Raw genomic sequence first — 144,179 nt, forward strand, 5'->3', positions numbered from 1 at the left:
TGGCAGCGACCAGCTTCACTTTTGGTGAGCCACCTCCACTCCAGAAGTTTTAGCATATAATTAACCTCCTTGCGCACAAGGGCAATGCTTATGTTGCGACCATATTGTCACATGGAACAAGAAATTGTAAGTTGCTTTATTCGACTTCAATTTAATGCCAGTTTTTCCAGTCAGCAATTCTCGTATGTTGTAATGAGTGAAGCTTACTTTATTGCAATATGAGGGGTGTTAAGCACAGTGCATGTGCAGAGCTATCAAGTCAAGCTGTTGTACTTCTTCATTCATGCTCATTCCCAGCGAAACCGCGTAGTGCCAGAAAAAAATGAATACCAAAGAATGAACACGAGGTACGTATCATTTAATGTGGCAAAATTTATAAAAATGCACAAAGGAATTAAACTTTCCTGTGTTGATCCATTTTCAAGATCTCCCCTTTGCCAACGTTGCAAGATTTTGCAGCATCCGTGTCAGATTGTCACGGAGCGGCATATTTTCGAGAGTTCTCGAGTGGTTTTGATGCCAATTAACCGCCGGCAAAAACGTGTCCTCACGGGGCTGCATATAGTCTCTCGAGACATCGTCGATTAGCAGCTGCCAAAAACGTCGTGTCCTCACTGTGCGGCATATAATTTCGAGAAGGCGACACGCCGATTAACGGGCGTCAAAAACGTGACCCCACGGGTGGCATCTCGTTTCGAGGCATCGACACGCCTATTAACAGACCCAGAAATGTGCGTGTGCGTCCGTGTGGTGCAGTGCCGGGGCTCGACCTTAGAGAGAGGGGAATCTACCGACCTTCGTCCCTGGTGAAAGGGGCGTGGCCAAGACTTTTGGGAGGAGTCGTGAATTAATTAGGTGAACTCTGCATACTGGCAGTCCCCCTACATAGGGAACTCGGGAAAGGAGAGGCTATTTAAGCGCAGGTTTTGGGCCCTGCTAATTAGTCTAGAAGCTGAAGCTATGCGCTGCAGAGAAGCCGTCAGGGGGCTACTGCCGTCCAGTATCGCCTGGGCCGCCTGGCCACGTCGGAACTCCGAGGAACTAGTTGACGTACGAGACGACAAAGCAACGTCTACAACGAAGCTCACGGTAGTTTGCCTCAAGTTAGCTCAACCTGCTTGAGAGAAGACATCAAATCTAGACTCCAGGGAAACCCAGCCCAGCAATCGCATCCACCTCGACGGGAAAGCTCTGCGGGAAAGCTCTGCGCGCCGACTTCATGGTTTATGGACTTGCTGCTGCTGCCCGGCCACGCGTATGACATCGTTGTTTTCTTTTGAACTTTATTTTAGTGAAATGCTGTTAGGTGTTATTCTTGTAGATTTGATCCGCGCCGTTTCATATGTATATGTATTGTTAATTGCTCATCACATTTCTCCGTCCTCATTGTGTTATATTAAGTTCAGGTGTGTTAGTCTGTCTTGTGTCTTTGTTTATTTTAATTCATTAATTTGTGTATACTTATCAGCCGATAAATATCTTGTTTTTTTGTTTACTCCAGACTCTGACTCTTTTCACTGTGTTCGCTTGCGTACAGAACGACCAACCGGCTTGTATACCCCATCGATCGACTTCCCACCAACGACGAATCGGTGACATCTGTGACACAGATTCAAGTATTTGTGTGCATCAGCGTCGGTTGCAACTATTTGAGAACAGTTGAATGTTTGAAATCAGTTATGTTATAGTGCTAATTATGTGATAAACTACGGCACATCATTCAACTCGCATGAACAAAAAAATGAAATGGAAACCAGTAGCAAATTGAACTATGCTCAAGCACACAGCATACTTCGTGAATGCATATTCCAGAATGAATTTACTGCTATATTAACGAATTATTCCATTGCTACAAGAAAGAGTAAGATTTGTATCATCGATGTTTTCACATTATAACGATGACCAGTAAGGCAATGCACGGTGGCAAATCATTCACTGCTTGCAAAAGTCTAAAAACTATTCTTTTGCAGAGACAGTCTAACAACTCTGCTTCAAGCAGGTCTTCTGCTCTAGAATAATGTAACCAGCTGCACTGAAATTTCATTTATACGTGTGGCAACTGAAGACATGCTGAGGAATAACAACTCATCCAGCATCAAGTCTTGCACTGGGCCGCGATTTTGTAGCAAGGCATTATGACTTATTCTACTCTAGTCTTATCATCCACCGCTCACAGCCGGCTGATCCCGTTGATAATGCGAGTGGACCGTCGCTCCGACCACTGACAAAGCGCGATAAGCGCGAAAAGGCATTATGACATGAAAGGCATCGCTACAAAATACCGGCCCTGCTCGCCTCAATAATGGAATACCAACTTGCACAGCAAACCATCTGAAGACCGCCTAGGGATTTTTTTCCCCCCATAGCCTTCCACTATTCCAGCAGGTTCAAGACATGAAAATATCTGTAACTAATGGTTCCCCCTCATTGACAGGCTGAGCCACTGTCAAACTCATCGCACCAAATGCATTTCAACGTCATGTTGTCCGTCTCTCATCTGAGCACAAAGCTCACTTCAAGGAATCCCAGGTCTTGACAGCCTGAGAACTCTGCTGACCAGAGTTTCCCCGTGTAGTGAAGACAAAAAAAAGTGGGCAAGTTTACACTTTGGTCGTGCAACGCTTAGGCACAGTGAAAGTGTCAATCCTCAAGTCTTACTGGCTGCTACTGCTAGGTATTAACTTGGTTTAACTTAACTACGTATGTAGGGAACGTATTCTCGAGCGATCATTTGGCGTGACTAGCACTGGACGCGTCGGTGCCTACGAGCGACAGCATTCCTGACATGCCACAAATGCAGGCAGGTAGGAGACGTGTCTGTGTCGGGCGAAGCAAGCATCTGCGCCGGCAGTTACTAGGCAATGCGAGGTGATGTCATCGCTACTGCTTCGGCGCATGCGCGGCTAGGCAACGCAGGCGGCGTCGGCAGCAGCTCTGCGCGTTACCTCGTTGGTGCTGCTACAATTTATTTCTCTATCTCGCTCTCATTTTCTCTTTCCCTCTCTCGAGCACTGCGCGCGCCGTGCGCAACATGTGCACGGCATGGAGAGGAAGCAAGGCACATGCCGCTCTGCGAGGTGGTTGCTAGGCAATGCAGTAACGTCATAGCTCGGCGAGGTTTTGCGACAGCAGGTGCCACTTTTTACGGTTAGCTAGAACAGCTTCGCTTTTAAAAAAGTGGAGCGTACATGGCCGCTGACGGCCGCTGGTGTCATTTTGGCAGAAACCGAGGGTTGCCTAACGTGCCAGTGGAGTGTACTGCTGCTGAGCTGTGGTCTGTTTGCCCTTGCTTTCCCACAGTCAAAAAGGCACAATTCAAAGAAAATTCTGCAAGGGTGGCAATTATTATAGTCTGCAATTTTGTAAAGTTTATCCGAGCCTATTACAACCCGACAAAAGCCCGAAGATCCTCAGCCCGAATTTGAAAACTCACTTACCCGACCCGAGTTCTTACCGCGGACCGGGTTGGCCGGGTTGCACTGGCGCGTAAGTCCGAGCCAGTGCAGTGCTCTAAAAAGGACATTCGCACCACGCAAAGCATTGATGTGAAGAGCACAAGGACCGCCTTCAAAAGGTTGCGTGAGCACCAAATGGCACAGAGTGTGGCTAATCAAATCAAGAAACTCGAAACGGCAGGTTTTCCTGAGGAAACAGTTGCACCCATAGTAGAATCCATTGTAGTTGCATTCATTGTTGAGTCATTTCGACATCACAGCCTCACATGTTTAGATCTTTGTCTAGTCATGTGTAATCTTTGTCTAATTTGTCTCCTGCGCAATGGCTAACAGTGACAAGGTTTTACTAGGTGGCAACTGTTTCCTCTTCCAGGGAACAATTAAGTCAATACTAGCATTTGTCCCAGTGATAAATAGATGCACACCTAAGTTGTACAAGAACAACAGTTTCATTTCATTGCAGACTTGTGAATTACAACTGTTTATACATATACAATGGTGTCCTAATTATAATAATGTCCATCTTTTTATACACAGCAACTTCAACGGAGCTCAAGTCATTTGACAACTCCCGAGACAGTGCCATAAACATGTACTGCGAACAAGACGGCCCAAAACTTCCCAAGGGCCTTGGCAGCACAGGAGAAAGAAAAACATCAGGAAATGCAACAAATAGAAAGGCAAATGTGTCAAATCAATGCTCCTCACAAAAGCACATACACTAGCTTGTAGACGTGCCAAGCAGAACCAGCGAGCGCAACAAATAGAAAGGCAAATGTGTCAAATCAATGCTCCTCACAAAAGCACATACACTAGCTTGTAGACGTGCCAAGCAGAACCAGCGAGCTACTATAAGCTAGCCATGAAACGCCAGCTGTAGTAGACTTGTGGCTACAGAAGCAAAAACTGAAAGCAACCTTTACCATAAGCTGTCTCTATTGTGGCTGGCCGTGGTCGTGTTTGAGAGCAGACCAATACAGGTAATGCAGTTGCAGTGCACATTTCCAGACTAGGAAAATTGCATAATGCAGGCACACCCCAAGCTTGAAGTGAGTCAGCCTTTTAAGTTTTGAGCAGTGACAGACAAGGCAGCCCGTTTGGCTTTCAAACATGTAAAACTTGATCGGGACTTTCCCTATCAACTGGGCTGAGAAACAGCAAGGACAGCTGAATAAAAGGCTCACAACCACCACTGCCGCCAAACACAGCTTTCGTGCAAAATGTGCGTGCACACATTGCCTAGTGTGGCAACCACCAAGTTTTACAAGTTTCCAACAGGAAAATAATTAGCAATGATCAACTGTAGAGGTTCTAAAACCACACAGCAAATATATCATTAAAAAAAAGGAGTGTGGAACTGCACATGCCACAATTTGAAAAGTACTTGAGGCAAACGAGTCAAGTTGGTACGATAAAAACAAAGTCCCCAAAATGCCGAAACTGGTGCGGCAGTCTTTTGTTCAGCTATGAAGTGGGATGTCAGCAAGGCTGCTGTCATACAACACAGTGCCTAGCCATTGGCAAGAAAGGTGAGCTGATGTTGCTGAACATTGCAGTACCACGATTGTACATAAGTGAGTGAGTGCATGACAGTGCCTACATCAAGGAAAGATGTTTTCAACAGAAGCGAGACTCGGGGTTACTTACGGCTTACAATATGATGCATCAACAGGATTGCGGGCAATAACAGAAATATGACAGAGCAAGACAGCACATTTGTGACTCATGCCATTACACAGAACACCTATTGTTGATAAATATGACGAGGAACCAGAAATGACAAACTGGTGATGACAGAGGAAAGAAATCATGGAAATGAGCACAGTACGGACCATGCTCTACTGCTGGCAGTGAATGACGAGAAAAACAGGCCTTACACAGAGGGCAACATATGCCTGAGGAGATGTTGAGAACACAGAGCCAACAGTGAGGCATGCAGAACCTGGTTAATGAGAAGTGATAGCATAATCTGGCAGAGGCACTAGAAAAGAAAGTCACTGAGCTTAAGAATGGATTGACTCGGTGCAAGGTGACCCCACCAATGCTGGTTCAGGTGACACGAAGCTGCATTTCAGCTTTGCATGGCGGCGCAAGTGTGATAATGTGCCTAACAAGCCTATGACATACGAATGTGCAGACGGTGAAGACCGTTCCACATTTGCTCATTGGTCCTTTAGCAAGTCTTGCGAGACAAAGCTATGTTCACTGGCAGAGCATGCGGTGACCTTTACTGTACAAATTGCATAATCAGTGGCACTGCCCCCGTGTTTACAACCCTCGCAACTGCTGTGGAAAACTCAGCGGTTTAACATGGCAGGGCCGCAAAGAGCTTGTTTTCATTGCATAAATTTTGAATTTAAATCAGCACTGCTGCCATACTTGCTGTGCAAACAATCTTGCCAATTAAAAAACAGCAGAGGGCTTTACACTAACAGCACTTACTGTATGTGATGGGCATTGCGCATTTTAGTGATTTTTTCCAAATGTGCAGAAGTAACTATCAAATCAGGCTAATTAGCTATCTTTTTTAAATTAGCTTATTTAATCAATAACCATCGTTGACAATGCAGAAATTGCTGAAAAATTAATCATAACAGGGTGCAACCTAGGTCATGCGTGGTCTTTTTTCCCCGACAAAAACAGAATGACCACAAAATTGATAAAATACCATGCGATGTGTCCGCATTCTATGGATTGCAGTAGTCTCAAACGTAAACCTCGACGAATATTGGCCAACTTATGACTCTGGGAATGAGCAGCTGTGCTTTTTCCCCGCTTTCGGCTCGGTTATCTGAAGCCCTTGCTTCGAGCATGTGCACAGCACATTTGACAGCGCTGCAATAGTTGAAATGCAGAAATTTCCTTAACCCTTTAACTGCCACTACCGAAATAACTCATGAAACCACCCACACGCCCCCCTGCTACTCCCGAGTATACTTGTGTTGCTTTTTAAACTCACTCCCTGCCACTCCCGAGACAACTCGTGCAAAAAAAAATTCCGTTCATGTCCCGCCATCTATGGAGAGGTCACCTAAACACATAGAACTTGTAAATTAAATTTTAGACAACAGACAGAGCGCACGTGTTTAGACCCGCGTCGCTTCGTCTCGGCAGAGCGCAGCAGCCATGGCGAGTCAGTGCACCACGTGTGTCCGCGCTTTGACGGATGAAGAAATTCAAGAACTGCTGATGAATATCTTTACATGTCCTGTGGAGTATCATGGTGCATTACTAGCATGAAATTTCCACTGAACCAACATGAAAAAAATACCCGGCAGGGGGTGAGAAGCAGTCAGAAAAAAACCCGGCAGTGAAAGGGTTAAAAGTTAGCTAATTCAAGAATTGTTTGCACGCAATGAAAAAAATATCTGGCTAGCATCAACAAGGGCCATAAACATACAGTGGGTGCCGTATGCGTAAACACCTCGGTTATTGATGCAGAAGCGTCAAATGACCCATTGAGCAAAACAGCCGGCGGTGTCTGTAGCACTGAAACTTCCCACTGGCTGCAACGCCACACTGGCTCACGCTTGCTCGCTTGAGCCTCGACGGAGCAGAGCCAGGGAACACCTGGTGCTGCAGTATTGCATGAAGGGAGAGTGCATCGCCGCGACGACCCTCGCTCTCGGAAGCCTGACCTGCGCATTCCTTGCCTGCATTTTAACTGCACCGCCTCAATAAGGCCAAATCAAAACATGCCAAGCATCTCAACGCGCCTATTTGGCCGCAAGGAGTTCATAACTCGAAGGACCGCTCGGTGGTGTTCTATTGGACAATGATGCTTTTGCATTCACAACTCCTAAGAAGTGCCTCGGATGTTTCTTCTGCATTGCTGGTGAGATTTAGTTGGGACAAGCCGGCATGTGAAAACAAAGCTGAACATCAAACGATGCAATAAAAATTGACATGTGCCAAATAGCCCACAGAGCCAAGAGTGGAACATACATATAGAGAGCGATGTTATCCGATGAGGAAGTAGCAAAGCTTTGCGTGCAGACAATTATTACTCCCAAGGAATACACACTGAAGGCAGCAGGAGAAGCAGGGACTACAGCCAACAGTATTTCATACTCGGCAGACAACGCTGCAGAAGGTAAGCTAGTGCAGCCACAGACTCGGCACGTTTCGCAGTGCTGTTGTTTCTGATTTGCAACGCTTTCAATAGAATAACTACTTCATGTAAGACAACTCGCGCACGTAAGGTTACATCTAATCACATATTTGTAAACCTTTGTGCTTCAAGCTTGCAATGGACTATGTTTCGCTTACGAGCGCAGACAATGCACAGCAGCCGCTGCTCACAGAAACGTCACTCCACTTGTTTGGTGGTAGCAGCTTCAGATCTGCAACACCTTCCAGATAGTAAAGTGATATTTTTCAACATAAAAGTATGGGACTCAATGTTAAATCGAATGACACAATGCCCACCCATATCCTTCTTTTATATGTGGCGCATTATTTTTGGTCGCAAATGCAAGCAGCTAGGGAAGTCTTCGCAGCATTGCCTGCTCTGTATGAAACGGAGCATGTTTTGGGCAAGGCCTCCTCGACTCTGCTGCTGCAGTGCCACAACAAGTTCTCTGGGACTAGGGTTAACACACAACTTGGGCAACGACTCTTGCAAGTTCAACGTCAATTTAGCTCAATACAAGCTTCCTTACAGTGCGTTTTGCATGCAAAAGACAGCAGGGTTGAAAAGACTAGGACTTTGTCAGCTTGAAAAATACACAGCCACGCCCACAAATGGCGTTCACACTCGCAAGGCAATCAATTTGGGAGCACACTAAGACATATGAAGTGACCTGTTTCCAAAAAATATTTATGGCACGCTAACAACCAAATGCTAAGCCACACTAAGAGAAAGAAGATGGGGCCACAAGTCACACTAAGATGAAATACTACACAATAAACACACTTAATATACACACAGCAGAGACCCAGAGTGAGTTAGTGCTAGCAAACAATTCTTGAAGCTGCAGTAGTTCGGCACAAGCCTTGGAAAACCTTTTGGCAATGTAGGCAGATCATTTTGCTCATCCCAGACGTCAGCCAATACTATATGGTGCTCAGAAGGGATACCTTTCCAAGGAACAATTCGCTTTTGAAGAAATGAAACAATGGAACGAAAATACTTTTGTTGCTGCAAAAGTGAATCCCATGTGGGCTTCCACTGCTGCCTATCAATAGCTATCATGCAACTTCTGGCTGCAAAGCATACAGCCACAGCATACTCCAGGACAAGCAACGTGTGGTTTAACACAAAATGCAACCGCACACAAAGCTCAGGACTTGCTCCAACTGGCACACGTCACTGGCCACCAGCAGTCGTAAAGCACATGGTGACCTCAAGTATTTAAAAAAAATCAATACAACTGTGGCCGCCTTTTGCCAAGATAGCTTGTGTAGGCTTAGAAAATTCCCTACGACTGTGCACGCTCCTACATTTATTAGAAAACCTTGCCCATCATCACTTGTCTAAAGGATACAGCTTCTTTAGCAGTTACACCTACCAATGCACAAGTATGCCATGGTTCAAATGACAGTACATGAAAACAAACTTGGGATACCTGCCAGAACAGAGAGCGATTAGAGATCCAGATCCAGAATTGTGCTTTAATGCACCATTGTCTTGGCGGTTAAAGGAAAAGTTTGAAGAATGGTGTGACAGAGTAGTCTGACGTGTGCTGGTTGAGCCATAAACATAGAATGCTAAAGCGCAAATGACAACCTCCTGAAATGCACAAAGCAACTGAAACTTCACACAGTTCATAGCAGTTTTTGTGAAAAATAGTCCTTGAATACTAGCAAGGCCATAAACATAAAATGCTATACCACAAATGACAACCTCCTGAAATACACAAAGCGAGTGTAACTTCACACACAGTTCATAGCAGTTTTTGTGAAAAATATTCCTCGAAGACTTGCAAGGCCCTGACAAAGCATATTTAGGGGCTAAAGCACCATTATGTTTTACAGCTTCAAATCAAAGCACTATCTTCTACAGCTAGCAAACTTCCTTTATTGCGCACAAATGAAAAAGATCCCGGCCAAAGGTCCCGGCTGGTGCCCATGCATTTCTATGGGTCTAGTTTCGTTAATTCGATCCTGGAATTCGCCTTTGCATGACAATTCGAACTTTATCATCGAGCATGCATTCGCCTCACCCCTAAGGTGACCCCTTCAGTGGAAGCATCTCGGATGAGCTATGGGGACAGTGAATGCGTTGAACTCGCATCATCTCCCGTCAAAAATGCGTATATTCGGCCTCCCCCAAAGAAGATTTTCAAATAATAACCATAGCTCACAATGTCTCATTACGCTATTTACCCAATCCTAACATTTCTTTTTTCAGGAACATTGGGCCGGAAATTGCCTGCACGGTGCAATCGGACACAATACCAGAACCACCTTCACGGTGTTCGTATGTTTTGCTGCATAACATGAATGTATTGTGGTAAAGCTGACTTTAGGAAATAGCCGCCACTGTGCGACATATTTAGACCATTTTTCCCTCCAGAAAATTGGGTGCACGTTAGATTTCAACTTTGTTTAGCAGCTTTAATGTCGCTTCTACGTTATTGTTTTACTTTGGACACATAGAAAAGGGGTGCCTGTTTCATGCAGGGGCATGTCAGAACTGGGAAAATCCTGCCAAATGAATAAAGCTATGTTTTGGCATCTTTCTGCATCTTGTTTAGGTAATTCAACTTGCCAGATAATTTGATCAACTTTGTCAGTCCTGTCAATGTCGAATTAACGGAAGTCGACTATATTGCAAACTACTGAATTGGAATGACTTGGCTTATCTTCTACACTGCACCAGCTTTATATAAAGCCCCCACACCTAAAACAAAACACATCTGAAGATTAAATTCCCCAAATTTTACCCTGTCCACAAATTTTAAAGGTTTCCCTGACCTTGAATGTGGCATTTTGATGTTCAAGGGTTTCACATCCTGCTACAAACCCTGTTTTGGCAATGTGCTAGCAACACACCAACAACAGTCTTGTTTGTGCTTATCGCCACAAGCATGTCACTGAACCTGCAACCAACATGAAGGTCTGGCAAAGGGTCAGAAGTGTAGAACTGACTGACAGCACCAACATGTTTAAAACAGATCAAAGGCCACTGACATGTCTTTGGCAAAAGTAATAAAATGATGCCTTGACTGATGGTTCCACTACTATTGTTTTTGATTTATTATATTATGAAACAGATTACAAACTCCATCAAAATGGGGTTGCAAAGCTTGGCCAGTTTTGGTAAGTTGTAGGGCTACGCATATGGATGAAAAGCATGACATCTGAATTAGTGCTAAAGATAACACATTTACACCTAAGATGTGTGCCATTAAAAAAAAAACAAAAAAAAAACCTGACTGCCAAGCTGGCTTTCAGGGAGTTCAATGCCGAAACTTACACTCTGGTAAAGCTGAAATGACACCATAAGCAGACAGAAACATGCCTTCTGTCTTTCGTATTTTTACCACTACAGCCAGCGAAATTATACTTTGGCACGCGGCTGCTCAAAGAATAAACAAGAGGTGGTCGATATATTGGTGTTGCTATACCAAACATAACAGCTTTCCGAGACAACGTAGAGCCAAAGATGAGATGGTTGTTACCAAAGTTTGGTGCCAAGAAAAATGGCAAGTACAGTATAGACCACTTATAACGTAACCGCTTATAGTGCAGGACCGGATATAGTGTGGTCTTTTCAGACTCCCGTTAATTTTCCCATAGCACTCTATGTATGCACGTATCGCTTATAGTGCAGTTGCGGGAAACGAAATACCGGTTACAGTGCGGCTGTCTGGGAGTACAGAAGTCAGCGGAGACGGCGAACACTCCCCTCAAATGGGCGCCCCAAGGAGTGCTCGAGGAAGAAAGAGACGAAGTGGAGGAGAAGGGCACGTGGTGCGAACGAACAGCCAGTAAGGCTGAAACCAGAATCTTGAGTGCGAGTCGTGAAATATCACGGCGAGTATAGCGAGCGAGGGCCACGAAACTGCCAAGGCCGGCCAACGCTCGGTTCACGATAACGGCACTAAACGAAACTTCAGGGAGCGGGCGGCGCCGGCACGGAGAAGGGCGCACGCAGAGACCGTGGAATGTGAGGGAGGAGGGCGGCAGGGAAGCGGATTTCGCCTCGGCAACTCCGCCACTTCGGCGGCTCCCCTCGCCCTCCCTCATACCTCCCTCACTTCTGTCACCGTACGCGCCTGCCGCCGTGCAGGCGCTGCCGCTACAGCCGGCCCGGCGCCAACTCCCCGAAGTTTCGTTTTCTGCCGTTATCGGGAAGCGGGCGTTGGCTGGCCTGGGACAACGCCGCTGCTTCCCTCTGCGCCGTAGCCGCAGCGTGCAAGGTCAACACGTGACTAGAAAGTAGAGGAAGCATAAAGGAGAAAGAAGGGTTCACTGCCATTTTCTACGCGTGGCTATGGTAGCGTAGCTGAGACGTCGGCACGTACACGCATCTTCCGGTGCAATGCAGAATCGGCGACGAGGGTGAAATTTCCGCTGCATTTGTTGTTTTTTTTTATTCTGTTCGCGCGCGACATTGAGGGGTCTCGTCTAAGCTTTTACTCTATAGCGGTGCCGGCGCAATGCCGGTTGGAGGCGCCGCCGCGTGATTTGGTTCGAATTAACGAGATTCAACTGTAAATTGAATGCAAACGTTCTAGCCGCATTCCTCGACTGTCGCATACGCGTGGCGGCTCGGTGCACATGTTTGGCATATGTGTGGGCCTTGAAAATTGTTGCTTTGGTTATAGTGCGGTACCGCTTATAGTGCGGATATTCGCGACTCCGGCGACTTACGTTATAAGCGGTCTACACTGTATCATCACAAAACAGTGACAGAATGCTTTCTTACTGTAAATGAAGAACAGCCTGAACACTTGAACAGCAAAGTTTCATGTCAGAATTGGCCAATGAAACATACAGAAAACCATCATGGCCAAAACAAGGCCTGTAGGTTAGTGACAATTGGGTTACTACATCTGCCCTTTGTAAAAATTGACCCCTGCTTTGTAAGTGCACATGACAAATATAATGAAAGCAGGGTCTTTGCCCACAAACAACGCCTGGCAAGCAGCGGAGAACATTGTCACACACACAAACTCTCAAGAAGCTCAGTCAGGAAAGGCACTGTTTTAAGGGGTTCGACAGACAGATGGAAAGTTACTGTCCTTGCAATCTAATACAACAGCTCACTGCATACCTGCCAAGTTCCAGACATCAGAATTAGAGTTGAACAGAGGGCCAGAGGCAATAAAAAGCACGGGGGAAAAAAACAATACCATTCATCCTTTGAAAAACCCCGATTACTTTTATTGATCCTTATCACAGTAAACCTTCCCTGTGTACTACCCTTATAAAAAGTGACAATTAGAATCATCATAAATAATGAGGCAGGTAACAAAGAATATGTAATCATGACGATCATCATTAAATTGTGCTGCTGCCAGTCCTAGAACAGCAGTGAGCACTATAGTACAGAAGGCGCTAAGCCGTCTCAAAATGAGGAGCCAGCACGGCAGTTTAAGGAGACACGCTGTGAAGAAATGCAGCATTAAAAAGATGCCAGCACATTCAAGTGACAGCGGCAAGCAACACCGTGACAGTGTTGCACTGAAGTAACGTCACATCATGAAAAGCGGCATCAACGAATTTACACTGTTGCCCAGTTGTACGACCACAGAAACCTGCGAACGTGCAGTGAATTCGACATTTTAATGCGAGTGCACTAGATCTACTGTGGAAGTGTTTCGCATGACCAACATTACATGCTGTCACGCTATCTGCTAGGTGGAAATCAAAGCACATTTGCTGTTCAGTGCCGTTCTAGGCCTAGTAACGTCAAAACATACAGCAGTATCAATAACAACATCAAATGATAGCTAATACTTTACCCTCAGCATGAGATTTGACTAAGCGAAGCCTGATTTTACAATTTATTTCAGGCTGGCACAATAGAGAGCAAGTAGCAAGAACGAATTTGGATAGAAGCAAGCGGCCTGAGCATTGTCATGTTATGCAATCACGATGACCAGCATAAGCCACCGCAAGGACTTGGAGGTGACAGCGAGTAAAATTTTCTTGCTGGTAAAAAATTGGCAACACGACAAACAATGGCAACAGACCATCATCTGCAGGCCTTTAAGCAGGCCTCTGAAATTGTCAACACAGTATGCGCCAGTGCAGGCATTGCACAGTGGCGACTATCTCCGAGTCCATGTGCAGTCAAACCTTGATGTACCCAAACACATACATAATATATCAGACATACGAAAGTAAATAGAGAATTCAGAATTTTTCTAGCTGGTATCAGCATGTAACAAATCAATGCTTATAGTGAATACTGACTATAACAAAGGTATTTTCATGTTGCATGCGACTTCATTATAATAAAGTTCAGTGGAATTAGGCCACCTATCTACAGCACTGCATTTGGCAAGGTGCTTTGGTGGCAGCAAGGCACACAGAAATTCTCTATGCCGAGTGGCTGAAATAGCAGCGTTACAATCACATTATGACTCAGCGATAGCAATGTCAGTTTGGTCAGCTACACCCCATTTTTCTTTCTATGTGGATATACCAATGGCATTCTTAGCACATGAGAATCTGAAAGTCTCATTTGTGGGAGATCGCCGAAATCTGTACACTGTACAACTAATCTGGAACTCTTGGCAGGTATGACACTGGCTACCAGCATCATCACAGGGGAGAGGTCACCACACGCCACGAGGAATGCACAAAGCAAATGATTTCCTCGTCGAATGTCACAACACACTTGCAGGGAGGAAGGTAAAGAAAAGAATGCGAAACATAAGCATTTTCCTCGCAACTTAAAAAGAACAAAACCACAAATACAGTGGCAAAAATTGATCCCTTACAAAAAATGATCAAAACAATAGTAAAATAAATGCCATGCTATGGTGAAACATCGCAACAGAACTATGTCTTTTGTTATTGTTTTTTGCATGTTTGTGGCAAGCTAAGAAAAAAAAATGAGCTAGGAAGGAAGAGAAATGTGGCTGTAACTACTGAACACAAGACATAAAATATAAATGCAAATCAGGCAAGCGACAGCATTGCACAGGGATAAATTGACGCCTCGACTCGAACCACATGCCAAGAGAGCATCATGGCCAGGTAAAAGGTTTGTCTCTGGCGGCCTCTGCATGTGCCACCCACCTATTCTGCCAAACGGCAGTCCTGACGAGGACACCTCGTGCATCAGACGTGCAGAGCAGGTCACCACTCCCTCGACACCACTTGCATGGCCGTGCAAGCGGTTTTGGCAACGGTATAATAGGCCGGCTCGAGCCTCCTGTCGTTGGGGTGCACCACTGACACGATGCTTTTTTTCGTGGAGACTGACGAAGGCATTCAGAAGAGACCACAGTCCTTCAGGTTGTTCTTGATGATGACATCTGTCACAGCGTCAAACACAAACTGGATGTTGTTGGTGTCGGTGGCACATGTGAAGTGTGTGTAGATCTCCTTGGTATCCCGGCGCTTGTTCAGTGACTCAAATTTCATTTGTATGTAGGCGGCCGCTTCTTCGTACGTGTTGCTGCCTGCAAAGGGCAAGGAAAAGGGCATTTTGCATTCCGAAATAAAAGAGCAGCCAAGGCCAAACTACGCTGCAGATACGCTTGAGGTCTATAACACTGGAGGGCACTGCCATCAATGTGAAAGAAAGATATATTTATTCGGATATAAGGTGAGTTTTTTTTTTTTCCCAGAATCCTTAGCCTCAAAGGCGAGGCCGATACGATCAGTTACTGTTTCCATACAGTGACTAGTGGCATATTTGTGGCAATCCACATTTTACATAGCAGCACAAATTGTAGCAACTAGCAACAGATAGGAATAGAATATGAATAGTCAAATGCAGACGCATATATTTGCAGCAGGAATATTTATTTCGGAATAGTTAGGTACCACACCAGTACTGACTAGTGAAAGCAATACAGCTAACTATAAGGGACAATTGGGATCAGCATTAAACACAAGATCGCTAATTGTCATTAAAAAAAACTGCACGAACAACTTCTCAACCTCTTGAATTGTGGTTGCAAACATGTTTTCCAAGAATTAATGGCTGCTGTACTTTTCAAAAAAGCTTTTCAAAAATGCCAAATAAACAGCTACCAAAATATAGTCAGAAATTGAGAAAAAAAGAAAATGCTGAAGGACTTTGAATATTTGCCCATCCCTTGTAGCAACTATTGACATTGGCAGGTGAGGCAGTACTGTATATCCTCATGCAAGAACCACACATTTGTTTTTTGTTTTTTCACAACCTTGATGGGGTGCGGCCCTTACACGTGGGTGGGCCACTGCAGTCAAATTTTTGTGCTGTGCTTAACACCCTTGATTTCTTTGTGTAAAAAGAGCAAACGCTTGTTTTCACAACGCGCATATATTTGTTCATGCAAGCATGCCACAGAGCTGGTCTCCATCTATAGTCCTCACTACTGCAGCTGTCACCACTGCTCATATTCGATTTGGTAGCACACTTGTGGATACAGTCGTCCTCCGTACCCTCGAAGTCGTTTGATGTGACTGACATCAAAGAAGACCGCACACGCGATTCTAGCTGGATGCTCCTCAGTCTTTGAATTGTTTATTTGAACACATTTACAATTTTTCCCCGTGAATATTACGCTGTCAATTTGGGGGCATGGCTGTTACTTGAGCGTGTGTCCCTTAGTCGAGTATACGGTAAAACAATCTTTATTCAGATTTCACGGGAATTAACCGAATGTCGAATTACCAAGGGTATCAAGAAAACAAACATGCTTACAATGTCAACACGCATGCTTACAACGTCAACACGCTTTTATTTACTGAATGAATCGGCAAATACTATTTCTATTTTACACAATCGCAGTGCAGAAGCTGCAGTTCTCGTGATCTCACGACTGTAGCTTTCGTGATCTAGTAGTCACCGGCCAAGCCAACGGGAAAGGCCAAGGCGGGGCTGGCGAGCTCCATACAGTAGAAGCTCGTTGATACGATCCCATCACGTACAATTTCCCGGCGCCAATGTATGCAATCAAGAACATAAAAGATGACCCAATACAGTTACACTTATTTTTTACCAGTTCATGTGCACCCCGAAAACACAACCTTTGGGCAACAACGTTCACCAAACTGCAATCGCAGGATTGCGGCTGCTAGATCCCATGTAAACGCGGGGGGCACCCTCGATCGAGAACAGTAGCCGCCTGCCGCAACAGCTTCCTCAAAATGCTCACCCGCCTGTCTAATGCTTTGGTTGGCTGTCTAATGCTTTGGTTGGTTTTCAATGCTGGTGCGCAGTAAGTTTCCGGTACCAGCAAATCCTCTCCCGGGTCGTCGCACCCCGCATTCACAGCTATTGCCGCCAACCCTACTGCAATCAGTATCTTCACTTATCTGCTTCACAGTGCATGGGCCACAGTGGCGTTGGAAGCATACTGCACGCAGCATTCAATAGGCTACAACCCAAATGTGCCGCCGTCTCTGGCGGCATCGTATTCCGGTGTTGACCACGAGCTCCATTCCGCCATTTTGGCTGTTTTCATATCCTCGAACCCACCATGCACCGCGCCGCGGCTGCCGTAACCTCGAAACCGCACGTGTCAATCCGTTGCCAGCCGTAGCTTAGCCAAGCCAAACCTCTGTGTTCGCGTGTTGTTTTGTCAGCTCTGCCAGCTCTGCGGTCGTGTCTGCGGTTGATCGTTTGCTGCTGCGCGCTATCTTCAGTGATCACGTTTCCCGACCTTCAGCATCTACCGAGTTCCTAGCTGTTTCGTGCTGCGCTTTTCGTCGAGCGGATTCGCCGTTTACAGCGATGGCACCGACTGCTCCTTCGTCTTCGTCCGCGCCTTCGAACGAACTGCCAACCGCGAACTGCCATCCGCAGACGTTGCCTTCGACGATCTGCGCGCTGCCGGCGTGTCGATTCCAGCCGGGATAACCTCTGAGGGCTTCGCCGACGCTGACAGAGACCTCGAGCTATGTGCGGAGTTGACCGATGACGAAATCATTCGTCAAGTTACGGAGGATTCCGACGTTTTATTGCAGAGCATACTTCGCAAAGATCAGGTGTTTGGAGTCTGTCTGTTAGCCCCCTACGCAGCACGATGCTGCCGTGGTTGTTTCTTCAACTGGATATATATTAGAATAGGCATGGGGCAGCATGACATGCACGCATACATAACACGAATGACATCTCATGACATCAACGACACGACGTAAAAGGTATGCACGATATGATGCCGTCGTGGGCGACGCGCGTCCACATCGCAACAATTCGCGCCGAGTGGGCACATCAAAACTTCCCGCTGAAATGCCCCACTCAAAGAAGCTGCTGACCCAGGCCAAAGTCGAGGAATGCAAACATAAGCTTGCCAAAGTCATAAAAAATTATAACGTGCGTTTCGGGCTGAGCTCTCGTCGGCGTCTCGTGCTGCAACGGTTAGTGCACTGCTTCGCATTATGTAGATGTCAACTACAGTTGAGTGTCAATTTTTTTAGTGACTTCTGACCGTACGTTTTCTCGGTTAGTATGTCTTTTCTTGCGTTTTCTTCCAAAGCAAGGTTCTGCTCGGTAATTTCCATTTCTACTTTCAAAGGCAAGGTAGCGAGGTTCTATTATATTTGCGCACACTCCACACATGCATCGTGCATCCAAAGTTTGTCGCTTAACATAATAAATCAACGACAGGGTCTCGCGCAACTCTTCTTTTTTTTTTTCTTTTACGAGTTTTTGCCACACAAATACATTACCCACCCTTGCCGTCTGTGCTGCCGCGGGCCACGATGAAGCGAGAGCAATGCTAGACAATGAAAAGTGCGAACTCACGATCCCTCTGCACAAAGAAACCGCTAAACCAGGGTGTCTACCAAGTTGACATTTCCAGATTCCCTGAGTTTTCCAGGTTTTCCCTGAGTGATTTTGCTAAATTCCCTGAGTAAAACGGAACTTTCTTTTACATCAAGATGGGCTGACACCATGTTGCCTGATGCTGTCACTCTTTAGTAAGCATGTTAAAAAAAATGTCGCAGTTTCACCCGAAAGGCGAAGCATCAATTGCGATAGCAAATTAGTAGATAGCTATACGGAGTAAGAATAGTAGTTTTATCAGCTGTATAAACTTGGACATGCAGCAGCACCAGCAACGCGCCGAACTGCTGTCGACGCCGTCGGCGTTTTGCACGCGTTCGCACCGAACGCGCACGGCGCTGGTGACTGTTGCCTGTGCCTCTGGGGGCAGCTCGGAAGTTTTCGACAAGATCAGAACGGGACACTCGTCGAGCAGCGTCCTAAGTCTTTACCACCTTCTCGCCTCACCACATTTTTATATAAATACGCATTTGGTGTCGCAGCTAAACGTCGCGTCGCCTCCCTCCCTCCCTCCATTACCGCAACTTTCGTTCCCTTTCAATGAAATTACAGCTAATTTAGGGACGGGCGAATAGTGGATTTGAGGTTCGAAGCGAGTAGTGATTTGGTCAAATAATTTCGAATCGAATAGTTCGAACAGTATATATCACATATTACAGTAAAACCTAGTTAATTCGAGTTTCACGGGATTGAAAAAAAGAAAATGTCCGAATTATCAGGGTATGCAGAAAACAATAAGCAAATGCTTACTACGTCAGCACGATTTTATTAGTTTAATGTATGAGCAAATCCTTTCGCTATTTAGCACAAAAGCAGTGCGGAAGCTGCAATTCTCGTTATCTCGTGACTGATTGGCTCTCGCAGTGGCGATCGAGGCCTCTCAACTTTCTTCGAAGCACGGCCGCGGCGCGCGCCATCATTTCCGACACGCTTTGCACTACCGCGCGCACATCCCGATAATTGTTTCGCCAGTAAGCTCAACGCCAACGGATCGCATGTCCATCGTGATGTAGCCGGTGCGCTTCATCCTCGACAGCTTTGCCCCGAGTCAAACCGAAACAACTGCTTGTCGCAACCGCGGCGGCTATCGACACGATTATGAACGGCGACTTTGCGGTGCTTAAGGGTAGGGCCACGATAGCGGCAAAAACGCCCGCGCCATGCCACGAGCGGCAACGCATCATGACGCGCGCGGCAAAAGCTGCAGGAATCGGGGGTTTTACGGCTTGCCGAGGGTGCCGAGAGCGACGAGGGTGGCGTCACGGAGCCAATGGCAACCGGACCTCCGCCGCTCCGCTCCGGGTTATCAATCGACGATTGTCGTCTCTCGCGGTTCTTTAGAGGAATTTCTTGACGCTGTCCGATTGCACCCTTTTCGCTCACGGTGATTCCGCGTTGCGAGAGCGCGCGAGATCATATCGCGCTGCCGCGCGGCGAGACGCGATTGCCACGGTGGACTTCGCAACAAGGCGCTGACGCGCGGCAACTTGCCGCTAGTGTGGCCGTACCCGGCCGACGCACGCACCGAGTCAGAACGAAACTACCGTTCACTGCAACAACTTCAGACGAAATCGCGGTCGCTATCTATGCGATCATGGATGGCCACTACGCAGCTCTTTAGGCACGCGGCCGACGTGCGTATTGAGTCAAAACGAAACTAAACGAAACCGCTGCGAAAGAAACCGCGGCAGCTATCGACGCGATGATGGGTGGCGACTATGAAATCCCGCGGCCAACGCGTTGTTACGCGCGGCGGTAAACGCAGAGTTGCGGGCACGGCACGCATGCGAACATGGTTTCCAACGTGCTCGTATTTGCTTGTCTGCAGGTCCCTTTTCTGGTCACCGCCGCGAAGCCAAGCGCAATCGCCACACACTGCAAGCCGGAACGCCAACTGCTGTCACCAAATCATCTGGATCTACTGCAGATGCAGCTACTTGGCACGTGCGACGGCGATACGTATATCGGAAGCATCGACCAATCATCGACGACCAAGTCACGGACCGACCCCTACTTAAACTGGCCCTCGGACCCCCACGGACTCAGTTGCGGGCACGGCACGCATGCGAACATGGTTTCCAACGTGCTCGTATTTGCTTGTCTGCAGGTGAGACACGACACTTCCTCACTTAGAAGTAATCATTTGTCTCTGATCGTCGTGCCGTGCCCCCGCACTCTAGCGTTGCTGGTATGTGATTGTTGGTCTGCCTGTCTCAAGCTTATCACAAGCGGTGATGTCGAGTTGAATCCGGGCCCCGGTTTGACTACAGATGAAAAACTTGAACAGATTTTGCAAACGTTGAAAGACCAGAGCAAGACGTTAAGTGACATTAAACGTGATCAGAGAGCAGTTCAAAAAGAAGTGAAAGAAAATGGTGCCACTATAAAACACATTGAAGACCGCTTAGCTAAACTTGAGTCTTCTCTTTCTAAACTTGATGACACACAGCAGACGGTGTCTCATCTAAATGAAAAAGTCACAGTGTTATCTCGAAAAGTTGACGATATGGAAAATCGCCAGCGCCGCAATAACCTTATCATCTTCGGTTTGCCTGAACAAGACAATGAAACACAGGCAGATTTATCAAAACTGATGCAGGACAAAATATTTTCTGTGATTGGTACTTCTCCCCGCAGCATTGAGCGCATGCACCGTCTTGGAAAAAAGCAGTCAAAAGCACGACCAGTTATTTTCCGCCTGTATGACTTCAAGGAAAAGCAGGAAATTATGTGCAATTGTCCCAAGCTGAAAGGCATGAACGTTTCGATAAGCGATGACTTTTCAAAGAGCGTGGTCCACAGCAGAAAGTGCCTTTGGGAAAGCGCTAAAAATGAGAAGTCGAGTGGAAAGCGAGTGCGCCTAGTTTATGACAAGCTTTATGTGGACGGCAAGGCGTATTACTGGGATGATGACACGGACACACGTAAGCCCTGTCGGGAGCCTCGTCTTCATGACAAAAACAGCAACATAGGCGGCAGACAAAAATCCTTCGAGAAGGGAAACAGCTCTGACAGCAGTGAAGAGTGTCCCTGACAGACTAGTAGTTTTAAACGTTAATGTGCGGAGCATATGCAACAAATCTTCACTTTTGGAAGCTGTCCTGATGGAACATGAACTGGATATCGTTATTGTGACTGAAACCTGGTTAAATAAATCAATTGAGAGTGCTGATTTCCTTCCTCCGAACTATACGGCTTGTCGAAAAGACCGAGGATCCAGAGGAGGAGGTGTTGCTATTATTTATAAAGCTTCAATGGTCTTCATTGAAATTTCATCCCCTCCTGAACTTGAGTGTATTGTGGGTACTACAGAGATCGGCGGTTTGTATTTCGTAATTGTTGCAGTATATCGCCCCCCTGGCACCATCGAAGAATACATGGTATTGCTGAATGATTTCTTACTTGAAAAGTTTGGCAACAGCAACTGTAAGATTATAATGGCCGGAGATTTTAATTTACCACATATTGACTGGGTATATTATCGGGAAGGACAAAATGATCAAGCCATGTCTCGTGTTCTTCTGAATCTGGCTTTTTCCTTTGACTTAACACAAATAGTAACTATGCCCACACGAACCTACGAATTAGGAGAATCACTACTTGATTTGGTGTTCTTGAGCAGATCTCAAGATCTCCGACCACAAAATGGTGATCACGTATGTCTCTACCACATATAACCGAACAGAAAAGAATAAAACTTTGCTAGTCTCTGATTTCTCTAAAGCAGATGATGTTGCAGTATTGGACCATTTAGAGGAAGGTTATGATGATTTCAGCCATTTTATTTCGCTAAATACTACGTCAGTGAACGATGCTTGGGAGAAGTTTAAAAGTGTGGTATTGGAATCAATAGAACTGTTTGTTCCCAAGCGCCCCAAGAAAGTTAACAGAAAAAACCCATGGATTACACGGAAAATCATAAAAAGCATCTTCTGAAACGAATGAGGTCTAAAAAATTCTTCTCTACAAGAACACGGCATTGTATTCATTCGGTTTCGCAGGAACTTAAAATGGAAATTATTAAAGCGAAACATTGTTACATGAATGAAACACTTACCAATTTTATTAAAACCTCTCCGGAAAAATTCTGGAGGTATATTTCAGGGCCCAACTCCGGCATTCAATTTCTGACAAGTGAAAATAAGTCTATCACGAACAGCTCTGAAATGGCTTGCCTCTTCAATGAATATTTCGAATCAGTTTTCACTTGGGATGACGGTTCTACACCTCGAACACTGCATTCCATTGAGCAGTGTATATCTGAACCAACTATTAGACTAGACGGCATTTTGAACCTGCTCCTTAAACTAGATGAGAAAAAATGCCCTGGCCCTGGTCAAATTCCCAACGCTTTTTTAAAGAGATACGCCGAGTGGTGCTCATGTTTTCTTTCGGATATCTATACTAAATCTAGAATCTGGCGACGTTCCGAGAGACTGGAGGCGGGCTAAAGTAGTACCGATTCACAAACAGAGTTCAAAACATGATGTCGCTAATTACCGACCAATCTCTTTGACAAGTACATGTTGCAAAACGCTAGAGCATATCTTAACCACCCACCTAACTGAATTTGTGGAAGAAAACGACATTTTGGGTAAAAACCAGCATGGCTTTCGCCGAGGGTACTCCACATTCACTATTCTCACTGAGGTTACACATGAAATCGGTCAATGTATTGATGGAAGGGGTCAAATAGATATTATCTTTATCGATTTCCGCAAAGCATTCGACAGAATATCCCACAGAAAGCTGCTTATGAAGCTGTCTTGTTTCTTAGGTAACACTCAGCTATTAAAATGGATTGAGGCTTATTTGTCAGAAAGGGAACAATTTGTTTCATAAAATTCTGTTTACAGTACCAATAAATCAGTTCGATCGGGTGTGCCGCAAGGATCTGTTATAGGCCCTTTACTTTTTTCCATTTATATTAGCGATATGGGAGCAGGTTTTTCGCCACAAATAGCCATCAAACATTATGCAGATGACACCATTGTATATGCTAAAATATGCACACCTAATGATCAACAGGAGCTTAGTAACCATTTACAAAAAGTCACTCACTGGTGTGACGAGTGGCAAATGGAGCTGAATACACCAAAAACTGTTTGTATGCGTATGACGCGTAAAAAAGATCCTTTAATTTTCCCCTACAGCATTAACGGAGCCGAATTAGCTGAGTTAAAGGAATTTAAATACCTAGGGATTCATCTCACACATGACTTGAACTGGTCGGTACATGTCGACAACATCTGCAATAAGGCCATGCGTAAACTTTGGTCATTACGACGAAAACTTCACAACGCCACCCCAGAGGTAAAAACAATGGCCTACAAAATGACTGTACTCCCTGTACTGACTTATGCAAGTCATGTTTGGGAGCCGTACACTCAACAAAACACACTAAAATGTGAGCGCGTACAAAACAAGGCCTTGAGGTTTATTTTTAACACATACGCTAGAACCCAGTCCGTCACCGAACTCAGAAATAGAGCTGGCTTCATGACTGTCAAGCAGAAAATGCAGCTTAACAGGCTGACATTCTTCTTTCACGTATTAAGCAGAGACTATAAAGTAGACTTAGAAAAACACATCACATTAGAGAGACCTGCTAACCCCAGAACAAAGCATTCAAAACATATTAAGCCACTTAATTATAGAACCGAATCATTCAAAAATTCGTTCTTGGTTCGAAGCATAGACGATTGGAACAACTTGCCACAAGATATAGTAGAGTGTACTGATTTACAATCTTTTGTTAAGGCTGTTACCAATTATTTGTAAACGGTTGAGAATATGTTTTATTGTTAGCTGTTTGTCGGTTGTAGTTGTTTGGTGCATTACTTCTTGTTAGACCATATAGTGGTGTAACTTGTTAATTGTGACTACTGTTGTTATTGCTTCATATTTGTTTCTATGTCGTGCCTTCCTATCCTATCTTGATTGCTTTCTATTGAATTATTCAAACATGCACTATGTCTAGTTTGTAAATGACAGCAATGTAACCGCAACTCCTGTCTTGGCTTGTGCTGACAGTATGAATAAATAAATAAATAAATAAATAAATAAATAAATAAAAATAAAGGCACAAATAGGCACGAAGCGTTCCGTCGTTGCTGTCATTCACGTACGATTTCCGCTACTTACTATGGCAATGCGGACTCCGCCGCTTCGTTTCGGTTGTGCGCTAGCGCCGTTTCAGCTCTTCTGCGTCGCACATTTCAGGCTCTTTAATGCAAAAACATATAGCCTTCGAGATTTATGGGTGACGTATGGCAGCCATGACGTGACACATAGCCTCCGAGATGTGTACCGACCATCCGTGGCTTTTGGCTGCCTATTCGGGAGCGCTGAATAATTCAAAAATATTGAATCCATGAATTCGAATCGAAGCGAATAACGAACATAGAATTATTCAATTAAATATTCAACAATACCATATATTCGCCCATCCCTAGAGTAATTTTCCCTGATAGAGGCACAAATTCCCTGAGTTTTCCCCGAGTTTTTCCAGAATATTCAAAATCCCTGAGAATTCCCTGTTTTCCAGGTTTTCCCGGTTGGTAGACACCCTGTAAACGTCTCCAAGTTGCTACGAGATGAAAATTTCATGCAAGTTATGACCATACATAGCAATGGCACGACAATATGCCGTTTCATGTAAACGTGTGTGCTCAGCATCGCGTTCACAAGCTTTCCTAGCCAACTGAAAATGTGGTTTTCAAAAAAGTTTATAACTTGACAAACTGATTTCTTTCTTTTTTTCGGACTTCCAATTATTTGAAACTTTGGGCAATCTCTTAATAGTAAAACTGCAGCTGGTCCCGGTGAGATTAAGGCTGATCCGATCAAAGCTGTAGCGTCACCGATTTCAGTTCCCCTGGCACACATTTGTAACTGCATTCTGAAAGACGGATACTTTCCCGATGAATTAAAAGTAGCACGCGTAACTCCTGTACACAAAGGTGGAAAAAAAGATGACTTAGGCAACTATCGTCCTATCTCCGTTCTGAATGTATACTCGAAAGTAATTGAACGCGTTATATTTAGAAGAATAACTAACTGAATAACACAAATTCATAGTAGCCCAGGAGTTTGGACTTCAAAAAAACAAGTCCACTGAGCTAGCGCTACAAGGCATAAAAGAAAAATTTGTTGAGAATATTGAAAAAAAAAAAAAAACAGTTTACGGTGGGAATATTTTTCGATATTAAGAAAGCTTTTGACTCAGTTACTCACTGTATATTATTAAATAAGCTACCCTGTTAAGGCTTAAGGGGCCAGGCTTATCAGTTAATCAAATGTTATCTAGAAAATCGCAAACAGTATGTGAAATTAAACAGCTGTTCTTCAGATCACAACATAATCACTGTGATGAATGAAAGAAAACGACGCAGACAACGACGAAGTGGGCACGCGTTCTTTCGCGAGTGGACCACATATTGGAGTGATCCCGCCAAACCAGCGATGGCCCAGTGGTACTCTGAAGATGCGTCGTGCCACGATTGGGCCACGTATGGCGAGACGCGCCTAGTCAGCGGGAGACGCAAGGCAGCAGGCCGACGTGTCGGACGCCGACAATCAAGGCTCCAAGGAACACGGCCGTCCCTGGAGCTGCCGCCCGACCGTTGCCCTTGGCCAAGGCGTTTGCCAGCACGAGTAATGCAGCTCGGAGCATGGCGTGGCCTGCTGTGATACCACTTGCCGCGAACATTGCGGCAAGTGGCAAGTCCTTGGCCAGCTGTTCGGCGGAGCATCGTTCGTGGCCTGGCTAATGGCCGCATTTGCGCCGAGCACTGCGGCTCGAGCGCAAGCTGTCCGCTGGGCAGGCTGACCGTTCCTGCAGCGTGCATTGCGGCTCGGATGCAGGCTGGCTGCTGAGCGGTCGTCTCCAGTTCGTCAAGAGCCATCTCCTCACCGTCCAACATGGACGCTTGTCCGATGTCGTGACGTCATCACCCCTCACTCCCGCAACCTGTCCACATACTGTGAGCTGCTACATCTTTCGAACTGCGTTTTTTTGGACTCCCACCAGCTTTAGCTCTTTTAGCGTGTTATGTGTGTCTTGTGCCGTAACGTCCTGTCCCGGTGTAGTTTGGCTTTGGTTATAAATGTTGTATGCATTTTGCATCCTGAGTCAGACTGGCTTTTCCTGCGTCCTTTTTCCTCATCGCGCGGCACGACAAATGAGTGTGACGAACGTCCCTTTCGTAATTACCTTTACAATCACAACAGGAGTAACACAAGGCTCCATATTAGCTCGCCTTTTAGTTCTTTTATATGTGAATGACATCTGCAACATACACTGAGGAGATAGTACTTTTCGCTGACGATACAAATGTATTTTTTTATAGTACAAATTTGGAACAGGCCGAATTAAAAGCTAATATATGGCTAAGAGAACTATCACTATGGCTATATGCAAATGATTTGCGGTTAAATACAAGCCATCGTCAGAGCTCAAAACTCACATATAAATAATAGTTTCAACCTGCGTTTTGAAGATGCAGTGCTTGAAGAGACGAGCAGTATCAAGTTCCTAGGTGTATTTTTTCGGGAATATTTATTGTGGAATGCCACATATCCCACCTCCAAAGAAAGCTTGGAGGTGGGATATGTGGAACAATTGGCGCACTATGTTTTTTCATTCCAAAGAGATTAAAACCGGTTATATATTGTCACGTAGTAGTGACGCTGAAGTAAACAGTCTTAAAACTGTGTATGACGAAACTGGTTGTTTATTGGGCGAACCTGTGCCCACAAAAGCAAGCTACACTCAAAGCACAACGATAGCGGCGAACACAGTCGGCGATCGTCGAAAATCTGATCAGCGGCGAAACGCGTCAGCTTTTAAACCTGAGTCATCGAAGGTTCCAGATTAATCCCTGATGCCCGCGTGTCTTCCAGAAAGTTCTAGACAATTCGCGTCGCTCATACAATCAGATTACATGGGCGTCGGTGACCACAGACGACGGATAGAAGCATTGATAACGTCCGAGAAGCTTCCAATGCAGGCACGTCCTGCGCCGAGCGATAACGTTTAACATTTGTCAGCCAATGTTGAAAGCGGCTACCGGTGAAAGATAAACATGTGTACGTGTCAATACCCTCCCCTTAAAAAGCATCGTCCCGATGCTACAAACAAACACGAAAGCGAAAACAAAACCATGCGTAATAAACAAAATAACAAAAAACAATAACAAAGTAACAAAGTACCTAAGTTTGTCAGCGAGCGGAGAAAGGCTTAAGACGCACCACGTGGATGACTTCAGGTCGTGCCCGGCGCCGCTGTGATTGCGAAATGCCGTCTGGCACGACCTCATAGTCCAGTGCGCCAATACGTCAGGTGATCTTATATGGTCCGAAATAGCGACGTAACAGCTTCTCGCTAAGTCCTCGTCGGTGTATCGGAGTCCAGACCCAAACACGGTCACCGGGCTGGTACTCGACGTAGCGTCGTCGAAGGTTGTAGTGTCGGCTGTCGGTCCTCTGCTGGTTCTTGATGCGCAGGCGGGCGAGCTGTCGACTTTCTTCGGCACGCTGCAAATAGGTGGCAACGTCGAGATTTTCTTCGTCGGTCACGTCCGGTAGCATGGCGTCAAGCGTCGTTGCCGGGTTCCTTCCGTAGACCAGGTTGAACGGCGCCATGTGCGTCGTTTCTTGCACGGCCGTGTTGTATGCGAAGGTCACGTACGGAAGGATGGCATCCCACGTCTTGTGTTCGACGTCGACGTACATTGCCAGCATGTCGGCGATGGTCTTATTTAGGCGCTCGGTGAGGCCATTCGTCTGCGGGTGGTAGGCGGTGGTCCGGCGATGGCTTGTGTGGCTGTATCGCAGGATGGCTTGAGTTAGTTCTGCCGTAAAGGCAGTACCTCTGTCGGTGATGAAGACTTCTGGGGCACCGTGACGCAGGAGGATGTTCTCAACGAAGAATCGGGCTACCTCGGCAGCACTGCCTTTGGGCAAGGCTTTTGTTTCGGCGTAGCGGGTGAGGTAGTCCGTAGCTACGACGATCCATTTATTCCCGGATGTCGACGTCGGAAAAGGCCCCAGTAAGTCCATCCCAATCTGCTGGAACGGTCGGCGAGGTGGCTCGATCGGCTGTAGAAGTCCGGCTGGCCTTGTCGGCGGTGTTTTGCGTCGCTGACAGTCTCGGCATGTTCTTACGTAATGGGCGACGTCGGCAGAGAGGCGAGGCCAGTAGTATTTTTCTTGTATCCTTGCGAGCATGCGGGAAAAACCGAGGTGTCCAGCCGTTGGGTCGTCATGGAGAGCTTGCAGAACCTCTGGACGCAATGCTGAGGGTACCACGAGGAGGTAGTTGGCTCGGAGAGGCGAGAAGTTCTTCTTTAGGAGAATGTCGTTTTGCAAGAAAAACGACGCCAATCCTCGCCTGAACACCTTCGGCACAGTGACGGTCTTGCCTTCCAGGTAATCTACAAGGTTCCTTAGTTCCGGGTCGGCTCGCTGTTGTTCGGCGAATTTGTCGGCACTGATGGGTCCCAAGAAAGTGTCGTCATCCTGGTCATCCTGTGGCGGCGGTTCGACGGGGGCGCGAGACAAGCAGTCGGCGTCAGAGTGCTTTCGCCCGGACTTGTAAACGACGGTGATGTCGAATTCTTGAAGTCTCAGACTCCATCGTGTGAGGCGACCTGAAGGATCCTTCAAGTTAGCTAGCCAACACAAGGCGTGGTGGTCGCTCACAACTTTAAAGGGCCTGCCATAGAGGTAGGGGCGAAACTTTGATGTAGCCCAGATGATGGCGAGGCACTCCTTTTCTGTTGTGGAATAATTTGCTTCCGCCTTCGATAGCGACCGGCTAGCGTAACTTACAACCCTTTCTAGTCCATCAGTCCTCTGCACAAGCACGGCGCCGAGTCCTACGCCGCTTGCGTCGGTGTGGACTTCGGTATCGGCATTTTCGTCGAAATGCGCAAGGATGGGCGGCGATTGTAGGCGTCGCTTCAGTTCTTCAAATGCTTCGATTTGCGGCATCTCCCACTTGAACTCGACGTCGGCCTTCGTGAGGTACGTCAGTGGCTCGGCGATCCGTGAAAAATCCTTGACGAAGCGCCTGTAATAGGCGCACAGTCCCAGAAATCTACGCACTGCCTTCTTGTCAGCGGGCAGAGGAAAGTTGGAGATGGCCGCAGTTTTCTGAGGGTCGGGGCGCACTCCAGACTTGTTGATGACGTGGCCCAAAAACAAGAGCTCCTCATATGCGAAGCGGCACTTTTCTGGCTTTAACGTGAGTCCGGAGGTTTTGATTGCTTGAAGAACTGTTTCAAGGCGCCGCAGGTGTTCTTCGAAGCTTGAGGCAAACACAACGACGTCGTCCAAATAGACGAGGCAAGTCTGCCACTTCAAGCCTGCCAGTACTGTATCCATGACGCGTTGGAAAGTCGCAGGTGCCGAGCAAAGACCAAACGGCATGACCTTGAACTCGAACAGTCCGTCTGGTGTTATAAAGGCCGTCTTCTCCCGGTCCCTCTCGTCGACTTCGATTTGCCAGTAGCCGGTTTTGAGGTCCATCGACGAAAAATACTTTGCGTTGTATAGTCGATCCAAGGCGTCGTCAATCCGTGGAAGGGGGTATACGTCCTTCTTCGTGACCTTGTTGAGGCGACGATAATCGACGCAGAAACGTAGGGTTCCATCCTTCTTCTTCACTAACACCACGGGGGACGCCCACGGACTCTTGGACGGCTGGATGATGTCGTCGCGTAGCATTTCGTCGACTTGTTGCCTTATGGCCTCGCGTTTGCGTGCCGAAACTCGGTACGGGCTCTGACGCAGTGGGCGGACATTTTCGTCGGTTATGATTCGGTGCTTGGCGACAGGGGTTTGTCGAACTTTTGACGACGACAAGAAGCAATCCTTGTATTGCAGGAGCAGAGCTTTTAGTTGTTCTTTCTTATGCCTGGGAAGGTTCTGATTAACGTTGAAAGTTGCTTCAGGTATTATAGTCGTCGTTGCGGGTGCACTGGAATCCGTGAAGGCGAAAGCACTGCTGGCTTGTACTATTTCGTCGATGTAGGCAACCGTGGTGCCTTTGTTAATGTGCTTGTATTCGGGCTGAAGTTCGTGAGCATCACCGTTGCTTTCCCTGCACGTAGCTCAGCTATGCCTCTAGCGACGCAAATTTCACGGTACAGCAGTAAGTGATGATCGCCCTCGATGACGCCCTCCATGTCTGCAGGCACTTCCGTACCGACGGAAATCATTACGCTGGAGTGAGGCGGAACGGTGACTTGTTCTTCAAGCACATTCAAGGCATAGTAACTGATGCATGTATCCGGCGGTATCGCTTTGTGTGTTGAAAGCGTTATCGACTTGGACCTTAAGTCGATGACTGCACCATGTTGGTGTAGAAAGTCCATGCCTAGGATGACGTCCCTGGAGCAGTGCTGCAGGATTACGAAGCTCGCCGGGTAAGTGCGGTTGCTTACCGTGACTCGCGCTGTGCAGATTCCAGCCGGCGTTATTAGGTGACCTCCCGCTGTCCGTATATCGGGTCCTTGCCAGGCCGTCTGCACCTTCTTTAACTTGGCGGCGAACGCGCCACTGAAAACTGAATAGTCGGCGCCAGTGTCGACGAGAGCGGTGACGTTATGACCATCGATGAGCACGTCTAGATCGGTAGACCGGCGTCTGGCGTTGCGGTTAAGTCGTGGCGTCGGATCACGGCTACGTCGGCTTGCTTCGCTGCTGCTACGTCGCGTCGGTATGTCTTCTTTCGGCGGCGAAGTGTTGTCGTCAAGGCTCTTGCTAGGCGGTGTGCTGGTACCTCGTTGTGATGATGCGCGAGTTGTCGTCGTCGGTGGCGGCGGAGGATCGTCGGTATTGCGTCGTACAGCAACCGCACCTCCATCGGTTGCTGCCTTTAGTTTCCCGGATAGGGGCTCACGGACCGGCCCCGCGCTGGGCCAGTGTATGGTCGGCGCTGCGGCGACAGGTAACGTCCTGGTGACGGCGAGCGTGAGGGTCGTCGTGGTTGCCACTGGGCTCCGGCGAGGTAGTCAGCGATGTCGCGTGGTCGCTCGCCAAGCTGTGGACGTGGCGCGTTGACGGCGAACCCTCGTAGGCCCATCTCGCGGTATGGGCATCGGCGGTAGACATGGCCGGCTTCCCCGCAGTGATAGCAGAGCGGGCGGTGGTCGGGGGCGCGCCAAATGTCCGTCTTCCGCTGGGAGCTGCGCTGGGCGACGGGCGGGCGTGCTGGCGGCGGCAGCGGTGGCCGACGGAACTGCGGCGTTACGGGGCCCTGGCGCGAGCGCGGAGGGGGGCCTTGACGACGGGCGACGGCGGCGTAGGTCATCGCTTGCGGCTGTGGTTGAGGCGATACCGGAACTTCTGGCACTTCTAGTGATCGCTGAACCTCTTCTTTAACTATGTCAGCGATTGAAGTCACCTGAGGATGCGATCTTGGGAATAATTTCTGTAGTTCTTCCCGTACAACCGCTCTGATCGTCTCGTGCAGGTCGTCGGCGCCTAGAGCTTGAGCTTCGGCGTAGTTTGTCAGTGCACGGCGGTTGTATTGCCTGGCTCGCATTTCAAGGGTCTTCTCGATGGTTGTGGCCTCCGAAATAAATTCTGCCACAGTCTTGGGCGGGTTGCGCATCAATCCAGTGAATAGATGCTCTTTGACGCCCCGCATCAAGAACCGAACTTTCTTTTCCTCTGACATATCGGGGTCGGCGTGGCGGAAGAGGCGAGTCATCTCCTCCGTGAAGATTGCGATGTTCTCGTTCGGCAATTGCACTCTGGTTTCTAATAAAACTTCGGCCCTTTCTTTTCGCACGACATTCGTGAAAATCCTCATGAAGTTCTCACGAAATAGGTCCCACGTCACCAGGGTGGTCTCTCTGTTCTCAAACCAGGTCCGAGCAGCATCATCTAATGAAAAATACACATGGCGCAGCTTGTCGTCGTCGCTCCATTTGTTGAACGTCGCGGTCCTCTCGTATGTCTCCAGCCAGGTTTCAGGGTCTTCAGCCGATGACCCACGAAAAGTCGGTGGCTCCCGAGGTTGCTGCAGCAGGATGGGGGACGCTGGTGCTGCCATTTTGGTCGTTGACTTGGCCTTGATTGCAGTGGTCTTTTCGGGAAGAAGTCCGAACTCCGGCACAAGTCCTTGCTGCCTACGGCTAGCTCGCTGGTTCTTGGCGACGTTGGTCTCGTTCTCCGGTTTCGGGCTTGGGTCGCGGCTTTGCGGGGGCGTTTGGTGCATGAACGAACTAGCACCTCCACCAGATGTCACGTAGTAGTGACGCTGAAGTAAACAGTCTTAAAACTGTGTATGACGAAACTGGTTGTTTATTGGGCGAACCTGTGCCCACAAAAGCAAGCTACACTCAAAGCACAACGATAGCGGCGAACACAGTCGGCGATCGTCGAAAATCTGATCAGCGGCGAAACGCGTCGGCTTTTATACCTGAGTCATCGAAGGTTCCAGATTAATCCCTGATGCCCGCGTGTCTTCCAGAAAGTTCTAGACAATTCGCGTCGCTCATACAATCAGATTACATGGGCGTCGGTGACCACAGACGACGGATAGAAGCATTGATAACGTCCGAGAAGCTTCCAATGCAGGCGCGTCCTGCGCCGAGCGATAACGTTTAACATTTGTCAGCCAATGTTGAAAGCGGCTACCGGTGAAAGATAAACATGTGTACGTGTCAATATCATGCATTAACTCAGTCCCATCTACAATACTGCTTACTGATATGAGGCTCTACAACGACAAATAAACTACAGGTTTTACAAAAGAGAGCTCTTGAACGCTTCCGCTTCAATGATACTACATCTCCATATAAAATGAGGTATAAATTAGTTCCACCAAATCTTCTTTATACAGAGAAGCTCTCACTTAATATGTTCACGCAAATTAAAGAAAACTGGGCAAATTTTGGGTCTATCTTCAAACGACCACAGACCGCAACTTTCGTGTGATTAACTATAAACCCAAGATTAGAACTAATTATGGGATGCAAAGCTAGAGAAAATTCCTAAGCTCCTAAATGAAAACAAGGAAATGTTAGACTTAATAAAGCAATCACCTTTAATAAAATTGTATAAACGAAATATATGTAACCGAACATAGCTCGTTGGCGTGATGTGCGGTTTCCATGCGAATTCTGTGTTTTTACGTTGTAAATGCTTATCCATGCCAGTTTGAGCCCAATTAATACTCTAGCGTTTTGATATGTAAGACATACTAATGAACGATGTCAGCTTTTGTTTCCCGATTTCTATGTTTGTTCTCAAATGCATACTGTTGCAAATTGTTACGTTAAGAACTGAAATAGCAGTACTACAAATATGGTTAACTAAGTTTTTTTTTATTATTCCCCCAACTGTGTTGCTGATGCTGTTTTTATGGTTGCAAATCGTTGTGCTAGTTTTTCTTAGCTTGCAGTGTATAATTTTTTTCTCGATCTTGCCTCATGAATTCCTTGTTCAAATCCCCGACCACCCACTTCTTTTTTTCCTTTTCTTCTTATTCTTACGCTGTCCTGATGTTTGCTTCGCTGGAGCACCGATTGTACAGGGGTCAGGGCCTCAGTCAGGCGCATGCTACAGTAAAATCTCGTTACTACAAACCCCAAATTAACAAACTTTTCAGAAATCCCCTGCTGTTTCAATGTAAAAATATTTCAGGATGGCACCCTTGCGCTCTACAGCGGCCAAGTGTGCCCGAAGGCCCAGCGTAGTCAGACATTCCAACAGCGCAGCTCAGTAGAGCAGCTGGACTAGCGGGGCCAGAAGGCGCGCATCGGGTCGGGCATCACCGCAAAATACTTTCGCTCTCGACTCGCGCTTTTTCGTTCCAAGGCAAGGTAACAGTGGGTGAGCTGAATAGTCAGGCAAGCCGTTCTTTCTGAGAAGGTCCCGAAGGGGCGATTGTCACGCACAGGACCGTTCGAACACTAGCTGAGGCGACGACTCATCAGGTTTTGCGAGCGCATGTTCCGCCCTCAGACAAGTGTCGCTTAGCAACGGAGGCGTCTCATTTCTTTCGCCCTTCTTTCCGCACGCCTCTTTCGCGCTTTCTGTGGCCGTAGTAGCTACACGCGCGGAGAAATGTAACCTCCGTACTCGCGGGGTTGCCACACAGTCACACTTTTTACTTTCCGGGCGATGCCATTTACGCGTGCTTGAGCTTTACAATAGTTCAGGTGTCCGCCTCGACCGAGACAGTTGCAGTGCCCACGGCAAGGATAGTGAAAATAAACAAGCAAGAAAGAAACATTGCGTTTTAAGGGCGACATGGAGCTTCCTTTTTGTCGATAGTTTTCTCGGTGTCAGCGTCAGTTTTGAGTGCGTCACTCTTATTACACGGTGCTTCGGTGGTGCGTGGCGCCGGAATCTATGGCAAATAGCAACAGTACGGGCCTAGAGCCAACAGCGACATCTTCGTGGATAGCTCATATGGCGACAACTTATGAACTGATAGGTTAATGGGTGGAATGTTTCATTTCGGGGCTTTCACTATAATGACTATTCAGAATAACGAACCATTTACCGCGGCCCCCTGAGGTTCGTTATATCGAGATTTCACTGTCCTTTAGTCCTGACCGTTCTGCTTTTCTGTAAGCAAACTGGAGAACTTGTGAATAATAAAAAAATACAAATTTCTCGGACAGTGTCGAAAATATGGCGACCACGGGCCAAGGAGTGTTGCCCGTGCCCTCACTTTCGTTATCAAGGTGGTTGCTCCGCATTCCATGTGCTGAACAGCCATTGTAACGCATTTCGTTGACTCTGCATGCTGGTTAGGCCTAGCCGGCGGGGGCGTCGGGCGGCATGCCGTTGCGAGAAGCTCGCCCTTGATATGTTCGTACCCGTAGACCATGGGTTCTCAAAGTGGGTTCCGCAGAACCTACGGGTTTCGCAGGCCCTTGCTCAGGGTTCCGCGAGCCACTGATAAATTTTCCCTGGTCCCGCTCTCGACAAGCATCTAAAATGGCGACCACGAGGTGCGCTCGATCCAAAGAACCTCCATTACCCATGCCTGAGTGTCAAAAAGAACATCACAGTGTTTAACAGCTTTAACGCTTATCAACGAGGAGAGAGCGACAAGGGTGATGCGGAGTGAGAGAGCAAACAAGGAAAAAACGGTGGCAGTGTGCCGACTCTTCAGCAATGGAAATGCACTCGGTCCACCTCGAACATGTGTCGCACTCTGCCCTTTTGTATGCAGAAAGTGTCTATAGTCGCCGACTGATCTTTATTTTTTCAGACACGAACAGAGTCGCCAGAATGTCTGAATTATCGGGCAAGTTTTGACAGCAGTCAAATTAAACAAATTTCGATGGTAAAAGCAATTTGTAGCAGAAAAATAGGTCGAGGTTGCAAGTGCATTACGCATTTGCCCGGTGCAATGTGCATCGTGACGAAGTGCGATTATTGCACGCGCAATCCTGACTCCTTGACGACATCAATTTAATGTATGTTCCGTAAATTCATCGGACGCCAACAAGCAGGGAGACCGAGCAACTTGAGATGTGCCTTGTCATGTTGAGATGGTTTTGGGAAACCAAAATCTCGTCTCCATTCATAGCCATCGAGACCAAACCCATTGCAATCAGCATCTTCGCCACGATTGCAATCGGTTTGGTCTCGATGGCTATGAATGGCGACGAGATTTGCTGGAACAGGAAACCCAGTGCATGGCGGCACGTGACAAGTACGGGCAGGCGAGTAGTGTGGGAAACGTGTCATTGCAGGTGCCTACTGCTCTCAATTGAACATGCCTAGTACTTGGTCTTGTTTACATAAGATTTAGCAGTCGGAAAAAGAGAGAGAGATAAATGAGATGCGAAAGGCAGGCAGGTTAACCGGAAGGTAGGTATCCAATTTGCTACCCTGCACTGGGGAAGGGGAGACAGAAAGGTAAAATGCACACACATAGAAAGAGGAGATTAAAAAAAACAAAAGAAAAAACACATACACACACAAAGGAACTCAGGAGCGTCACAGAAGTGGTACATATACAATCGCAGTTAAGCGATATATTGAACATTGAAGCTGACAGATAGTGTTTTCCAGGAACCTAATAGCAGGTAAAAAAGAAGTGTAACTCTGTTGGGTCATTTTCTTAGTGCTCAATCGCAAATGTTGCCACCAGGAAATCATATGAAACGGGATTGTATCAACGAGGTTGTGCTGTAAACGCACGGCCCTTTTGCCGCCATGTTCGTATAAAGTCCAAGGGCGATGAGATCCTACCGTGCCCCGTGCGCTATATGTGAGGGAAAGTGTGCGAGGATGAGCAGAGAAAGTTGGTGGTTTTATATGCACACAAGTGCTCTGGCCTGCTCAGTTACCTTGTATGCTGGTAACGATTGTGAGGGCCAATGTAGCAGTATAGTGGATGGCTCCAAGAGCCAAAGGAAGTGTCAAAACTGTCGCGATGTCTTGCTCCTACATACAGTGTCATGACGTCACAACACAGTAGAAACAAAACGGAAACTGGCTGTATAAAGTTAAATTATTTAGAGTGCTTCGAGGCCTGCAAGTGTTTGTTCTAGGGTTAAGAGGTCTGGGGCCTTTATTTAAAGCAAGAAAATAAGGCTCGAGAATGTTGTGTCAGTGCCCCTTTAGAAACGTATCAGTGACTCCCCGTCTGCCAGTGCTCCTCACCTGTGTACTCAGGGAAGCAGATGGTGAGTGGCGAGCGGGTGATCTTCTCCTCAAAGAGGTCCTTCTTGTTGAGGAAGAGGATGATGGAAGTCTCCACGAACCACTTGTTGTTGCAGATGGAGTCGAACAGCTTCATGCTCTCGATCATCCGGTTCTGAGGGAGTGAAGAAAACCATCAACAATGACTTCTAGAAAGCTACTCGCTTTTATTGATGGAGTGACAAGCTTCAAGGCATACATATTTGTCGCAGTGAAGACATTCAGGCAGTGTTTGTGGTTTTATTGTGTATTTCCGTAGACCCATTAACCAGAACATCTGTAGGTGGCTATACACAAAAGCCAATTCATCATGCGTGTGCTTGCTGGTGTGGAAGGAGACTGCCATCCTCCTCTCTCACGGTGGGCACAGAGGAGGAGGGCTGTCCTTCCCGAGCACTCCACCATAGCATGTAAACCTTGTGGGGTCTCACACGTGCTCTTGGGACAAAGGAACAACACAGCAGTGCAAACAATCAAAAGGGCATTTATTGCTCTTTTCATACACTACTGCTAGCTAGCCGAATTTCTACGCGAATGGGCAAGCGACAAATTGAGGAAGTTCGACTCACTGCGACCGGATAGCGAACGAATATGTTCACCCCATGCTAGACACCATCGCCTAGTTGTTCACATGTATGGTCACGTGAACGGTGGCGCATTCGAACGATCCGTGTTCGTCCATTCTGGTGTCGTGCTCCTAAGCCCTCTCGGTACGGTCCCGTGAAAGGGGTCGGCGCACGCGTGAAAGATGCCCGCCGACCCCATGCCAAAGAGGAAGCGACTTCCTCCTTTAGCCCCCAAGTAACGCCGCCGTTAGGTGGCGTTAGCAGTGCAACACTAGCGCCATCTCTCATAATACGCCGCCACCGCAAAGCCACTCGGTGAAGTCGGATTACAGGAGACGGGAGCCACGCGGAAAAAACAACATCAGGGGACGCGCGAGAGTCGCGCATCCCCACAACCTCGGCAACTTGGCAATTTTAATATACTATACATGCACCAGCAGTGCCAGCTAAGATGGGGCAAGTGAAAAAAAAAAAGGAAGGAAAGAGGAAGTCCTCTGTGCGGGTGAAACCTGTTAGCAGAATATTGAAGAAACCACCAGAATATTCTGTACTCTTATAGTGACTAGATATAGCAACTGTGCTTGTATTGTAGGTTAAAAAATTTCAACTTTACGACCAGAATGTCACCACAATATTTGAAAACATCCCTTTCAATTGTTTGTGGGGTACGACTTCTTGTGCAGCTCTTTAGACCTGTGCAGCAGATACGGCAACACATCTTGGACCAGAGTGAGTCGGGCATACATGCCTAGTGATGTGGTACAGTAAAAGCTCGTTAATTCGCACCTCGTTAATTCGAATTTTCGAATAATTCGAACTAAGTGGCACAGTCCGGCCATGCTCCATAGAGCCCCATGTATTGAAAAGCTCGTTATTTCGAATGCTAATCCGGCCCGCCACGGATAATTCGAACTGCGCGCCGCCGTAGCCAGCTCGCAGTCTCTGCTGTTAAGCGACAGATGGCGCGACATACACTATCATCATCGCGTGTTTTTAGGGGGCAGCACTTGCGTTTATTCGCAAATGCTCTGCCGCATCGTCATGGACAGCGGGATACGCAGTGCGTTCGGTGGCAACCCCGAAATCGGCCATTCTCTCCGTCGCCAGTGCAATCGCAACGTCTAACTTCTAAGCCTCTCTTTTGTTCTGTACGCGTCCGTCGCAGACCGACACTGCTCGCGTGCCGCTATGTCGTCGCGTGGAAAATACCGTGCCAAAACGTTGAAGGAAAAAGTGGAAATTCTGCGGGAAGTGGATGCAGGGAAGCAGAGTAAGAATGAAATTGCCAAAAAGCACGATATACCGAGAAGCACGCTGTCGACCTACATCCGCAATAAGAAGACTATTGAGGACTCATACGCGGCTGAAACTTTCGCCAAGGATCGGAAGAGAATTCGTACAGCAAAGCACCCGGACCTGGAGGCAGCGTTGCTCGCATGGATTAAGGAAAAACGGAGCCAGGATATCCCATTGAGTGGCCCCATCATTGTAGCGAAGGCGGCTGATTTCGCGCTACGTCTGAACGTCTCCGACTTGGCCGCTTCGGACGGGTGGTTTCACCGCTTCAGGGACAGGCACGACCTCGTTTTCCGCAGTGTGTGCGGCGAAGCCAAAGCCGTAGACGTGGAAACCTGCACCGTGTGGCAGAATGGTGCGCTACTAGACCACCTGAACAGGTACGCACCATCCAATATTTTTTAATGCCGACGAGACCGCCTTGTTTTTTAAACACTTGCCGGACAAAACGATCACCTACAATGGGGACGTGTGCGCAGGCAGCAAACGTTGCAAAGAGCGGGTGACGGTGTTGCTCGGGGCCAATATGACTGGAACCGAGAAGCTCCCCCTATTTGTGATAGGGAAGTCGCAAAAGCCTCGATGTTTTAAGAACATTCGCACGCTGCCGGCCGACTATGCAGCAAATAAGAAGGCCTGGATGACGGGCGAGCTTTTCAAGCAGTGGCTGAGGAAACTCGACTGAAAATTTGAGCTCGGCAAGAGGCAGATTCTCCTCCTCGTCGACAACTGCTCGGCGCACAAGGTGGAAGTCGAGTTGAGAGCCATTGAGCTGGTTTTTCTTCCGGCTAACACCACTGCGGCTCTTCAGCCTATGGATCAGGGCGTTATAAAAGTTTTGAAAAGCTTTTATAGACGCCACGTTCTCGAGAAGTTGCTCCTGTGCTCCGATAATGAGAAGAGCTACACCGTCACTCTGCTCACAGCCCTGCACATGCTTGTGCGTGCCTGGAATCAGGCAACCACAGAAACAATTGCGAATTGTTTCCGGCACTGTGGTTTCGGAGCCCTTAACGCAGACGCAAATGAAGTTGAAGAGGACGTCCGCGCTCCGGTTCATGTACGGGAGGTGCTCGGCGATGTGGACTTCGGCGACTACGTGAATGTCGACAGCTGCGCGGCGGTGTGCGGTGCCGTGACCGATGATGAAATCATCGCCCAAGTCGTCGGCAAAGACGAAAACCCAGCCGTGGACGATGACGACGCGAATGATGAAGATGATGATGATGATGATGATGTTGGTGAAACACCGGTACGACCTTCGTTGGCACAGGTGATGGACGGACTAAATCACGCCCGGCTTTTCTTCAGTTTCGAAGAAGGCGAAGACGATGCTTTCCGGCTCATTCGAGCTCTGGAAGATAAAGCAGCAGCAATCGCTTTCAGAGGCAAAAAGCAGAAAACCATTACGGACTTTTTTTGCAAATAAATGTACCTAGAGGTGCTCTACCTTGTTTTTGTCATCAGATGTGGCTTTCTTTAATCACTTTCGTTAGTTCGAATTTCGGTTAATTCGAACTCGTTAAGTGTCCCCGTGAAATTCGAATTAATGAGCTTTTACTGTACTACACTTCTTGCGTTGGCAGTAAATCTTAACATTTCTTAAGGAAATCTTGTAGTTCCCAGCCTGTTTTCATAAGGTCATAACTGTGCAAACTTTGGCAAGTGCATACCTAGACGTTTACGCGTAACGACAGCTGCAACATCGTGGATTTCGAGACTTCGAGAAGGGTGCCATCTCACAGCAGAAAAAGTTGCCAAAATTGATTCAAATATATGATATGATAGGGTTGTTGGCAAGAAAACGATTATGTTCTCATAATGAACAAAATGAATATACGGCAGAATATCTATAATCTGCATTTAAAACTTTGTCGCTTACTATGTTTGAAACAACAGTGTCCTATATGTAGGACACTAGGCAGATAGGGTGCAGTTTCGGGAGCCTACAATAATGGGTGTGCCAGACAGCCTACCAGAGAGAGACTAACGTAATCACGAATTCATGTCTATTACATAAATTATTTTGTTCCTTATTGTTGGGAGGGAAGACATTGGTTGATCAGGATTTTGCAAACCACAAAGGCCTTTACACACAAAGGCCTTTAGGAAAATTGTAACTGCGCTAAAACGAGACACGAGAACGAAGTGGACAGGACAGTTGCAGTTAGCGCAGTTACAATTTTCCTAAATGTCTTACCAACTAGCCTCCCATCAAAGGCTTCTCGAGTCCACAAAGGCCGCACTTTTGTGGCTGAAGCAGTAGGCAAAGCTTTGTAATGCAGTAATGATGACAAGGTGATGAGTGAGACACCAGTAAAATGTCAAAAAATATACAAAAAGTTAGCGCAAGTGTGACCTGAACATGTTTTCCTGACACCTAGTCATGCGGCACACCAATTCATGAAGGAGCAACCATGGCTGAAATGAATACATTCAAAAACATTTCGTAGATCTTCTACCTACCACAAACTAGGACAGCAAAATAATCTATGCTTAGACGATACATGAAATAGGATGAAGAGGTTTCGGGCCCTCTCTCTTCTGTGTATCTTTCCTAGACTGATTCAGTATTTGCAAAATTTTGTTGAAGTGATCTTTAAATTATGCCTGCAAGCTATCGATTACTGAGCTGACTGTGATTCTGAGGTAATTGCTCACACACTGCAAATGCTACAGTAATGTTGAAATCGCGTCTAATGCTCAGGGTGTGCACCTGGTAATAAGACATTGGATAGAAAGCAGTTCAAATGTCGTGGTCTTTATAGATAAGCTGACAAGGGTGGAGTGGAGAGATTTCATCAAACCATTGCAACATGCTGCGCCGCCATATGAGAAATATCCTTCGCTACTTCCATACATTCTTGATGCATGTGAATGCCATTTAGCACTATAGGGTAGGAAGGCTGACCTGCTTGCATTTTCAAGTGCAGCCATATAGCAGAAGTCGTCGTATGGAAAGAACCAACAGTATTTGCTAAAAACATGAAACTGATTAGGCTGATCGGACAACATTGCGATTCTGTAGGACAAACAAACAATTTGGTGCCACTGCCATGAGAAAACTACCATGCATTGTAAGAAATGTGACAGAGTTCGGAATAAATATTTAAAATTCTATCACTCCCAATAAGGAGTGCATTTGCCTAGTGTCCTATGTGTAGGACGGCTCAAAACTGACAGTTACAAAAGAATTTTTTTTCAAGAAACTGCTTATACAATATTCTGAAGCCTGGCTTTTTCTCAAAGAATCTTTCAAAATTTTTAAGTTGTCAAAGTTTAGGACATGGGTTAAGAGCAGACCAGAGCCAACTAAAAAGAACTAGCTAGGTGAGCAAGCCTTGGTTCCAAAGATCAAGGACAAGAAGATGGGCTCCTGAAAGACTTACCTTCTGTGCATTAACACTTTGGGGCAGTTTATGACTGCAATGTTTATATATTAATTGGTCACAACGGCTTTCAGACACAGACGCATAACCTTACACCATTGGACACAACACAGCCTTTTTTTCTTCAATGAACCGATAGCCATTGTCAGTGACAAACTGGTGCCTGACAGAAAAGTAATGACACAGAACCATCAAGAGTAATAACAAGAACTACTGATACTACCACCGATAGCAGACTATCGATGGTAGTATTCCTATCGATAGCACACTATCGATAGTAATAAAAATATCGATAATGTAAAATGATGCGAGGTATTGCACATAATGACTGCAACATACACTTGGCAACGTTTCCCTGTTCCTGAATGCATGAACTGACTGTTACTGATGGTTAGATATCGCAAAATTTCTAGAAATATCACTGGCTAAGAATTGTGAAACATCGATCGCATTGTCAATTGTGAACTATTGCAATACTATCTGTAGTTTCATTGCGAAATATTGCAATACCATCAATAATACAGTTGCCTTCCGTTAATTGACTTCTGGCCCACTTTTCTTTAAAAAAGAGGGCGTGCATTAGAATTGAGTGGATACGGTATTCAAGACATTGTGAGCTACGATTATTACTCTTCCTAGGACAAGCCAAAAATGGGCATTTTCGATGGAAGACTACAAGTGTTCAATGCATTCACTGTCCCCTAAGCTCCGCCGAGCCAGACGCTGCCACTAAAAGGGTCGCTACTGGGGTCACCATTGGGGACAGGCGCATGCATGCTCACTGACCCAAGCTCGAATTATCCAGTGAAGGATCAAATGAACGAGAGTTTGGGCCCACAGAAATGCATGGCCATCAGTCAAATTATCGAATTAACCGAAAAATAAAAATAGCCAGAGTCAAATTAACGGAAGTCTACTGTAGTATCGATAGTGTTTTTTTACACTATCGATTGTTTAAAAAAAGCTACTGATATCATGGACCGTCAATTTACAGGCCATTCTGCATCACTACAGAAGCACAAACATTAGGCAGCCAGTATCTCTGCAGGAGAGCCTGCAATGAGTGAACACTAACCATTTCCTCATCCTCGGCGAGTACAAGGTCATAGCCGCTCAGGGCCACACAGAAGATGATGGCTGTCACCCCTTCGAAGCAGTGGATCCATTTCTTGCGTTCAGACCGCTGGCCACCTACATCAAACATCCTGCAATGTCCAAGAAAGACTTGGGACATGCGACTAAGCAGCAATGCCACATGCAATATCCTGCTGCGAGTACAGTCAACTGGTTATTGTCAAACTGGTTAATGCATGCACGGTTTATGCGTTACAGTAGAACCCAGATATATCGAACAGCTGTAAAATCCCCTTGAAAATGTCATGCAAATGTACAGAGCTGGTGCATGCATATATAGAACGCCCATTCGATATATTGAACGTGGCGCCACGCCGAAGACCTCGAAGTGCATCTCTTTGTGCACTTTGAGGTGAAGACAAGAATCGCACGCCAAGGAAAGTACGGAGGAGCACGCTGAGTGCACCGGGAAGCAATGCCACCTGGAGGAAAGTCTAGGTGGCCTTGAGCGAAGGGGGAAGGAGAAACGAGGCGAAGTGTCGCGGCGACCCATACGCTTGCACGCCACCCACATTCTCAAAGTGAAACATCACTAACTTTTAAATGCGTGAGCATTTCTATGCTGTATCGGGAAGCGTTGCGCGTACAAACGGACAAACCGTTTGTACGCGCAACGCTTCCCGATACAGCTATGCACCAACTCGCCCAGCAAGAAGTTATTCTAAGCATTTCTATGGTTACCCAAAGAGAAAACTGTACGTGCGTCCGTCGATCTGTGCTTCGTGTAAGACGATTGCTTTCAAGATGGAGCCAGCAGCAATGTTTTCACCAGCCGTGGAAGACAACGACAACAAACTCTGTGACCATGTGACGTGTGCAATCAGGCACGTACTAGGCACACTTTTCGTAAGCCAGAACCATGGAGCAGCCGTGGCTTCGGATCGGAACATTATCAGCGTACCTGGCGCTGCCGTAGTTTGCTTGCCTCATCAGTTCACGTTGCGCCGCCTTCCGCAGTCGTTCGTGATGCTGCAGCGCTGTCGCAGTGCCAAGACGACCGTAGCCGCAGAGCAGTTTTGAGTGTGAGCACTCAACACCACGTTGTTACCACGAAATGCTTACGCATCATTCAGATAACTTGCTGAGGAAATTCTACGTAACTTTTTTTTTTTTCTCCTTTGTGCTTCTTGCTTCTTCCGCGCCTCGTGTGTGTAGTCAGTTGAGCCCTGCCAAGCTGTTCGGCTAGCCCGCGTGCTACCTTGAATGTCAACATTCCTTCTTTACGATTTTCGTGGCGTCGTCTTGCAAGCTGAGTGCCTATTGGTGGTGTCATTTTTCGCAAGCGATGGCTCCTACAAGTGCAAAAAAAAAAGAATCAACTTGGACTTTGTAATGAAGTTGAAAGTGATCCAGCGTGTTAACAGGCAGGTGAGAAGAAGTCCACAGTAGCAGATGACTTTGGCATCGCGCACAGCACATTGAGCACGCTTCTGAAGAACGAGGAGAATATAAAGCTACATGCCACTGACCAAACATCCAAATGATCACAGGCGCCAGAATGACGTCAAGCAGGCAACTGTAGCCAACTGTTTCCGAAAGGCAAGTTTCATGGTGGCTACCAACGAACTTCTGGAAGAAGCCACAGATGATGGATGCATGGATGACATGTGTTGTGAGCTCTCCCTCTTCGAAGGAGTTATTGCGGCTGAAGTTTCTGCAGATAGCGTTGTGAACGCCGATAACAATGTTCAAGCTATGGCAAATCTCAATGACAAGGACATTGCGGCAAGTATCGCGGAAACCCAGGTAGGAAACCCAGGCTGCTCAAGTAGCGACGGTCCAAAAGAGACAGCAACACCCCCGTGCACAGCTACTGGACTGGCACTATCATTTGACATGATTCGTCGTATCTGCAGCGATATGGAAGGCACAGGGCTTTCGCACCTCGTCAGTCTTGAGAAGATCGAGACGAGCAACTTGAATTTCATTTCGCAGAAGAAGCAAACCAGGATCAGCAATTTTTTTGCATGTAAATAAAGTGTTTTTCGAGTTGCGTGCATTTACTTAGCAGCCCTTGGACACACCAATAGCTAAGCTGCCATTTGCCTCAGGGCCTATTATTTTATATATCGAACTTTTTTGTGATCGCCTTCAGATTCGATATATGTATCCGGGTTTGATTGTACATGCAACAGCACAAATCTGCGTGTGCCATTGCCTAAACACTTTTTGCCAACCTATCACAGCAGCATGTGTAAGGAACGCAGCAACTCAACAGACAGCATCTGGCTCCTCGTCGGGTTGTGTGTCACAAACGCTACCCATTTACATCCAAACATGCTATCATGCATGCTTAGCAACATGATGGGCGGGGGGAGAACATAAAAGAAGAAGCATGCACAAACACTGCAGCCTGTTTTACGGCACATGTTGTAGGTGTTTACAAAGTTCAATATATCCAATGTCCAGTTCATTTCAAAGGATTCATTTCACACGATTACCTCTAGATAAGTTTTACATGTAGAACATAATTTTTTGTTATACAGGTAAACCTCGATACAATCGACTTTTGTTAATTTGACTAACGGAAGCTGGTCGACAACAAGTCGTCCGTCCATCACAATGTAGCCAGTGCTTTTCATATTCGACAGCTTTGTACAAAGTCAAAGGGAAACTTGTACTCGAAGCAACACAGCTTCGCGACAATGGCGTCAGCGGACAGAACAAAGCCGTTTGTAAGCGCACAAATACATGATACATGATGGGTCTCAGAGCTTGTCGAGAAGGGTGAAAGCATGGGCCTTCAGAAAGCGGAGTTGAGAGCTTGGGTGGAGCAACAATAGGCTATAGAGTGCGAAGAACAAGCTGCTTTAATGGAAGCCGAACGTGCTCGTCAGAAAAAGCAGTATAGTAGAACCCCGCTGTTACGTACCCGGGTGCTGTGTTTTCCCGGCTGTTACGTCGTTTATTTATTTATTTTCGTACTCTCAATCGCCCGAAGGCTTTACAGAGAGGAGGGGCAAGAACAAATGTAAGTATTAATGGCGGACTTGAAATTCTTGGAGTCAGAGATGGCGGTGATGGAGGCAGGGAGGTGGTTCCAGTCTTCCGAGGTTCTTGGTATAAGTGCGTCGCAGTAGATTTTTGTGCGACAAAGGGGTACACCAACTTTCTGGGAATGATCAATGCGAGATGACACGTACGATGGCCGATGTAGTAATTCTTCCTTAAGTGCGAGATCGAAGTAAAATATTTTATGGAAGAGGCACAGTCGAGAACACTGTCGGCGCAGAGCGAGGTCTGGTAGGTCAAAAGTTGGTTTCATTGCGGAGACGCTAGAATAACGACTATAGTTAGAAATTATAAACCGGGCGCTGCGATTCTGGATAAGCTCTAAAAAGTTTGTTAGTGTTATCTGGCCAGGAGCCCAAATTGAGCAGGCATACTCAAGTTTGGGTCTCACCAAGGTCTTGTAAAGTGTGAGCTTTACTGTAGTATTGGCGCGTGAGAAGTTGCGACGCAAAAAACCTAGCATGCGGTTAGCGTTGTTGATAATATAGTTCACATGCAAAGTCCATGATAGATTCTGGGCTATAATGACATCGAGATATTTGTAAGAAGTTTTCGTTTTCGGCCGGTCCCGGCACAGCTCCCATAGAACCCAATGCATTGGTAACCCCGCTGTTGCATCGCAACTATGGGACCGTTCTCGCATCATACGTTGCGAACTGCCACCCCGCACCGGCCTGAACGGCCATTTTGACTTTTCATGTCACTTGGCTTGGTGGCTTGACGTTGGCATTGGCCGCCCGAAGTGCCGGGGGTGACACCCACGACGTATTTTCGGTTTCCGCCAGCAAAAGTATGGCCCTTGAGATCCGTAATTGTTATCTAACGATGACGTCTATGACGTGTTGTAGCCCTAAAATCGATTTTGGCTCATAGATGTTCTATATAAAGTCCAAGGGCGATAACGTCGTCGCCGCGTGCCGTATGCTGTATGTGCGAGCGAAAGCGTGCGAGGGGAGCCGACGACCGCGTCTAAATCTCGCGCGCGCAAGAAAGAAAAGCAGAGAAGAAGTGCGCCTTTTTCCGTTGTGCTCGAGGCACTGGCGAGCAAGCAAGGGGGGAGAGATAGCGGGCGGCGTTGTATACTCTGGCATGTACTCTGGCATCAACTGTGTACTGCGCGGTGGCACGCGGGCCGTATCTTGAAAGCGATCTGTGTTCGGGGCAGAGTCTAGGCAGTATAGGTGCATCAGCGGCTCGTAGCTTTGTGCATGCTGTGTGTTCTCGGCGCTCAGTTTGCGTTGAAGCGATAGACAACAGCACGAAGGTCACTTCGGTCACTTCTGCAGCGGCGTTCCTCAAGCCAGCGTTTGACAGCGCATGTCCGCGCTCATCGAGTATGATGTGTTCCATGTTTGCCTGTTGGCGCTGACACCGTGCTTGTTAATATAGTTGATAAGCACATTGGAGTAAAAGGCATGCTTTTGTTTTTTCGCACTGCCCGATTCTCCGGACGTTTTCGCGGCCTGTAGGGAGTCTGTAAAATCAGATGTTGACCATTATTGCAAGTACTGCAGCACTAGAATCTCTGTGGATTACAAGGGGAATTTCGCTTACTTTGTTATATCCTGTTATAACGAGGTTTGATTTTACTGTAGAATCAGTTGTTGGGCTAGTTGGTCTTGCATTGCTGACGAGGAAAATTAGTGCAACAAAGACAGTGCACACAGGAAGAGAAGTGCACGGCTGTTTAATAGCTGGAAGGGCTTCAAATGTATACATTGTCATGCAATTGTGCAATAAAAAAAATTTCCGAATGTGTGGGCAGTCGGAAAAAAATGAATTTCTATAAAAAGAAATTCATTTTCTTGAACTTGAGAGCCGGCGACCAAAGATAGTTTCATGCTGTGTCGACAATATCTTCACATAGGCGGTCCGAAGCGAAGCTTTTGCATCCACTCTGCTGGCCGCACCTGATAGTGTTGCCTACAATGGGACGATGCACTATCAGGCAGAGAAATGAATTTCTATAAAAAGAAATTAATTTTCTTGAACTTGAGAGCCGGCGACCAAAGATAGTTTCATGCTGTGTCGACAATATCTTCACATAGGCGGTCCGAAGCGAAGCTTTTGCATCCACTCTGCTGGCCGCACCTGATAGTGTTGCCTACAATGGGACGATGCACTATCAGGCAGAGAAATGAATTTCTATAAAAAGAAATTAATTTTCTTGAACTTGAGAGCCGGCGACCAAAGATAGTTTCATGCTGTGTCGACAATATCTTCACATAGGCGGTCCGAAGCGAAGCTTTTGCATCCACTCTGCTGGCCGCACCTGATAGTGTTGCCTACAATGGGACGATGCACTATCAGGCAGAGGGGAGCTAACACTTCGGTTCGGGTACCTGTTGCTTCAGTGTGTCTCCAAAACTCGAGATTATGCGACCTCCATGCACTAAACGCCTGGAAAGACAGGCCGCAGGAAGCCATGGCAACTCGCCTAGTCTTTACACAGATTACCTGACGGCATTGCGCAGCCACGGGCGTGCTATAGGATAAGACCCACCCTAGCGTGCGTCGAGTCACTAACCTACTCAGCTCACCCTCTCATGCTTCCCTTGCACCCACAGTGCGCAATAGAATCTTTATAAGGAGTACGACGGCGAGCTGCCCCGCTTGGGTGGCCACTCTGTCGCATGGCATGCAATTTGAGAGGTGCATTCGCAAGCAGCCACATGCAATTCAACTAATTGGCTGTATGCGTCTGCAGCAGTTTCAGTTATTGCCTCGCGGTATACCTTCGTGGTACAGTATACTGAGCACTATTTCATTGTTTTGAAATTGTGTACAAACACCCATTTGTTATATTCAAGTTCAAAATACAAGGAGTTTATGGAGAAGTTAGAAAAAGTTAATTACTTTGTTATGTCAAAAACTCGGCATAACGAAGGTATTCTGAAGTTGGGTATATCGAGGTTTAACTGTGCTCAGTCCTACAGGCCAGCGCCACTACTCGGTTTCCCGAGTTTCTCTCTATGCCTTTTATGCCAAATCGCCACAAGGCACGTCCGAAATAGCTCTGACAGCCTGCCAGTACACTTATTAGGTGTGTAAGTGCTCGTACTGTGATAGGAGACGGCGGGTGCACACATGTATAATTAAGGAAAAAATTGGAGGACGCTTAAGCTTTGCTTTCAGGAGTGGAACACGATAGCGTTATCGAGCCCCGTACGCATCTCATTTTTCTTTGAGTAGGCTTCCCTGCAACACAGAACGTGGGAAAGCCAGCTTACAACGACCAAGCTTACACCGATCCCCTTAAAGTCAGAGCTTCACTTTTAAACAGAAATGCATTGCTGGGAAGACATTCTTCTAGGGGCAATATACGTCGTCTAATATTAAAATGTGAAGACCCTAGGACCTTTTTTTTTATTATTTTATTAATTGTTTGCAGGTGTCCAAAATGCATTAGGCAGGCCAAGTCCCAATTTGACCTGCCGAGAATACGAGCACCATCTGGATAGGCTTTTCGCAAGTAGCCTACCCGAGCGCGCTGCTGTTGGTATGATAGAAATGCTGGAAAAAGGGTTTGTTTTTGTGTTTCCTCGTAACAGAATTATGTTTTCTCGTAGATTCAAATTATAATCCAACTCCACCATGTCTGAACGTTGTGGTTAAGTCGTGCTTAACCATTTTTCTGACAAATTTTACTGTGAGAAATTCAATTTTTGTTCGCTAACACCTTGCCACGCAGAGGGCCTGTGCGGTCGGTGTGGTTCGGGATGATATTCTCTGTCACAGATGCCAGCACTTACGCCAACGCCGTATTTTCTGCGACACGGGGCCCTTAACGCTATCATGTTAATATATGCAGTGTCCCGTGACAATTGCCCCTTCCCACTCTTAGTATGCTTCACCGCAATGCTTCGTGTATGCTTCACTGCGTAACACTGGTGTATTGAAGCAAAGCTGACTTTTGGGAAACAGCTTTATGCAACGCGCCGTGCTTTCCGAGCTTCCAAGACACTGGCGAGGATTGCGAAGGCGGAGTCGACGCCATTGCTATCAGCAGCAAATTGTTTCAATGAAAAACATGGCACCGAACAGAAAGAAGCTTGGTGGCGAACGTCAAAGTAGCTAGGCCTAGCGTTGCTGCGGTGGTGGCGTTAAGGGCCCCGTGTCGCAGAAAATACGGCGTTGGCGTAAGTGCTGGCATCTGTGACAGAGAATATCATCCCGAACCACACCGACCGCACAGGCCCTCTGTGTGGCAAGGTGTTAGCGAACAAATATTGAATTTCTCACAGTAAAATTTGTCAGAAAAATGGTTAAGCACGGCTGCCAGCAGATCTGCGACTGAGAGCACCGATTCGAGGAGGTGAGATTATCAAAATGGCGGCGGCTGCTACAATTAATGCCATTTCAGACCCGTGGTCAGGGCAAAAAGTCTGGGAAAAGTCAGAAATTTCAGACGTTCTTATTAGGGATGGGTGAATAGTGAATGTGAGGTTCGAAGCGAATTCAAAGCAAATAGTGATTTGGTCGAATAATTTCGAATCGAATAGTTCGAATAGTATATATCACATATTACAGTAAAACAGAGTTAATTCTAATTTCACGGGACCTAAAAAAAATGTCCGAATTAACTGAATGCTGAATTATCAGGGTATCCAGAAAACAATAAGCAAGTGCTTACTACGTAAGCACAATTTTGTTAGTATAATGGATGAGCAAATCCTTTCGCTATTTTGCACAAAAGTAGTGCGGAAGCTGCAATTCGTCACCTCGTGACTGATTGGCTCTCGCAGCGGTGATCGACGCCTCGCGACTTCCTTCGCAGCACGGCCACAGCGCGCACCATCATTTGCGACACGATTTGCACTACTGCGCGCACATTCCGATTATTTTTTCGCCAGTAAGCTGACCGCCAACAGATCGCACGTCTGTCGCGATGGAGCCGATGCTCTTCGTCCTCGACAGCATTGCACCGAGTCAAATCGAAACAACTGTTTATCGCAACCGCGGCCGATGCATGCACAGAGTCAGAACGAAACTACCGTTCGCTGCAACAACTGCAGACGAAATCGCAGGTCGCTATCTATGCGATCATGGATGGCCACTACGCAGCTTTTTAGGCATGCGACCGACGTGCGTATTGAGTCAAAAGGAAACTGCTTTTTGCCGCAACCGCTGAGGAAGAAACCGCGGCAGCTATCGACGCGATCAGGGATGGCGACTATGAAATCCCGCGGCTGAAGGCTGTTTCACATGGTGCGATTTTGCACTGCGATTTTCGCAGATGCGAAATTCGCAACGGCCATTTCACATGGTGAGATGTCAACAATGCGATTATGCGACGCCCAGAGTTGCTTGCTGCCAGGTTTTGTCGCACACGCCGCATAAATTCGTTTAATGTAATGAAAAATACGTGCGCGTTATAATATAATTGACCTCTCTTTATTAGGACCAAATAATATGTGCGTTTTGTAATTTAAAAACGCTTCAAAGTTTAGTTTGTTTTGGAGTGCGCAACAGCGGTTTGTGAAGTTCAATACGAGGAGAAATTGTGGATGTAAACAACTGTTCGCAGGTGGTTGTTCAGCGTTGTGTGCTGTCTCGTGTGTGTTTTATGCCTGTGTCGTTCTACCTGCGGTTAAACAAATTACAAGAGGCCCTATCAACAAGCCCCTATAGCTGTTGTCATCGCATATGCAGTATTCGGAATTCAGCTGCAGCGGAGTCGTCATGTCAACGCAGAGACCCTCGCGCTACCCGTGATTAACGTCAGCTTCTGAAAAACGGGTGTGTGTGTATTGCTCGTGATTGCGCATTAGCGGTTCCTGCTCCTAGCAATATTCTTGCACCAAACTTAGCAGCAAGCACCAACCCAAAAGCTCACGTCTGCCCCTGAACAAAGCCGCAAATGATCTGTGTGTAATTACTGAATACTGAACGTGCAATGGAATGTGTGTTGTGAACGTTTATCTTAGCGCCAGCCTGGCTCGTCCGTCTCGGCGCCTGTGCTGTAATTATTCATACAAGTGCTCTCTGAATATTTCGAAAGGCGTAAAAGCCGACACCGAATTTTTTTAGGAGCTGCAGTCACTAGTGTACGTAGTATCGTATCATTCTGGCAGACATGGGCGTCGTCTATTTTCTCGTCCTGTTTCTTGCGCTGTTAGTGTGCTGTGAATCTGTATCAAGAAGCTTAAGTTAATATGCTGCAGTACGTAGCGCAGCCGCGTAGCCACACGGCTAACATTAAAATACCTTGTTAGGAGTACGTTTGTTTAATAACAAAATCGAACGCTAAAATTTTGTATTCATGGTGGCAAGTGTAAGGTAAGAAGCTATCGAAACTATCCGCTAATGGCATGCGTGTGCTTCTACCTGCTTCAGCACGTTATCCTTAAGGTGAGGCTGAATACCCCTGATAACCAAAAACATATGCAACTAGAGCAGGTGCTATGATTCCTTTCCTGGAAATGAAAGCCAGCATCCCATTCTGTTAAGCTAGTCATGTACTTAACCTATATTAGAACAATGTTAGAGCATGCTAACTGGAGCCATTTCAAACTGGGTTATTTGACCAAAATAAGAAAGTGCAAGGAAAGTCTCAAGGTACAGTCTAATCTGGTATTCCCGAACCGATTGTATTAGCAAAACTTTATGCCTCCCTGAATTGCCTGCATTAACCCAATGCTGAAAACAGGGGAAGCTGATTCCCTTTCTTGCTGCTGAAAAGCTGCTAGAATCTCAATAACAGACCACTTATGTTCTGAGAGAAAGTGAGGGGCACTGACAATATCTCTAATCTTTTGTATGAGCCTTCACCTTGAACGAAAATGGAATAAAAATATTTACCTTTGCAAGCCTCAGAATCCAAACATTCTCAAAATTTTGAGGAGCCACATTAAATTTTTGAGATACAGACAATAAAAAGTGTGCCTAAGTACAAGTGCACACTGAACACACTTGAGTGGTTGAGTGGCCAGCTGCGAATGCAAAAGCGGCCATAGCTGCTACCTCGAGGTAACTGCTAGGTTGCACGTGTGTTTCTCCTATAGCCCATGTACCTGGCAAGGGGAATGGTTATACGTAGTCCTGTGCTTTTTCTTTTTTTTTCAATAGGTGGTGGCTAGCTGATTCCATCTGTTTATGTATTTATCATTTGTGTCCATCTTATGTGCATGTGTTTGTGTCATGTTGTGATTGTTATACGTGCAGTGATGCAAGCATACTTTTTTTAATATATTGCACTACAGTCATTTATTAAATTTTGTGTTGAAATGTACAAAATGTGGCCACCCAGTAATGACTAGGACAGCCAGCAGGATTGGCAAAAAATATGATGCAGATCCAATGCACTTGCTTGAATCGACATGAGGCGAAGCTTTCACGCAACGGTCAGTTGAACTCTAGAAAACTAACTGCAGTGTTTACAGTTGTCTTTATTTCACCCGATGCAACATGTACTCATAGACAATGTTTGCTTATTTACCGCACAGGTCACATAATGTAATGTATACATAGCACGGTGAACTCACTCAAACGTCGGCTCACTAAGACTTCGAAGTAACCGTCAGTCTGAGTTCGTTTGAGCCTGACTGAGTAGAATTTTGGTGAATACGAGTAAGAGCAAGCTCAGTTGAGTAAACTTTTAGTGAATGTTGTCATGTGGTAGTCAGGGAAAGCTGATCCAAGTATAATTTTAGTGAATATGAGTCAAAGCAAGCTCGGCAAGCTATAGATATTTGGTGAATATGACTCGGTGCAAGCTTGCCTGAGTAGAATCTTTGTGAATAATAGTCAGATCAAGCTTGGCCAAGTACAATTTTGGTGAATATGAGTCAGAGCAAGCTCGGATAAGTAGAATTTTGGTGAATATGACTGAGCAAGCTCGATTGAGTAATGATGGGATATGCTTATACGAGTTTATGCAGTAATACATGTAAGTGCAGACTCATTAGCAACATTGCCTCCATCTTGATGGGCTATACCTACGCCTCGTGATGAGTCTGCACACTTTATGAGCTGTGGACATGCAAGACCCACCCACACTTGAAAAAATCCTATCATTCACACGAAGGAATGCAACCGGCTGACTTCACTGCACAATTTTGATCTGCTTTTGTTTAATGTGTTATCTACTAAAAACCAGATGTCTGCCTGCTTTTCGCATTATTGCATGTGTTTTACAGGAAGTAGAGACAGAGAAGCAAGAAAAGGCAAGGATGTTTATGGCTAAGTAGTTTCTTAGAGTACTGCGATATGTTACAACCAGCATAAACAAAAGTAATTCGATGCACTGAAGTAAGCGAAATGTGCAATTACCTTTTAATGTGAGGGTTAATACAGAAGCAGTACAGATACAAAGTCTGCAACACACTGAAGGTTTATTGGTTTTTTTATTCAGGAGAAAAATGATGCATCAGAAAAATGAGAAAAAAACTGTTTAAATATTGCTTCGAAAATAAATTGGCAATACTGTTTATTCCCAGTCAAAGCGTGAAATATGCTATTGTAGAACATTCATTACGATATCCAGTGTGCACGTTCGCTTTGCGTCTTGCAGCGGAAGTAACAGAACCTTGAAATGAGATAATTCATTGGGGAAAATGCGCATGAAAGCCCTAACCAACTGACTGCAACTAAATGGTCGCGCGTATAGCGTGACCTATTGACCACAGCATTTGTCCGTAGTTGCATATTCTTTAAATTGTTCCATCCGTAAAAGCATACCGCGATAAAACTGTGGCGTTTTCGTATATCGCGAGTTGTCTCCAGAACCAGAAAATTGGGACGACATCCGAAGGCCATGCCTTCCCGTGAGGGGCACCTCGTAGTATTTACCAACTCGCAGCGCGTGTGAATAACGGAAAATCACGCAAAAGTACGTACTATCAGCACCCGAAGCCAACCTAAAAAAGCGTCGCCAGATTAGCAACGTAGCGTGTCAACAAACTCGTAGAAATCACAGAACCGAATCTGACCGAGTTTTTATCTGCACTGTTCGCGTGTCGGTGCTGATGTTACGTACCGATTGCGCAATCCAAGGCTCCACTCAATTAGTTGCACTGTTCTAGGCTTGTTGATCCAATATTTATAGACAAAAAAGTATCCGTAAACGTTGCGTTGAGCGACCGCCGCCATTTTCCAAAACAGACCGCGAAATACCTCTCGGCGCAATTTCGACGGAAAAATCGCAGCGATTGCTGCGACGTTGCGACCAACCGGTTGGTCGCAGCCGTGACGCGTTGTTATGCGCAGCGGTAAGCGCAATAAAGGCACAAATAGGTACGAAGCGTTCCGTCGTTGCTGTCATTCACGTACGATTACCGCTGAAGACTACGGCGATGCGGACTCCGCCGCTTCGTTTCGGTTGTACATTAGCACCGTTCCTGCTCTTTTGCGTCAGACATTTCAGGCTCTTTAATGCAACAATGTATAGCCTTCGAGATTTATGGTTGATGTATGGCATTCATGACTTGAAGCATAGCCTCCGAGATGGGTACCAACCGTCCGTGGCTTCTTGCTGCCTATACGGGAGCGCCGAATAATTCGCAAGTGTCGAATACCTGAATTCGAAGCGAATAGCGAATATGGAATTATTCGATCAAATATTTGACAATAGCGAATATTCGCCCATCCTTAGTTCTTATACACTGACTCTATGGGGTATATGGCGGTGCCACGAAGGCGTCGGAATTATCGGGCATGTCCGAAAAATTGGGTGTTCACAAAATCGGTCGTTGATTGTAATGAAGTAATTCTGGCTCTGTGTTCAACTTTGTTGCAATGTAATGATGTTTTACTGTAATGCTAAAAAAATTAACATTTCTAATTCTAGAAAAGATTGAGCATAACCATCTCTGCAGATGCCTGGTTTTGAAGATAAAAAATTATGACAGCACACTCTCTTTGTTTCCAGGACGTGGCGCTGGACCCATGTTTCATGCCCAGTAACAAATTTAGCAAGGAAGTCACTTCCTCATTCAAAGCCCCACTGAAGTTCTTCACAGACACCAACACGTTTTGAGCAACTGCAGCACCCACTTAGCCACTACTGCTTGAAACCAGAGCACATCATGAACAGCGTGCCTATTTTGCCCATCACCTTGCAATCACTCAGCGGTTATCCTTTATACTGCTTCAATAGCTGCAATGGCGTCACAACTCAATGTGCTTGACTTGGTCAAAGAGCATCTCGCAGCTGTCACACAAATTGTGTTTCTTTTGCACTCCTACATCTGCTGGGGCTGTGGCAAAACATGCATTATCATACTTTGCTTACATTCATTGCAGATGTAGCATTAGAGATCGGGCTAGTTGGTAACTTAATAGCATGGAAACAAAGGACGCGACATAGCAACATACACTACCTTTCATTCATTGATGAGCATTAACAGGTTTTACTACACTTGTGAAAAGTCTGATTAAAAGAGTGCTGTTCCTCAGTGCATGTCTTAAGTGGAGAGGCAATCTTTACACAGAGACTATGAGGTGCACATTCGTGCCACCTACTGAACATTTTTTTTTACCACACTTGCAACAATGCTGCTAACTTACAGGTCAGCACCAAAAAATTAAAAATTTCGTTTTACTGTGCTTACCCAACTCTAACGTGCACCAAATTTTCGTGGGTTCAAATTAAGAGAATAAAAGGGCATCTGTTCGCACCCAATTTATAAAACAAAAATGTGGCATGCCCTTGATGTTTGTAATCAGAAAAAACAAGAGATGCAGAATTTACCTTCACAGAAGGAAAACTTTCCTTAAAATAAGCTTTCATAATGAAACCGGTGCGTTTTTGTCACCATTTGCACTTTACTGGCCACGGATAAGAAGCATACATATCGCAGTGGAGAAAGAAATGAATTCACAGCAACCTTCACGAACACGTGCTCTGTTATCTTGTGATGGCAATGACTGCCTCTGATGGCTAGATGTTGCCAATGCCATAAACGCACTTTTGGTTTCATATCTAACTGTAACACGCAGGCACTTTCCAGACCCATGTTTCTGGAAAAAAGGTGCATGTTAGATTCGAGTAATTACAGTAAATTTACAGTTTTTACTTGACTTATAAACATTTTTTTCCCCTGTGTTATCACACCTCCACCACAAGCAAGCAATGCACCAAAAACATTTTGCACCACATAAACCCACCACAGGTCTCACTCACTTGAAGTGTAGCTCTTTGAAGACAAAGTGCGTCTCGACGATGCCTGTTGTTTTGACTCGCGTTCGTAGCACATCTTGCTGTGTTGGTGTGTAGCTTGGCTGTGAGATGCGGTCCAAAGCATTCAGGTAGCTGTAAGTAGGAAGCCACGCCCCACTGCAGATCCTCTCTCAAATCGTGTCGTGTTGGCCATTGATGCAAAACAATCAGTAAATTGCCTATCGAGAGTACCAATTGATCTTTTGACACTACCGATGCTGTAAAAAAGACAACCAATAGTACTACTATTGATAGTATTACAATATTTCACATAGAAACTATCAATAATCTTGCAATTCGTGGCTAGTGATATCGCCAGAAATTTTGGGCTACCTGACCCTCATTATTAAATATGTCGCCAAGTTTGTTGCAGTGTTTACGGGTGGTACACCACATGAATTAGCATTATCAATAATTCAGTCAAAAGTATTGTTGATATCAATAGTACACAGTCAATAGTTATTGTACTACTATTGGTATTTCAACAATGACTAAAATAACGATAGCATCGATACTTCTATGAATAGTCTTGCCTCACTAGTCAGCCGACTCTCGGCCCCAATTCTGCCATGCTAACACAGTCTGACTTTTTTTTTACACCCTAGGGGCTGCAAAAATGTCCGAAAAATTGGGCAGTCCGGAAAAATGAATGCATGCCTTTTACTGACCCCAAGGGCTCAAATCGCTACAGGCATGTCTAAGATAGCTCTGAAGGCCTGCCAGTACAGTTATTAGGTGTATCAGTGCTTGCACTAGGACAGAGATGGCGGGTGCACGCATGTATAATTAAGGCACACAATGTTCCATGACAGTAGCCCCTTTCCAATCTTGGTATGTTTTACCGCGTAACACGGCTGTATTGCGGCGAAGCAAATCTCTGGCAGCTGGCTTTATGCAACGCTCAACTCTTGCCGTGCTTCAAGGCCATTGGGCACATTAAGTTGCTGCACTCCAAACAGCAGTTGCAGCAAACGGCAGTTTCGGTTTGACTCGGTGCACACGTCGGCCGCGCACCTTCCGCGCACCTTCCTTCCGAGCCGCTTCGGATGAAACCGCCACCACTATGGACGCGATCGTGGACGGCGACCACGAGATTCGGAAGGCCCGCGGCAAACGCATGCACCGAGTCGAAATGAAACTGCCGTTTACAGCAACCGCTGCGGGCGAAACTGCCGTCGCATTCGATGCAATCGTGGATGGCGACTATGCAATTATGAAAGTATGCGGCCAATGCGGTGTTATGCATGGCAATAAACGGAAGAATAAAGACTATAAAGGCACAAATAGGCATGCAGCGTTCCAGTGTTTTTATCGTTCACGTACGATTACCGCTGATGACTATGGTGATGCGGACTCTGTTGCTTCGTGTCGGTTGGACACTAGCGCCGCTTTTACATCACATTTGCGGCGCTCCACACTCGCCAAGCTCCGAGAGTTGTCCGAATTAACCGGTGGGCGGCCAAATAAGTCCGAATGAACGAGAGTGACTAAATTAACTAATGCATACGTCTACCAGGACCACAAGTCGAGTCCTAATTATCTCATTTCCTGGATTAACGAGGGTCAAATTAATGAGGTTTTACTGTACTCTCCGTTTAGAGTGATGGACTTGACTGATAGGATTCGCATGAGCTCATCTGTGGAGGCTATGTGAAGGCCTCACCCAAACCAAGCTTAGAAAATGCTTCTCTAGAAAACGACTATTTGCCTTCTCTGTGCATCACACTACCTGCCCAACTGCCACCTGCATAGAATATCAACTAGCACTATGAGGGAGCAACGCAGCGCTACCCCCCATGTGAGAAAAAAGAAAAAGTGTCGCACTCACTATGAGGCTGAGTCGTTGAGCTGGTACTCGCGTGAGCGGGCAAAACAGTGCTGAACCCCTGGGTCCTGCCAGAGACGCTTCATAAGAGAGGCCAGCTCAGGTGTGATCTCGCACTCCTGCGACGATGTTGCTCCTGCCACCGTGAAGAACTGGCGGGCGTCATCCTGCAGCCACACATATTGGTCATGTTTTCAGTCACATTTCATCCTTCATGTGATGATAAAGGCTTGTCAGGGCAAGCGTGCACATTTCGCAACCCCCTATTTCTGTTCACAACAAAATGCGGTGAAATGGGCAAGTTATGTTAAGGTTGTCGGGATATGGGGGGATGCCAACGGCCCTCTGCCTCGACACACCGAGCCCCGCGGTTGGCGCATGCCTGCGCATCAACCGCGGTCCGGTACAAGCTCGAGGAAACAAAAGACGACAACCACGTGTACACTCGAAAAGCATTTATTACGACTGCAACTAACACTTCGAGCAGGCCAGCTAGCTACAGTTGACATCGCTGAGGGTTCCTTCGAAGAGAATAATACACTAGGTAAAGAAGGGCTTCCGACTTACCAACTGGGGAATACGGGGGGGCCGCGGTGTTTGCCGCGGCAAGAACGCGGTTGACTAACCACGTGCGGGAATACGGGAGCGGCGGCGGAGACTTCCGCCATCGCCGCTTGCTGGAGACCAAAGAGACCCGGGCGATATCAGCGGGATCTCACGTGACCCACCCGGTGGCGCTCATAGCGCTTGCGATTCCCGCGCGCCGCCCGCGGAAGGAAAGTTTCCCCTCTCCCTGGCACGCATGCGCTTGACGCGACGTTCGCCCGTGCGGCGTTTATGGGACCCGAGGATTCCCACAAGGTAAGCCAACACTGTTAAATGTTTAACTGCCACCAAGCTGCCAAGCTGCTGCTCAGCTTTGCACACTGCTCAGCTAATCTTGAGTGATACAGCAAGAAAGTAAAAATATCAGTCTTGAGAGCGTCTCTGGCATCCTCAGTGAGAAATTCACCTTTAGAATTTGATGCAGGATTCAGACGAAGCTTAAATTACACAGATACACAGTGTGCAGCAAGAAATTAACTTGTTGGCTCAACAGTTACAATGTATATGTCCTTGTTTGCATACTGTTCTACACAATTATTATATTGTTACGCCATTGTTATTGTTATTATTGCCATTTTATATTGTTATTATACAATTGACTAATACGTTGAATCACATATGAAAGCAAGCACCAACAAGGAGAATGCATTGCACTCTGCTTGATAATGTGATGTACATGCAACTAAAGTGACAACAGATTTGATTGATCAGTTTGTGTTGCTGTGGGGTATCAAAACACGAGTTGTGGTCAAGGGCTGAAATGGAGGGCTTACTTCCGACAAGCAAAGGTTCTTATAGCATGTACAGTGATGCGATTGGCCGAGGCTGTTTTGGAGCAGCTTCTTGGAGCAACCAAAAGTGCGTTTTGGAGCATAGAAACGAGCTTTTGGAGCATCTAAATGCATATTTCCAAGTGGAAAAATTGCCTTTGAGAGACGCAAGAGGAGATTACAGAAGCCCAATTTCACGAGAAACAAGCACATTTTTGCCAAGAAATATATAGCTCACCATTGTGGCGATAGAACATGCGAATCCCATGCATGATGACGAAGTAATTACAGCGAAATTAGAGGATGAAGCTGTGAAGACGAAAGTATGACCCCAAACCTCTCTAATCTCCACTTTAACTTTCCAGTTTGCAAGTGACTGGGCACTAAAAATGGCGGGAACTGTAGAAGTACACATAGATACTGTGGGGGTCTTCCCCAACCCGTAGCGCGTGTAATCGCAGCTACGTAGGGTTCGGGCGAATAAGGCAACCAGCGAGTCAACTCAACAACGTTTATTGCTGTCAGCAATAAAACACACTTGTAGAGGGAAGTCCGCTCTGTATAACAACTAATAAAATAGGCTTGCCTCACACTAGCCAAATTACTACCAATTGAACATTCACACGGGCGCGCGACAAATCAAGGAAGTCCGACTCACCGCGACCCGATAGCGAGCGAATACGTTCGCCCCATGCTATGACACCATCGCCTAGTCGTTCACGTGTACGGTCACGCGAACGGTGGCGCGCTCGAACGATCCGTGTTCGTCCATACCGGTGTCCCGATCTAAGCCTCGCGCGACGGTCGCGCGAAGCGGGCCGGCGCACGCGCGAAGCGTTCGTGCGTGTTGGTCGCCGATCCCCAGCCAAAGAAAAAGCGCCTCCGACCTTTTTCCCCCAAGTGACCCCGCCGTTCGGTGGCGCCAGCATCGCGACACTAGCGCAGCATCGCGACACTAGCGCCATCTCTCGCAACGCGCCGCAACCACCGCCGGGCTTAGCCACGCAGAGAAGCCGGACTACAGGAGACATGCGGGGAAAACAACATCAGGGGACGCGTGAGAGTCGCGCATCCCCACAATATGGGAATTCGGGGAACTCGGCTATGGAAGAGCGTTAGGAGTGTGCAACCTGTACACCAGCAGGAAACAGCAAAATGGCAGCAGTGCAACAAAGAGAAACAAACTCAGTACCATGTCCAACAACTTGCCCCCATGTAACAAAATTTTCAGCCATCATGCACCCATTCGACCTAACCACATCACGAAAAGGCTTTGCTGTACCAGCAGAATGCTTTCCCATAGAGCAGTTATGTGCTCTCAGCTCTTAGTTTTGAAAGTGCCATTTCAGCAATGGCCACCACATTTCAAGCACGTAGCAGCCCTACTCTACCACCCATCTTTTACTTCCTCCATGTACACACACGACGAGTGCATGGGATGAATGATGTCGCTTGTTAGATTAGTTGGTTTTTAAAATACCAGAGAACCCCTTTTGGAGCAGCTTTAGAGCACATTATCGAAAATGTATCAGGATGTAGCAGGATTGGTCTTTTGGAGCAGCTTGGAGCAATTGGAGCAGCAATCACACCACTGCATGTAGCTAGTACAAATTCTATCCCCATAAGAATGACCTGGAATCAAACCTTGTGCTCAAGTACCAGGGCCCGTCGCCTTAACCCTATTCACCTGCTGCAATCTATATCGCAACACAAAATTAACTACAAATGATAAGTTACTTTAGTGCTACACTTTCTAACGTCGAACAAATGTAGTGAATTCCAGCAACCACTCGGAAGACTTGTTCGAATGGGTTTCACAATTGAAAGAACATTCATTGTGTAAGCACAATGTGATAACTGTTTCCAACGGAGTCGCAACGTGTGACGAGTGCAGAGCGCAGCTGCTTCGGCATAACCAAAGCCCAGGCGCCATAAAGCCAGTTTCGGCCACCCACTCGTAGCTCTAGAATAACTAAGCGAGACCTATAAACCACTTTGCGAAGCAACTTTTTGAGCTTCAAAATGAATAAAAAGAAGTCGCTCGTCACTAAAAAAAGATCTTGTGGCTAAACAGACAAAAAGGTTGCTAAATCTAGCAACTAAATTGCTAAAACGACAACACCGATCATCAGTGTATAAAGTTAGCGCTCCGTCTTATACACTTCTTTTGATCCATTGTCTTTTACTGCAATTAAAGGGCTCCATACCAGGTATGGCCATTTTAAGCTGACAAATGCAGTGCATACAATGCGCGCTAACAATCGTGTCAGCTAAATATTACATCACTACGCACTGCGGAAAGAGCTGAAATTTCAAACTAAACACCGTTTACCCTTCTCCACGCGGGCTCCGCGCTCGTTTATATATATATATATATATATATATATATATATTGCACGTACATATTATATATATATTGCAAGTGTGCTACATACATCGCTGTGCTGTGACGTTACTCTCAGCGACCCGCGACTTGGAGAATTATTCAAGGCAACATCACTTATTTGTTGAATATGTTGCTTCAATAGACAAATTCATGTTTAGAGAAATAGTAAACATACAAACCGAATGTCTGCGTGTTTTTGTTTGACTTCGTACCGTAGCAAGAGAGATGTACAGTCCAAATCCATTTATAACGAACTCGATAGTTTGGCAAAAAGTGGCCATTATATCAGTAGTTCATTACATACGAACTTGCCCGTAACCCTTTAACCGCCAATTTAATTTCCGAAAAACGTACCAAAATCGCAAATTTTTTTTCAAGTAGTCATAATTTTTTTCATGGAATTCTGATTCTGAAAATATATGTTACATCATTGATTTCTGTTCATAATTAGCACACCAAGCAGCAAGGTACGCTACCGCATAATGGTTCGTCTCCGTGACGATTAGGTCCATGATGCCCCAGTCAAAAAATACATGAAACCAGCCAAGAATGTCATCAGTGGGCTGCCGCAAGATTCCGGGCACTGAAGAGGTGCAGGTGGCGGATTATCGGTGTTTATGCGCTGCCACACAAGTGCGTCACCGTCGTCGTCATCTGAAGCAATATCCAGGGTAAAGACAATGTCCGAGTCGCTGTCGGACACAAATTCCATGTCGTCACTAATGCTGCTTTCTGTACTGCTCCAAGAAGCACCTATTTTTCTTGGAGCGCCACAGGCATTCGTCTCGCGAAGCGCCATTATGAAATGACTGTTGCCAGGCTTAAAACAGCACGAAATATGGTTTTTCATAGAGAACTACCGCCATCTAGAGTTCAAAATTGCAAGCAAAGCAATTGACGACCGTGATACCTCTTTGGCGATATTGGTACAAACTCGTGTGACGAGTACAGCTCGGGGTTGGCGGCTGAATGGTTAAAAACACTCAAAAATTAACTGCACTGTGTCAGCAGTTACAATTTGACAGCACTTTGGTCCGAAAACCAGATTTTCGGTGTCATTTTATTGCGATAGCAATTATATGGACACTTCTACCGGATTTCTGCCGTCGCCGTCGCCGTGAGGTTCCCTATAGATAAAATCTTCGCCGCGCGCCGCATGCCCGAGCGGAAGCGTGCGGGGACGCGCGCTTCACGGAGAGCGAACACACTCAATCACCCACGCGCAAGCAAGGAAGCGGGAAGCCAGCGCCGGAGGGAGCGGAGGAGGGGGGGGGGGGGGGCGCACTTTTACGCTGCCAACAACCGCGCACGTCGCTCGTCCGCACCCTCTCTTATCTCCACACGGCTCTGACCTTTATGCGCCGTGCATTCGCCGCTCAGTTTCCGCTGAAGCGATAGACCGCACGTACCTTCGCACGCTGCGGCGTATATACGCTCGCTGCCAGCGTTTTGACAGTCGTTGTCTGCAGTCGTTCAGTGTGATCTATTCCTGTTTGTTTGTGCGCGCTCACACCACGCTTGTTCATTCAGTTAGTAATAGTCGGGCCACATTTTCCAACGCACGGAACACATGCAATGCTGCCCGGATCGGCAGTGCAGCACTACAGGTGTGTCCCTTCGCACGCACTGCCCACGGGAAGCGCTTCTCATCAACATCACGGTTTCACACGCGCCTTCTCGTGGTCATCGAGTCTCTCTTCATGTCGGTCTACTTACGCCGCAGCACACCTGCTTACTTAATCAGCTCATGTTTACTACAATTCATATTGCTACCAGAGCCGCTCACCTTACTTCGTATGACATTGCTGTGTTGCTATCGCATTCATTGCTTCACCCTTAGGGCGAAACTGTGACATTTTTTGTTCCCGGTGCGTTCCCACACGTAGCTGCAAACTTCCGTTACAAACATCCATCTAAACTAAATGCGGCGTCGTGTAGCTCTTACAAAACGGCGCCCGGCTCCGATCACTTATTATTTCAAAACTGCAAGTGGAGGTGCCATTTTTTATTCCAGAGCTTGTAATATATTGCACTACCAGTAGGACACGACTATTCTGCACACGAGAGCGAAGCGTTCTAGTTGGCCGGAAGCATAAACTTAGAAAACTACTGCGGCATGCCGCCAATCTGCGAAGGTCTCGAACATCATGGTCTCGGCATTATGACTGCACATCATACACACAAGAGCCGTAAAATAAATATATGTTGCTTCGGGCGAAAATAAATGCATGTTCAAAAGGTAAAACGCCACTGGGAACCATTATCAGCAATCGGCAACGTGTAAACAAAGTGCACCAAACCGTCATTTCCTGACAATGGTCTTTTCCACCATTCTGTGGCGGCAGCATGTGGTCCAGTGTTCTCGCCGACTCGGGCACCGTCGACACAAACACTTGAGCGGCCTTTGTTCCCACGGTGGAAAGACACAGTCGAGCCCCGCTACAACGAAATTCACGGGACATACGAAAAATTTCCTTGTGGCGCAACTTAGTTGACGCGAAATTGGTATGTATATACGTACGCCAAACGGCAAAGCCGCGAACGAAACCGAAAGCATCGTCCGGGAAATCTTCGCAATGACGTGGGGGCAAAGGTTGAGATGTACCGAAGGCATTCAATAAGGTGTCAATATTTCGCGCCTCTGTTCCGGCATTTTTTGTGCATTGCGGCCGACGCCTAACTCAACGCACGTGCCCGGCTGATCACGAAACACTCATTTTGCGGCACATGCACCATCATATTTATGACAGAGTCGGCAAGCTTGGCAAGCTTACACTTACTGGAAGCTTTATTTCCAGGAGTCGGCCAGCCTGGATTTCTTACGCTTCACGGCAAGCAAAGGCGTTACGCGAGTCTCACAGTCCGTTAAAAGAGCCATCGCAATGTCATTGTCGTGGGCTCTGATAACTTTTAAGATGAGGTCAAAAGGATCCATTACTTTGAAAGCAGTCGTCGGAATAGGTGTGTCTAGCGGGTTGTCATTTTGCCCAGATGACAAGACGTTGGCATCATGTTGACAAGAGCGGCTGCATCGCGGCCGCCGTATCTTAAAAGCAATCTGCAATGTGCACAATATGCACGCCTGCGCGGGCCTCATCCTCAAACCCATCTGCGATGTGGGCAAAGTGCAACTAGTGTGCGCTGTGCTTTCGACGTTCAGTTTGCGTCGAAGCGAGAGACGGCACAGAGGTCAATTCGCTCGCTGCTATTGCCGCACCGCCTCAGTCCAGCATGTTGACACCGAGTCTCCGCGGTCATCGAGCACCTGTGTGATCTGTGGATCTGTGGATCTGTGACACCGCGCTTGGTAATTTAGTTAGTAAGCGAATGTTCACAAGTTTGTACGACCGATAAAACTATTATCTTTAGTTCGTACAGCTGTATACTAATCTGCTATTGCAATCCATGCTTCGTCTTTCGGACGACTTCCTTGGCAATCATATGTGCCCTTTCCTCGAGAGAGAAATTTACGCTTCTTCGTTGGCGTAGCCATTTCAACCGAACACACACCACAGAAAACAGCAGCGATTGTGGTGATCCCGTGCAGTCTCGCGCAGGCAGGTGATGACCGCACGTGGCTATGGATTGCAGTGGTTTAAATCGGTACTCTCAGTTTGATTTCGTTTGCGAAAACCTAGTTCAAGCGGACATACGATCGTCACAGCTTTGGAAGGGCCTTTTAATTTGACTACTCAACAGTTCCAATTTCAATTCAGTCCCAGTTTCGTTCTCGAAAACTTCACTGAAGCGGAAATACCGAATAAAATGCCTTCGTTATGAAGAGACTTTTTTTGTATTACTTTCTATGGGCAGCTGACGAGGAATCGGAAAATCTTCGTTGTGGTTGAAATTTCGTTGTAGCTGCGTCCGTTGTGGGGGATTCGTCTGTGGACGGTAGTTCCAAACCGTTGAAACAGGCGTAATGCACATGGTGCCGCATGGACAATTGCGCTAAAACGAGATTGACACCAATTTTGGTATAGTCGAGGTTTCCAATATTGCACCGACGCACGTGCCAAGCACCATGCTGTTCATGCTGTACGTGGCATGCCACTGTGCCTTGAAAACGTGCGACTTCTTTGCAGCTTCTGAAATCGGCGCGAGGTGGTCGCTCGCTTATCTTGAAGGTGGTATCATTGTCGTGGTTGGACTGGAGCAGGGTGCACGCTGCCGTGCGCCCAGTTTAGTCGGGCTTCTGTGCTTTGGTACTTCGTGTGTGACCTCTTTTTTACCATGACCGGGTTTGAAGCGTTCGTTGTAGCAGCACAGCAATTTAAAAAACGTCTATTATATCTGGAAGCAGTTTTTATAGGGAGGGTCAGAAAATCGTAAATGGGCATTATAACTGGTAGATCGTTATAACCATGTTACGGGACAGTGTTCCAGCGTGCAATCATGTTCTGTGATCTGCTTGTGCCTGCCTTAGTGTCGTGTAGCACTGACTTATACCACTGCAGTAAAACCCCGGTGATACGATCACGGCTGGTACGAATTTTGGTTTGATACAAATTTGTAACATTCTCCGGCCAAAACACATTGCTCTTAATACGAAAAAAAAATCAGCTGTTACGAACACGTTGCCGCACCGCTGCAGAACACGTGATCAACAGCGGCGGGGGCAGCAGCGGCCAAGCCAGCGGAGCGACCGGCACAGACAAGCCAGCACAGTGGGATCTGGGCGGGATCCATAGTCGCCAAGCAATCGGCCACATCACTCGGCTGCGCAATCTCTCATTGGTCCCCACGTTGAGCGGATCGGACCACATCGCAGCCTAGCCGATGCTTTGACCAGCGAGAAAGATGACGCAGACCGCCGCATCATCACGCGGACTGCTGCACAGTTTTGGCCGATGTCACAGTTTCACTCGAAAGGCGAAGCAACGATTGCGATAGCAAATTAGTAGACAGCTGTATGAAGTAAGGGTAGTAGTTTTATCGGCCATATAAACTTGTAAGTATAGGCATACTAACTAAATTAACAAGCACGGTGTGACGTGCGCACAGGTAAACACGAACCCATCTCGCTCGATGGAGTAAGGAAGCGCGGCAGCAGCGGCTGTCTTTCGCTTCAACGCGAACTAAACGTCGAGAGCACAGTGCATACTAAGCTATCCGGCACTAGGCGCACTTTGTCAACATCGCAGATCATTTTGAAGATGAGGCCCGCGTGAGCTCGCACTTGGTGCACGTCGCAGATCGCTTTCAAGATATGGCCATGTGATGCGGCGGCCACGTCGTATCGGCAATGTGCCGGCCGCTTATTGTAACGTGCCTGTCGCTTGTTGCAATACACCGGTCACTTGTTGCAATGTACAAGCTGGCTGCACTGCTAAATCTACGTGACAGCGACATTCAAACGCAATGTAAGATGCAAGAAAATTACAGATTGGCAACGTATCAAGGGGAACATAATACATGGATGTCAATGTAGGATTTAGGCCAGGACCGCGAAAACGCAACGTAGCAGCCGAGAAAACGCAGAGGCGAGGAACATATCAACGGGGTTCCACTATTAGGAATTTTTTCTAATATAATAAATAATTTTTTTCTTGATTTTGTGTATGTTTTGATGATACGAATTCTAGATGATACGAATAGCTCACGCGATCACACGAGACTCGTATCACCGAGGTTCTACTGTAATCAGGTGCACGTGCACAGCGCGAAACAAGACAAACACAAAAGCTCGCGTGTGCAACCGTTAGCGGAAGTGCGCCGCACAGAAAAAAAAAAGAGAAAAGAAGAAAAGGCGGGGCCCGCGACATATGCATCACGCGATCCTCGAGCTTGGGTACGGGAGAACAGAGGGAAGGAATTTCTCTTGCGGAGGCTAGACGGAGCAAGTCGGGAGAGTGTCTCTTGGCAGTGGTGCTCGCCTCCCGAAATCATGGGTTCCCGGCACTGAAATATTACTATGTCAGCTATTAATGAACCAATTTTAAAAATTCTTCTGGTAGAACGTGTGGTGATAGCGCCTATGCGCGTCAAGTGTCCGCGTTATCTGGCGCTGTCGCCCACAATTGTGAAATGTTGCTTGTACGTGACGTCATTGGTCACATGAGTGTGTGCTATATATGTATGCTGGTTGCATGGAATAAAGGTTGGACGTTATCTCGCGCGCATCGGAAGCGGCTCAGTCTCTTTCTCTGCTCCTGCGGCCAGCCCGGATGCGCATGGCCTTTCGCTAGGCCGCAACACGGCATGGTGTCAGAAGCGGCCGTCTTCTGATATACGAGGGGCGTTGCACCAGTCTTCGTCAAGCGGCGCCATGTCAGAAGACAAAGAAGTCAAGCCAGTTCACGGCATGTTCGCTGTTCCAGCTCCGCCAACGTTTGACTTCGACCGGACGTCTGAATGGCCTTCCTGGATCCAACTATTCGACGACTACCGCTTTGCCTCTGGCTTAAATGAGCGAAGTGAAGAAGCGCAAGTCCGGACTCTACTCTACACAATGGGCAAGCAAGCGAGAGAGATCTTTTCGACCTTCGCACTATCTGAACAACAGCAGAAGCAGTATGAAGTCGTCAGAAAAAAGTTCGACGATCACTTCGTGGCCGCACGGAACCTCGTTTACGAGAGCGCATGTTTTCACCGACGCATACAACAACCTGGAGAGTCAGTCGACCAATTCATCACCGCGTTGCACACACTGGCGGACCGGTGCGACTACAAGGAAAAGGAACGCATGATCCGCGACCGGTTTGTAGTCGGCCTCAGCGATGCCAAGCTCTCGGAGTCTCTGCAAATGGATGCAAATTTGACACTCGCCAGCGCTTTGGCAAAAGCTCGCTTGAAGGAGACCGTCCAACGACAGCAGCAACAGCTGCGAGAAACCAGCGACGAACCTTCGGCAGTGCCAGCCAGCAGCCTGGACGCGATCAACAAACAACGGCAGCCCCGGAAGAATTCTTCAGGACAGCGTTCCGGCACCTCGTCAAGGACCACTGCACCTGTCACACAAGGTCAACGCACCAGACCACAGTCCTACCGACCTCTCACCCCCAGTTCATGCCCCAACTGCGGTCAAGGAGAGCACCCAAGGACCTCCTGCCCGGCACGAGCTGCGAAATGCAACTACTGCGGTTGTTCCGGACATTTCGCAGTGGTGTGTCGAAAAAAGGCTGCAGGCGAGCGAAAGAAGGTACAGCTTTCTTCTCTCCATGTGGACAAGGGGGCGTATTTCGTAGGCGCGGTAAATGGGGAGCACTCTAATTCTCGGTATGCTCAAGTTGTCATTAACGGCACTCCGGTGTTCGCTAAACTTGATTCGGGTGCAGAAGTGTCCGTTGTACCCTCAACGTTTCCGGGATTGCCTACCAAATTAGAGAACTGCGACATAACCTTAACTGGCCCTGCGAATGAGCCACTGCATGTTCTCGGAAAGTTTCTTGCCACTATCCAGTGGAAACAACGCATTGTCCGACAAACGGTGTACGTGGTCTCGCCCTTGCGCTCGATACTTTTGGGTCTCCCGGCGCTCGAAGCCCTTGAGCTGATCAAGTTCGCTGACTCGGTCAGTAGCGTGACAGCCATCGAAGCTTCCTACCCTCAGCTTTTCGGTAGTCTGGGAGCTATGAAAGGGGAATACAATATCAGACTGAAGCCGAACTCTGTACCCTTTGCTATTCAGGTTGCTCGTCGCATTGCCTTACCCCTGCGGGACCGAGTTAAGGAGGAGCTCGAGCGTATGGAGCGAGACGACGTAATCCGCAAAGTAGACGAACCAACAGAATGGTGCGCGGGTATCGTACCAGTACTCAAACCTTCTGGAGACGTTCGTATTTGCGTGGACTTGACGCAACTAAATAAAAGTGTACTTCGCGAGCGCTATGTTATGCCAACTGTTGAAGATAGCCTTGGTCTGTTAAGTGGGGCATTGGTTTTTTCGAAGCTGGACGCTAATTCTGGATTTTATCAGATCAAGTATTTTATCAGATCAAGTTGTCGCCGGAAAGCCAGTTAACTACCTTCATTACGCCATTTGGGCGATACTGTTTTCAGAGGCTACCGTTTGGAATAACGTCAGCACCTGAGTTTTTTCAAAAGAAAATGTCGCAGATTCTGGAAGGAATCCCAGGCGTGGTAAACATGATGGATGATGTGCTCATTTATGGCTGCGACCAAGCTCAACATGATGAGCGTCTGCGTCTTACTTTAGACCGTCTCATGAGTGCTGGCGTTACGCTAAACAAAGAAAAGTGTTGTTTTGGAGCAACCGAGATCAATTTTCTTGGTTGTGTTCTAAGTCGTGACGGAATCAGGCCGGACCCTGAAAAGGTCCGGGCCATCAAAGAACTGCCGGCGCCAAATAACGTGTCTGACGTTCGACGGCTGCTCGGTATGACTAATCATCTGGCAAGATTCATACCAGATTTGGCTTCAAAAACGGCGCTGTTACGTCACTTGCTTTTGAAGAGTTCTGAATGGACGTGGGGACCAGCCCAAGAGCAAGCGCTGTCGTACGTTAGAGACGTTATCGGTTCGGCGCGCGTCATGGCTAACTATGATGCAAAGTACCCTACGATTCTTTCCGCCGATGCGTCATCATTCGGTTTAGGGGCGGTACTGATGCAAGTTCAACCAAACAACGAAAAACGACCCGTTGCCTTTGCATCGCGCTCGTTGACGCCTGCCGAAACCCGATATTCCCAGATTGAAAAAGAGGCACTAGCAATGACGTGGGCGGCAGAACGATTCGAAGGGTACATCAAAGGTCTTGAAATTGTGTGTGAAACCGACCACAAACCTCTTGTAACCTTGCTGGGAAAATCTCCTTTAGATGTTTTACCACCTCGCATTCAGCGTTTTCGCATGAGGCTCATGCGGTTCAGCTATGAAGTTGTACATGTCCCGGGCAAGAGCCTAGTTACTGCAGATGTGTTGTCGAGGGCCCCGATTCGTGGAAAAGAAAGTGATAATGCACTGTCTGTTAGTGACGTCAGCAAGCACGTTTCAGGGTGCCTGTCAAACGCGGTCGAGGCCAGCCTCTTCAAGAGAGTGAAAGCAGAACAAGCCGCTGACGAAGTTTGTCAAGCACTCGTAAAATTCAGTCGGAAAGGGTGGCCAAAATTCTCATCTCTTCCGATGGTCTTGCGTCCATATTGGCAGGAAAGAGCCACGCTTACAGTTGCTGAAGGCGTGCTACTTAAAGGTGTGAGGTTGGTCATTCCTCAAAAATTGCGCTCAGAGGTCTTGATACGCTTGCACGAGAGTCGCCTGGGAATCGAAAAATGCAGAGCTCGAGCCAAAGAGTCGGTATGGTGGCCAGGGTTGAGTTGCCAGCTGAAAGTTTTGGTTACCGATTGCCGTGTATGCGCCGAGCACAGACACCAAAAGTCAGAACCAATGATCCCGACAACCACTCCACAGCGTCCTTGGCAAAAACTAGGCGCTGATCTCTGCCATATTCAAGGAAAATGGTATTTGGTAGTCGTGGATTATTTTTCTAGGTACCCGGAGATTGCTTTGTTATCATCTACAACGTGTGCCACTGTCATTACGCACCTTAAAAGTTTCTTTGCAAGTCATGGCATACCAGAAGTTGTTATGTCTGATAACGGATCGCAATTTGTGTCGCAGGAATACAAGTTGTTTGCTCGCAACTACGGTTTTCGCGCTGTGACGTCTAGCCCCAGGTACCCCCAGGCTAATGGTGAAGTGGAGAGGATGGTCCAGACAATTAAAGGTCTCATTACAAAAGCGAAGGACCCATATCTTTCTCTCCTAGCGTACAGGGACACTCCGGGGCTACTTGGGAAAAGCCCTGCAGAACTTCTAATGGGCAGGCGGCTACGCACAACGGTGCCTGTCCGTCCCACCAGCCTTCGGCCTCAGACGGTGAACCTGAGGAAGTTCAGAAGCCATGATACGACTGCCCGACAGCGGCAGCGTAGGAACTTCAACCGTCGTCATAGGGCTACTTCGTTGCGACCACTCGAACCGGGCGCGGAAGTCTGGGTGACGGACTGCAAAGCAAAAGCGCGAGTCTTGCGACTTGCTGAGCGGCCGAGGTCTTATGTGGTTAGAACTTCCACTGGTGTAGTTCTAGAAAGAAACAGGAAATCCTTGGTTCGCTTTGTTTCACAGCCAAAACAAGGTGAGGATGACGGAGGTAGTTATGATTTTCCTCAGGCAAATGATAGTCGGGTAGAAACGGAAAAGAAATCTAATCGCGTTACAGACAGCATGGCACCTGACGATCTATCTAGCCCTTCCTTGCCGGGAACTGACCTTCCTGAATACCGAACGCGATCTGGTCGTCTTGTTCGACAGCCGGACCACTACGGGTTCAGCAATTGACTGTATTGTTTCTTGCGCATTGTTTGTTTCTGCAAAGTGTTCTTTCGCTGGCAGTGCTGCTAAGTTGGTTGCAACTGTCAGCGTATTATTAAAGAAGGGGAGATGTGGTGATAGCGCCTATGCGCGTCAAGTGTCCGCGTTATCTGGCGCTGTCGCCCACAATTGTGAAATGTTGCTTGTACGTGACGTCATTGGTCACATGAGTGTCTGCTATATATGTATGCTGGTTGCATGGAATAAAGGTTGGACGTTATCTCGCGCGCATCGGAAGCGGCTCAGTCTCTTTCTCTGCTCCTGCGGTCAGCCCGGATGCGCATGGCCTTTCGCTAGGCCGCAACACGGCAGAACGCTCCCTAGAGGGCACGTACCCTTCTAGCGTATAACCGAAATTTTTTGTGACCTGGTGAGGTGCCCTTTCAGTTTGCCATATCTTTCAACAATGGGCATGCAAGTTCAATGCTACTGTAATGAAGCTTTGATCTTTCAATCAATGATACCCTCACAACACCACACATGGCAATCTGTGAGCCATAAGTTTTGTAAATAGTCGACGAGCACAACAATAGGGAAGGGGGGGGGTGTCGAAGGAAGACATATACCCTGGCAAATGAATACCCCGTAAACGAAATTGCCGCTTCAACGAAAAAACTGTTTCGAAACTGCTAGGTTGAGCAGTTTTTGTAACGCAACAAATATTTAGTTAATTGGAACAAAACCTGTTGCAGCTCTCTGTAAATGAAAACACTGATACCCTTTGCAAGTGCTAAAGGTCCTAACGAGGTACTTGACGCACTTTCAGGGCCTGTATGTCTTTAACCGCTCTCCAGCCAACCCGAGTCCCCGTGGTCAAGTGGGTAGCGCATCGGGGGCAGCACATAGTGCCGCTTGATGGCACAGCATGTGCAATAAGGGAGGACGCATACACGTTTCATTGCTGGAAATAGTGTGTCGCTACACTGCTTCAATGCGAATTGCATTAACGTCGGCATTCATTGTCAGACGGGACTTGCCGATTTTTTTTTGGTCCAGAAGTAGCAATTGAAAATTGCGCTGGGTTCCTGCCGATAAAGGCAGTCCTGCAGCAGTTCGTTTGTTCACGTGAGCATAAGCCGCACGTCATTTTATTACAGGAAACTCTTAGGGAAACAGTTTCGCTGCAGGGTTACAGATCCCACCCCGTCTTTGGCGCAGGCAGGAGGGGCATTTGCTTCCTCGTGTCCAATCGATGTTCTTTTGTCGTACACTCAATGCGCGTGGGTCACAGCAAGGTCGAGCCTTCGCTAATCGAAATCATTCCCAACGCGTGGCTAAAATCCAACATCTTTATTCTTAACATATACAGTTCCCCCAGGGACCAAAGACACCGTTTTGCGTCCCTCGTGGCGAAGGCCGCGGGGCTGGCGGCGGGCTCCCTTCCCCGCTGGTGGTCGCGGGCGACTTCAACGCCCCGCACCGCGAGTGGGGCTACCTGTCGTCGACCGCGAAGGGGAGCGACCTCTGGCAAACAGCAGCCGATCACGCACTTGTACTCTTGACGGACCCGGCCTTCCCCACCAGAACGGGCACTTCGATCACCAGGGACTCCACACCTGACCTCCCCTTCGTCGAGGGGGTGGGACCGGCCTCGTGGAATAACCTGCATGAGAACTTGGGTAGCGATCACTTCATCCTGGCTACCTCCTTCCAGATGTCGAGCAGCCCCCCCCCCCCGCGAATTTAAGGTCACGGATTGGGACCTCTTTCGAAAAATCAGGGAGGGAAAGATGGCGGATCCCACAGACTTTAAAGAATGGTTGTTGCAATTGAAAAGGGACGTCGAGTCCGCCACCAAGACGATCCGCACGGACCTCAAGGTGGACAGGATGGACAGCCGTCTTCGCTCACCTCCTCGAGGCCAAGGCTGCTCTCCTGGTCAGGTGGAAGGGGTTGCAACGGCTTAATCGTAGACTCCGTAAGAGGATAGCAGTACTAAATCGCACCATTGAGTAACATTGTCGCACGCTCGCTATTCAACAGTGGGACGAAATTTGTAATTCGGTCGATGGGCAAATACGCACGGGAGGCAAATGCAACCTCCTGAAGCAGCTCCTAGACGAATCGGCCTCAAAGTCCAACCAGAGACTAGCTATGGACAGGATTCTGCAGGAAGCCAAACGGGCAGGCTCCACCATGCAGGAAATTATCCAATCGTTGGCCGACAGATACCTACCCACAGGCCCCTCGGGCGACGCAGACTATCCCCGCTACCGGGGTCTCCAGCGGGAGGACCTGGACGCTCATTTCTCTAAAAACGAGGTTAGGGAAGCGCTTTTTACCCTGAACGGCCGATCGGCCCCGGGGCCGGATGGAATTTCGAACAGGCTTCTTCGCAATTTGGACGAAAATGCCGTCTCCACGTTAACGGACGAGATCAATCGCGTGTGGGATTCGGGTGACGTCCCAGACGATTGGAAGCTCGCATCGGTAGTTCTGATTCCAAAACCAGGTCGAACTCCCGGACTAAACAACCTGAGACCAATCTCGCTCACTTCGTGCGTGGGAAAGGTCGCGGAACACGTCATTCACAACCGGATATCTAGGTACATTGAGGAACACGAACTCTTCCTATACAACATGGTGGGCTTTCGTCCGTCCCTGTCATCTCAGGACGTCATGAAACTCATTAAACACCAGATCATCGATAGGGACACCAGAGACGTCAGGGGTATCCCAGCACTGGATCTTGAAAAGGCCTTCGATAAAATTTCCCATATTCACATCCTTGATTCCGTTACGGAGATGGACCTTGGATGCAAGTTTTACGGGTTCGTCAGTTCGTTCCTTCGGGGCAGGCGCGCCACTCTCAAGGTGGGCGAGGTAAAGTCTGATCCCTTCGATCTGGGGGCAAGGGGCACCCCTCAGGGGTCGGTCATCTCGCCACTTCTCTTCAATGTCGCCATGCGCGGTCTCTCAGCCCGTCTGTCCGAAGTGGACGGCGTTAATCATGCTCTTTACGCCGACGACATCACGGTGTGGTGCGATGGCGGCAGTGAAGGCAGAGTCGAGGAATCCCTACAGGCGGCCCTGAGCTGCACGGAGGATTTCTTGGCGGGCACGGGGCTCCGGCTCTCCCCGTCCAAGTCCGAACTCCTTTTGTATCGATCGACCAGGAGGGGGCGCATCCCCAAGGGTCAGGTGCCACTGGAAAAGGTTGACATCTCCATTCGCACGGCCATCGGGCAGGTCATTCCCAAGGTGGAGGTCATCCGCGTACTCGGTATGCTCATCGAGGCAAATGGTTGTAATGGACAGACGATCGCTCGTATCGCCACCAAAATGGATAACATGGTCAGGCTCATCACTAGGGTCTCCAACAGCCGCGGAGGGCTGGGGGAGGACAACCTCCTCAGGTTGTACCACGCCTTCCTAATGAGCCACATCACGTACGTGGCCGCCGCGCATCGCTGGCACAGATACGAGAGGGCAAAGCTCGAAGCGCTGATGCGCAAGAGCATCAAAAAGGTGCTCGGCATCCCCATGGCCGGCAGCACGGAGAAGCTCATGCAGCTGGGAGTCCACAACACTCTCGACGAGGTTGTCGAGGCACAGCAGACGGCCCAGGTCGTCAGGCTCTCTACCTTGCCTGCGGGGAGGCGGATCTTGGAGGCGCTGGGCTGCAATCCCACTGCCATCAGGGAGAGGCGGTGCGCGCTCGACGCGGATACGCAGGAGGCCATCACGGTCCCGCCGTTCCCACACAACGTGCCCCCGCAACACAATGTAGGCAGACGCAGGGCCCGGGCGGCCGCACTTCTCAGATCTGTCGCTGGCGATACGCGATTGGTAGCGTTCGTCGACGCCGCCCAATACGGTTCATCCGACCGTTTCGTGGCGGCCGTGGTAGATCACAGGGGCAACCTGCTTAACGCCGCGTCGGTGCGGGGCTCGTCTCCGGCACTGGCGGAGCAGGTCACGGTGGCCCTCGCCCTCCGGGACAGGAGCAGGCCGCAGATCTACACGGATTCCCGGGCGGCGGTCAGGGCCTTCGCCACGGGTTCGGTCTCGAGGGAAGCGCCCTCCCTGCTTTGCGGCAGGAGCGTCTCCCCCCACGTCATCACTTGGTTCCCGGCCCACATGGGACCTCAGGTCTCCACCGTCGTTCCCAACGCCAACGAGCTGGCCCACGACCACGCGCGCGAACTCACCCACCGCGCTGGGGAAACGCCGCTCGAGGGCGCGGACGCGGGGTTCCACAAGGACTCGCTCCACAAGTTTAACGAGATTTCAAAGCACTACCAGCTCGGCAGGAGGGTCTATCCCCCGCCCCACACCAAGCTCTCCAGGCCTGTCTTCCACCCTTCGCATGCTGCAGACCGGGTCATATGCCAGTCTAGCCAGGGTCAGTACGTACGCGGACTCGTTCGAGCCGGATTGTCCGGATTGCGGCGCTCCCTTCTGCACATTAGAACACATGCTCTAGCGGTGTTCGTTGTTAAAGGACCACGATAATCTCACCACGAAAGAAGAGTGGGTGGAGGTGCTCAAGAGCTCCGACCTCACCGCTCAGCTACGGGCTGTCCAGAGGGCCCACGACGCGGCGGTCAGGCACGGCCTGCCCGTCCCAACGTGGGAGCGGCCCGCGGTGGCTCCTCCCCCGTAAGGGGTTCTCGGAGTCGCTCCTCAGGACCTAAAATAAAGTTCACTGCCTGCCTGCCTGCCAGAAGCAGAATCTGAAACGCTATTGTAACACCTATCTTCTATGCAAAAGGTCATTCTAAAAAACAGTTGCAAGGACTTGCGCAAAAAAGAATTTACGCATCTTTAATGCATAGCATCTGCAGTCTTTCAAGGCCCTTCTAATTAGCCAACCAAGAGAACAGGCTGGATTCAGGAAGGGATTTTCTACGAAGGATCATATCCGTGTCATCAATCAGGTAATAGAGAAATCTGCGTGTGATGTTTTTTGTTGTCACCGATCTCGGGGGCGTGCGGGTGTTATGAGAGATGGAGAGGGAAGAGGCATGGCGACACAGCAAGCAGATATTTAATCACACCACAAACCCAAAAAGCTCAAACCAAAAACTCAAATACGCACTGAATAATGAATAAATAAATGCTGACAAAAATACAACCTAAGGAACTAATAAACACTAAACATGTCCTTAACTGCGCCTACACTAATTCTGGACGTTTTCTACTCGAAAGTCTGGCAACTCTGGCCTACTGTTGTGGCGCTACTAGGATGGGACGCTCTTACTGAGTTCGTTGTTCTCGTTGCACGTTTCTTCCCGGCGGGAATCTCGTGGGATCTTTCTCCATGTGGTTGTCTTTTCGCCGACCGTCGCATAAACCTTGCTGCATTGAAGTCGGTCCTACCCTTCAACTCGCTCGTCTCGGGAGCCTGGGTAACCCGGTCGCTGTTGCTGACGTGACCGGGAGAGGTGACGGGTTAGGCCTCGCGACGTGCTCGGCCGCCGCTTCCGTCCAGCTTCTTTCCCGAGTGCCGACGTGGCATTCCGGGGATCATCGAACGTGCCAGTCTGCCGTGGAAGAGGGGTCCTTTCTGGGGTGCCCGGTCCTGCCATGAGAGGCTGCAGCCAGTCCAGGAGCCTCCCTCGAACTTGCCGAGGTCGACGGCCACACCTTGGACGGCCAACGTCCCGGACTCGGCCAGACCCTCAAGTCGCCCGTCGCCAGAGCGGAGCTGGCGATGCGACCTTCCTGGCCCGGAGCCACGTCGATAATCCACCGACAGCGCCGTTCATCCCCCGATCACGCCTCGGCTCACGCGCCTCGAGAGCTCGTGCCGTTCCGAACACTGTGCTTCACGTGCTCTTCTTTTTCGCGCCGCAGGCGGCCTCTTACAATGACATGGGTCCCCTTTTAAGAGTTTCTTCTCAAAAAACTGCCTACTGTCCGTCTTCTTTTTTGGTGGTGAACTTGACTATTGTGACTTGGGTGCTTCTCTGTGCTTCGTCGGTGCTTACCGATTATCACCACACTTCACTGCACTGTCGCGCACATTTTACTGTTTGCACTATTCACAACACTCATGAGTTCATTGTTCGCACCACTTCAAATATGTACATTTGTTTTGTCCGCGTTATGTTCTCACTGCTTAGTCAATCCATCGCCCTACTGATGTGGAAAGTAAGGCTCCCTCTCATTATATCTGTTATACGTCGGCTTAGCTTTATATGCACGGGCTCCTCTGTTAAACACTGCATCTCGCTCCGCCCAACTTCTATTTGCTCGGGTAGGTCTGATTTTTTGTAACGTGTCTTTGATTCCCTGGTGACCTGCCGTTACACTATCATGCCCTAACTTCAGTACTTTATTCCTCAGTTCCTTCGGGACCATCAACTGTAATACTTCCCTACCTGAACTGAATATAAATTTCCAGTACAATAAATTCTTCTTCTTTATAAACTCCGCTACTGTACGACTCCTTTTCCTTTGCACCCGTTCTCCTATCTTCTGTTCACACTTTCTTATCGGCTCATCCTTGTTCTGCAATTCTCTAAATTCTTCTACAGTTATATTTAACCCCTTCAAGGCCGTAACCTGCAATGCTGGCAAAGGTTTGATGCCCTTGCTACTTGCTCGTGTTTGTACTGCAGCTGCTACATCTGTGTCTTGCATCTCCTCCTTTTGTGCTTCTGAGCGATCCTTCTCTACTACGTCCTTCTCGGTCCTCTTCCAACTTAGGTCGGGGTCATCTGCCTTCCTCACTCCCGGTACATTTCCCACAATCAAATTGTAGAGGGGATCGTCTACACATCTAGCTGTGACTAGTCCTGTATAAAAGGGTGTCGATATTTGGATCTGTGCCTCTGGCAGATACTTGACTGACTTGTCTACCAAGATTACTGGTTTGAAGTATCCGGTCATGCTTTCGTGTGGCACCAAACTTTTCCTCACTATAATGGTATTTGCTCCTGTGTCTCTCAACACTGTAACTTTGTGCCCTTCTACCTCGCCTTCCACTACAGGCATGTTCTGCTCTTTCTGTCCTTCCCCTCTTGCGCTCATAATGCATGCAGTCTGATCCATGTAACTAGTCCTGCATTCATCTACTCTGTGACCTTTCTTTTGGCACAACTGACAAACTACCGGTGCTTCGTGACGATTATCTCTCACTCGACAGTTCATCGCTACATGACCCAACCGATTACATAGGAAACACCTCTGCGGTCCCCTTGGTCTGTCCATTTGTCCTTGATTCCTCACCTCTTCTACCGCTGCTGCGTGCGTATCTTTATCACTCTTGCCCAAATTCTTCAACCCTTGTGCCTCTACGAACTGTTCTGCTTGTTCGGCCATCTGCTTTACTGTTTGTAACTTTCTTTCTTTGAGGAATATTGCCAAACTGTTACTACACCTGGCCAGAAATTGTTCACCTACGACTTTGTCACGAACTGCTTCAAACGTTTTGTCAGTCTCCGAAAGCTCTATCCACCTTTCAAAATAGTTAGTTAGTCGGCACGCGAACTGTTCGCCTGTCTACGAGTCTTCTGGCTTGCATGACCGAAACTTCTCCCGAAACCCTTCTGCCGTCAACCTGAATCTCTGTAATAAAGTATTTTTCACCTTGTTGTAGTCTAGTGATTCTTCAGCTGACATACGCCCATATACACTCAAAGCTTCACCCACTAAACATAGGCTTAAGGCGTTAGCCCACTCGCTCTTCTCCCAGCCTTGCCCGACAGCTATTCTCTCGAACCGATGCAAATATGCATCCAAGTCGTCTCTTCGCTCGTCAAAAGGAGCCATTAATTTTCTAGGGCAAATCCGCTTTGGTCTGGAAGAAGCTGAGTCGTATGACGCCGATCCGGGTGAACTCCTTCCGTCACGAGCGCCCGCGCCCATCTCCGCTAGTCTTATCTTAAGTTCCAAAATTTCTTTTTCGCTTTTCTGCTGTTTTTCCTTCTCTTGTTGCGTGTACTCGAAAAATGCCATCGCCTCATCCTTCGACATATTCAAATCCTTTGCTATTGCCGCCAAACGCTCCCACTCCATCTTTGCTACTCTCGAGTATCGGTGACTGGGCTAAGATAGAATCCGGGACGGATCCTGGAATAAATCCTGGAACGGATCCTGGCAAGCTCGCCAATTGTGATGTGTTTTGTCACCTTTACTCGCTTGGGAGTGCAGAGAGTTGCGTGCATGCGCTACTCTCGATGGAGGAGAGACACGACCGGCGGCACAGCAAACAAGGATTTAATATGTACAGGGATGGTGAACGCACGCGGCACACAACACTAAAACCGAAATTCAAAACTAAAGGCACGTGAAACTAGACATAACTCAACAAAAAATATTTGCTCAATACAAAATACAAAACTCTGACTAAATGCCAAAACTACCCGGAAATAATCTCTGTCTCGGAGCCTAACTCCGTCTTAGAGTTTCTACGTCAGTCTGAGTGCTGACTCGTCAAAGTCTGACCACCTTGGCCCCGGCCTAACTGCGTCGTAGACAAAACGTGATCGTCTCTTACGGATCGTCGCCTTGAAGTTCTTGTCGCACACGTGTCGGGCTCGTCGGAAGCGTTGAGAGTGCCGTAGGTGCTGACGCCTCGCGTTGTCTCTTTTGTCGGCGGTGAGCTCGTCGGCTCGTCGGTGATGAGCTCGTCAGCTCGTCGGCTCGTCGGCGATGGCGCTCGGCGTTGCTTAGGCCCACCTGGGTAGGCCTAGCGTCGGGATGCGTCGCTACCTCTTCGTGAGTGCCGACGTGGCGTCCCGCAGGGAATCGAACGTGCCGGTCTGCCGCAGCAGGGGGATCCTCTCTGGGGTGCCCAGTCCTGCCGTGAGAGGCTGCAGCCAGTCCAGGAGCCTCGCTCGAACTTGCCGAGGTCGACGGCCACACCTTGGACGGCCAACGTCACGGACTCAACCAGACCCCCAAGTCTCCGTCGCCAGAGCGGAGCTGGCGATGCGACCTTCCTGGCCCGGAGCCACGTCGATAATCCCCCGACAGCGCCGTTCATCCCCCAATCACGCCTCGACCCACGCGCCTCGAGAGCTCGTGCCGTTCCGAACACCGTGCTTCACGTGCTCTTCTTTTTCGCGCCGCAGGCGGCCTCTTACATATGACACTGCGGAGTGCAATCAACCTCTCTATATGGCTTTCGTAGATTATGAAAAGGCATTGGATTCAGTAGAGATACCAGCAGTCATAGAGGCATCGGGTAATCAAGGAGTACAGGAGGCAAACGTGAGTATCTACAAGGCTTCCACAGCTACCTTGGTTCTCCACAAGAAAAGTAGAAAATTCCTATCAAGAAAGGGGTCCCCGAGGCAAGGAGACACAATCTCTCCAATGCTATTCACTGCATGCTTAGAAGTATTCAAGCTCTTAGACTGGGAAGGCTTAGGAGTAAGGATCAACGGCGAATATCTTGGCAACCTTTGGTTTGCAGATGACATTGTCCTATTCAGCAACAATGGAGACGAATTACAGCAAATTATTGAGGACCGTAACCGAGAAAGTGTAAGAGTGGGGTTGAAGATGAATATGCAGAAGATAATGTTCAATAGCCTATCAAGTTAACAAGAATTCAGGATCGCCAGTCAGCCTCTAGAGTCTGTAAAGGAGTACATTTATCTAGGTCAATTACTGTCAGGGGACCCTGATCATGAGAAAGAAATTTACAGAAGAATAAAATTGGGCTGGAGTGCATACGGCAGGCATTGCCAAATCATGACTGGGAGCTTACCACTGTCGTTGAAAAGTGTACAATCATTACAGTCTACCGGTGCTAACATATGGGGCAGAAACTTGGAGGTTAACGAACGAGCTCGAGAACAAGTTAAGGAGCGCACAAAGAGCGATGGAGCGAAAAATGTTAGGACTAACGTTAAGAGACAGGAAAAGAGCGGTGTGGATCAGAGAACAAACGGGGAAAGCCGATATTTTAGTTGACATTAAGCAGAAGAAATGGGAGCTGGGCAGGCCATGTAATGCGTAGAATGGATAATCGGTGGACCATTAGGGTTACAGAATGGATACCAAGAGAAGGGAAGCGCAGTCGAGGACGGCAGAAAACTAAGATGGGGTGATAAGTTAGGAAATTTGCAGGTGCAAGTTGGAATCAACTAGCGCAAGACAGGGGTAATTGGAGATCAATTGAATTGGAGGGTAATGGAGATCGTCCTGCAGTGGACATAAATTAGGCTGATGATGATGATAATGATTTGCAGTCACCGACTGATATTTCAAGCATGCTCGATTACTCGTGGTGCCTTAGAGCACTATCAAGTTGAGCAGAAAGAACTATGTTGTTGTTTTTATAAGTAGCCAGCACTTTCTCAAAGCCAAGAGTAGCAAAGCCTTAGTCAATCCAATAGCCGTCGACCCCGTAAAAGCCATGACACAAGGCAAGCCAAGCCACTAAGCTGCCAAAGGTGCATTAGCAACACGAGAGCAAGCGAATGTTTCGACAAGTCCACTTGTAGAAATGCTGGCTCTTGCTTTCACTTTGTTCTCCTGTTGCTCATCATCTTGAATTTCCATCTCCAACATTCTCCATGTTTTCAAAGGTGCATTAGTGGTTTGCCGTGTGTGGCTGCGGGTCAAAATTGCGTTTAAAAGTGACTTGGTCATGGGCGACTTTTCTGGCTGCTGTTACAAATTCTTGACATCGTCAAGAAGCTCCATACTCGATGCAGAGCCAATAAAGCATAGGAAATACTTGAAAAACCACTGTTACGAAGAAACCCCAGCATGATTTGGCTATTGGAGCACGATCGAGCTGACGCTGACAGGGAAAGCAGATTAGGTGTGTGCACTAACTGTATGTAATCTAGTGATAGCATAACGATGCTTGCAATATAGACGAGCCAGATCACATGCAAGCAGGGTATGTGCGTGCAGCAATGCATTTGTATTTTTCTCTACTGGGAGAATTTTGTGGCTTACGAATTATTTCGGACATTTAGGCAGTCCTTGTGGAGTCCAATTCCAGCAACATTCACACGCGATGTTTAATTTTTCTGACTACAGTGTGGTGTATGACGTACCCCCAGTGCAGCACCTATAGACATTTTTCTCAGTAAACAGAACTGCTAAATGGAAATTATTTCCCCAGTCCCTTGAGGTTTCGTTAAATTGATTCTACTGTATATATACACTGTATTAACGATGATTTAACTTTAGACACAGCACGCAAGCAGCAGATAACTTGGAACAGCAGAGGCTGACAAGCAATGCCCTGTGTTTAGACCCCAGTCACTATTTCAGCAGCTTTGCTGGTGTTAATTTCACCTGCTTCAGCAACTTGTTTGCGAAACTTTCTTGAAGCAAGCACACCCCTCTGGCGTCCTTTCACCACAAGACTTCCAACAGATAGTTTCGAGACTGACAAGCTTAAACTTTTTCGCAAACAGAATTAATTTTTCGTAAAGCTCAACACAGTATTCGCAAAATTGTAAAACGAGCCCAAATTTGTGAACTTTACAGAAAATTAAAGAACTGCCAAGTATGCAAAACTTTTTTTTTGTCCTTATAGCAATGTGCTTGGCCTAAGCCATTTCAAAGCACCTTTTCGAGCAGCTGGAGTGAGAAATCAACCTTTTGGAGCGGCTACTTGCATTTCCAGAAGCAAATCTTCCACAAGGAAATCAGAGGGGGGGAGGCCTGCCACTCCAGCAAGTTGATGAAGACTACCACACCCTAATATTTAAAACAAACTAGAGTTTTGAGCACTATTTGGAACAAACACTGACATGCATTTGCAGGAGGAAAAAAAAAAGCTTCATATATTTGAACATGTACACCTTACTGCTCACCCAAGACATAATGCAATTAAATATCAAGTTAATGAACTGTCGTCTTACAAAACCTTTAATTGTGAAAGGTATTTTTAGTTTCTCTACTTTCAAAACATTTCAAAAACTATTCTTTCTTCAACTTGGCAAAATCTCGCAGCACAGTTGGCTTTCTCTTTAAAGGGAAACGGACAAGAAAGTTGGCGGGTGGTTTTTTGCGTCGGAACAAAAGTTGAACTGTTGAAAATGACGAATACAACAAGCTGCTTTGAAAAATGGAGATGGCGACAGCCATCTCCATCGCGTCACTTGTCGCTGTCGCGCGCAAGATCGCGTGCATGCGGTTTGTATTAAGTGTCTGGTGCAGAACGAAATCTTCGCACTACGGTTCGCGAAAACCTGACCAGCACTTCGACGGCCGCCTACTCTTCTTTGTCGCTTGACGCGGAAGGCTCGTAACCGTAAGCGGTAATATTTCTTGCCAAGTTGGTATGGTCCTCCTCTTCAGATGTGTCCTCATCGCTGGTTACTAGAACAGCACCATAACTCGAATCCACGCTCGCGATGGCGGCGGCGGCACGCTTCGAATGACCGCGGCCGGCCGGCTGGCTATCCGATGAGGGTGTCGTGACGTCACGCCTTCCAACTCCCGCGGGTCGGGTGGCGAGGTGCGCGCTCACAAAAACGCCAAACATAAAGCCATCGGCTCAAAAATGAGCTAAGTGACCTCTAAATTTCGGTGTAATCCCACACTGAGGATTCATTTCCAACGTTTTCGTAAAAATTTCAGATTTTGTGTCCATATCCCTTTAATGAAAAAGTGGCTTTTCCCACAGCATATCCACATCGTACACAAGCCAAAAACTTGATACAGTAAAAGTAATCATTCGGACTCCCTGTATTTTCCCGCTCCCATTGAGTTCTCTGGAACAAGCATACATTGATTTGGAGGTATTTTGTTGTGCACTTGAGTTAATCAGGGATCTCCACAAATTGTAAAGGTGCAACTCAAAAACATACTTATTATCTAGTCAGTACCGCTTCATTTGAAAATAATATTAATATGTAATAAAAATAACTCGGCTATGGGCATTCCAGTCTTATTTCGTGGCGTGCAAGTAAACCTACAAACGCTAACCCTGATTCTTTGACAACGAACGGTCGTTCTGACAAGTCACTCTCTTGAGCCAGTGTTGCTCACCGCTCGACTGGGGTCCTTGAAGTCGATCTTGAGCTGCCCCATGGCGCGGATGATGGCCAGCAGGCTCTGGATGGTGTTGCTGTGCACCACGGGCCGGTACAGCTTGCACTCGTCCGCAGTGTAGCCAGACTCGTGGATTATCCTGCGCACAGCAAGGAGACACTTTGCAGTCATTCCACTCAGGAACTACACACTGGTGGCCGCTACCGCCCCGAGGTTCGTCTACTTGCGATGCTCACGACAAAGGTGAGATCCGGTGTCGTGTCACAACTCGACAATGGTGGGGAATGCCGGGTCCGTGACTAGCATCAAGTTTAGGTTTATAGCCTCACGCCAGAGGTCCTCCCCCTCGTGTTATATGGGTAGCCCCAGGTGTGGTACGGGGTGTAGAAGTCACCCGCTATGATCAAAGGGGAGCCGCGGGCTAGTTGTGTGGCCTTGGTGATTAGGGCTTTGAAAGCGTTGTCTTAGGTCTTTGGGACTACTGTTGACATTTAGGATGAATAGACTTTCATGGTTCGCTAGGCTGGGGAGGATTTCTATAATTATGTATTCGAATTTACTTGCAGTCCTCTTAGGGTCGCGAGTAATGTGGGTCAGCTTGTTGCTAATCGGTACGGCGAAGCCCCATCCTACTTCGTGCTTCGCTACGGGCCTGTAGCCGGACAGCGTGACGTTAGAGGTTTCTTGTATAAGGATAACATGTGGCTTCTCTGCTTGTGAGCGAATATATTGTTGAAGGGGAGCCCTCTTGGGAAGGAAACCCCTGCAATTTCATTGCCACATTTTGAATGAGTTAGTTTGAGTGCCCATCGTATTGCTGTTGAGTTGCTGTGCTAACCTTCAGAGGGCTATGGTTTAAATTACTTGCCGTGTGTTTCTTTTTTTGTTTATTTGTTTGTATTCCAGTCTGATTTATATTGTTTATAAATGAGGTTTATCTACTCACCTGAAATCCCCCCCTATGTAATGCACACGCCCTACTCTCAGGTTATCGAAATGAATAAATATATATTGCTCCGCCAAGAAAAGAAAAACTGATAAGTGAGCACAATACCATTTGTATACAGTGGCATAACAGAGGTGTCGATGGGTGCAGTGAGAAGAACTTGTGTTTAAGTCAATCCTCATGTATTTATGAAGACCCTGCCAATCTTAAAATTTGAACAACACCACAGCCATAGCCAAAATATACTGCTATTTGATGAAAAATAGTACCCAAGATAACTATTCATGAAAGACTTACAGGCTTTGTTCTGTAGCACCTCGGCCAACAGGCATTCTACCCTGGACTCACAGCAACTATGATCTGTGCCACAAATATTTGACTAAGTGCCCATTAATTATTAACAACGGTGACCGAAATTGCGGATGCCCTTATACATTGGTATCGCTGCTGCACGGGTAGGTTGATATAACAGACGAGTCCAAAAAAATCAGGCTATGGTCAATGATTGCATTTGTATTTTTGGGAACTAGTTTTGCCCTAAACTAGGCATAAATAAGGAGCAGTAGAAATATTGGTGTCAAAACGAGTCATAAGCAACCTCTGAAAACTGGGTATTCTACGATAAAATTGTAAAAGCTGGCAGGAGCGTATATGTGTCTGCAATTTCCTATTGAACTGCCTTTTATGAGCCAGCATTTTTATGAGCCAAGCCAAGTATTGCTCTGCTGCTAATGCTGATAACACAACACGAGATGACAGCCTTTCGTTTCTGATATAAGCATTTATGCACATTGTGGGGTTTACTGTCCCGAATCTGCACAGTATTGTCATGAGGAACACCGTAGTGGAAGACTCCAGATCGACTGACAACCTGGGTTTCTTTAAAGTGCACCTATATTCAAGCACACAAGCATTCTTGCATTTAACCCCTATTAAAATGTGGCCAGCATGGCGGGGGAATCGAACCGGCCACCTCTTGCTCATCGCCACAAAGGCAGCACATCTTGGAGGCATGAACATTCGTGGCAAAGTAACGTGCACTGACAATGCGTATCAAACATATCAAAAGCTTTTGTAAACGAGAACACACTAAACAAAGTTTCACAAGATTTACATAACTTTCTGTGCCGATTTAGGTTCCTTTCTGAACCACTAACATCCTGTTTGATTCTTTTGATACAGTTGACTTTCGGTAATTCGACCCTGATAGCACCGATGAAATTGATAGAATAATCCAGCAGGTCTAATTAAACAAGATGCAGAAAAATTGCCAGAACACACTGCTGATTCATTTGGGAGTATTTTCCCCACGCCCCCAAATCAAACCCACTTTTTGTGAGCTATCGTGCATGTGCGTCAACAGCGTCTGCCACTTCTTTCCCTCTCCCTTGCTGCCCACATAAGCGATATGAATAAACGACCACGCGGTCATTTCTTGCTCAGCAAAGCATTGCTTTGGTCTGTTTACTTTGAACACGACGCACTTTCTATGTGTCCAAAGTATAAGACTAACGTAGAAATGACATGAGAGCTCTCAAGCAACGTAGAAATCTAATGCGCAACCAATTTTTTAGCTAGAAAAATGGGCAACAACGGCGGTCGGTTTCGGAAAGTCACTTTTTTTTAAAGTCAACTTCACCACAGTAAATTTATGTGAAGCTGTAAAGTATACACACGCCGCAAAGGCAGATCTGATATTATGTTCGACTGCACCACACAGGAACATTCTGGCCCAATTTTCATGCAAAAAAATAATTCTGCAGATCCGATGCACTATACAAAGCATTTTGCAGGTACCTGGCTATCCAGCATTGTTTGGGGTTTCGGAAAAAGACACCAGGTGGGCCAACGTGTTCCTGTAAGTTCAGTATTGTGTGTGTGGGTTGCAAGTGTATATGTATGGGACAACACCAGAACGACGGCACCCATGTCAGATGGTGAGAAGGCGATGAAACGCTACTACTAGGCACGACAGCGGTTGCAAACAAACTGGATAAATTTAAGTTCAAGGTACGTATGGTACTGTACATTTCTGCTAGTATTCCTAAAAAATGAACACCATGTGAATTTGTCATGTGGACAATTCACGCACAGCGTGCGGGCTCATAGCTGCATTAAAGCACCGTAGCGTCCAGGTGAAATCATAGCACCGTAGCGTCTAGGTGTCGCACATCAATTCAGCACTTCCGTACTCGACACGGTAGCTTTGAAGCTATGACATTGCTAGAGGTTATGAGTTTGGTCCCGACCACGGCAGACACAATTTGACGGGGGCGAAATACAAGTACACTCGTGTGCTTTGATTTAGGTGCTCGTTGAAGAACCCCAGGGGGCCGAAATTAATCCGTAGCAGCCACTATGGAGTGTCTCGTAATCTGATTGGTGTTTTGGTACGTACGGGCCCATAATTCAATTAAGCCTCAACACTTCTGCCACGATGCGATGTGCTGTGTGAGGCAATGACAATACTAACCTTCTCAGAGGTTATGAACAACGGCGCACGACTCAAGCAAGCATGGCTCATTGTGTGTTCTCTGTGCTGCGCAAACAGCAGTGGTGCATGCAAGGTAACCTCTACCATCAACTCACCCCTCTCGTATTGCACTAAACGCTGACGGAATTAAACATTCACATCACCGCTAATTTTGATCAATCAAAGCAAACAGCACAGAAAGTTTCGCTTACGTCGATTCCCACAGTGCGTGGGATCCGCATAACTTTTTTGATGTGGCATATAAAACAATGACAGCATTTGCACTTCGCCGAAGTTAGAATTTGATTTGGGTGAGCGTGAAGTCTGCACAATATTGCAGTTTCTATGCAACCCAAGCTGCTAGAAGGAAAGTACTGGTCTAACACGATGCCTCAAAGTGCTGTCGCAAGGAAAGAAGACGACAGAGTGCATGTGCCGAGTGTTTCAAAGAGCTGGCTGGCTTTGGAGCATGCATGCCATCGTGGTTTGAGCATCCAGCCGCAGCTGCGCTCAATGGCAGAGGTGCCACACATTATTAAAGAGAGGCAAGACAGGGAAAAAATGTCACGAATAATTTGCGTTAAAAGGCACCTGATAGAATCGGGTAAGTACCCTAATCAGACACTGTGGGCAACGGTTAATGCTTGGAAATCTTCTTAGGGCAGGCCAAAAATAGGCGTTTTCGACAGGATATTTTTTTACGTGTGTTCGAAGCATTCCCCTCCCAGACAGACCCTGCCACTAAAGGGGTCGCCACTGGGGTCGCCACTGGGGTCACCACAGGAGTCGGGCGTGTGCGTGCCGACTGGCCAAGTTCAAATTATTGACGAAGGCCAATTTCGAAATTGAAATAGCAAGTTTTGGCCCATAGAAATGCATGGGTGCCAGCTGGAACCTTCAACCGGGATCAAATTAACCGAAAAATTGAATTAACTGGAGTCAAATTAACGGAAGTTTATTGTATAAAGCCAATTCTTTTCCTTTCCGCTATAATCTTACAGAACATTTTCGTCAGTGTTCGTTCTCTTTAAAATAGTATGTCAAATATTCTGAATCCTTATTGCCAGTGAACTTGGCAATGTCATCAGCTTCTTCATCAGAGTTTCTACAACACAACTTAGGAGAGAAATTAGGCATCACAGTCCACGCCAGTTTCTTAACGGGCACCGTGACACCATGTGAATGCTGAGATATGGAGGCCGCAGGTTGTACTGAATATCGCTTGGCCTGAAACATGGTCATTTCTGCACAAATAAAGCTCCGTTGCAATTGTAACAAGTTTTGGTACTGCTGAATATATGTTACAACAACGTTCACCCACTCATAACAAGCGAACAAAGAAAACAGAAATGCACTATTGGAACGAGTGCATCATGAATGCTGACCTTGTTGTGCGTTCTCAAAATTTAGCAGCCAGCTATGTGTTCACAGCCTAGTGCGAGTACTCATTTCTTACATAATTTAGCAACAACAGCCTCTTGATCACCAAACACATTTTCAAAGCGCTCATTAAGGAACATCCAGGCCACCACATAGCCTACCGCACTATTGCTTCTAGGTAGCAAACTATGACCCTGACCAGCCAATCCCTGCTGCTGTCAATTACTGCCAGCACAACACTACTGCCATTATTAAAAGGGACACTGAAGAGAAGCTCAAAATCAGTTAAGTGCTCTTTCAAAACCCTACATTCAATTTTGTGGCAAGAATAAAGGAAGGCCACGCCTATATGCCTCTATTTCTTGAATTTCACGTCGAAACCTGCACGTCAGTGTGAAGTCACAAACTGCCTTGTATTTCAGTCGATGCGGTACAGCAAATGTTCTCAGGGCTTGTTAAGTTCAGTCTTTCGCTTCTTCAAAATACAATGAGATCTATGTTTGCCGATAAACAACGAACTAGCCCCCCCCCCCCCCCCCCCCTATGCAGACACCATCAAAAACCATGCCAAGCTGGTGCAGGAACCACAAGATGTTGCCACCAACGCATCTTTTCTCGCTTTTGGAGCCTTTTCTCGAGGTGCCTTTTTGTGTGTTGTAGAAGTGCCCCCAATACAGCTCCATTCATTTTTCTCTTTAGTGATGCAAAGTGCATTCAAAGAAGGAAATGCCACTCACTTCATTTGTTTGACGATGGTGCTCTTCCCAGATTCCCCAGCACCTGCAAAGCAGAGGTACAAATCAATGAGCAACCATAGCAAGAAGCAGCTCTGCACCTGCAACAGTGTCCACTGCCATAGCAAATGCTGCCCTGCATTCTACACTCCCTGGGTACCACATCTCATACCATTTAACACGAATCGTTCACACCAATAAAACTGCATTGTCGTGGTTGGGCCAGAGCCGCTCGAAAGGGCTGCCTTTGCCCACAAATTTTTCTCACCGTGCTATACCAAGTCGTCCACACAAGTCGGCTATCACTGGATCACAGAAAGCGCACTGCTAGCAATCCTCTCGTGCATGCATACACACTGCCTCCTAACCTCAGTGTCACTTATTTCTTTCCAATATGCACTGGAAACATGGTGGAATCCACTTTATTTGTCCAATTCCGCTAAATATTCACACATTAAATAATCAAGACAAAATAAAATTGAAAATAGCAAAGACATTTTTAGGAAGCAAGAAACACTTGTTTCCTTCTTCCAGGGCACTGGTGCTTACAAAACCAACCAAACACTTGTAACATTACACAAGAGGTGATCTTGATCAACGGTGGTCATACAAGGACTAGAGCCAATGTTTCACCAAAGGAACTTGACAGCTATGCCACAAAAGAAAAAGCTAAAAAGAAAACACAAACTGTCAGTACTTTGAAGATAAAAGCCCGGATTTCGTCTTGCGAAAAAAATTATGGAAATAAAATTTGCTTTGTTTGCCACTAATACAATGCATTCAATGACACGGAAATAAAAGTGGTCCTGTAACGCTTCCGTTTATTGAGACAGCCCACGAAACACAATGACTATTGCTCCGATTTCTTCAGACGTCAATAACCAGGGCCTCTGGCAAGAGCAACACCATCCTCGGCAATACCAATGCTGATCAAAACTACTTGGGCAAACAAAACATGTCCATCACCTCAAAAAATTCAGTGCCATTCCACTCTGTGAAGGTGGATGACCAGTGAAGCTGTGTATGTGGTGATTGACCATTGCTCCGATGGAACGTTCCAAGTTTGCGGGATCGGGGCCACATGGACCGTTTGCATTTCTTTCCGCCTCGCAGATCTGGCGGGCAGCACGCTTACGCTCATCTTCGGTGGTCTCCTGCCACCGCCACACCCCTTCCCTTTTCTATTCGTGCCATCGTTCTTGGTAGTAGTCACGCTGTTCTTCAGACCGTACAACGCACAGCCTACCCATTTCACAGTCGGAGCAGAACTGAGGAAAGGAGCCTACGTAGAGCCCGACGTCAGAGGACGCAAGACACTCAGATTGGTAGGCACTAGTTTGAATATGCGGGATGGCGTATGGTGCGAACGTAGACATGGCCGACGCGGGTCAAAATATAGTATCTGTTCTTATCAGCTTAAAGGGATACGGACACAAAATATAAAAATTTTACAAAAATGCTGAAAATGAATCCTTGGTGTGCGATTACACTGAAAAAAAAGTAGTCACTTAGCTCATTTTTGAGCCGATGGCTTTATTTTTCGCGTTCTTGTGAGCGCGCGCCACGCCGCCCGACCCACGCGAGTTGGAAGGCGTGACGTCACGACACCCTCGTCGGATAGCCAGCCGGCCGGCTGCGGTCATTCGAAGCGCGCCGACGCCACCGTCGCGAGCATGGATTCGAGTTCTGGTGCCTCTACCAGCGATGAGTACACGTCTGAAGACGAGGACCATTCCAACTTGGCAAGGCATATTACCACTTACGGTTACAAGCCTTCTGCGTCAAGTGACGAAGAAGAGCAGGCGGTCGTGGACGTGCTGGTCAGGTTTTCGCCAACCGTAGCGCGAAGATTTTGCTCTGCACCAGACACTTGTGCAAGAATGATTTGTCATTTCCTCTGTAAAGTTGCTTTTTCAAGAGCGCACCCAGGCAAGACAGCTGCGGGGTACTTCAGCACTGCGTGTATGACCGAATAGTAGTTTATGGCGTCGGCATGAGCAACTGCACAAGAAGGCTGCAAGTGAAGGAAAACAGTACCGACATCTTTTCGCCTCCTTTTTTTAAACTTTCCACTGATCATTTCTGCCTTTTGTTTTCGTGCGATGACCATGGGCACAGCGTCAGGCTTTAGGCGTTGCCTTTTGAGCTGCATGCCAAGGCAGCCAGCACAGCCGGGCTGGTCACATAATCATCGTCGACGAAGCGGTTCGCGTAAATGTAGTCATTTTTTAGAGGTCTCCAGGCTGGCCGTGATGGCTGACAGGCAGGTATCCAAAGTTTACGCACCTTCTCGTCTCTGGGAAACGTATGCGACGGCGTGTCCTGACCCGATGACGCTGTTATAACAGCGATGTCTGGGCATTTCCTTCCACCGTGATGACCGTGTCAATACTGAATGACAACCACGGGAAGGCACATGTAAGACACACCACCTGTGCGGAGCGCCGACGAGGATAATGTTTCAGGTGGACCACGGGCGAAGATCGCCGAAAGGTGTTAAACAAATGCTGCAAGAGACCGACACCCTCGGAAACACTGCGACGGCTGTGGCCGACACCTTGACCGGGCACGAGCGGGTGGGTGGGTGGGTGTTACGACGTCAAAATTCAGCTTCTGCCGGCAGCCGCTTGGAGGCAAGGCGCAACAGAAAATCTAAAAAAAAATGATGTTTCTCGGTATTTTTTTCAAAGCAGCTTGTTGTATTTGTCATTTTCAACGGTTCAACTTTTTTTTCCGACGCAAAAAAACCACTCCCCAACTTTTCTGTCCATATCCCTTTAATATCTGATACGGGTTGCATTTGGACCCAGATAATAAACTTATTTTTGCAAGTTGGCAAAGTGTCTGAAGCTTCCTTCACCTCCGCCGCGGGTCGACCCAGTATTGCACTATCTTGGGGATTTTTGGTCTATGGACATCGATCCGCTGGAAACTAGCCATATAACGAGTGTGCTAGGTATTTGAGAACACTATTCCTTATCCCCATAGACACCAGCAGGCTCATCATATCTACATAAACGTGCGGCTTCTTGTTGGTTGACCCCTTATCATTCATACTGGGCAGTTTGTTCAAAGATGGAAGCGTACAGGTTGACGCAGCAAATGAAACGCCATGCAGTCCTCGTCGCCCTGGCAATTGGAAATGATGTGTCCTAACGGTGACGTGGCATCTGTGGCGAAAAGGAAAAAGCAGTCAGCGGTTAGACGTCGTCAGAGCCCCTGATTTTTCTCTGGCGGCTGCAAGTTATCGTGAGTGACGACCCAGGGAAGTCAATGCGGGCCATTGCAAGGGAACTCCAAGACGCAGAGTCAACTGTCAGGCTCACTGTGCACGAGGACTTGAGTTACCATTCTTATGTCATGAGGAGGGGGCAATTCAGGTCCAATAAAACTCAGGAGAATCCTCTGCTCCATTCCAAGCGCTTGCTAAGCAAGCTGAAGAGACCTGAGGAGCTTGGAATGCGGTTTTTTTTTTAGATGAAAAGAAATTTGACCAAGACCAAAAAGTTAACCACCGTAATGACAGGTAGCTTTGCACAAGCGCTGATGAGGTGCCTACGGTGATGCACACAAAATTCCCGTCGTCTGTGATGGTGTAAGCCATCGTCAGCAACGAGGGTGACATCATGCTGCCACACTTTTTTGCAGGACTCTGCGTTAATGCTGCTGTATACGTGGAGGTGCTTGCCACTGCTGTAAAGCCCTGGATAGAGACTGTTTCGAAAGAAAGACCTTATGTATTTCAGCAAGATTCGGCTCCCGCCCACACTGCCTGCGTCATGCAGCAGTGGCTGGCTGACAATTTCTACGACCACGTCATACCCAACTTGTGGCCTCCTAGTTCTTTAGATTTAAATCCGATATGGGTTGTCGCTGAGAGAGAGGCCAACAAATAGCCACATAATAGAAAAGACTCACTGACGGCTGCCATTGCCGACTCAATCGCGTACATCTAAGGACCACCTGATTAAATCAGTTATTGCTGTGGATGGCGGATTCATTGAGTAATTGTGGAAATAAACCGCAAGAAGTATTTCCCAGAGTTTGGTGAAAATATGTCTATTTTTGCTGGAGATGTTCTTCTCTGCCTGAAGCCAACGTGTTTTCAAATACCTCGCGCACCCAGTACAGCTTTGCTGTAAAAGTGAACTAGATGAGCTTTGCATTTGAAGTAACATCAGCTGCTCTGAATAGACAGTTAAATTTTCTCTTCAGAATTTTTTACGCCACTCGCATGCTCTGGTGCCATTTGCAACTAAGGGGTATGTACAAAGGGTTCATCCCACATAAGCTGTCGTCTAGTCCCAAGTGTTTGTCATTCTTTATTAGCGAGAATTTTTCCTTGCTCTTGGTTTGGCTATAGCGTAAGGATGCATGGGACACACATAAAAAGTCACTGACAGTTATTTGTGTGCCAGTAAGAAAACCAGCTAGTGCCAGAAGACTACAGCAAACAACACCATTAGACAAGAGTGAGGTGGCACAGGATAATTAACATCATGTAACGCCTGTTTTCAATCCTGCGAGAGGTGTGATATTTAAAAGAAATATGGTCAGGGTGCATTGGTGCCTCACAAGCTTGCCAAATGCTCTGGGCTTTAAAAGTGAAGGAAAAGCCAACAGTTGTTTGAGAGAAAATGTAGGCTTCCTTCTGCAGGTATCAGGCACTGAAGAGTATTGTCAGCAACAATGCTAACTCATTTACCGTGTTCAAAAAGTGTTGCCAGGCCCCTTTAAACAAGTACTGAATGAACAATTCAATGTGATTAGAATTCTTTGACTACTTAGGGTGTTTTAAGCCTACCTATCTCGCTAGCCTCTCATGCTGGCCGAGTGGCCCAAGTTGTCCGACCACTTAGGTGACTAGGTAAGTGCTCCTGGCCATGAGGCAGTCGTGGTCCTTCCATCGTCATCATTCGACTCGTCACGCCGTCGTCGTCATTCCTACCCCAACCCAATGATCCAAGTTGACTAATAGCTTTGGCCACCAAGTACGTGCTTGCGATAGTGATGCTGACGTGGTCATTGCATCGTTGTCTTTCCAGCTTTGTCATCGAACCCTTGTCATGCTGTCATCATGCATTCATTGTCATACCACCGTCGTGATAGCATTGTGATCATTTTATCGTGTCCCTCCAGCTTCATCATCCAACTCGCCGTCGTCGTAAACCCATTGTCGCTATACAGTCATCACGCCATAGCCGCCATGCACTCGACATTGCATTGTCCTCATACCGTTGTCATGACATCATTATGTCGTCATCGTACCGTCGTCATACAGTCGTCATCATGCCGTCGTGGTCGTACCATCGTCACCATTCCAACTTCGTCATCAAGCTCTCGTGATGCCACCGTCATCACACAGTCATCGTCATGCTGTTATCACACAGACCATTGAAAAAGACCATTCAGAAGCATCATCCCATTATCGTCATGCCCACATCATGATACCGCCTTTGTCATTCCATCGACATAGTTTTTTATTCATGATTCTATCGTAATCACAGTGTCATCATTCGGTGATTATGCCACTGCTGTCGTGCCGTCACTGTCAGGGCGCGGTCGTCAAGACAGTCGCTGCCATGCATCCGTTGTCATACCATCGTGATAGTGCTGCCATCGCTATTCCAGCTTCGTCATCTAGCTGTCCTCATACCATCATAGGCACCACGCTGTCGTTATACCATCGCCATCATTCAAGAATAGTCACCTCAATGTGGTCATGCCGCATTTGTCATTTCACTGACGTCCCACCATCATGATACAGTCAACGTCATGCTCACGGGCAACCCTGACAAGCGAGTGTAATAGCAAAGTTGGCCGATACTGGATACAATATATGCCGCATTTAGCCAAAGCAGCGAAAATCTCAGAATTATTGCTACAGCAGTGGTGGGAATGCCCTTCAGCGTTTGGGAGCAGCCATCGGAGCAGGTGTAAGCCTTCCACAAAAGCGCACACAGAAAAACTAAACCTAGCGCACGTAGTTTTCTTTAAAGAGTTCACATAATCATTTACTCATAAAATCTAGGAGCAAAATAAGTTATTAAATGCAGCAAGCTACGACGGCAGCAGCGAACATAATTAAACAGCGACATGCTACCAGCGGCACTGTGCGAAACCAAGCAAGGAACATTAAAGGATTACTAAAAAGAAACACTCTTCAATTTTGTGGTTTTAAGTAGATTATTAGAATAGCAAATGAAGGACACGGTCCTCAACAAATTTTACAGCACAATACCAGTGCTAGCTTCACCCGGGAAATCCAAGGCGGGGTAGTCACCACTTGGCTTTCGTTTTTGCATCTCTTCTGGCTTACGAAGCTTGTTGTCATGGTAAGAGGGGCTCTCTCGTTATTTATATACGTGTACTATATACTAGTGCAGCTGAAATTAGCCTCATTTCATTTTCCCATTAAGGAAGCACTACTTCGTAGGTTTCATATTCTGCACATTTCAATTTCATTTTATGAACCATATCAGGGCGGTGCTAGCATGCAATGTTCTTTATTCCGCCAACGATATGCACTCACAGAAAAGGTGTATAGGACTAGAGTACTTGCTCGTTCACGTTCCAACTTTCTTACCACACGTTTTGCCAAAGGCACCTGTATTACCAATGACATTGCTGACAAAGAGCATGAAGCGCGGCGTTTGGTTATAATGCCAAATGCTAAATTAAACGACCTCAAGTTCTCTTCAAAAACAAAGTAATACAGTGCAAGTAACAAAGTTGCAAGCAAGCAAGATGAATAAGTATGGTGAATAAGCTAGCATTGTCACCCAACTCACTGTAGCCTCATGCACGCCTCATAATTGGCATATTAGATAGGAATCAATTAGATTCTGCCACCTGTCACAGCACCAGTCTTGCTGGCTGTATCAACCCTGAACGAATGTGGCCAATGAATGCCATGGTGCCCCAATTTGTTTTGTATTGCAAGGTAGCTTCCCAATTTTCACTGTCAAAACTACATTGTGGCGCAGCAGTGGCACAACTTAGGTAAAAAAAGGCACTTTTGGAGCACTATGGAGCAATAAATTCCAGTTGGTGCAGATTGGCGCACCATTCCCATTCCTGGCTACAGATTTGACATTACATCAGCGATATGGTTCGTCGCAGCATTGTTTGCGTGCATTACAGTCAACAGTCATCGTGAGATGGATTCTGCCGCAATTTCATTTTCTCATGTCTTTTTTTGGACAGCAGTCGACCCAGTAATTTCACTATGGAATGTCAGTTTCTCAAAAGGGCAACAAATAATTACGTGACCTTTTTATGCAACCAGCACGCACCAAGTGGAGCACAGCTGTGGACATAAAAAGACACTATGTGGTGGTCTCCTAGAGCCAGACACACACAGTGTGCTGCTGAAAGCTCAATCCATTCAGCACAGAAGGGGGGGAACATTTCACTGACGTCCCACCATCATCATACAGTCATCGTCATGCTCACGGGCGACCCTGACAAGCGAGCGTAATAGCAAAGTTGGCCGATACTGGATACAATGCATGGCATCGTATAGCCACCTCACATGGCGGCTCACTGGTGGGCTCTTAAATCGGCCCACTTTTCTAACTAATGATAGAAGTGCCTCTCCGTTAAAGGACGTCGTCCCACGAACCTCATGCCACAAATGGTTTTCTAATCCTTCAAGTGGGGTTATCGTACCGATACGCGGCTTTCTCTATTTTGGTCTCCGCTAGCATGCTGGAGGCTACACACCGAAGAAGCCAAGGGGGGAAAAAGCCCTGCCCTGAAGTTCAGTGTCTCGGCGGTGAAACACGGCAAAAGGGCTCGTCGCAGCACACTGCTGCTGTTTCAGAGGCCATGCGCAGCACACGCAGTTTTGCAACTGTTGTGGACAGACCGGCAGTGCCCAGATCAAATCATCTTTCTGTCTTTTTGAGATTCCAGACATGTTCATTTATATAAATTTATATTAGAGGTTATTTATTGCCGAGAATGTACTTGCAATAATGAAACCAGCCAATAACTATTGGTGCAGCGTCATCGCAAGCACCATCCAGGTGCTTGCGACGACGCTGCATGACATTGCAGAAGCTAGAGCAAATAAATTTGCACTGTTTTCAACATGAGATTGTAAATTTCCTGCTGCATGCGGTGCAACAATATTTGGCTCACATGTTCCCAGGAGCCTCTTGTACAGTTCGGCAATGTTTCCTTACTATGTTAAAAAGGTGCTTCAGGGCTCCTTTAAGCTGTTTGTGATACCGTGTGAACTCCATTTTCAATGACATGGTGAGTCTCCCTTCCCACATAAGAAGCCACACTAAACTTGAGGTATGGTTGGCATGAAATGCATGAAATGCAGGATCGCATGCACATACTTTATGTTAATGCTCAGAAAAATCTTTTTTTTTTTCACATCACAGATAAGAGTTGTGATTTCCACAACAGACTTCTTATGTCTTCCACCAAAACGTAACAGTCAAACGTGAGAAAGCTCTGTGTTCATCAAATGTGTTGGTGCAACATAAGCAGTGTCAAAGTTCACAAAGGCATAAAAAAATGTGCAGATCAGGGGTGCAATTATGTTGAGGATAGCACCGAGATGTCATCCATAAACAGCATGGTCCCACCAGAAGGAGCTATGCCATGACAGTAAGGAACTCCATGCTATGACATTCTCTTTGCATTCCAATTAGGAGAAACACATGAACCTCCACGAACACATCATCAATCAAATAGGCAGTAATGATCCACGTGGTTGAAAGGCCTCACTTTTAAACATAGAAAAATGTGACTATACATGGTCACTTCTGGTAGACCTAAGCTGACAAAGCAGTATGGCCCGAAGGTGCTATTTCACACAACTAATGGAATGCTAAGCTGTTTTTAAGATTGCTACAAGAATATGCCAAGCAATGATGTCAGGCAACTTTCAATCTAGCATTTTATGTTTCATGCCAGATCTTTCTCTCGCACTGCCACATTCCTTCCCAAAAGCCATCCACATGCAGGACAAAAAGCCGCCTACTAGGCCGTCATACTGTGCTTGCCAAGCTGTATGCAACTGAAAAGCTTTATGTAAAAGCTTCGGGGGAATGTTCATTCCTGAAATTTTCTTTTGAACATAGTGCAATTTAATGGTGGAACTCTTTGTAGGACAATGGGACATATGCGTCAAATGCTTCTCAGCGGCAAAGGGGGCGCATTTATCTCATTTGTTTTGTGCTACCTTCTAACTAAAAGTGTTCAACACTGAATGCAAGAATAGGTTTGGGAACAGGTACTAACAGGCGACAAGTGTGCAAGGTGTAGACACACATTTTATGTTGTTGGAAGGCTTCCTGAAATTGGCTCACATTTGCTCATGAGAAAATGTTAAAGATGCCCCATAAGTTATCCCTCTTTCGTGCATTAAGATTTACATATTTTTTTGTATCTTGAGGTGAGAGCTAGTCTGCAAAAACTCGCTCTTGCGAAGACGCATGCAAAAAGGTGCCGATGCCATTAGTGTTTGACATTCTGAAGAAAAGTGTGCGCAAACATTTTGTTTATGGCCTCTGCTGTGCCATTTTCTCCGTGGTGCTTCGGTCCATTTTAGGAGTGAAGTCGTTACATATAATCTTTCACTGAGACACTTGAAGGTCATCATCATCATCAGCCTATTTTTATGTCCCCTGCAGGACCAAGGCCTCTCCCTGCGATCTCCAATTGCCCTTTCTAACAGCCCCTAGTTTTCTGCTGTTCTCGACTGCGCTTCCCTTCTCTTGGTACACTTGAAGGTCAGTGGGATGCAAATGAGTCCCACTTTTTGAAACTAAATGGCCTGGTGCAGATAAGCAAAATTTGCTGTAAACTAATAACCCCTGAGAAAGGCTTTCTTCTTTTTTTGTTGGGTTTTGACGTGCCAAAACCAGAGGCTTTAGAGTAACTGTGCCCACTGTAGAGAGTTGATCGCGCAACGTTGTGTTCATTAACAGAACATGAGTGATGCAACAAGGCTAATATAAAACTGTGCAATGTGGGATTATTTCTGTAAATGACACTAACATGCTACTACAAGTACACGGGAAGCAACAGGACTTTTCAGTCGTTGCCCGGGGTTATGCCAGGCCAGTACACTAAGCCACGGAGTTGTTGACGGCAGAGGCCAGGCAGCGCAAGCGAGCATTTAAATAGAGTGCGTAAAACCGCGTACGAGCGGCACGTTCGCGAACCACTCGAGGGCGAGATTTATGGCAAAGGGTTACACGACGGTACAAGGCGAGAAAGGATGCGGCGAGAATTAAGCAATGCCGTTTGATCATTGCGCGGGCGGACGTCCTCGCTACTATGAACTTGTGCCGAGCTCGTCACGTAGAACAGGGGTTCGCGATCGACGCACATGGCCTCGTTAATTACGCAACGACACGGAAGGCAGGGCCGCCGCAGGGGACGTGACGCGCGGAGAGAAAAAAGGCTTCCTCGGCGCGGCAACAACCACGAAGTCGGGGGTGCCGATGCGTTACGGTGTCGGCGATGACGACCGCGTAGACGTAGCTACGCGCGACGAGAACGCCTCGTCTGCTGCCAAGGATGCATTAGCATCGGCGCGCAACAGTTCGAGCCTTCTGTGGGGGGAAACACGGCGGGCGATCACAACCCGCCCATAAAAATTGCGCCTTTCCCAAAGCGATCGAATAGATTTAAGATGTGGAAAGGCTCCAAATTAAGCGTGGACTTTCGAAATCTTGGCCAGTTTAGCGGCGTGATCGATGGGTACAGCCTGTAACGAGCTGTGTTTGGGCAAATTGGCAGCGACCAGCACCGTGCTCGGCAACTGTTTCAATATCCCGGTCGATTTCTGCGCCGAGTGCGAAAGGAGTTGCGGCAGCAACTCGGAGCGGATGCGACCGAGACTCGGAGTTTACTGAACGGCACCAACCATCCCGTCTGGACTTCGCACGACGCTCTGCCTAGAACGAGCGCACATCCGTTTCAACTAACTGTGCCTGGAGAAACGTAGACACGCACGGCAAGTGTGACCACGGAGGCGATGCACGCCGCCGAATCGGGGTCTCGCGACACACACCGTTCGCCGCCCGTGTGCGAACGGAAGGAACCCTTTGACAGACGGCGAAAATGCCAGTTTTATTTACACTAGAACCATTAGACATCGCCGGCCGCTCTGCCTATCAGCGTCGATGACACGTTTATCGCTAGCGCTAAAAATCAAAAAGCCCCGAAACTCCCGCCGGCGTACGGCCGGTCGGTTCACCAGAGGCGGTCGCTGCGGTGGGAGTGGTTGATTAGGGCTAAGCGTGAGCTAGCGACATCGCTTACCAAAGCACGCACAATGGTCGCACACGCGTTGCAGAGCCTCGCGCACGTTCAACTCGTCAAAAAGTCAAGGCGCACGACATCGGTGCGGCAATGACATTCAAATGAGCGAGCGCGCCTACGGGACTTCAAACGACAGCGCACAAACTTGACAGGTCGGGCGAGCGCCGGTCGAGAGACTACCTACCCAGCAGTAGGAGCTTGACTTCCCTCGCTTGTCTTTCGCCATCAGCACGAAGGTCCCTGTCGATCTTTTTGGAACGCTCGGCAGCCTCCTTGTCGGCGGCGGTACTCACAGCACAACCCATGTCGACTGCACCGGCGGCTGCAGTAGCACTTGGTAGGCCTAACCGGCGAACGCTATGTTTCGCACCACCAATTTATCCCCCACGATCGTTTCCCTTTCCGGCGCGGCTTCGGCGGTCGTCGTCACTTTGTCGGATCAGTAGGTTATCGCACGTCTGGAGACATCACAGCCCGCGTATAATAACTGCGCCGGGGATGAGCTTCGGCACACAGCGTTTCAACGGGCATCAACAACTCCTACGAATGAAGTGCCATGAAGTTTTCAAACCTGTTGCCGGATGTCGAGCAGGCGCGACGCGCACCGGAAGTGCGCGTGTTCATCCGCACCTACCATCCGATCCGCGCGCTTCATCTTTGACGAAAAGCTCCTTATTACGTCCAGTTTTAACGCTGTCTTGCCTGACCTTGCCATGTTTGGTCATTTATTACCTCGAGAAGTGGCGAAGTGAAACAGCTGAGGGAACCGCGTTTTTTTTTTTCTTTTTGTTTTTTTCAAATCGAAACCAGCTGCGCCAACCGCAACAGGAGGAGCGCGCCAGCAAGGTACAGGGTCGATCACATCTCATTAGGTGAACACCTCATTAGTATGCAAGACTTCATAGAAGCTGATGTTCAGTACATAATTAGAAAAATTATTATTGTGTTTATCGACACCATTTTCACTCGCGAAGTAGAATAAACGCTGTAGTTTTACCGGCTTGAATACTAATGAGGTGTTCACCTTAGATGTGGTCGACCCTGTACAAGCTCGCCAAACACCTGAACGCAACCACGCGCCCCAGAACAACGTTGCCTCAGAACTCCCCGCAATCGTTTTACAGTAGGCGTATGGGACGGGTTGGGGCATTGTACGGAACGTTTGCGATGGCACTAAGTATTTTCTTTTGGATAACTGAAATCTTTTGAATGTTACCATTCGTTGTGGTTGCCCAAACTAGAGTGCAATAGTTCAGATACGATTGAAAGAAAGCGTAATAAGCATTCAATTTCGCGTTAACAGGAAGAATGCCTCTATTGCGCGACAGAATGCCAACAAACCTAGACAGATTCAAACAAAGTTTTTCTATGTGGGCATCCCAGCACTGTGTAGGCGTGAATATTACACCGAGAGATGTAAATTCATCTGCGTATGCAATGGTATTTTCGTTCAAAAAGAGTGGTGGTGGTTCCAGCACATTTTTTCGTCGGGGACGGAAAATCATTGCCTTTGTTCTCGCAGCATTATTTTTTACGAGTTTACTGCGGACCATTCTGCTAAGGACTTCAAGGCGCTGTTAGCCATTTCAATTAGTTGCCAGATATCATATGTGGCAAAAAACAATGTACTGTCGTCTGCGTATATAATGTATTTAGCTTGCTTGTTTATGTTAATCGAAACGTTAAACAAAAGTGGCCCTAAAAGACTTCCTTGCGTCACACCATTCGTAATTTGTCATACGTTAGATGAAGAATTGTTCATTTCCACATATTGAGAGCGAGAACTCAGATATGACCTTATTAAATTGAGGGCATGCCCACGAACGCCGTAATGTTCAAGTTTGGCAAAAAGAATATTATGGTTAAGGGTATCAAAGGCTTTGCTAAAGTCGACAAAAACCAAGAGTTACGAGCTGCGACTCAAAGTTATGTAATATGTACTCTTTTTTAATCGAGTAAGGCGTATTCGGTTGACCTGTTTTTAGTAAAGCCATATTGATAATCATTAATTACACACTGTTTTTGGAAAAATTCAGGAAATGGACGCGAATTAACTGCTCTAGCCCCTTAGAGAACAGCGATTAAACAGATATTGGTCTATAATTGCCTAAGACATATTTTTCGCCTTTCTTGTAGATAGCGGCGACTCTGGCTAGCTGCATACCAGGGCTGTAGTTATTGCAGTATTATGGATATGCGTAAGGCATGGTACGAGTAAGGATAGCACGTGCTCTCCGGGTCGACTTTGTATATTCCCGCGCGCTGAAGCACGCATCCTGCCGAGCATCGAAGAATCAGGGGTGTGCAAACAGCTCGCTTTCCGCACGTTCGGTTTGACTGCTGCGTCACAAAGTGGGAAAGCTGCGCTATCGGCCCGCTGTCTCTGACGGCCGCTGACGCAATTCTGACCGATCACGAGAAGACAAGCGAGCTGTTTGCGCGATCGCACCCCAGAGCAGCGCTCGTGTTCTGCCATGTCGCCTGTCTCTCCATGTATATCCTGTGAATATATATCCCTCTTGGCTACTCTCATCCCCGTGGCATTTTGGTGGGAGGTGCGGGGTACCCACACGGTACAACGGAGCTCCGCAGCGGCCGACGCTTGGCTTTATCCACGATGGCGGAAGAGGTGTCTGGCGCCCACCGAGGCGGCTGCAACGACAACGGTCGTCCTGGCTCAGGTAAAAGACCCAGGCACATTCTGCGGGAGTGACAACGTCGACATCGAGGACTGGCTACCCCTGTACGAGCGTGCAAGTAAGAATAATCACTGGAATGAGACGATCATGTTGGCAAACATATTATTTTACCTCAAAGAAACCACGAAGGTGTGGCTTGAGAATAACGAAGACGAAATTGGGAGCTGGGATGCATGCAAGGAAAAGTTGCGTTCCCTGTTCGGCAAGTCTGCAGGTAGAAAGGCAGCAGCAAAGAAGGAGCTGGTACCTCGTGCGCAGATAGCGACAGAGTCATACCTGACTTATATATAGGACGTGCTTATGCCCTTTGCCGCAAAGCCGACGACGGCATGACGGAGTCTGAGAAAGTAGGCCACGTGTTAAAGGGCATAGCAGATTATGCCTTCCTGCTAATCTGCAAAGACTGTGACACTATCGATGCCATCATCCAAGAGTGCAAGTGCTTTGAGGCCGCCAAAAGCCGACGCATTGCCTATAATTTCGCTCGACTTCCGGACACAGCAGCAACGTGGTCTTGCGAAGACGCACCTGAGCCGTCGGCGCCACTCACAGTGGAACACGTGAAGAAGATCATCCGACGTGAACTTGACGCTGTGTCTCCTGCTTCTACGTGTGGCCGTACCTGTGACCATAGCTCCCAGACGGTGCCACTAGTCCAAGCTATCGTTCATCAGGAGCTCTCCAATGCTGGCCTGGATTCTTTGTGCGCCGCAGCACCTTCCCAGCCGATCGACCGCCGTCCCTCACTTCCGCACGCCCTAGGTCAAAGGCCGCCGTTCTGTACTCGCAACCCAGCCGAGTGGAGGACTGCTGATGATCGTCCCATTTGGTTCAAATGCCGTCGTATTAGACACGTGGCCCATTATTGTAACAGCCGGTGGTATTGGTATCAGGCGCCCCATGGATACGACCATCGCACCGACATGGATCATGGCCGATTTCAGCCCTACCACGAGCATCCCCAAACCACCGCTACGACGCTCCCTCCATGCGGTATCGTCGTTCGCCATCCCCACGTGGTGACCAGTCCCGTTCGCCGTTGTCGCGTCGCCAATCATCTCGCTCGCCCCAATTCCGCCGCCCTACGTCACCGATTAAACGACTCCCCCGGGAAAACTAGATGCAGCTCCCAGAGGTGATGCCGCATCGACGACCCGCCTGCCAAATCCTCTGACCACACTGCAGAACAGACGGAACCTGATAGACGTTAAACTGGATGACGCACATGTACGTTGTTGCTCTAGTGGATACTGGGGCCCAGATATCAGTGATGAATTCGGAGCTTCGTCGCCGCCTTAAGAAGGTCCTAACACCACTCACAGTACCGCTCATTCGTGTCGCCGATGGCGGAACGTTTCCCGTGCTAAGGATGTGCTCTGCGCGAATAAGTGTTGCTGACCGATCCACAAGCGTACTACGTGCCTGCTCGAGAAATGCTCCCATGGCCTCATCCTCGGTATGGATTTTCTGTCTGCCCATTGTGCCCTTATTGACTGTGGAACCGGCTTGCTTCAGCTAGACCACGGAGCAAGAAACCTTTAGGAGTGGAAAGTCCGCAAGTTGCGGCGACCAGAAAATGTCACAAGCCCGCGGAGCCACTGTCATGCTGACGGCACCTGGCGGCTGAGAAAGAAATTATCGCCGTCTTGGTTGCCAAGGCAACCGGTCACGTGTGTTGCTCCAGTGCTCCCGTTCGCGGCCGCGCGACTCACAAGTTCTACTGAGGGCACTCACCAGTGTTGCCAACTGTAGGGTAATTACCCTACTTGTAGGGTGTTTCCGAAATTTCTCGCGCAGCGTAGGGTAGTAGGGCGGTAATGCGCTTTTCTTATCAAGCGTAGGGTAATTTCCACTTTTTGCAAGAACGCCCGTGTGCTAGCGTTGTAGTGCACGCTAAAGCACCCCAAGTGGTCAAAATTAATCCGGAGCCCTCCACTACAGCATGCCTCATAATCAGAACTGGTTTTGGCACGTAAAACCCCAGAAAGAACTTCTTGCTCGTCAGCGATCAGCAAAAATGAACAGTTGAGTGATTTTAAAAACTAGTCGATCGACACAACAACTCCAACAGTGCTATTCTCGACACAGATCCGAAAACTAAATATTTCTTTGAATAAAATAGGAGCTGCTTTAAATCACATCTCACCAGCATAGGGCAGAGCCGAAGGATCAGACTTCACATATCTCTGTGCTATAGCATTGTTGTTTTTTCTTCAGAAAGATAAAGACGGGCGCTGAACTCGCAACTGCATTTTATTGTGTTGTTCTTCACTTTATCCCTGCTTTGCTTGCGCTGTCTTTTACATCATGAAACCAACCCACCTCGCCCACCTCTCAATTATTTTCCTATATACACTTTAGGAGCCGTTAGAATCGCAGCTGTCTGCGACGGCACTGCGCGGAGCGCCGATCTTGTGGCATTGCTTTGCTTACTTTGATTTGCTACATTTTGTTTTTGTTATGCCCTTTTCCTATATTCAACACAACAACCTACACCGGACTAGCAAGCCATACCACAATAATTTGCTCAATAAAGACTTTAATCTCTCTCTCTCGCTCCCTTCCACTTCTGGGAGACGATGTGTGCTAAGGCGCGTACGCTCGCTTTTGATATGCGTTTTTTTTTTTTCAGATTATTTCGATTACAGTCGCTACCAACTTTATCGCCACCGCAGATCTATCACGTCGAATTGTGAAGTATAGTCTGGAACTTATTATTATTGTACTATGCTATTTTAAGCGTAGGGTGAAATGTAGGGTAATAAAAAAATTGTATAGGGTAAAGTAGGGTAATTTTGACTATGACGTAGGGTATTTCCCCAAAAAATGGTTGGCAAAACTGGCACTCACGCGTCCCACCTGCGTCCCATCTTAGGCTAGCAAGGGTACACTGCACGTATCAGCGCTATTAGAATTACGGCCCTCGAACAGACACCGACAAGAGCAGTTGCTGTTTGACTTAAAGGCCCACAAAGACAACGTTACGGCGTGCACGCTGAAGTGAACGCCGAACGCCCGTGTCGTCTGCTTGGCGTCTGCGGGAGACACGGGCGCCGTCGAAGAGAACGCGCCCGAGCAGCCCGCCGGGCTTCTGAATTTTTTTTTTTCGCTGCTACTTGCATGATGCGCCACTGCATGCGCCCCCGTCGGAGCATACTAATGTGATGTTATCTGGTCGCACGCGAGCGCCCACGCTAACGGGAGTTTCTACTCCTAAATAATCTTCCTCCGTGAGCTAGACCTACCGTGCTACCATGACGCTCCTACTACACGACAACCACGCTTGTGCTCAGTGGATTACGTTCGTCTACCTCCTCAAGCCGTTCGATATGTGAGCTTGCAGTCTTTTTTAGGGGCGAAGCTCCTTAGGGTGTGGGTCTGTCCCTCCTCTGTAGTAGTAGTCGTCGTAGTAGGTAGTCACGTCTACTTTTATGAAAAAAAATTCCGAAAGTTGTGTCCGTAGCGCGGAATCGAACCAGGGACCTCTCGCTTCCGAACGCGTGGCGCTAACCACTACGCCACGAGGTTCGGAGCGAGCAGATGTGCGTCGCTTGAGCTCCGCCGAACCATAGCCTCCTCATAGCCTCCTATATAATCGCCTCCTCTATACTTTATAGAGGAGGCTATGGCCGAACATGTGCTCTCACTGACCGGATTACCTCGAGATCGTCACCGACATTGCGTCGGACCACCAAGAACTCACGATCCGGAACACCCGGACATCTTTCCCGAGCCGGTAGGACATTTTTTTTTTAACACGAAAGTGTTTTATTCCGGGGTCCACCAAGACTTCACTGACGTATTTCCGTCACGGAAATACGTCATAGAACATAATACAAAGAAAGAAACCAGAAGAAAAAGTTCCACAAACATGCAAAATTTGGGAATCGAACCCACGACCTCTCGGTCCGCGACGATAGATGGCCGAGCGTTTAACCCATTGCGCCACAAACGCATTCGAAGAGAGCTACACAGACGCGCCTTATATATCTAACACTCCTCCGTGTACCCGCGCTCTTGCTCGGGGCGGTGCCGCCGCCTATGAGCAGAAAAGAGAAGTACTGCATTATGACACTAAAGCCCGGGATACATGGAGCGAACTTTCTCGACGAACTTCACGCGTCAAGTAACGACGCGGCGACACGACGCAGGATGTTTGCTGTGTTGCAATACATGCGGCGAACGCCGCCGCGCGTTGGCCGCCGTGTTGGCGGCGGTCCCGGCCGCCCGCTTCGAACTGAATTTGGCGTTGTCCTTGTAGAATTCACTTAGTTGGAAGCAAATGACTGCGTAAACGGCTTTCGCTTAGTCTCAGGCCGCTTCGACGACAGAGTATTATGGATAACCTTGAGTAGTTTTCGAGATCGCTTCTCGTTTCGAACGCGTCTAAGCCTAGCGAAAGAAATATCCGATGCCAACGCCATCTATCGGGGAAGTCGGGAGATAGGCATGACGACAGCATGTGGCCTCTGAGATCAGAAGATTTCTGTTGAAGGTTGTTGTAGAGAGCTTGCACTGCTTGTCTGTTTCCTCGCAGATCAGCGGATATGGGATGTACAAATACAACGCGATTCCTGAGAGATCATACTAGGAACTACTCAATCGGTGCAGAGACATGCAGACACGGCAACACCAACGCGATTGCAGACGACGCGAAAAGGCGCGCGCGCGCGATACACCAGCATGCATTGCGACCGGAACTAGTGCCTCCTGATTGGCTGTCGTCCACCGCTGCGCGCTAGACGCTTCCGGCGGCGGCGTTCGCCCGACGAAAATGTTTGGACAGGCAGATCGGCTGCGGACGGCAAATTTCTTGACGCCGGCCGTCGGACGTTCGCCGCCCGACGAAGTTCTTCGCTCGGACGCCGGTTATTCGCTCCATGTATTCCGGCCTTAACGCGCACCGACAGTGAACGCTTCGGTGGTCTCAGTACTACGACGCCTCGATGCCAGCATTCGAAGGGACGCTGGCATCAAGAAGCACTACCAACGCCACCTAGGTGGCGTTCACCGTACTCAGCACAGCGGAGCGTGGCCTCCGCAATTAGCTCTGAAAATGTTTCTGAAGTTGATCGCGGAGGCTGCAATTACGACGCGCTGTACGCGCTGATTTGACTCGGTGACGATTCAGTTACGTGCTTTGTCTTGCGCGTTGTATTAGTGTGTCAGTTACGTGCTTCGTCTTTCGCGTTGTGCTAGCGTGTGCAGCGTAGTGCAGCTTCCATATGCACGACGGTTGCTCATGGTCATCGACGTTGGTAGTCGTGATGGAGGAGACGTGCCACCAGGCGTCAGCGTGGGTGCATCAACGCCTAAGGGCGCTTTAGCCACAAAACACCAATAGACATTATATATCAATGTGCAATAAACATTACACTACTTCTGTGAAGACACGTTTCACTTTCGTGTTCTATACCGATTCCTATATAAGAGGGATCAACCACATTTTTTTTATCGGCTCGAGAAGATCCGAAGCGGGCGTTGGCCCGCTAGGCCTAAGGGTGGACCTAGTTCGCGTCGGCGAGTACGGGCAACCAGTCTGGCGACGCGGCACCCTCCACCACCAATATGGACGCTCCCATCACACTGATTACCGACACGACCACCACCCCATGCCTGCAACCTGCGGTCGACCCCTCCGAGCCCCTGGGCCCCACGGACATCCTCGACCTCGACGAGCTCACCTCGGCAAGCGACGACGAGGCCCCAGTACTTCAGCCCACCTCGTCTGCACCGTGGGGGCCGGTGACTGACACCGATGCGAACTGGAAACTGGCGATTTCCCGTCGGGGGGGGGGGGGGGGGGGTCAACGCCAACGCCAGAAAAAGTTCGACCAAGCTCGGGCGGAAACAATGCAGGCAGCCGGTCCTGCAAGCGTTCCTCCCAGTCACACCGTCGCCGGGGCTGCCTCGGCGGAGAACGCTCCCGCTGCGTCGAAAGACGCGGCCTGCGCTGCGTCGGCGCGAACAACACAACATGTGAAGGAGCCGCGCCAGTTACGACGGAAGCTGCCGCCGCTCCACACAGACCTAAAAATCATCATGCGGCCGAAAAAGGGTCTGGCCATTCGGAACTTCACGACACACCAAATCTCCCGAGCCGTTGTGGTGGCGGGCGATTCTCAACAACATTGCACAGGTGACCACTTCATCATCCGCACCCGCGCCGGATCGAACATTATTATTGCCAGCACGCCACATGTTGACGCCGCCCAAGTTCTCCGCCGGATCATCACCCTGACACTGGGGGGGAGTGCCCACGAATTCAACACTTACGTGGCGGCCCCCGAAGACACGTTGCGTGGAGTCATCCATGGCATAGACCCCGGCACTACTCCTGAAGAACTCACTGCCAACCTCCGCGTGCGCACGCAGGGGGTGAGAGTGCACAGTGCGCGGATGCTTGGTGCTACTAAATCCGCTTTGATCACCTTCGAGGGCCCCCTCATCCCCCGCTATGTACTGTATTACGGGGGGGGGGGGGAGGTAGCCTGCCACCCTTACAAGCCAACGCGGCAAGACTGCCAAGTCTGCCTACAACCGGGGCACCGATCAGACGTGTGTCCTACGCCGAACGCTCGAGTGTGTCGGCAGTGCGGTACCCTCGACCCTGTGGATGGTCACCCCTGTGCTCCCAAATGCCAAGTATGTGGGGAAGGCCACCTGACGGGCGCCAAAGAGTGCTCACAGAGACTGAAGACCCTGCGGCCACGGCCCACCCCACCCACCCAACCCCGTGGGCGCAACCCTCAGCGCAACCCACCCAATCCCAAACGCAGGTGGTTCAGCAAGGAGGGGGAGACTTCGCGCAGCCTCTCTCACTCGCGGTCGCAGTCTTTCCCTCCTCTACCCCCTGCAGGACCTGGCCAGCAGCAACAGCCGCAGAACCAGGACCGGAAGACCAAAGGGCAACAGCAGCAACCCACACGCCAACAGCCCCAGCAGGCCTCTCGCAAGTCTGCCGAGAAGCACAATTCCACTTCTTCAACCGGCACCGATACCAAGGTGAGTTGGCCAGCAGTAGGGGCGACACCCATCGCTCCGCCCAACACTCAGTCCCCCGCGTACGAACACCTTCTCGCACAAAATTTCAAGCTCAAACAGGAGCTGGCTACCAGGGCGCGTCAAGCTAAGGACAGCGCTCAACTCCACGCCCTAATGGCGCGCATTGGATCGCCACCGGAATCCACCGAATGCCACTCACAAAACAACCCCAACAGACAGGCAACCCCTAAGATTCCGCCCTAGCTTCCCACCCCGACGGACTCCGCAGTCACACGCGAATGCTGTCTGCGCTCTCCCAACAACTCTCCCAACAATTCAGTATCGTCTTCACACAACACCTCACAAAGTTCGGAGCCCGCCTTGACTCCCTCGAGACACGCCTCGACACCCAAATTGCCGAAACAGGCGGTAATATACGAAGGAAGAGGGCCACCCGCAGCTCCCGCACCACGGAAGACCAAGTCCCTCTCAGACTAAGCTTGGAATCGCTTGCCCCTGAACTCTACACCGGCGTTGACACACGCTGACCTCGGCCTCACATCGGCCTCGCAAGCCAACACTCCGACAACCACACCTCCCCACAAATGGGCAGTACAACCCCACCCATTGGCGAACCATTAGAAATCTGGCAATGGAACTGCCACGGCTTCCGCAAAAAGCGGAGCCTCCTCCAACAATACATTAACACACACCTTGCTCAACCAGATGTCATAGCGCTACAAGAACCTGGCACATCACCCATACTCCCAGGCTATGAGTCCTACGATAGCCCGACAGAAGGCAGAGCGGCCGTCCTGATTAACAAAGCATTAACTGCAATTGGTCTTGACAACATCCCAGACACCAACATCGACCATGTGATAGGGGAGCTACTTCTCAGGCGCAAAAAGAAGGCCGAGAGGCGAAGCATCATAATCATCAATGTATATAGTCCCCCGAAACAAAAATCCACCGACTTCCACGCTCTCGTTCAGGGTGCCTGCAAATTAGCCCAGGGGAAGGAACTCGTACTCCTCGGGGACTTCAACGCTCTCGACGAACGCTGGGGATACAATCATTCGGATGTCAAAGGCAAACAACTTGCAGCTGCCACCGAAAAATTCCAACTCGAACTGCTTACGGATCCAGCAAACCCTACCCGGATCGGCAACAGCGTATGAAGGGACACTTGTCCCTATCTCACCTTCGCCCGTGGTGTTGCAAACTATAATTGGGACAACTTGCAGGAATCCTTGGGTAGTGACCACTGCATTCTCCGTACACAAATTACGGAGAGTGCGATGCGTCGCTCCATTGGACAAGCCCGCATCACAAACTGGGACGTCTTCCGTCGCGAGAGCGAGAATTCAATTGGCAACCTTGCAAACCTCACTGACTGGTGCGGGCAAATTAAAGAAATTCGGGACCGTTGCACCACCGTCATGAAAAGAACATCTCAACTCCCAGAAGTGGACGGCCATCTCCTGCACCTGTGGGAAGCCAGAAGAAGCCTCATCCGCAGATGGAAGACCCGAAAACATAACCGACGTCTCAAGCTCAAGATCGCAGCTCTCACCCTCGAGGCTGAGCAGTATGCGGAGCAACTGGCATGAATTAACTGGGCCCAGTTCAGCGACTCGCTTCGAGGCTCACTGGGTACGGCCCGCACGTGGCACGTTCTACGAGCCTTGATTGACCCTACTCGAACAAAAAATGAGACAAACAAATCAGTCCAGTGCCTCATACACGCCTTTGAAGGCACGGACGACGAGCTGCTTGCTCAAGTACAGCGCAAATGCTATGGTGATTATCACCCGCCTCCCTATCGGGCGAGGTATCAAGGTTATGCAAACCACACCCTGGACCGACCGATAACGTTGGACGAAGTTAATGCTGCCATTCGCAGCAGCACCCGCAACACAGCAGCGGGGGCGGATAAAATCACATACTCTCTTATCAGGAATCTCAACGACACCGCCGTACAAGAACTCACGAACTTCCTAAACGACCATTGGCAATGTGGCACGCTCCCCCCCGAGTGGAAGCACGCAGAGGTGATGATGATAGCGAAGCCGGGTAAGAAGCTCCAGATCGAGAACCTTCGACCAATATCACTCACTTCCTGCCTCGGCAAACTCTTCGAACGCGTCATCACTAGCCGCCTGCAAAACTATCTCGAGGACACTGACCTTCTCCCGCATTCAATGTACGGGTTCCGGGCACATCTTTCAACCCAGGATGTACTGCTTCAACTAAAGGAAGAAGTCATTGACACTGCCCCAAAGCAAGGAGAAAATATCATTCTGGCCTTGGACATCAAGGGCGCCTTTGATAATGTGAGCCATCAAGCCATTCTCGACGGCCTCGCTGCCCTTCACTGCGGACAGCGCACCTACAGCTATGTTCAGGCATTCCTGTCGGACCGCACCGCCACGGTCGGTCTCGGTTCAATCCGCTCAAACATCATCAAGGTTCCGAACAAGGGCACCCCACAGGGATCAGTGATCTCCCGCTACTGTTCAACGTAGCCATGGTTGGTCTTGCGCACGAACTCCATCGCATTGATGGTATCCATCACGCAATGTACGCGGATGACATCACAATCTGGGCTACGCGGGGGTCCCTTGGAGAAAAAGAACATAACTTGCAGAAAGCAGCCACCTGCGTCGAACAATACGTACAGGCACGTGGCCTGACCTGTGCAACCGAGAAGTCTGAGTTCCTGAGAATCTGGCAACACAAGCCCCCCCAATCGGCGCAGAAGGACCCAGGCTACAGCCTGCGCGTCGTTGTCGCCGGCCAACAAATCCCAGAGAAAACCACCATCCGTATATTGGGAATGTGGATCCAGTTAAACCGCCATGTGAATCACACCCTCACTATCCTCCGCACTACCACGCTGCAGGTTGCCCGAATGATACTCCGGGCAGGCGCGTAGCCAGGGGGGGGGGGGGGGGGGGCTGAGGGGGCCTCAGCCCCCCCCCCCCCCCCCGAAATTTTTTCGTGCTGTCATGCACCGCCGACCAAAACAACCACCGGCGCCGGAAATTATTGTGGATTTTGTCTACAATGTCTTTTTGACACTCGAAAAGACATTTCGGCGCGAAAATTGCGAACTCGGGTTCGATTTCGTGGAAACGTACATGCACCTGGAGTCACATAACGTAAGGAGCCCCAGCCGAGCACAAAGTTTCAAGGGATTTTCGCTAGCGAGCGGGCGCGTCGCGGCATCTCGCAGCGGCACCGGAATCTACGGAGCGCATAGATTTCAATTCCGAAACTTGATGAGTATAAAGTTCTCATACACTTTTGACGCGAAAGTGCACTGACGTTTCCAAAGGCGTGCTTCTGATTTTTAATTCTGGAACTTTCTGGGTTTAGTGTTTTTATAAACTTGGGCCAACATGCACGCACTCGAACGTGCGTGTCTAAGCCGTTCCAGAAATGGAAGCACGCGCTCGCAATCTTCCACGCACAGGAAAATATTAAATATCACCGTGACTGTCAGCTGGCATCTGATAATTTTCTCCAAACATTTTCAGAAAGCGCGTCCAATGTCATCGATAAGCTGGACCAGGGCAGGCAAAGTAAAATAAGAGAAAACAGAAGAAACTCAACGGCCTATTTAATTTGAGACAGTTCTTTTTTGCGGGCGGCAAGGTCTTGCTCTCCGTGGCGATAGGGACACTGGTCCTATTGATTTAAGTAAAGCCCCCGCTGAAAATACTGGTATTTCCAGAACGCTTCTTCGCATGCGAGCTGATTGTGGAGATACACATCTGAAGAACCATTTGGAAAGTTGCCCCAGTAATGCCTCGTATTTAAACCAGACGTACAAAACCAAATTATAGAAATGTGTGGTGAAATTATCAAAGAAAGCCTAGATGCAAAAGTGAACGCTGCAGGCTGCTTCTCCGTACTTGCTGACGAAACGACAGATATTGCTGGAATCGAACAGCTTACTGTTTGTGCAAGGTACGTAAACAAGGATGTCAACGATATCGAAGGAAGGAAGGAAGGAAAATAAGAGGTGAAAGGCAGAGAGGTTAATCAGGTTAAGTGTCCGATTGGCTACTCTGCACAGGGAGATGGGGTAAGGGCAGAAAATATTAGAAAACAAAAGAAGATTAAAAAGAAAACGAAAAGAAACGTATCAGTCCGCACATTCTATAGTTTTTCACTAAGTCCTGTTTCTTTTAAAAAGCGTAATAGCGCTTTTAAAGCAGTTCGTTCCGACGTCGGCTGGGACCAGGGACCAAGAATTGTGGCTTCCGTAAGAGGACGGCTGTCTACCTTGTCGAGCGTGGTGCTGAGGAAACGATATCGAAGTGTTTTTAGGTTTCAGCACAGGAATAGATGCCCTCTCTCATGGAGACTGCAGGTTATATGTACATGTGTACAAACTAGAGCACTGCACGGGCTCGGGCCGGGTAGAGCAGTTTTTTCACGGGCTCGGGCCGGGCTCGGGCACGGCGTGTGCTTTTTGACCCGGGCCCGGGCCGGGCTCGGGCTTTCTGGTGGTGTGCATGTAACGTGCAGCGAGTTATTCTCGGGCGTCTCAACTCTGACAAACATGTATTTTTCGGTATCGGGCCGGGTTCGGGCCTGAGGTTAAGGGGTGGTGGGCCAGGCCGGGCGGGTAACGTAGATTATTTCCGGGCCCGGGCCGGGCCCGGGTCTCGCCATGAAAGTTTTGTTCGGGCTCGGGTGGGCAGCCCAACGTAAAAACGGGCCCGGGCCGGGTCGGGGCTGAAAAAATCGGCCCGTGCAGTGCTCTAGTACAAACTGCTGCATATTCTAGTTTCCCTTCCAGTGCCACTGCCAGCGCAGGGAGATTTTCAAACATGAGATTACTAAAAAAACCACTTGCGCTTTATACAATGAGGAACGCATGGTTATGCTGGCGCTTCTATACGCCGACAGAGACGTCGCCATCAACGTGTCCGAAGTTACTGAACGCTTCACTAAACCTCCCCGCCGAGTAAAGTTTATCGTTTAGATAGCGAAGCAGCAAAAATCAATGCCTGTAAAAATATCTGTTCCTTCACGTTCCTATATAAGCTCGTAATTATGAAAACATATGACTGTTCATTAGCTTTTAAAACCACAGAAATTTTCACCGTTTGTTGTAACAGTTAGCATGATAATCAAAATTATCCTGGGAATACAAAAATTACGGGGACATCAATAACCAATTTTGACAAACCTTGCTCATTGAAAGCCCGGCACACGCGGCGTTTCCCAAAAACGCACTCGGATGTTGGGTAAATCAACTTGCCGCATCATCTGTGGCTTTCGTTTGTCCTTTTCTTTCCCTTTTAGCTACATGGATTTACTTCTTTTTTTAAACGAAGCAATAGCCTTCTTTGACTTTGGGTGCAGAATAATTGTTGCCGCTGTGCAGGCAGTTAAAATAAGCATTTTCGTATTGATTTCTGCATTCTTATTCTCTTATTCTAGCCACATGGTGCTGTCGCGATCGCAGCATGGCCCAAATGCATATCAAAATTTCTGAGATCATAGTTTTGTTCTTGTCTGGATCAGAATCAGAATCAGAATTTTATTATTAAAGGTTGGGATCGTCTGTCTTTATACTCGTATGCGTGAAGTTTACTATCTGTGACTGCGCAACATGTTTATTTGTCTTGTTTGACGCATTATATACAATGACGTTTCCTTAGATACTAGATTTATTGCAGACTTATACGTATATTTAAATATCTTGTTGCGAGGTTTTGTGTATACAAGCAGCGAACTTGGTTTCACGCGACACTTTCTTGCCGTTTATCTTGCCATTTGTATAGTCCATTCTATCTTCGCATTTCTAATGTATATTTTGCGGAACTTCTGCTTTTTATATGTACTCGTTGTTGCAACTATAATTTCGGTGCAATTACAATATACGACCGGTAACATCTGCTGCTGAGCAATCCATTGCAACGAAGGACAGCGTCATTGAGGTTTTTCCCTGACCGTTGCATATGTACAAAAATGTAAACGAGGTTGTTAAATGACAAAGATTCATCAAAATATTTGTAAACTTGTTCATTTTATGGCCTTTACGTTTTTCATACCAGCTGCATGCACTGCTTTGCTGGTTTCGAACTGATATGGTTCTAAAGTTCACGTGATATTTTCTTTGCTTATTAGATAGACCAGAAAAAAAAAAACGCGGAAGCATTGATATCAGCTATTACTGCCACAATTTTTGGGACATTCGAAGCTATTCTTTTATGAAACAAACACATAATTTACTTGTCTTGACTGTGCGTAGCGTTAAATAATTCGTTTTCAGCACCTAATATACAATGGCATTGGCAATGGCAATGCAGTTATTATTCAAGTATTTGATGTCTCGACAACTTTTATGAGGAGGCCGCGTTGCCACTAAATACACACCGAACACTAAATAAAGAGGAATCGGTCAGTTGGAGACAAATCCAAACTGGCATGTATCCCAATTTGCATATCCTCAGTAAAATACATCCTACGGCATACCCTTCTCGCTGCCCATGGTGCTCAGATAAAGCAACCTTATATCATGTCACGTGGGCATGTCAGGCTATCACTGCCGTACCCCCCATACAACACCCCACAGCGGAGCGATGGGAAGAGCTGCTGGCCAGCGAGAGCCTGGACGATCAGCTAAGTCTGATTGACCGGGCCCGCAGAACGGCAGCCGCAAGCGGAGCCCTGGACTGAGGGCCCCCCACCGCAAGCCAAGAACCTCCGACTAGCCGGAGTCTCTTCGCAGCAATTTTAAGGACAATAAATAAGTTTTAACCACCACCAACCACTACGCCACGAAGCGCACATGGACACACGCACCACGATGACAATAAATACCCAACATTAACGAAAGACTGCGCGTTTCTAACGCGTTTGTGCTAGCGAGTTACGGCCCGTGTAAGAAGCTGGTGTAAGACGCTGTGGCCTCTCCGCCTTACCCCCGTATTCATAAACGCTCCTCGACTTGAACTTGACTTGCCACCGCCTTGGGCAGCGCGTTCGAAACGCGTTGAAGGCGGTGGCAAGTCAAGTTCAAGTCGAGGAGCGTTTATGAATACAGGGGTTATACTCTCTCAGCTGTCATGTGATGGCGTCGGCAAACGTGGTGCACATTCCGGCAAACGGCTGCGTAAGACGCTGTGGCCTCTCCCCCTTACTAGAGAGTACTGCACGTTTCTAACGCGTTTGTGCTAGCGTGCCCTTAAGCGGGAGATGGTGCAGTTATAATGAAGGGCGCTGTTATAAAATAGGAATGACGTCACATATGGCGCGTGTCATTGGTGGAAGTCAATCGTTCGATTTAGTGCGGCGAGACTGGGCGAATTACACGGAAGATTCACGGTTTACCGATGATTCCCTCCGGAGCTTCGCCCACTCATCACCATTCACCCCGTGGATATGCGGTGTTTTTTTCCCATTCCCGATGGCGATTCCATCTTGACCCCGATCGTCGACGTCTTATTCGCCAAAAACGTCGCTCTTCCTCACACCCTTATTATAGTTACGGATAATCGAACGTCTCTACCCATATTGAACTTTAGCTGGTGCACGCAACTTATCCCATGCGGCATGACTCTAGCCCACATCTCTTCTATCGATGAGTGTGCCGTTTCTGCATTCGTCATCGACGCTTCTTTGTCCTCTGCCCCTTCCTCTTCCTCGCATAATCTTGTCGATGGTGATATTGACAAGATGATTGCGTCTCACCTCCTTCCTGCACAGACAGCCGATATGCGGCGCATATTGAAGTCCTACCGCGACATATTTGACTTCAATGACCGTCCTTTGGGACAGACATCTGTGGTCACTCATAAGATCAATACTGGGGACGCCAGCCCGATTAGACGACGTCCCTATCGCGTGTCCCATGCCGAGCGAGAAGTGATACAGCGTGAAGTCGACAAGATGCTCACCAAGGACCTCATTGAACCTTCATGCAGTCCATGGGCATCACCGGTCGTCCTAGTGAAGAAGAAAGATGGCAGCTGGCGCTTCTGCATCGACTACCGCCACTTAAACAAGGTAACGCGCAAGGACGTCTACCCTTTGCCGCGGATCGATGACGCTCTCGACTGTCTACACGGCTCTGCCTACTTCTCTTCTATCGACCTGAGGTCAGACTACTGGCAGATATCCGTCGATGATCAAGACCGTGAAAAGACCGCATTTGTAGCGCCCGATGGACTTTACTATAGTTTAAGGTAATGCCCTTTGGACTGTGTAATGCCCCAGCCACATATCAAAGGATGATGGACTCCCTCCTCAGTGGATACAAATGTTCAACTTGCCTCTCTTACCTTGACGATGTCATCGTGTTCTCACCGACATTTGACAGCCACCTTAGCCGCTTGTCGGCAGTTCTTGAAGTTTTCAGGCGAGCAGGCCTTCGGCTCAACTCTGCCAAATGCCGTTTTGACCGTCGCGAAATCACTATGCTCGGCCACCTTGTGAGTGCTGAAGGCGTGCAACCTGACCCAGAAAAAATTTGCGTTGTCAAAGACTTCCCTATGCCACGTTTCTCTAAAGACGTACGGAGCTTTTTCAGCTTGTGTTCCTATTTTTGACGTTTTGTCAAGAACTTCGCCGACGTTGCCCGTCCACTCACGCAACTCTCGAAGAAGGAAACATCATTTTCTTGGGGTCCTGAACAGGCCACTGCGTTTCACACGCTCACGACGTTACTTACGTCACCACCCATCTTGGCCCATTTCGACCCGTCAGCCCCCACTGAACTTCGCACCGACGCCAGTGGACATGGCATCGACGCTGTTCTCGTCCAGCAGCAACAAGGACGCGACCGCGTCATCGCCTATGCCAGTCGCCTTCTTTCCTCTTCAGAGTAAAAATTTTTGATCACTGAGCGCGAGTGCCTCGCACTAGTTTAGGCTGTCGGAAAGTTTCGACCATACTTGTTTGGCCACACATTTTCGGTCATCACAGAGCACCATGCGCTTTGCTGGTTGTCTTCCCTCAAAGATCCGACTGGTCGACTTGGTCGCTGGGCACTGAAACTGCAAGAATACATATTTGACGTCACTTACAAGTCTGGCAGACTGCACCAGGATGCGGACTGCCTATCCCGTCCTCCAGTGGATGCTCCCGACTTGTCAGCGCACGATTCGGACGCATGTGTCTTCGCGATATCCGATTTATCGGACATACGCAGCGAACAGCTCAGCGATGCCGTCCACCGTCTATGTTCTCGTCACTCTGCCCCGTCCCTACAATTATTCGTGTTTCGTGACGGCATCTTATACAGACGCAACACCAGCACCGATGGCCGAGAACTTCTACATAAACACTCCGTTCCATTGTCCTCGAACAGCTTCATGATGCCCCAACCGCTGGACATCTCGGAGCAACTCGCACGTACGATCGCGTTCGGCGTCGGTTCTTCTGGCCAGGCCTCCACGGCTCTGTGCGCCGATACGTTGCTGCTTGTGAGTCCTGCCAGCGCCACAAGCATCCATCCTTGTCGCCAGCCGGCCCTCTTCAGCCCATCGACATTCCCGGTGTCCCGTTCTACCGCGTCGGCCTTGATCTTATCGGGCCATTCCCAACATCTCTGACTGGGAGCAAGTTGATTGCCGTAGCTGCAGACAACGCGATACGATACGCTATCACGCGGGCACTGCCGACAAGCTGTGCCACTGACGTGGCGGAATTTCACCTTAACGACATTATTTTTCACCACGGCGCTCCTCGACAGCTGCTGACCTACCGTGGCCGCTCATTTCTGTACAAAGTCGTCGACGACATTCTTCGTTTGCGTTCCATCTGTCACAAGCTAACCACTGCCTACCATCCGCAAGCCAACGGGCTTACCGAGCGCCTCAACCGCACGCTGACCACAATGCTCTCCATGTACGTTTCCTCAGACCACCATGATTGGGACAGCACCTTGCCTTATGTGACATTTGCCTACAACTCGTCACGCCATGACACCGCTGGCCTTTCCCCCCTTTTATCTCTTGTTTGGCCGCCATCCCACATTGCCCTTCGAGACTCGTTTACCATCACCTGCGCACCCTGTTACCGACTACGCCCGCGATGCAGCTTCTCGGGCTGCAACGGCTCGCCAGATTGCAAGGGATCGTCTTTATGCCTCTCAGCTGTCCCCAAAGGCCCGCTACGATAGCCATCACAGAGTAGTTCATTAGTCTCCGGGCTCTTTTGTCCTCCTCTGGACGTCTTGCTATATAGAGAACCCTTCTAGCCTCTATAGTCTTGCCGCCACGTTGGCGTGTCGTCAACCAGTGTTGCCAGGTCGGACGAAGCGGCGTAGCCCAAAGGTAGAGAAATTGTAACCCAAATGTAGCCAAACCCAAAACAGAGCATAAAAATTTCGTAGCCAAATGTAGCCATCTATATTTGTAGTTTTATCTGTGTAAACATTTTCACATTCGACTACGGCAATCCTTTTTTCGTCGCAACAAAATGTCCGTGCCACCGTGGCCGTCGACCCTTGACCTCAGCAATAGCGACATGATGCTTGCACACAGAACACTTTTTGGTTGGCCCCGGAAGCTCTCAAGTTCCAGCGAATCACTGCAGAGGGGAAAATCGCAGTGATTTTATTTTATGACAGATAGTACTAAGTGATTATTTTTATTTATTTGCAGTAATATTAACTGCAAACTGCGTTTAGCTGTCGTGAACTCAAAATAATGTTCAGGATAGCAAAAGCGTAGAACAAGTTCAGTTGTCCAGCGGTCTTCGAAGGTGACGCGCCCACGGCTTCCTTTTTTTTTATGAGCCAAAACCAGACTTTCGCGCTATGATATCTCGCGGTATTTGTCTCATCGTGCTATCTTGTTTTCTCGTTTTTTTTTTTACAATTAGCCGGGCCCGGATTAGCTGGTACATGCTCTATGTAGTGTCCATTTACATCAACCTGGCTGCCATGTATAAGGTCTCTAGCACGGCAAGAACATGAGTTAAAAAAGTGGCAGACAACAGATGCGCCACTCGCTGCCTGAATCGGTGTAAGCGAAGCTTTAAAATATTACTGCTCAGAACGGCACACCAGTGTAAGAAGCGCGCAGTCGTTCTCGGCGACGAGCACGTGCCGAACGTAACTCGCTCTAAATGGTAAAAGCCGTGACCGCGCACAAAGAGCAAAGCTAAACGGCAAATCGAGAAAAGTGGTAATCCTGTGAAAACCGGTTACTGTGAAAAAGCAAACTATGTTGATCTGCGGGGTGTTACGCACCAAAACCATGATATGACTGGGAGGCATGACGCCGTGGGGGGCTCCGGATTAATTTTGACCATCTGGGGTTCTTTAAAGTGCACCTAAATCTAAGTACACGGGTGTTCCTGCATTTCGCCTCGATCGAAATGCGGCCCCCGTGAAAGGAATCAAACCCGCGTCTTCGAGCCATCAGCGTGACACCACACCTGCTAAGCTAACATGGTAGGCGACGTTCAAGTGACGTGGTGCACTGATGTTATCGTGGCAAACATGTTTCAATATTAGCGCAATGAGTACCTCCATCTGTGACGTCACGGGCAAGCCATCTAGAAGTAAGGGCACCAGGACCCGCCTTTGAATTTGGGGTTTTGCTCCCATTCTTTTTTATGCTTTCTCGCATACTTGGCCCACTTCCCCATGGTTCGATTCTCCTCTCCGAGGAGGATCCGATCTTAAGTCCAACCTATCAAAATTAATCTCGAATGTATAACCACGAACAAGAATTCATCTCGCAGAAAAGGAATATGGCAGTAAAGCGTAGCGTGAGATACGTGGAGCAGGCCGAAAGTTCGCGCGCCGCGCGATATTTCACCCAGAAGCCATGGCGTGAACACACTGGAGCGTGTCATCTACCCGTTCTTTCCTTCTTTCATATCGGCGCCACGTTTGCCTGACCCTATTTTGTTGCTCTCCCTTTCTGAGAATAGCCGTGTTAGTACAGTGTACTGTGAAAAACCCTCTACTGCCAGGCTCATGCCGATGCTGTCCGACGGTGAAGCGGGATGTAAGTGCATCAAAGCCACCGGCTCAGACAACGGTGCAGAGAGGGAGGGGCATTTCGCGCACGCACAACTACGCTGCCGCAGCCTTCGAGATTTCTTTCTACTCACCTCTGGAGCGTGGATTAGGGCGCCACTTGTAGCCCAAACAAAGCCAAGTCGCAGATTTTCAGTAGCCCAAATATAGCCAACTCGTCCAAGTCGACGCCAAAACTTTTTTTTTCTGTAGCCCAATTTGGCTATATATAGCCAAACCTGGCAACACTGTCGTCAACGCTTTTTTCCCGCTACCCCGGGCCTTACAAGGTCCTACACCAGATCACTGACGTCAAGTACGAGATCACTCCATTGGACAGTCGATCATCTGCCGCGTCCGCCACTGATATCGTACACGTCTCCCGACCTTACGTTGCCGGACACGAGAGCGCCGGCGCTCTCGACGGCGCTCTCGACGGCGGGGGTTCTATGTTACGCGCTATTCCAGTGCATTGAAGCACGCATCCGCCGAGCATGGAAGAATGCGCCAGAAATACGGTGAATCACAGCAGCGTCGTGTTCTGCCATATCGCCTGTCTGTCTTGTAAATGTAACTTCATATCCCGTTTGGCTGCTCTCATCCCCGTGGCAATATGAATCGAGGCTTGACGTATCCCGTAAATTTTTACAAACAGAATAAACCTCGCACTCGTCTGTAGGTTCCAAAAAAAAGTGATTCAGGTAAACGATCCTCCAGGAATTTAAGGATTCCTGAGTTATACTGGCTTTCAACCACATGCAGAAAAGAACTCGTTAAAAGCAGTTGCCATGCTTGAGCTGTGAGTTCATTACAATCTATATATATTTAGACCTGTTATGGCTTCGAAACGTGTATGACGATGTAACAGTGCGTTCAGATTTATCTTTTTTTTTTTTTTTTTGAAAGTTCAAACAAGTTGTTGTAGTAGGACGTCCTAGCAGACTTGGTTGCGTAATGATTTAAAACACGTGAATTGGTCGCCTGTTATTATTAAATTTTGCGAATAGTTTATCTTTATTCGTACTAGTCTAATAAGGCGAGAGGTCATCCAAGGCTTACGTGCTTTCTTGCATGGTTTAAAATCAATTATTGGAAAGCAGTCATCGTAAATGGGAAGAAAAAGCCGAAGAAATTCGCGATATGCCCCCTCAGATGTAAGATGGTCGTATACAGAACTCCAGTCTACCGACGCAATGCGCTCTCTAAATCTGTCAAGTTTTACGCGTGGAACTGATTGGCGGCGCGATTTAACAGTGTCTTTAGGGCAATGGCATTTTTCAACAAGCAAGAAAACAAGCAAGTGATCACTTGTGTGTGCAGCAATGCGACCGTTAATGCGAAGAATTAGAGGCAGTCGTGTTTCTACAGAGTTCCGCTTGGCAGAATTCTTCTATATATAGCGTATCCGTGCTTTGAGATATCTAACTGCGAAGTTTATTTGCCATTCGCATGATTAGGCATGCAAGACAATGACAACCGGCGCAAAGCTATGTGAAGCGCATTTTGTGACGCAAAAGGCATAAGGGAGGAGCGTCGCTTACTCCCTGTATATAGGGGAAGAGCTCTGAATTTTTTAGAATAATTGAGGGAAATTTGTCGCAAATAGAGAACTTTCGCGCATAGGAATGAGAATTCTTCTGCGAGGTACATCACTGCCTTTCACAGCGGGAAGAGGCCGCCCGGGCAAGTCGGTTTGCGCCTTTCTTTTTAATTTGCAAGACTCGCAGAGCACGCTCTCCATTTTCAATGCGTTAACCCTGGAGTACGCGGCGTCGCTTCTTTGACTCGGAAAGCGGATTCTGCTTCGTCGACGCCTGCATTTCGCCGACAAAAAAAGTGAATACCGCATGAAAGCGCCTTATTTTTTACAATTGTTACCCCGAAATGTCCTTTGCATGGGCACGTTTGCGGGACGCGCTTGAAAAAAGGTGTATACTGCATGTGAGCTTGCCTGGGGTCAAATGAAACGTTGATGTATGTAATTTCACAGGTAAAAAAATGCTTTTTCCACATTGTGAATGACTATTTCTCGCGTTCTCGTGTTTTTCTCCGTGATCCTGGCACGCGTGCGAGGTATAGTGCTACATTAAGGTGGTCCAAATTATTCCGGAGTCCCCCACTACGGGGTGCTTTCTTCATCATATATCGTGGTTTTTGGCACGTAAAACCCCATAATTTAATTTTTAAACATTAAGGAGAATTAATTACTCCCGACAGGCGGTGCTGTGCGCATGCCAAGACTTGAGGGCTTGTCGCTCGTTTGGCGATATGCGCTGCATGCTTCCAGAGGCCCACCATGCATTGTTGGCAATCACGAACGCGATCAGGCAAACTTGCGTAGCCGAAATAATTGCTTTCGCCTGTTTATTGATTTATTCAATGCCTGCGTGAGAAATATTGCCCCTTTCGTTCTCGTGCTAAATCGCGCCCTTGCTGTTACGGAAACGCAACTCGTGTTGTTGCGTGACACACCTGCGTTATTCTTTTCATTTGCCTTTGGTGATGTGACTGTGTAGCGCGCATTCGGTCGAGTTACAGTCACTCACGCTTCGAATCGACTGATTCGGCACTACTAAAATATTGCGATCTTCGAGCGTGCCTGCAAAGCTGCATTCTCGGGAGCTTTGCACATAATTTTCTTTGGTGCAACCCATTTGACCCACTAATTGTGGTTGGTCTACGTTTATGCGCATTGGCGTTAGTACACAAATCATGAATATAGATGTGCTAAGTCTCACGGGCTGAAAATAACCAAATCTTAGGCGAGTTCATAATTAAAATGAATGAAAATCTGGGGTTTTAGGTGCCAGAACCACAATATTGTCACGTAGTAGTGACGCTGAAGAAAACAGTCGTAAAACTATGTACGACGAAACTGGTTGTTTATTGGGCGAACCTGTGCCCACAAAAGCAAGGTACACTCAAAGCACAACGATAGCGGCGAACACAGTCGGCGATCGTCGAAAATCTGATCAGCGGAAAAACGCGTCGGCTTTTATACCTGAGTCATTGAAGGTTCCAGAATAATCCCTGGTACGCGCGTGTCTTCCAGAAAGTTCTAGACAATTCGCGTCGCTCATACAATCAGATAACATAAGCGTCGCTGAAAACAGGCAACGGAAAGAAGCATCGATAACGTTCTAGAAACTTCCGATACAGGCGCGTCCTGCGCCGAGCGATAACGTTTAACATTAGTTAACCGGTGGAAAGCGGCCATCGGCAAGCAGCAGTTTTCAATACGCTCGTTCGTAAACATGAGTTAATTACTTTGGCAATTAGCCACCTTGCTATCTTTGCTGAGCACGTATGTGTAAGGTACAAATTTTCCGTGTGCCAGTCTAATTTAAACCTTGCGGTTCTGATGAATAATGCCAGAAATTTTGCATATTGACACGTATAGATGTTTATCTTTCACCGGTGGCCGCTTTCCACCGGCTAACAAATGTTAAACATTATCGCTCGGCGCAGGACCCGCCTGTATCGGAAGTTTCTAGAACGTTATCGATGCTTCTTTCCATTGCCTGTTTTCACCGACGCTTATGTTATCTGATTGCATGACTGACGCGAATTGTCTAGAACTTTCTGGAAGACACGCGGGCATCAGGGATTAATCTAGAACCTTCGATGACTCAGGTATAAAAGCCGACGCGTTTCGCCGCTGATCAGATTTTCGACGATCGCCGACTGTGTTCGCCGCTATCGTTGTGCTTTGAGTGTACCTTCCTGTTGTGGGCACAGGTTCGCCCAATAAACAACCAGTTTCGTTGTACACAGTTTTACGACTGTTTTCTTCAGCGTCACTACTACGTGACATCTGGTGGAGGTGCTGGTGTGTCCATGCAACGGACGCCCCCGCAAAGCCGCGACCCAAGCCCGAAACCGGAGGACGAGACCAACGTCGCCAAGGACCAGCGAGCTAGCCGTAGGCAGCAAGGTCTTTTGCCAGAATACGGACTTCTTCCCGAGAAGACCACAGCGATCAAGGCCAAGTCAACGACCTCAATGGCAGCCCCAGCGTCCCCCATCCTGCTGCAGCAACCTCGGGAGCCACCGACCTTCCGTGGATCATCAGCTGAAGACCCTGAAACATGGCTGGAGACGTACGAGAGGACCGCGACATTCAACAAATGGAGCGACGATGACAAGCTGCGCCATGTCTATTTTTCGTTGGATGACGCTGCTCGGCCATGGTTTGAGAACAGAGAGACCACCCTGGTGACTTGGGACCTATTTCGCGAGAACTTCGTGAGGACCTTCACGAGTGTCGTATGAAACCAGAGTGCAATTGCCGAACGAGAACATCGCGATCTTCACGGAGGAGATGACTCGCCTCTTCCGCCACGCCGACCCCGACATGTCTGAAGAAAAGAAAGTTAGGTTCTTGATGCGGGGCGTCAAAGAGCATCTATTCACTGGATTGATGCGCAACCCGCCCAAGACTGTGGCAGAATTTGTTTCGGAGGCAACAACGATCGAGAAGACGCTTGAAATGCGAGCCAGACAATACAACCGCCGTGCGCTGACAAACTAAGCCGAAGCTCAAGCTCTAGGCGCCGACGACCTGCACGAGACGATCAGAGCTGTTGTACGGGAAGAACTACAGAAATTATTCCCAAGGTCGCAGCCTCAGGTGACTTCAATCGCCGACATAGTTAAAGAAGAGGTTCAGCGATCTCTGGAAGTGCCAGAAGTTCCGGCATCGCCTCAACTACAGCCGCAAGCGATGACCTACGCCGCCGTCGCCCGTCGTCAAGGCCCCCCTCCGCGCTCGCGCCAGGGCCCCGTAACGCCGCAGTTCCGTCGTCCACCGCCGCCGCCGCCAGCACGCCCGCCCGTCGACCAGCGCAGCTACCAGCGGAGGACGGACATTTGGCGCGCCCCCGACCACCGCCCGCTCTGCTATCACTGCGGGGAAGTCGGCCATGTCTACAGCCGATGCCCATACCGCGAGATGGGCCTACGAGGGTTCGCCGTCAACGCGCCACGTCCACAGCTTGGCGAGCGACCACGCGACATCGCTGACTACCTCGCCGGAGCCCAGTGGCAACCACGACGACCCTCACGCTCGCCGTCACCAGGACGTTACCTGTCGCCGCAGCGCCGACCATACACTGGCCCAGCGCGGGGCCGGTCCGTGAGCCCCTATCCGGGAAACTAAAGGCAGCAACCGATGGAGGTGCGGTTGCTGTACGACGCAATACCGACGATCCTCCGCCGCCACCGACGACGACAACTCACGCATCATCACAACGAGGTACCAGCACACCGCCTAGCAAGAGCCTTGACGACAACACTTCGCCGCCGAAAGAAGACATACCGACGCGACGTAGCAGCAGCGAAGCAAGCCGACGTAGCCGTGATCCGACGCCACGACTTAACCGCAACGCCAGACGACGGTCTACCGACTTAGACGTGGTAATCGATGGTCATAGCGTCACCGCTCTCGTCGACACTGGAGCTGACTATTCCGTCTTCAGTGGCCCGTTCGCCGCCAAGTTGAAGAAGGTGAGGACGGCCTGGCAAGGACCTGATATCCGGACAGCGGGAGGCCACCTAATAACGCCGGCTGGAATCTGCACAGCGCGAGTCACGGTTAACAATCGCACTTACCCGGAGAGCTTCGTAATCATGCAGCACTGCTCCAGGGACGTCATCCTAGGCATGGACTTTCTAAACCAACATGGTGCAGTCATCGATTTAAGGTCCAAGTCAATAACGCTTTCAACGCACAACGCGATACCACCGGATACAGACATCAGTTACCATGCCTTGAATGTGCTAGAAGAACAAGTCACCGTTCCGCCTCGCTCCAGTGTAATGATTTTCGTCGGTGCCGAAGTGCCTGCAGATATGGAGGGCGTCATCGAGGGCGATCATCACTTACTGCTCGATCGTGAAATTTGCGTCGCTAGAGGCATAGCTAAGCTACGTGAAGGGAAAGCAAGAGTGATGCTCACGAACTTCAGCGACGAATACAAGCACATTAACAAAGGCACAACGGTCGCCTACATCGACGAAATAGTACAAGCCGGCAGTGCTTTTGCCTTCACGGATTCTAGTGCACCTGCAACGAAGACTGTAGTACTTGAACCAACTTTCGACGTCAATCAGAACCTTCCTTGGCATAAGAAAGAACAGCTAAAAGCTCTGCTCCTGCAATACAAGGACTGCTTCTCGTCGTCGTCAAAAGTTCGACAAACCCCGGTCGCCAAGCACCGCATCATAACCGACGAATATGTCCGCCCACTCCGTCAGAGCCCGTACCGAGTTTCGGCGCGCGAACGCGAGGCCATAAGGCAACAAGTCGACGAAATGCTACGCGACGACATCGTCCAGCCGTCCAAGAGTCCGTGGGCGTCCCCCGTGGTGTTAGTGAAGAAGAAGGATGGAACCCTACGTTTCTGCGTCGATTATCGTCGCCTCAACAAGATCACGAAGAAGGACGTATACCCTCTCCCACGGATTGACGACGCCTTGGATCGACTCTACAACGCAAAGTATTTTTCGTCGATGGACCTCAAAACCGGCTACTGGCAAATCGAAGTCGACGAGAGAGACCGGGAGAAGACTGCCTTTATAACACCAGACGGACTGTTCGAGTTCAAGGTCATGCCGTTTGGTCTTTTTTCGGCACCTGCGACTTTCCAACGGGTCATGGATACAGTACTGGCAGGCTTGAAGTGGCAGACTTGCCTCGTCTATTTGGACGACGTCGTTGTGTTTGCCTCAAGCTTCGAGGAACACCTCCGGCGCCTTGAAACAGTTCTTCAAGCTATCAAGACCTCTGGACTCACGTTGAAGCCAGAAAAGTGCCGCTTCGCATACGAGGAGCTCTTGTTTTTGGGCCATGTCATCAACAAGTCTGGAGTGTGCCCTGACCCACAGAAAACGGCGGCCATCACTGACTTTCCTCCGCCCGCCGACAAGAAGGCAGTGCGTAGATTTCTTGGCCTGTGCGCCTATTACAGGCGCTTCGTCAAGGACTTTTCACGGATCGCCGAGCCACTGACGTATCTCACGAAGGCCGACGTCGAGTTCAAGTGGGAGACGCCGCAAATCGAAGCATTTGAAGAACTGAAGCGACGCCCGCAATCGCCGCCCATTCTTGCGCATTTCGACGAAAACGCCGATACCGAAGTCCACACCGACGCAAGCAGCGTAGGACCCGGCGCCGTGCTTGTGCAGAGGACTGACGGAATAGAAAGGGTTGTAAGTTACGCTAGCCGGTCGCTATCGAAGGCGGAATCAAATTATTCCACAACAGAAAAGGAGTGCCTCGCCATCATCTGGGCTACATCAAAGTTTCGCCCTACCTCTATGGCAGGCCATTCAAAGTTGTAAGCGACCACCACGCCTTGTGTTGGCTAGCTAACTTGAAGGATCCTTCAGGTCGCCTCGCACGATGGAGTCTGAGACTTCAAGCATTCGACATCACCGTCGTTTACAAGTCCGGCCGAAAGCATTCTGACGCCGACTGCTTGTCTCGCGCCCCCGTCGAACCGCCGCCACAGGACGACCAGGATGACGACACTTTCTTGGGACCCATCAGTGCCGACGAATTCGCTGAACAACAGCGAGCCGACCCGGAACTAAGAAGCCTTGTAGACTACCTAGAAGGCAAGACCGTCACTGTGCCGAAGGTGTTCAGGCGAGGATTGGCGTCGTTTTTCTTGCAAAACGACATTCTCCTAAAGAAGAACTTTTCGCCTCTCCGAGCCAACTACCTCCTCGTGGTGCCCTCAGCGTTGCGTCCAGAGGTTCTGCAAGCTCTCCATGACGACCCAACGGCTGGACATCTCGGTTTTTCCCGCACGCTCGCGAGGATACAAGAAAAATACTACTGGCCTCGCCTCTCTGCCGACGTCGCCCATTACGTAAGGACATGCCGAGACTGTCAGCGACGCAAAACACCGCCGACAAGGCCAGCCGGACTTCTACAGCCGATCGAACCACCTCGCCGACCATTCCAGCAGATCGGGATGGACTTACTTGGGCCTTTTCCGACGTCAACGTCCGGGAATAAATGGATCGTCGTTGCTACGGACTACCTCACCCGCTACGCCGAAACAAAAGCCTTGCCCAAAGGCAGTGCCGCCGAGGTAGCCCGATTCTTCGTTGAGAACATTCTCCTGCGTCACGGTGCTCCAGAAGTCCTCATCACCGACAGGGGCACGGCCTTTACGGCAGAACTAACTCAAGCCATCCTGCGATACAGCCAGACAAGCCATCGCCGGACCACCGCCTACCACCCGCAGACGAATGGCCTCACTGAGCGCCTAAATAAAACCATCGCCGACATGCTGGCAATGTACGTCGACGTCGAACACAAGACGTGGGATGCCATCCTTCCGTACGTGACCTTCGCATACAACACGGCCGTGCAAGAAACGACGCACATGGCGCCGTTCAACCTGGTCTACGGAAGGAACCCGGCAACGACGCTTGACGCCATGCTACCGGACGTCACCGATGAGGAAAATCTAGACGTTGCCACCTATTTGCAGCGTGCCGAAGAAGGTCGACAGCTCGCCCGCCTGCGCATGAAGAACCAGCAGAGGACCGACAGCCGACACTACAATCTTCGACGACGCTACGTCGAGTACCAGCCCGGAGACCGTGTTTGGGTCTGGACTCCGATACGCCGACGAGGACTTAGCGAGAAACTCTTACGTCGCTATTTCGGACCATATAAGATCATCCGACGTATTGGCGCACTGGACTATGAGGTCGTGCCGGACGGTATTTCGCAATCACAGCGGCGCCGCGCACGACCTGAAGTCATCCACGTGGTGCGTCTTAAGCCTTTCTACGCCCGCTGAGGAACTTAGGTCCTTTGTTGCTTTGTTATTTTTGTCCCTTTCTGTACGCGTGGTTTTGTTTTCGCCTTCGTGTTTGTAGCATCGGGACGATGCTTTTTAAGGGGAGGGTATTGACACGTATACATGTTTATCTTTCACCGGTGGCCGCTTTCCACCGGCTAACAAATGTTAAACATTATCGCTCGGCGCAGGACGCGCCTGTATCGGAAGTTTCTAGAACGTTATCGATGCTTCTTTCCATTGCCTGTTTTCACCGACGCTTATGTTATCTGATTGCATGACTGACGCGAATTGTCTAGAACTTTCTGGAAGACACGCGGGCATCAGGGATTAATCTAGAACCTTCGATGACTCAGGTATAAAAGCCGACGCGTTTCGCCGCTGATCAGATTTTCGACGATCGCCGACTGTGTTCGCCGCTATCGTTGTGCTTTCTGGCCATATCTTATATGTTTTTTCTGGCCATCTCTTATATGACACCAGTTTGGAGATATGCGCCATCAAACTCGCCGAAAAAATGCACTGTTGTTTCACTTACTTTTTTACCAATATGCTGTTTTATATATTGAAGCACTAAAGTAGCTGGAACGCCGATGTATTTCATCCCACAGTTTGGGAAATAATGTCTCGAAACTGATGTAATCCTGGAAACTTATTTCAATTGGATGCGTCTTGGAAACTCATCGGCTACAATTCGTAAATTGCAATATGTGTCGTAAAGCAATTAACTAAGAAGTAAATTAGTCAAGTTTTGTTAATTAGTTGAAGATGTGTTTCGATTTCTTGTGCTACTACTGTCCGCCTCTTCGAATAACCCCGCCTAACGATAAGAATTATGCTGCCTGCCGGGGGCGATTTAAGAAAATTCCGTAAAATTTAAAAACATGCTTTTTTAGCTGCACCAAAATTTTTAAAAATGCCTGTGGAAAATAGCACAATTCTAAACCTTGATCAAAATTACTTGATTCGGCGGCCATTACCTTACGAGAAATCAAAATGCTTTTTTTGAATAATTTACTAAATTAGGCTAATAAACGTTTTAACTACTTTACAGCACATACCATAACCTACGAATTGTAGCTAGTGTGTATGCAAAGTATATCGACGTAGAACGCGTTTTCACAACTATAGGCTAGTTTCGATGTAATAATTTATAATTATTTTTGAAGTGTCCAACGAAATGCATTGGCGTTCCAGTTAGTTTGTGCTTCAATGCCTGAAACAGCATTTTCTTAAAAATTAAGTTAAATAGTGCATTTTTACTGCAAGTCTGACAGCGCATATCTCGAAACCGTTGCCATATATCCTTAGAATTCATTCCAAGTAGATATGTATGCATACTCACTAGCTACAATTCGTAGATAAAAATACATATATCAGCCTATATTTATGTCAACTGCAGAACGAAGGCCTCTTCCTGCGATCTGCAATTACCCCTGTATTGCGCTAGCTGATTCCAACTTGCGCCTGCAAATTTCCTAACTTCATCATCCCACATGGTTTTCTGCCGTCCTCGACTGCTCTACCCTTCTCTTGGTATCCACTCTGTAACTCTGATGGTCCACCGGTTATCCATCCTACGCATTACATGGCCTGCCCAGATCCATTTTTTTCTCTTAATGTCAATTAGAATACCGGCTATCCCCGTTTGCTGTCTGATCCACATCGCTCTCCTCCTGTCTCATAACGTTAGGCCTAATATTTTTCGTTCCATCATTCTTTGTGCGGTCCTAAACTTGTTCTCGAGCTTCTTTGTTAACCTCCAAGTTTCTGCCCCATATGTTAGCACCGGTAGAATGCAATGATTGTACACTTTTCCTTTCAACGACAGTGGTAAGCTCCCAGTCAGGATTTGGCAATGCCTGCCGTATGCACTCCAACCCAATTTTATTCCTGTCTAAATTTCTTTTTCATGATCAGGGTCCCCTGTGAGTAATTGACCTAGATAAACATACTCCTTTACAGACTCTAGAGGCTTACTGGCGATCCTGAATTCTTTTTCCCTTGCCACGACATTATCTTTGTCTTCTGCATAATAAACTTGAACCCCACTGTTACACTTTCTCGGTTAATGTCCTTAATCATTTGCTGTAATTCGTCCCCATTGTTGCTGAATACAACAATGTCATCTGCAAACCGAAGGTTGCTGAGATATTCGCCGTTGATCCTCACTCCTAAGCCTTCCCAGTCTAAGAGCTTGAATACTCTTCCAAGCATGCAGTGAATAGCATTGGAGAGAGGGTGTCTCCTGGCCTGACCCCTTTCTTGATAGGTAACTTTCTACCAAGGTAGCTGTACAATTTTTGTAGATATTTGCCAAGATATTCACGTATGCGTTCTGTACTCCTTGATAAATATGTAGGTTGAAGTAATTAATAAAAAGTTGGCGAAACTATGTCAATTATTCAAGTAAGCATTTAGACTTTTTCGTAGAAGTAATAGGCCACCTCATCGAGTAATTTAGAACAACGGTTAGAATTGTGCTATCTGCCACAGACAATATTTAAAAATTTGGTTTAGCTAAAAAGACAAAAAAAAAACCTGTAGAATGAGAATAAACCGTATGTTCTCATTCTACAACCTTTTTTTTTTTAAATGAACCAAATTTGAAAAAAAAATTGCTTGTGGCAGATAGCACGTGGGCATTGCAAGCGCAATGGTCCAGTCGATCACATGCTTCAAAACATTGCGTTATTAAGCTGCTTTCTATGTCGCATCTTAATAACGTAGTGGTCTGAAGTTGTGGTATATCCCGGCCGCGGCGGCCGCATTTCGATGGAGGCGAAATGCAAAAACGCCCGTGTGCTTGCGTTGTAGTGCACGTTAAAGAACCCCAGGTGGTCAAAATTAATCCGGAGCCCTCCACTACGGCGTGCCTCATAATCAGAACTGGTTTTGGCACGTAAAACCCCAGAAAAGAAGAAGTAGTGGTACTGTGACGGAGGCGAGACGTAGGCGAAGGATATGTTTAGAGAATATATACAAAGAAGGCAAGAGAAGATGCCTGATCCGGCCCACGTGCAAGTGTCTTCACCATCGTCTTCGTCACTCTGCCAAGCATCGCGTTCATCCATCTCTGTGTAACATCACTCTCCGGCGGCGGAAGCGCCGTCCTGGCGCTTGCTATGAAGGCGAGGAGCTGGAAGAGCGATGTGGCTTCAGCCGGGAAACATAAACAATATCAGTTGGCAGGGTCGAAGAAGCAGGGCCCAGGGGTACAATCTCGTAATTTACGTCACTGAGTTGACGCAGCACCTTGTAGGAGCCGGTGAGAGGAGCTTCTCTGATAGGCGGCGGCATGGCGACCATAGGAGGACCAGAGAGCCAGACATGAAGTGCACGCTTCTGTGTCGGCTGTCGTCACGGGACTTTTGGGCTTCTTGCGAAGTCGGTCGTGGGCAAGTTGACGAGGTGCACGGGCTCGACAAGCGACGTCACTACCGTATTCAGTAGGCGAGTGAGGAGCCGAAGGAAGGAGAGTCTCGAATGGCAATGCAGGATGTCGGCCACACAGTAAATAAAAGGGTGAATATCCAGCGGTGTCATGCCGGGACGAATTGCACGCAAAGGTAACAAATGGTAACGTGGAGTCCCAGTCACGGTGATCTGGTGAAACTTACATGGCCAGCCTCTCAGTGAGTGTTCGGTTCAGGCGCTCGATCAATCCATTCGTATGTGGATGATAAGCGGTGGTGAGCTTATGTTCAGTGGAGCAGGTACGAAGGATGTCATCTACCACTCTTTAGAAGAAGTACCTCCCGCTATCAGTGAGGAGCTGCCGAGGGGCGCCTTGATGTAGAATTACGTAGTGGAGGAGAAAGTCAGCGACGTCTGTAACAGCTTGTCGGCAATGTCCTGGTGATTGCGAAGCGCGTGGTATAGTCTGTTGCGACCGCAACCCATTTGTTTCCCGAGATGGACGTAGGGAAAGGGCCTAGAAGGTCAAGGCCGACGCGGATATCAATAGGTTGTAGCTGGCCTGCAGGTAGCGCTGAAGGGCGCTTGCGGCGTTGGCAGCGTTCACAAGCAGCGACGTAGCGGAGCACAGAACGGTACATGCCAGGCCAGAAAAACCGACGTCGGATGCGCGAGTGTAAGTCAGTGTTGCCAGGTTTGGCTATATATAGCCAAATTGGGCTACGGGAATAATTTTTTGGCGTCGACTTGGACGAGTTGGCTATGTGGCTATATTTGGGCTACTGAAAATCTGCGACTTGGCTGTGTTTGGGCTATAAGTGGCGCCCTAATCCACGCTCTAGAGGTGGCTCTGATCGGGTAGAAGCAAATCTCGAACGCTGTGTTTTGTCTGGCTGAGCCGGCCGCGTGGCTGTGCTTGTGTGCGTGCGCGAAATGACCCTCCCCCCCCCCCCCCCTTTCCTTGTCTCTCTGTGCCGTTGTCTGAGCCGGTGGCTTTGATCTTTGATGCTTAAACTTACACCCTGCTTGACCGTTCGGCACCCGATCCCCGGGCATCGGGATGAACCTGGGAGTAGTGGGGTTTTTCACAGTACACTGTATGGCTATGCTTCGGAAGGGAGAGCAATAACATAGGGTCGGGGCCGTCGGGCGATCGCGGCGCTGACATTAAAGAAAGGAAGCACGGGTGGATGACACGCTCCAGTGTGTTCATGGCCATGTCTTCCGGATGAAGTAACGCGCCGGTCACAGCTTTCGACCTACTCTACGTTTCAGGCGCGAAGCTTTGCTGCATTTTCCTTTTCCTGCTAGATGAACTTTTCTTCGTGCTTAGATTCGAGATTCATTTCGATAGGTTGGACGTGAGATCGGATCCTCTTCAGAGAGGAGAATCCAAACATGGCAAAGTGGGCCAAGTATGCGAGAACGTATAAAAAAAGAATGGGAAAAAAGAAAAGGCAGGAACAGCCGTCTACTTCGGTGTACGTTAAAGAACCCGATGTGGCCAAAATTAATCCAGAGTCCCCCACTGCGTCATGCCTACCAATAATATTGTGGTTTTGGCATGTAAAACCCCAGCAATTATTAGAGTTTTAGAATAGGGGCCTCAAACGTATTGGAGCCCGAAAGAAATAGCGTCGAAGCCACTGCGCATGCGCAAGACGGGAACTGTGATTAGGTTTTGCGTCGGGCACGCCATTTCATCGATTTAGTGGGAGCCCCACAAGCTGCCCCAAAAGCTTTCGTCAACAAGCGTGGCGGCGTTCATCGAAGCGACGGCTCTAACCTATCATAAAACTGGGCTCGATTCGTGGTAATGCGTGAAGTTCGTAATCTAGAAGTGACTGTGGTTATCGCTTTCTCTCAACTAACATGTGTAATGAAGATTGATTCATTATACGCCGCTGATTCCGAATTCAATTGTCGATTTCATGGCTCGTAGGCCTATCACGGATTGACTTGGCTGGGTGAAGGGGTTTGTTACTCAAAACTTGTTACTTTGTTACTTTTGGTTACTCAAAAGTAAGCGCAACAAGTTGCACGCTGCTAATAGAATTGTAATTAAAGGCGAAAACACGAAAGTCTAAATTACGTTTCTTATCATAAAATGGTATATTTTATTTTATATTTATGACAGCTTTTTTTGACGCCGTTGTGACGCTGCAAACGCGACAGGCTATCCGCAAACGCAACATGCCTGTTTCAAAACTCTTTATTCCTGCATGCCCAACGCTAACACCCGCAAAGCGCTTTGGGTCCCCAAACTTTAGGGGCCCCTATTCTAAAACTTTATTAGCCATCAACATGGTTTGCTTTTTGACAGTAACCTGTTTTCACAGCATTACCACAGTTATCAATTTGTTGTTTACCATTGCTCTTTGTGCACCATCGCGGCTTTTACCATTTCGAGTGAGTTAGTTCGGGACGTGCTCGTCGCCGAAAGCGACTGCGCGCTTCTTACACTAGTGTGCCGGTTTGCGCAGTAATCTTTTAAAGCTCCGCTTATACCGATTCAGGTAGTGAGTGGCATATGTTTCTTGTACCTTTTCTAAACGCATGTTCTTGGCGTGCTAGAGAACTAATATGGCAGCCAGGTTGATGTAAATTGACACTAAATAGGTAGTGTGTGTCCGAGCTAATCCGGGCAAAGCTAATTCAAACACAAAAACAGAAAAATGAGAAAACAACATAGGACATTGAGACAAATAACGCGAGATATTATAGTGCGAAAGACTTGTTTTAGCTCATCAAAAAAAAATGTCACAGTTTCGCCCTATGGGCGAAGCAATGAATGCGATAGCAACACAGCAATGTCATACGAAGTAAGGTGAGGGGCTTTGGTAGCAATATGAATTGTAGTAAACATGAGCTGATTAAGTAAGCAGGTGTGCTGCGGCGTATGTAGACCGACATGAAGAGAGACTCGATGACCACGAGAAGGCGCGTGTGAAACGGTGGTGTTGATGAGAAGCGCTTACCGTGGGCAGCGCGTGCGAAGGGACACACCTGTAGCGATGCACTGCCGATCTGGGCAGCACTGCATGTGTAGCGTGCGTTGGAAAATGTGGCCCGACTATTACTAACTGAATGAACAAGCGTGGTGTAAGTGCGCACAAACAAACATGAATAGATCACACTGAATGACTGCAGACAACGACTGTCAAAACGCTGGCAGCGAGCCCATACGCCGCAGCGGGCGAAGGTACGTGCGGGCTATCGCTTCAACGGAAACTGAGCGGCGAATGCACGGCGCATAAAGGTCAGAGCCGTGTGGAGATTAGAGGCGAGCGACGAGCGCGGTTGTTGGCAGAGTAGAAGTGCGCCCCCCCCCCCCCCCCCGCGCTCCCTCTGGCGCTGGCTTCCCGCTTCCTTGCTTGCGCGTGGGTGATTGAGTGCGTTCGCTCTCCGTGATAGCGCGCGTCCCCGCATGCTTCCGCTCGGGCATACGGCGCGCGGCGAAGCTTTTATCTATAGGGAACCTCACGGCGATGGCGACGACGACGGCGACGGCGACGGCAGAAATCCGGTTGAAGTGTCCATATAATTGCTATCGCAATAAAAAGAAGCCGTGAGCACGTCGCCATCGCAGATCGCTGGACAGCTGAACTTCTACGCCGTAGGCAGAGATAACGTGAGAGATCAATGACGCTGAACATTATTTTGTGTTCACGACAGCCAAAAAGCAGAGTTTGTAGTTAATATTACTGTAAATAGCTAAAAATAATAACAGTACTATCTGTCATAAAATAAAAGCACTGATTTCGCCCTCTGCAGCGATTTGGTGGAACACAAGAGCTTCCGGGGCCAACCAAAAGTGTTCTGTGCAAGCGTGATGTCGCTGTTGGTGAAGTAAAATGCCGACCGTCACGGCGGCATGGACATTTTGTTACGACGGGTTGTGCAAAAAGGATTGCCGTAGTAGAGTGTGAAAATGCATTCACAAATAAAATTGCAAATAAAAATGGCTATATTTGCCTACGAAATATTTTGCACTTTTTTTCTGTTTGGCTACATTTGTGCTACAACTTCTCTAGCTTTTGGCTACGCCGCCTCGTCGGATCTGGTCACACTGGCTAGTGTTCAAAATGCGTGAGCCCAAAACCGAAAACGGAAGTGATTGATGCCGACCGCTTGGCGCGCTGCAGTCAATTCGGCCGCTGGGCTCTTTGGGAGTGTCCGCTCTTGTTGAATTCTTTTCTCTATGGCTTCGCCGTTGAAGCCTGTTGATGCGCTTGCAGTCCGGCTTTGTCACATTCGAAGATTAATCGGTTGCAGGCGCCTAGCAAAACCATGGTCGGCTGTTCAGCCGTTGGCTACTCAAATTCAAGGGTTAAAGGTAAACTCATGTAACTACTGCCTTGCCGCATCCCTTGCTGAGTCAGCTGTGCACAAGTATCAGAGGCATGGCTGCCACTTCCAAAACTGTAACAAGGCAGAGACCACCCGTGAACAAAAAGAAAATGAACGTATACAGTGCCCCTTATCAAGCGGTGATCATCTGTGTAAGGGCCGACACGGAATATTATTCCCCAAGATTCTTTCTCTAACATTAACTCAAGCAACAATAACTATTTCAGTACTCGCATGCACATATAGAGGTATTATGAAACATGGTTTTACGGCGCAAATTTAAACGGGACACAGCGAGATAAAAAATGTCACAGTTTCGCCCTAAGGGCGAAGCAATGAATGCGATAGCAACACAGCAATGTCATACGAAGTAAGGTGAGCGGCTTTGGTAGCAACAACACGCAGAACTGTTGTCGACGCCATCGGCGTTTTGCCCGCGTTAGCTCAAAATGCGTGCGGCGTTGGTGACTGTTGCTGGAGCCTCTGATATAAATAGGCACTTGGTGCCGCAGCTAAACGTCGCCTCCCTTCCCTCCCCCTCCCCCACGGCCTCTCGCGCGTCCGAAGAAGGCGCGTTTGCTCTACATATATGGTGATTGTAAAGGAGAAAAGAGACGCCTACTTCTGCAGCCCTTAAGCGAGCACGGCGCAGAACGCGCGTTTGTTCTCCGCCGTGCGTTCACTCCCCGTGAAAGACGCGCCCCTCGCGCCCTTTCACTCGCACATACAGCGTTCGGCGCGCGGCGACGATTTCATCTCCAAATGACGTCATACGGAACCTCACGGCGACGGCGACGGCGACGCCGACGGCAGAAATCTGCTTTTGAGTGTCCATATAATTGCTATCGCAATAATAATACTCGTAACCAGCTAGCCCACCTTAGTTCCTTGAACACCGATAGAGATGATGCGCAGCCGTAATATGTCGGCGATACATTCATTTCCCCATCTTGATGACAAAAAAGCAAAAACTTCTAACTACGTACCACTTGAAATGAACCTCGAGTTTCGACCAAGAAATGCCGTTTACAGCGCGCAATTTTCAAACATTTCAGCCCATTTTCTAATTATGCTAGCTGCGCCGTTACTGGCGATATCGGTTGCAGCGACGACCACAGGGCAGTATTGACCAGGCTACTATAGCCATCGCCTCAGCACCTGATTTTCTAAGTAATGCCTCTTTACACTCCAAGAACAGTTACACCCTTTGGGGTGCATTTTTGCCACACAACAATAATCGTCATCTGTCTTGCACTCTAAAAAATGTCACAGTTTCGCCCTAAGGGCGAAGCAATGAATGCGATAGCAACACACCAATGTCATACAAAGTAAGGTGAGCGGCTTTGGTAGCAATATGATGTAGTAAACATGAGCTGATTAAGTAAGCAGGTGTGCTGCGGCGTAAGTAGACCGACATGAAGAGAGACTCGCTGACCACGAGAAGGCGCGTGTGAAACGGTGGTGTTGATGAGAAGCGCTTCCGGTGGGCAGCGCGTGCGAAGGGACACATCTGTAGCGCTGCACTGCCGAACCGCGCAGCATTGCATGTGTAGCGTGCGTTGGAAAATGTGGCCCGACTATTACTAACTGAATGAACAAGCGTGGTGTGAGCGCGCACAAACATGAGTAGATCACACTGAATGACTGCAGACAACGACTGTCAAAACGCTGGCAGCAAGCGCATCCGCCGCAGCGGGCGAAGGTACGTGCGGTCTATCGCTTCAACGGAAACTGAGCCGCGAATGCAATAAAGGTCAGAGCCGTGTGGAGATAAGAGACGGTGCGGGCGAGCGACGAGCGCGGTTGTTAGCAGAGTAGAAGTGCGCCCCCCCCCCCCCCCCCCCGCTCCTTCCGGCGCTGGCTTCGCGCTTCCTTGCTTGCGCGTGGGAGATTGAGTGCGTTCGCTCTCCGTGATAGCGCGCGTCCCCGCACGCTTCCGCTCGGGCATACGGCGCGCGGCGAAGATTTTATCTATACGGAACCTCACGGCGACGGCGACACCGACGGCAGAAATCCGGTTGAAGTGTCCATAAAATTGCTATCGCAACAAAACACTTGCACCCTTTGGGGCGTATTTTTGCCACAGAACCATAATCGTCATCTCACTTGCGTGGCTTTCCTTTCTTTAACGCTGTGCGCCCGGCACTTCTCGGTCACGAACAACAAGAGCGTTATCAGCGTGACACAGCGTTCTCGACAGGAAAGTACACTCTAAAAACAGTTGCACCCTTTGGGGCGTATTTTTGCCACAGAACAATAATCATCCTCTGACTTGCGTGGCTTTCCTTGCTTTAACGCTGTGCGCCCGGCACTTCTCGGTCACGAACGACAAGAGCGTTATCAGCGTGACACAGCGTTCTCGACAGGAAATTAGCAAGTGCAGAGTTTTCAAGATAGGAAACGTAAGCAAGACAGATGACGATTATTGTTGTGTGGCAAAAATGCACCTCAAAGCGTGCAACTGTTTTTAAAGTGTGCTTGCGTTTCCTACCTTGAAAACTCTGCACTTACTACTTTCCTGTCGAGAACACTGTGTCACGTTGATAACGCTCTTGTCGTTCGTGACCGAGAAGTGCCGGGCGCACAGCGTTAAAGAAAAGAAAGCTACGCAAGTCAGATGAGGATTATTGTTCTGTGGCAAAAATACGCCC

The 144,179-nt window shown here is 48.2% G+C and overlaps 1 protein-coding gene across 4 annotated transcripts; it reads right to left on the bottom strand.

Moving 5' to 3' along the window:
* Positions 1-3,885: 3,885 nt before the first annotated feature.
* Positions 3,886-103,836, bottom strand: LOC119461834 (guanine nucleotide-binding protein G(i) subunit alpha). 4 transcript variants are annotated; one of them, XR_007468436.1, is made up of 9 exons: positions 103,446-103,836; positions 91,973-92,015; positions 86,434-86,575; positions 59,428-59,591; positions 57,564-57,692; positions 43,371-43,500; positions 37,006-37,159; positions 9,329-15,040; positions 3,886-9,210 (listed from the first exon to the last, which is right to left on the bottom strand). XR_007468436.1 is itself a non-coding variant. In XM_037723205.2 (8 exons), the coding sequence occupies exons 1-8, from the start codon at positions 103,564-103,566 to the stop codon at positions 14,850-14,852; spliced, it is 1,074 nt and encodes a 357-aa protein (XP_037579133.1). In that variant the 5' UTR covers positions 103,567-103,836; the 3' UTR covers positions 3,886-14,849. The 4 variants fall into 4 exon arrangements, 1 of the variants encoding a protein (XP_037579133.1); XR_007468435.1 differs by having other exon boundaries at positions 3,886-9,183; positions 9,301-15,040; XR_007468437.1 differs by having other exon boundaries at positions 3,886-4,176; positions 4,267-15,040.
* Between the last annotated feature and the right edge of the window lie 40,343 nt (positions 103,837-144,179).

The sequence above is a fragment of the Dermacentor silvarum genome, chromosome 8 (assembly GCF_013339745.2).
Source record: "Dermacentor silvarum isolate Dsil-2018 chromosome 8, BIME_Dsil_1.4, whole genome shotgun sequence".
In the NCBI taxonomy this organism is placed as follows: Eukaryota; Metazoa; Arthropoda; class Arachnida; order Ixodida; family Ixodidae; genus Dermacentor; species Dermacentor silvarum.

What these genes read in the sequence shown, in the direction of transcription:
- LOC119461834 (XM_037723205.2), bottom strand. Translation starts at nt 103,566, where the DNA reads ATGGGTTGTGCTGTGAGTACCGCCGCCGACAAGGAGGCTGCCGAGCGT. An exon ending in AGTCAAGCTCCTACTGCTGG is followed by an intron (nt 92,016 to 103,445) that starts GTAGGTAGTCTC and finishes TCTGCTTTGCAG; the next exon opens with GTGCTGGGGAATCTGGGAAG. An exon ending in ACCATCGTCAAACAAATGAA is followed by an intron (nt 86,576 to 91,972) that starts GTGAGTGGCATT and finishes TGCTGTGCGCAG; the next exon opens with GATAATCCACGAGTCTGGCT.